At 38.3% G+C, this 144,179-nt stretch overlaps 1 protein-coding gene and 1 pseudogene across 1 annotated transcript; one reads left to right on the top strand and one right to left on the bottom strand.

The window, feature by feature from the left end:
- Positions 1-60,653: 60,653 nt before the first annotated feature.
- On the top strand, positions 60,654-121,203 carry EFEMP1 (EGF containing fibulin extracellular matrix protein 1). Its single transcript, XM_049651503.1, has 11 exons — positions 60,654-60,796; positions 62,063-62,150; positions 66,289-66,337; positions 66,502-66,918; positions 103,766-103,888; positions 107,909-108,028; positions 109,012-109,131; positions 110,225-110,344; positions 114,671-114,794; positions 114,878-115,073; positions 119,597-121,203. Exons 2-11 carry the CDS (start codon positions 62,067-62,069, stop codon positions 119,756-119,758), a joined length of 1,515 nt encoding a protein of 504 aa, XP_049507460.1. The 5' UTR covers positions 60,654-60,796; positions 62,063-62,066; the 3' UTR covers positions 119,759-121,203.
- LOC125937234 (uncharacterized) lies at positions 91,683-91,782 on the bottom strand (annotated as a pseudogene).
- Positions 121,204-144,179: the final 22,976 nt, after the last annotated feature.

Below are 144,179 nucleotides of genomic sequence, written 5' to 3'. Positions count from 1 at the left end.
GGCTTTTAATAATTGTTGAATAAATGTGTTTTTTGTACTGGAAATAATCACTTCTTCTTTTCAGAACAATAGTGCATATCTAAATATGAAATTTTAGAAAAACCCTTAATTAGTCTCACCTAAGGGGTGGTGGGAGGGTGAGAGGTTTTACAATCAAGCCCTATACCTTTAAATACAATCCATATGCTGATGAGTCACAAATTCGTATCTATAGCCCTGACTATTCCCTGAGTTCTAGACTAAAATATACAACTCTTGGATTGGATAAATTGGACTTTAAAAATTTTTTTTTAATGTTTATTTATTTTTGAGAGAGAGAGAGAGACAGAGCATGAGTGGGGGAAGGGCAGAGAGAGAGGGAGACACAGAATCTGAGCAGGCTCCAGGCTCTGAGCTGTAAGCACAGAGCCCTACATGAGGCTTGATCACAAACCACAAGATGATGACCTGAGCCAAAGTTGGACACTTAACTGAGTGAGTGACCCAGGCACCCCTTGGATTGGATAGATTGGATGCAATGGGATCCTGAAAGTTGAAATGAGGACAGATCGGAAGTCCATGATGAAGCTGGGGACGTTGAACCTCTAAATTTTGAGGAGTTTGGTAGTGCAGTGGCTTCTCTACCTCCTCTTCCTTCCCTCCAACTTGAGGGAATTAACCCTGCACTGCCTGAGAAAATTGTAATGACCTCTACTACAGTAGTTTCCATGCCAGACAAAGCTGAGTCTCCTCAGGACCCAATCCCCACACCCTTTTTTGCTTCTAGACCTGTAAGAAGACACAGTCCCAGCACCCAGCAGGCCCTTAAAGGTGAAGTACAAAATGTGACCCATAAGGATATGTGCTCTACTCCAGAAGAACTACTTGAGTTCTCTAACTTACACAGATAGAAATCCAGAGGATAGGGTAGGAAAGGATAATAAGAGTGTGGAAAAATGTTGGAATGAACATAAAGCTGAATCAGGCCAAATTCATTGATATGAGCGCACTAAGTAGAGATTTTGCATTTAATGTTGCAGTGTAGAGAGTTAGAAAGGATCATAATAGTTTGGTTGGTTGGCTGATACATGGACCAAAAAAGTGATCTACAATGAGTGAGTCAGAAATGCCAGACTTACCTTGGTTTAATGTAAAGAAAGTGTCCAAAGTCTTAGGGAGATTGGAATGTTAGAATGGATTTGTCATTTAAGACTTGCTCACCTACCTTAGGAGGGTCCAGGAAGACATACCTTGACCACAACTGTGACATACAAATTCACGAGGGAACCATAGATCCTTGAAAAGCTCCTCTAGAAGTCAGATCTTATAGTGGGAACTGCCATCATTGAATTAGGGAACCTAAATATGAGGGGAATGATTGGATCCTGAAAGGGTTGCAGTGCTCAACCAGCAAAGGTGAAGGGGACATGGTTTGCATAAGCGACAGTGGATTCAAAGCAGCAATCAGAACAGTCTAACTCACGTGGACTATAACACTGGTTAGTCAATCGTGGTGTTCCTAGAAGGAAAATACATAGGAAGCCTACTAAATTCTTATTTATCTGTTTAAGCAGAAAAGTTCCAGGTCACGTGAACAAAAGTCTAATCTGAACCATAAAAAGTCACCACTCTCCATCAATTCCCAGACTTGAACCAGTTTACATACCCAGAACTCCTGGAGTGAATGGGAGACTTAATCCCCTTGAGGCAGAACCCCAGGACAGTTAAAAACTTATATTGTTGGAGCATCTAGGTGGCTCAGTTGGTTAAGCGTCCAACTTCAGCTCAGGTCATGATCTCATGGCTACTGAGTTCAAGCCCTGCATGAGGCTCTGTGCTGACAGCTCAGAGCCTGGGGCCTGCTTCAGATTCTGTCTCCATCTCTTTCTGCCCCTCCCCTGCTCACACATACTCTCTCTCTTAAATATAAATAAACATTTAAAAAATTAAAAACAAAAAACAAAACAAAATTTATACTATCTTTTTCCCAGTCATTCCCAAAGAGACCTACAGCCTTTTACCAGGGTAACTATGAATTGGGGAAAGGAAATAATCAGACCTTTGGGGACTATGGACACTGGCTCTACACTAACACTAATTCCATAAGGACCAAAATGTTACTGTGGTCCACAAATTATGGAGGTCAGGTGTTCAATGAAGCTTTAGCTCAGGTCTGACTCACAGTGGGCCCAGTGTGTACCTAGACCCAACCTGTGGTTATTTCCCATTTTCCAGAATACAGAATTGGAGCAGATATACTCAGAAACTGGCATATTTCTCACATTAGTTTCCTGATCAGAATTGGCTACTATTGTGGGAAAGGGTATGTGGAAGTCACTAGAACTGTATATACCTAGGAAAATAGTAACCCAAAGCAATGCCTCACTCCTGGAGGAACTGCAGAGATTAGTGCCTTCATGAAGGACCTGATAGAAGCCAAGAGTGGTGATTCCTACCATATTTCCATTTTCTGCCAATTTGGCCTTTGCAAAAGACAGATAGATCTAGAAGAATGACTGGATTATTTCAAGCTTGATCAAGTGCTGTACCAGATGTGGTTTCATTGTTTGAACAAATTAACACATCCCTTGGTACCTCGTATATAGCTATTGATATGGCAAATGCTTTTTTTCCATACCTGCCAATGGGGACCACCAGAAATAGTTTTCTTTCAGCTGGTAAAGCTGGCAATACACCTTCACTATCCTACCTCAGGGGTATATCAAGCCTCCAGCCTTCTGCCATAATTTAGTTCACAGAAATTTTGATCACCTTTACCTCCACAAAATATCATACTGGTCCATTATATTGATGACATTATGCTGATGGACCCTAGTAAATGAGTAGTAACAATTAATCTAGACTTATTGATAAGATATTTACTTGTCAGAAGGTAGAAAATAAATCTGAAAAAAATTCAGGAGCCTTTTACCGCAGTGAAATTTCTAGGGATTTGCTAGTATAGAACATGTCAAGAAAGCTCTTCTGAGGTGAAGGGTAAGTTGTATCTGGACCCTCCTACAACAATGCACAGGCACAATGCCAGTGAGCCTTTTTAGATTTTGGAGACAACATCTTCCTCTTTTGGGTGTGGTACTTAAGCCCATTTACTAGGAATGCTGTTCATTTTGAGCAGGGACCAGACCAAGATAAGACTCTGCAATAGCACAAGGCTGCTGTGCAAGCGGCTCTTCCACTTGGGCCATATGGTCCACAGATCCAATGGGGCTTGGAATGTCAGATAAGTATGTTGTTCAGAGCATTTGGCATGTCACTATAGGTGAGTCACAGTGCAGACCCTTAGGATTCTGGTTCAAAGCCCTACCAACCTCACCAAATAACTATTCTCCTTTGAGTAACAGATCTTGGCCTGATACGGGGCCTGAGTGGAGACTGAATGCTTTACCATGGACCACTAAGTTATCATGTGACCTGAGATGCCCCTCAAAAAGTGAGTGTCATCTGATCTAGCATGCCATAAAGTTGGGCATGCACAGTAGCATTCCATTATCAAATGGAAGAGGCATATATGTGATGTGGCCTAAGCAGGCTCTAAAGACACAAGTAAGTTATATGAAGTGGCCCAAATGCCCTTGGTCCCCCTTCCTGCTACACTGCCTTTTCTCTCCCAGCCTGCTCCTATGGCCTCATGGAGAGTTCTCTAGGACCAGTTGACAGAGGAAGAAAAGACTCAGGCCCGGTCTACAGGTTGTTCTGCATGATAGGTAGACATCACCCAAAATGTACAGCTGCAGCAGTACAGCCTCTTTCTGGGATATCTCAAAGGATAGCAATGAACGCAAATCCTCCAGTGGGCAGAACTTCAAGCAGTTTACCTGGTTGCTCACTTTGCTTGGAAGAAGAAATGGCTAGAAATGTAATTATACATTGATTGATTGGTTGTGGCCAATGTTTTGGCTGGATGGTCAAGGGTTTGGAAGGAACATGGTTAGAAAACTGGTGACAGGGAAATTTGGGGAGGAGGTATGGGAATAGACCTTTCTGAATGGGCAAAACAACCGTGAAGATATTTGTGTTACATGTGAATATGCACCAAAGGGTGACCTCAACAAAAGAGGATTTTAATAATCAAGTGGATCAGATACCCATTCCATGGATAACAGTCAACCACTTTCTCCAGCCACTCTTTTTATCCTCCAATGGGCTAATAAACAAAGTAGCCATGGTGGCAAGGATGCAGGGTTTTCATGGGCTCAGCAACATGGATTTCCATTCATCATGGCCAATCTGGCTACTGTTGAGTACCCAATCTGTCAGCAGTAGAGACCACCACTGAGTTCCCAGGATGGCACCATTGCCTAGGGTGATCAGCCAGAACCTGGTGACAGGTTGATTACATTGGATTACTTCCACCATGAAAGGAGCAGCATTTTGTTCTCACTAGAATGGACATTTACTCTGGATATATATTTGCCTTCCCTGCAAGCAATGCTTCTGCCAAAACTACTATGTGCATGGGTTTATAGAATGCTTTATCCACCATCGTATTACCCCACCCAGCATTTTTTCTGAGCAAGGAACTCATTTCACAGACAAAGAAGTATAACAATGGACCCATTCTCATAGAATTAAGTGGTCTTACTATGTTTCCCACCATCCCAAAACAGCTTTCCTGACAGAATGGTGGAATGGCCTTTTGAAGACTCAGTTACAACATCAGCTGGTAATACCTTGTAGGATTGGGGCAAGGTTCTCTAGAAGACTGTATATACTCTAAATCAGCATCCATATATGGTATTGTTTCTCCCATAGCCAGGATTTGCAGGTCCAGGAATCAAGGGGGGGAAATGGGAGTGGTACCACTCACTTTTACCCCTAGCAACTCACTAGCACAACTTTTGTTTCCTGTTCCCATGACCTTAAGCTAGAGGTCTTTGTTCCAAAGGGAAGAATGCTTCCACCAGGAGACACAACAATGATTCCATTGAACTGAAAGTTAAGACTCTTGCCCAGCCACTTTGAACATCTCATGCCACTGAATCAACAGGCAAAGAAGAGAGTTACTGGGCTGATTGGGGTTATTGATCCTCACTCCCAAGGAGAAATTGGGCTCCTACTCCACAGTGAAGGAAAGGAAGAGTATATCTGGAAAACAGGAGATCCTTTAGTGTGTCTTTTACTATTGCCATGCCCCATGATTAAAGTCAACGGAAAACTACAACAATGCAATCTAGGCAAGACTACCAATGGCTCAGACCCTTTAGGTGTAAAGATTTGGATCACCCCACCAGGTAAAGAACCATGATCAGCTGAGGTGCTTCCTGAAGGCAGAGAATACAGAATGGATAGGAGAAAAAGGAAATTATAAATACCAGTTTAGCCACATAACCAGTTACAGGAATGAACACTGCAATTGTCATGATGGGTTCTCCTTATTTTTAATGAGTATGTTTGTGTATGTGTGTGCACACACATACACAGCAAATATCTTTGTTTTCTCTCTTGTTCCCTTATCATATAAATATTGCTAATTTTAAATCATAGTACATAAGTTATAGAATATCAAGAAGAGTAGACTTTACTCGAAGACCTCCTTCTTCTGGGGAAGGGATTTGTGCATTTTGGGTTATATGCAGGATAGTCCTATCATGTTAGGTGGAATGATAACCTTGTTATTATATTTATTTGGAGATGAAGTATGGATTAAGGAGATGCTGCTGGGTGGCTAAGATGACAAAGAGTGGACTGTGATAGTTTTATGTGTCAACTTGACTGGGCTACAGAATATCTACATATTCGGTCAAACAGTATTCTAGGTGTGTCTGTGAGGATATTTTTGGATGAGATAAACATTTGAATCAAAAGACTGAGTAAAGTATATTGCCCTCTGTAAAGAGGGTAGCCCTCATCCAATAAATTGAAGGCCTGAATAGAAAAAAAGAGGCTGAACTTCTCACATGAAAGGGGGAGCTCCACTTGCCTGACTCCCTTGAGCTGGGACATCAGTCTTCTGCCCTCATGCTGGAACTTCCACCATTGGTTCTTCTGGATCCCTAGCCTGCCAGCTATAGATCTAGGGACTTCTCAGTCTTCATCATTATGTGAGCCAATTCCTTATAAAAAGCTCTCTCTTTCTCAGTAGGTAGATAGATAGATTAGATAGATACTTTTGGTTTCATTTTTCTGGAGAACCCTAATGTAGTGGGCATCCCCATTTTGATGGACAACATTAACACACCAGAACATAAATTATTTTTTTGAACTCATAAATTTGCATTTTGCCTATCTTCACCATCTCAGCTAAAAGCACTGGCATCTGTCTAACTGCTCAAGTCATGATGCTAGGATTCACTTTGACCCCTCTCTGTATCATTCCCTCCAGCTCATCCCAACTATAGACCATATCTGACAACCTTCATCATTACTACTGTTTCCATCATAGTCCAAGTTCCCCTGTCTCCTGTATTTCTGTAAAAACTTCCTCCAGGTCCCGCTTTCCATTCCCAGGGAGACACTGCTTAATTGTTAAGAGTAAAGACTCTAGAGTCGGAATGTTCCACTACTTACTGAGTGTTATTGAGAAAGTGGCTTGACTTCACGTGCCTCAGTTTTCCCATCTCCAAAATGGAAATAATAAACTCATGAGGAGCTTATGATGATGAGAGAAGAGTATACATTTAAGTGATTAAAACAATGTCTGGGATAAAATAAGCATTCAAATATTAACTATTAACATAATAATTATTCATTTATTACTTTATTACTATTGTGTGTGTGTGTATTTCTAAAAGCCATTTTCTCCCTAGATAGCTGGAATAATCATTAAAAAAGGGAGGGGGGACAATGGAATACTACTTGGCAATGAGAAAGAATGAAATCTTTCCATTGGCAGCAATGTGGATGGAACTGGAGGGTATTATGCTAAGTGAAATCAGTCAGAGAAAGACAGATATCATATGTTTTCACTTATATGTGGGTCTTGAGGAACTTAACAGAAGACCAGGGGGGAAGGTAAGGGGAAAAAACATAGTTACAGAGAGGGAGGGAGGCAAACCATAAGAGACTCTTAAATACAGAGAACAAAATGAGGATTGATGAGGTTTGGGGGAGAGGGGAAAGTGGGTGATGGGCATTGAGGAGGGCACTTGTTGGAATGAGCACTGGGTGTTGTATGTAAGCCAATTTGACAATAAATTATATTTTAAAAAAGGGAGGGGGCATGACTTAGACCTACTGTGGTGATCATTTTGCAATATATATAAATATTGAACCATTATGCTTTATACTTAAAACTAATATAAAATAATATGTCAGTTATGCCTCAATTTTTAAAATACAGAATATAATTCAAATATATGTAATGATGTCATTGCTCTTGGCTACCTAGAGATGAGGCTTGACCACAACTGAGAGAACCTCCATACACATATGAATAATAAATATTTTGAAGAGGAGTGGAGAAACAAGGGGCATGATTCCCCTGCCAAAAATCCTCAACTTCACATTAGCTGCAATACAATAAATGCTGGTTACTGCTGCCTACTTTGCATGTTTTAATTAATACCTACCCTTCCCAGGTTATGCCAGATAATTTGCTCCCTGTATTTAGGAGTTCAGGTTCCAGCAGAAACCTGACAGACACTCTAAAAGGTAACTTAAGGAACTTCACAAAGGCCTAGACAGGGTTAAAGGACTCAGAGTCTTTGAAGGACCCAAGGACTTTTAACTGTGGCAGTAGCAGAGATCCAATACCACTAGTCTTGGAGGGATGAAAGTAGAAAGAATGGTCACCAGAATTGGCCCTAAGAAAGGAGCCACTGACAAGTATATATATGTCTTAAGGCAGAGAGAAAAAGTCACTATGAAATCATAGCCTAGATGGGTGTGGGAGTTCAGAAAAAAATATTCTAACTTCTTTCCTCCTCTTGCCTTTTGAGCTCCATCTAGTGTTTCCCATTGGTTAAACTCACCTGGAAGACAAAAGGCAAAAGAGCCCAGATTATATAGTCTGAGAGGTGAGCCTACTGGTACACAGAAGAGTAGAAAGTATATATGGAAAGGTAAATGCAAAATTTCCAGTACAATTCATCACTGTTTTTCCTCAACATTCTCCTCTGTCCTTTATCTGTATGAAAAACGCATGTACCTTGAAACAGAAGATCCTGTACCCATTTTATTGACACTGGGTATGATGTCAATTCAGTTACACCTACCTCGAACCTAAATTGCAAAGTTAGTCATCACCAGTGTTCTTCAAATGTGGCAGAAGATGGGAAGGAAAAGAAACAATCAATGTTCAAACATAGTTCTATTAACTGAGACTCCTGTGAGCTTTTTAAACCACTACACCAACAGGCACTTCTTTGTACTGTCCAAAGTGATTGGCCTCAATTACCAAGGGGAAATTGGGTTGCTGCTACACAGTAGGGGCAAGAAAGGTTATGTCTAGAACCCAGGGATTCATTGGAATACACCATAGTACTCCCAAACACAGAAATACTGGTCAGTGGAAATAGTGGTGACCCAATAAAGACAAGACCACCAGGGACTTTTATTCTCTAGGTGCAAACATTTGATTTGCTCCACCAGGTAAAAATTCCTGATGAGCCAAAGTTCTGGCAGAGGGTAAGGAATACAATACAATTGATGTTATGATTATCAACATAGGCCTGTGACCAGCTACAGAAGCAGGAACTACAGCAACCTCTGATTTCACAGAATTCTGACTTCGGTGCCCTGGTGGAAGTGGATATTCTCTTGGGTACTAGGATCTCCAAAAACACCCATCCCAAGGCTTTAAGGAGAGGAAGTAATTCCTTAGGTGGAATATTAAGTAAAATGTAAGAGAGGCAATTCCCATCCCCCTATCTCAAACATGAAGAGAATAGTGCCTAATGGATTAAACAACCTGCTCTAGAATGTTATTCCTTCAGTCTTTACACAGCTGGCTTCTTATTTCCAAACGCAGCTCAGATGTGACCTCTTCAAAGAGGTCATCCGTGACCACCTGTTTTCTAAAGTAATGCATTCTCCCCACCCTTATAATCACACTCACTCTTAGGTATGTCTTATTTCCTTCCTAGCATTTCACACACTCTGAAATTATTTTTATCTCCTTGTTGACTCTATTTCTTCCTCACTCCAACAAGCCTATGACTTTGTCTTATTTATTCAATAGCTAGAACAGTGCCTGGTGTATAAAAGATGCTCCAGGGGTGCCTGGTGGCTCAGTTGGTTGAGCACCTAACTTCGGCTCAGGTCATGATCTCGTGGTTTGTGAGTTCAAGCCCCACATCGGGCTCTGTGCTGACAGCTCAAAGCCTGGAGCCTGCTTCGGATTATGTGTCTCCCCCCCTCTCTGCCCGTCCCCTGCCCACGCTCTGTGTCTCTCTGTCTCTCAATAATAAATAAACATTTAAAATTTGTTTAAAAAGATGCCCCCAAAATACTTTTGCATAACATAAAGACTGATGACCTCTAAGATCATAAAGCAAGAGAGAACCTCATGCCAGAAGATTTCTAGAGGAGTCTTTTCACTACATGGAGAAACTCAAAAGTATAGTTCTAGGACTGACAAGAGCATTCTAAGATATTCTGTGATTATTCATACTATTCATACTCTCTATCTTAAAGTGACAATGATGGCATATGGATTCAGAAGGGAAATATTTAAGTAATGCTTGGATTTATTATGAGGACAAAAAAATATGGATTTAGGGGGAAAAGACCACTAGATGTGACCCATATTTGTCCTGTTATAGTCTTTCTTTAAAAGAGGCAAAATGCAGTTTGGAATGTGTAGTGTGATAAGGACTTGCTTACATTACAAGGACTGTGAAGAAATTTGTGAGGTCCATGAGGATTGTGATTTATTCCTCTCTATCATGCCATCACTTAGAAAAGCTACTGGCAGTAAGAATGGGAGGTGGAAGGGTTTGAGAAACTTTGTGAAATCCTTCTGTGTCCATATCACAGAAGTAAAGTCAGGCACACCCAGCAACCAAATGCCACCATGGAAAATGTACCATCTGAGGTAACCTTTCATTTCCTTAGGAGGCAAGTGACAGACCACAATGCTGTAATTTCTCATCTGTTTAACTAAACAATCCCAATCCTGTTGTGCTTATTTGGACCAGAGACATAGAGTGGACGAGTCTGTTCCCCATTATTAATTCACTGAACTGGACTTACAATTTGGGAATGGAGACCATGGCCCATATCATATCAATCACAGATTTTAAACACACACACACGTACACACACACACACACAAGTACCCTGGTTTAATAAATCATAGGCCCTCTGAGAACCCACATGACATCCCATGTGCTGGATGGTATTTCCGAAAGCTCTGAGAAAGCTAAAAATCATACACAGCAAGCAAGTCCCTGTTGAATACACATCTGAGGAGCTGTGCATGCCTTGTTTATTCCAGCAACTTTATGGAATAAATCACACAAAACAAATTAGTTTCAGATGGTAGGATATGAAGAGCTGATGTACAGTATAAAGGAAAGTGAACTCCCACTTTTGACCCAACTACTTCCCATCTCGAGCATCTCAGAATCCAGATGCAATTCATGCTGAAAATGCAATGAAGATCAGAAAGTTAATAACTGGTGAGGATTGGAGATTTCAAAAAGCAATCTATGAGTATTGTTAACTCATTGTGTTGTCTTATGATTTTCCGTTGTTTTACGTGAAACTATGGGTAAAATTGAACCTATCCTTTTTTCTTCCCTTCGTTATGGGTAGTAATAAAAAATAAATCTCTTTGTGACATTTCTTACCTGTACAGTAATTCCATAACAGATTCAAATCAATACACACTTAAATACCTCACTGCATAGCACACTGGGACAGTCTTTTGTATTCCTGAAAGAGACATAATGTCTTTCCCCCCCACCCCACCAATCTTTTTTTCTTTTTTAATGTTTATTTTTTATTTTTGAGACAGAGAGAGACAGCGCATGAGTGGGAGAGGTGCAGAAAGAGAGAGAAACACAGAATCGAAACCAGGCTCCAGGCTCCGAGCTTTCAGCATGGAGCCTGACACAAGGCTTAAACTCATGAACCATGAGACCATGACCTGAGCCCAAGTCAGACGCTTAACCAACTGAGCCACACAGGCACCCAATCTTTTTTCTTTTTAATTAGCTTAGTAAAATTGACTTGTTTTGATGTATAGTTCTATGAATTTTAGTACATGTATAGAGACATAGAACCACCATTGCTCTTCAGGGTACAGAACAATTCTATCACCCCCTTAATTCTCTGGTACCACTAATTTATAAACTAGTACCGTTAACCACTGGCAAACCACTGGTCTGTTCTCTGTCACTATGGTTTTATCTCTTCAAAAATGTCACATAACCTTTGTTCTCATCTAAATGAAACTTTTCACTCATCTAAATGCCACCGAGATTCATCCAAATTGTTGCCTCTCTTAATAATTTGCTCCTTTTTGCTGCTGAGTAGTATTCCACTGTATGAATGTATCACAGTTTCTTTATCCATTCACCCACTGAAGGATACTTGAGTTTTTCTCAGTTTGGGGACAATTATTAATTGAACTGCTATAAAAATCTGTGTACAAGGTTTGTTGTGAACATAAGCTTTCACTTCTCTTGGGTAAATACCTAGGAGTGGAATTACTGGGTCACATGGTATATGTATGTTTGACTTCATAAGAAACTCCCCAACCTTTTCCAGAGTGGCTGCACACAATATCTTTTTCACAAGTAAACTACTAAAACCAGTTAAAAGCGACCCCCTGATAGCTTGCTCATTCACATCTAGGTGATTACAACAATGTTACTCACCATGATGAAATATTGTCCCTAAAATAATCAGAAGCAGTTGACTTTATTTTCTTTCTTTTCACTTTTAAGGCAGCAATCAAGTTTTTAATACTTTAACATGATGTTTTAAACAAAATTAGATGCTTGAAAGTTGTAGCAATGTAAAGCCTGAGGAATCTACTTTTAAACGAGGAAATTTTAATGAGAGAGGAAGAACTGAGGGAAAGTTTTCATCATAGCTAAGTTTGAGCAATTTAACCCAATGTCATATGTATGAAGTCCAATTTTCAATTCACAAATAAACCTCCCCCTCCCTTCCTTCAAAAACTTCCACCCTAGGCTAATTGCAAAAGAAGAAAACGGAACATGAGCTCCAGCCAGAAAAGATTCACAGCTGCCACTCTTTAGTTGCTACTTTAATGGAAAACACATGTGCAAGATACCACCCAGGAGACAACTCTGCTCTGACAAAAGGAACGTCACCAGAAAATGAGCCACGTGAGAGGACTTATTCTCTTGGATAGGCCGAACCCAGAAAGAAGGTTGATAGTATTGTTCTTATATAAATATGTGCTGGTCCAAAGATGAGATGTGAGACAGAAATTGATCTGTAGCAACCAAGTTGAAAGGCAATGATGTAAATTAACCCTCAACAATTCTCACTCTACAACAATTTTACCATCAGATTTGAGGAGTTCTTAGCAAAGTTAACATGAGGAGAAATCCTGCAAAGGAATTGGAAGCCAGGGCACAATGATGAGTGCAATTATTAAATAGTACCATTAATACACATTAGCTTCCTCCTATTACAGATAGCCAGCATTGTTCCAAGTGCTGTACACATAGCATTATGTGTGTATATATATATATATACACATTATATATTATATATATACATACACACACACACACACACACACACACACACACACATCTATACATCCCTAATTTACAGGGTAGGGATTATATGCATTAGCTTAGGCTGCCATAACAAAATACATAAAATGGCTTGAAAACAGGAATTTCTCAAAGTTCTGGAGAAGAATGAGATCAAGGTGCCAGCCATTTAGACTGATGAGGGCTCTCTTCCTGGTTCGCAGATGACCACCTTCTTGCTATGTCCTCACGTGGTGGAGAAAGAGCTTTCTGGTCTCTTCTTATAAGAAGACTAATCCCATCATGAGGTGCCACCCTCATGACTTCACCAAAGCCTAATTATCTCCCCCTAACCCCAACTCCAAATACCGTCACATTGGAGTTAAGACTTCAACATATGAATTTGGGGGGGGGGGCGGATACAAGTAAGACCATAGCATCCACATTACAAATGAATGATGTTTTGAGAGGTTATGGAGTTTATAATGGATCATTCAGTCAACAATCAGCACTTGAGCTTGAATCCAGGGCTGTCTGATTCTGGAGAATAATATCTACTATTTATTGACCATCCATTAAGGTCTGGGTGAATTTACACAATATCTCTAATCTTCACAGAAAATCTTGCAAGTCAGTATTCTTCCCATTTATAAATACAGAAACTCTGGCCTAACTCAGGAACCATCTGAACCTAATTTATTGCACATAATGTATCCTGGTGCTTCTAAAAGTATGGTCCTCAGACCAGCATCATTGCCATATTTACATGGAAACAAAATAGAAATGCAACTTCTTGGGCCAAACAACAAACCTACTGAATCAGAAACTCTTGGAATGGTGTCTACAATTTGTGTTTCAACATGCCTTCTAGGTGATTCTGGGTCATGTTAAGGTTTGAGATCAATTTGTTCCATAAATTTATTAGAATAATTAATATATTCAAAACTCAATAATAACTGGTATATCTGAGATTCAAATACAGGTCTACTTGGTGTCAAAGCCTTTTTCTAAATGATACTGCCCCATCTCAACCTTATCAAAGGAAGATCTTGAAGACTGAACATTTTAAATGAAGTGTGACTGCAGAGCATAATTCTGAATTCTGCTTTGCCACTATAATGCTAATCAGCTCTCCTACCTACAGTAATATGATATAGGGAAATGTCGGAAGGACAGTCCCTGAGAATTGACAATGATGCATTCCAATGATAAAAAAACACCTTGTGGTATAAACTAGGAAACCAAGCTTTGTGACATTTTAATTTGGGCCTGACAATTTTGTCTCTCATTTAGTGAAAATGAGAAATAAGCTAGTATAGGAAACAGTACAGAACAAAGTTTCTTTTTTTTTAAAAAGTGAAGTTCATACCCCTTTGACTTATTTTTTTTAAATCATGCTTAATTCATCTGATCAACCACTGCTTCATCTCCATGAAGTTGCTGTATAGTTACACCATTTTTCCTTCTGAGGAACAAGACCATATTGAAAGTCTGGATAGTTTACAGAAAGAGATAGAAGTCTGACTATAATGGAAATGGCTAATTGTCAGAGAGAGGTGAATAAAGGAGCTTGATCTCATGTCAAGGCCTTTTAAAATCATTTGAAAGGCCAAAGCATTTTGATAGAGGTTATTGCCAATGCAATTATGATCACCTACACATGTGATCAATATCACCTCTAAAGCATTTGATTAAAAATATTAATAAGCATTGCTAGTCCTGCTGTGTTTTACATGTAGTAAAGCTCCTTTAATCATCACAAACATGTGAGGTCAGTTCTAGGATTATTCCCATTTCACAGATGAGGGAATTGAGATATAGATAGGTTTAGTAACTTGCCAGATTAAGCCTATTAAAGAACATTTGCTGGACATTCATTCAGACACGGATGCTTGACTCTGGATGGATGGGCTCAGTGTTGCTCTGCATCTGGATTCGTTCCAAAGGCCCATCTGTGAGGCTGCCTGACGCCTGGGGTGGGACGGTGCAGCCTTCATAGCGTTGGCACTCCATCTGGATAGAGTGAAGAAGAGCAGCAGTGTGATGTTGCAGCAGATCTAACAGTCCCCTCGCTCTAGTGAGAGACCAAAGTGATAAAGGGACAGACTGGGAACTATAATTCTATTGGCCTATTTGTTTTCCACTTGATTCTTTTTTTTAATTTTTTTTAATGTTTATTTTTGAGAGAGAGAGACAGAGCATGAGTGGGGAGGAGCAGAGGGAGAGAGAGACACAGAATCCGAAGCAGGCTCCAGGCTCCGAGCTGTCAGCACAGAGCCCCACACAGGCCTTGAACCCACAAACCATGAGATCATGACCTGAGCTGAAGTTGGACGCTTAACTGACTAAGCCACTCAGGCGCCCCTGTTTTCCACTTGATTCTTGAAAATAAACCTAGAAATCATTTAGTTTGTGGTTTTCATAACTTCACTGACTCCTAACACATTTGAGTCAATGAGGCGAGGATTAGCATGATCTGTGGACGTTCAAACTTCTCATATGGAAGAGGAATTGAAATCCTTTAAAAACATATCACCAGCCAGCAGAAAGATGTCCGTGTTTTTCTGCTTCAGAGTTGTAAATGGATGTGACTTAAGCCCTAATTGGGAAAGACTGTGTGATTTATAATAGCAGATATTCTTTTAAGTAAACTTCCCATACTCTTTTATTCCATCTACCAAAAACAAAAGCTGTTTTCTGCAGAGCATGTGGAGGTGAAAAGGGCTTTCCAAAGAAATTGTTGTGTGTGATTTTTTATTCTTTCCTGGTTTGGGAAGTTCATCTGAGCCTAAGATCATCGTGTGCAGCTGACAGGAAGTTTGCTTGATGGCTTTTGCCTTTCACACCCCTGCTCCCTTTATCTAAACAGACAGATTTCCCACTTTCATACTTCTTCCCCCCTTCTTCCTTCCGTTCATGCATACCTTCACTCTGCCCATCCACTCTGATTCTATTCACTGACACCAGAAGGAACCCTCTGGAAAGGGAGGTAAAGGTTCTATAACATCCAGGGGAGGCTTTTAGTGCAGTAATTAATTAATCAATTGCCATTGCAGGCTATGTCCAGACTTCCCAAATTGTGTAGGTTGAAAGCCTCCTATTTTGAGCCCCTCTTTTGCTCCTTTGTAAGCATTTGAGCTCATTCAATGTGCTGGGAGCTCCAGAAAGAGCCAAGACCTAGTCCTTGCCCTTAATGAGCTCATGCTTGCCTGGGTAGAGGTGAGTGGGTTTATGGGTAACAAAGCTCTCCCTACTTTATCTGAACCCAAATAGATTCATTTACAGGACAATTTCTCTTAAAACCCTGTATGAAGAAGGTCCTGTCAGGCATCAAATTCACAAATCTCCTGGGTCGAGAATGGTAAGATTTCTGGTGTAAAATGATGAGTTTGGGAATCAGACCCATTTAAGTCCAAATCCCAACTCTGCCTTGGACAAGCTACTGAGTCTCATAGCGTCTCAGTTCTCTGTACTATAAAATGGGAATGAAACTGGCCTCAAGAGTCTGCATGAGGATTAAGTGAGAAAATGTCATACAAAGCACCTGGCATAATTCCTAGCACACAATAAAGGTTTGTTTCCCTTTTCTTTTTCCTCCCTTCTTCCCAGACCTCACAGGAAGAGGGGTGTGGCCTCTTTAATGAGAGGACATGAAAGAGGCTCTAATAATATCAAACATTTCTATATCACCTGCTACATCCCAGGCACCATTCTAAACTCCTTACATATTTTAACTTCCCCCCAAAATGCTATGGGATAAGCACTATTATTATCATCTCCACTTCATAAGTGAGGAAACCAAGGCACAGAGATGCCAAGCAACTTGCCAAGGTCACACACACTGTGATTCATACCCAAGTTATCTAGCTCTTAACCATCATGCTATCAGGAGGCAGATCATGAGAAAAAAGCTAACTGCGGCTGGAATCTGAGTACACAAACCAGCAGTCCTCAGATAATGGGCTCTATTTGTTTGGCAGTGTTTTAAAAATCAAGAGAGTCCACATTAGAGCCTATATTTCTGACTTCTCGCAAAAAAAGTTGGAAGATCTGGCAATATGCAGCCATCCTTGTGGCAATAAGCCACTGACTGGTGACTACTCTCTGGACTAAACACATGTTCTCTAGTTCAGCACAGTTACCAGTGTTCACAGTTTTATTAGGTAGGCCCAGCTTCACTTCTGACCTGCACATGCATTTGAGCTTGTGATCCAGAATTAGGCAATGCACTAAACATACTCTTGTCCATAAAGATACAAGAACTATGTTCAATAATGTACACCCAATGGTCAAAATATTGGAATGACATGAAAGCACAAATGAATGCAGAAAAGAAGTCTGAATAAAAAGCAATCAACAATCAGGTTCAAATCACAACCACTTATTTAAGTTTGGATTAGCCTTTGAGCCATATGTGCAAGACTGTACACATTTCCACACCTAAACCAAAAGCAAAAAATGCAGGTTTTCTTTTAGGCCATAGGGCTAAGAACCATTCGCCTTCAATGTTAAAAACATCCTTCTTTGTTTGGCATATCTGGACAAGGTAGCTTAAATTTTCATGTACTACTTAATTCAAACAATAACTTCTAAATCATTTTCTTCTTTTAGCTCTTTGGGCCTTGGTGATTGGCACGATCTTGGAGAACAGACAGATATATAGCAAAACTCTCCTAGAAACCTGGAAAATGTGGGGAGGAAAAGGCATGGAACCTTCTCTGTATAAGCCTATGAGAGAAAAGGAATCACTTCAATTTACAAGGAAAGAAACTGAGACTAAAGAGCTATCCAAGACCATACAGCCAGCTGACCCAGCATATTCTGAGCTGAGTCTATGTTCTTTCTAAGACTTAATACTACCTTTCTCAGAGTCTATCAACCTAAAAATCATGTTTAAAGAAGTGATCTATGGTATCACCATTTGTACCAAAATGATATCACACACCCTGTGTGATATCTTCCTAACAAATCTATCTTTGCCCAAGAGGGAGTTCTAATATTACTCATCAATAACCCTGGCTTTGTAACATCTGAATTATTTTTGTTTTACCTTCTCAGTTTTATTAAACTGAGATCAAAATAAACCTCATTTTTTTTTACCAGTTTATAATCATTTTATTATGAACCTGCAGTAAGGCTTATTATTTACAAATCACTAAGTGAAATTTTTAAAAACCATTTTCTTCCTCTAATCTCTCCCATCCTGCTTTCTTAGAAGTACACAAAGCATTTCAACCACTCCCAAATTCCCTCTTGATACCCTTAATGATTCTGAAATATTTTGTTATTCCCCAAACACCGCCCTAAAGACAAATCATTGGACTCCAGGCTCTTTACACTGCCAAGTTGAATAGAGTTCAAATGTTCTATCTAACCAGACTCTAACTTACAACAAAGACACATATAGTAGATGATGTGTAAGATATTCCAAAAATACCAAGGCAACAGGAAAAAAATCTCTGTCATCAAGAGGTCCTCCCAGAATTTCTTGTAATCTGAAATAATAATTTCTATCAGGACCCTGTAACCTGGTCATACCACATATGTGTATATCCTAATACACTAATAACATAAGTCAACTTTCATCCTAGTAATGTATAACTCAAGATTTCTCAATTAATATTACAAAATTTATTATTGTTTCTGTAAACATGAGAGCATGCACAGACTTGAGGAGGAAAAAAAACCAAGGAAAATAAAAATATCCTGGTAAAATAAAAATTTTAAATAAAATTTTGAGTCATTTAAAATACATTGTTTTTTAATTAAACCATTCCACAGCATGGCATAAATGTGAAAATAGGACGCAGAAAGGCGTTTTCCAAAATAATATGGGACCCACTAGAAATTTCTTTTATGTTAAAAAAAAGTGGTCCATGGAAGAACAGTTTTCCAATTGACCAAAGCATAACCAGGCATCTCTTCCACTAGAAGTTTCATCAAAAGACACACTTCCCCTTACCTCAAAGTTTCGATTCCAGAACCACTTCTTGCCCAAGTTTACTGGGAGTTTTTTTTTAAACTTTGAGCTAATCTCACTTAGAAGATCTTTGGAGGCATGTAAAGTTTAAGGTAAATTCTCTTACTATTTTCAGAAGCATATGAACAAAAAAGCAAACTATGTAAAGCTACATAAAAAATGATTGAATTTATTTTTCCAACTGTAAGCTCCTTGAAGATAAGGATTCTCCTTTTCTTCCATCACTGTTGTATTACCTGCATCTAAAATAATGCAGAGCACATAGAAGATACTTAATAAATTCAGTGCTTACATTAATAACCTGAAAAATTCTCTGCAGCCCTGCAATTTTCAAAGGTTTCATCATACAGTTTTCCATGGCTCTTCAGTTCACTAACCATAAAGCCACCTGACCTGAAAGAAACCCCAGAGACTGAACAGTAGTTTGCTCTGTTCATTAACTCACAGATTTATAGAGTTTTAGAGCTATTGGGATATTGGAACCTGCCTTTGAACTCTTTTCTTTAACATAAGAGGAAAGTGAGGTCTAAGCTCTCAGGTTAAGTGACTTAGCCTTTATTATCCAGCTGAGAGGTGCCAAAGCCCATCTTGTTATTTCCTATATCTGCCTCTTCACTTCCCAAAAAAATACTTGTAGACTTGAGGATTTCATCTTTAATACCCTCCCAGAAATCGCACATGGCTTCCCCTTAAGCCGTGGTGGAATGGGCCACAATTTTAATATAATGTACCAATAGCCAGGGGTTTTGCTCAACTGAAAAACAGGTGTTTGACTGACTTGCAGGGTCTTGCTTTGGGGGAAAGATCTGTTGAGTCCACCTGAGAACCTTAAATGTTTTAATACTCTTACATTACTTCATGAATAGCTCAGGGGCTGGGGGTGGGGCAGATATTGTTGTTTCCTGTCCCTCATGTATTGAGACAGAGAAGCAAAAACCTTCAATTTGGCCACAAGAGGGCAGCTACAACATTTCCTCCTTGATTTTTGCAGTTCTAACCCAAGGACAAACGTTATTTCAAGGGCCCAGCCTGCCATAGATCACTGATAGCAACTTTCAACCGAATCCTCAATATGTCACAAAACATTCTTTCACGGTGTTTCTTGGGACTTTTTTGTTTTGTTTTTAAACAAATTATTTTTCAACTTCTTTCCAGATCTAGAGAGCCCTCTTTTAGAACTCTGTGCCAAGATGACCGTCTACAAAGATCTTTGGAGACCAATAAATCGTTAGGCTAATTTGGAAACCCACAGAAGAGGTTTTATTTTAATTATGCTTGACCCCAGATAAAAATAAAAACAATAATGATCATTTGATTCCTCTACACTTAATAAAGCTTGTCCTAAGTGCTTTACAGGATTTGCCAAGTATTTGCCCCATCTCACAGCCATCATTCGTCATTCTCGTTTTTGTGATATCCTGAAATCTTTCAAGTCAAAATTTATTGTGGAATTTTATCACTTTTAAACAGTGGGAGGTCTGCAAACAAAAATCAGAGATTAGTGATAGCTAAATTCCGTATCCTTGTAGTTCTACACAAACATAAAGTCAAGTTTATTTCATTTTTTAGATGAATAGAGTTGAGAATTAATTTGAAAAGTAAATGCTAGGTTACATTTTTAAATGTGTGTGTGTGCATTTGTGTGTGCATGTGTGTACTCACTAATAATTACTGATAATAACTACATAGGATGTGTACTACTTTGAATTTGTACACAGGTAGGTATTTCCTTCAAGTTTTTTGAGGGGTTTTCCCTAAGCATCCTATTTTAAATTGCAGTCCCTCCCAATTCCCACATATTCTATCCCCATTCCCTGCTGTATTTTTCTCTATGACATTTATCAGCATCTGTCATACTTTTTATTTTACTTGGTTTCTGTAAGTCTCCTCTTCCAACGCCCTCTCCCCAACTGGAGCAAAAGCCCTATGACAAAGGAAATTTTGTCTCTTTTGTCTATTGCCATGTTCTCAAAGCTTGAACAGTGCTTAGAACATCATAAGTACTCAGTAATTCAGCAGCTTGGTGAAATCACACACACAAAAAAATGGGAACATGTTACTACAAACTGACATTTTAAAATCTTCAGTAGTGCCTAATTTGTACTACATTTAAATAGACCACCTTTAAATAGATAATAACCCACTTAATCAGAATTGAAGCATATTTCTTAAGCAGGTATCTTAAACAATACTTGGGTTCACAATTATTGCTGAGAGTACCCTATTGTCCCAGAAGTCAATTAAACCAGGACTGAATTCTCAGTGAACTTGATCCTTTAAGAGATATCACAGCATCACTTGAGCAAAGCAGTGGCATAAGGAAAAGAGCAATAAGGGGCTCATAGTTCTAGTTCTGCCCTGGCCATTAGTTAAACAGGAGTAAGGCAGTTCATTTAAACTGTTAGTGCCTTAATACACCCAAGAAAATGGGTATAACACCATCCCAGTCTATATCAAAGAATTTTGGAGTCTCCTGAAATAGTGAAATGTGAAAGTATTTTGGTAAGTATGGAGTATTTTTCAAGCGCAAGATGATCTTAAAATCAGTGTTTCTTGCTCTCTGCTATGTAATGCCAACATTTGGTGTGGTCAAAGAATTATATATGATGGTTTAATAGACAGTTATAGGCTAGACGCAGTTCTCTCAGTCAAGAGACATTTGTCAGGCCCTCCTTGGTATCCAGCCCCCAGACCTTCTTCTTGCCACAGCTGGGCATACTTGGCCCTGGCCTCTCTACCCCATCCTGTCTCCAGGATACATTCTGATCGGAAATAGAAGGCATTTAAGGGAGCTCTGGCCCCATAACAAGGAATTCACACATGTCACAGTATTCAGTCCAGCCCTGATCATGTGCCCTGATGCTGGTAACTAGGTATCTTCCTTCTTTTCCCAAGACAACCAGATCAGGAATTCACCTCCTCTTGGAAGTATTTTCAAGAGGCATTTTTCTTAATCCATTCAGGCTGCTATAACAAAATCTTTTAGACCAGGTGGCTTATAAACAACAGAAATTAATTCTTCATAGTTCAAGATCAACGTGCTGGCGGGTTTAGTGTCTGGTGACAATGTACTTCCTGGTCATAGCTGTCTTTTCATTATGTCTTCACATGGGGTCTCTCTCAGAAGGATGCAAATCCCATTCATGAGGACTCCACCCTCATGACATAAGCACCTCCCAAAGGACTCCCACCTCCAAATACTGCCACAATGGGGAATGGGTTTCAACATTTAATTTGGGAAGACACAAATATTCAATGAATATTGCTGAATGAATGATAAAAGGCTTTATGCCAGTGTTCCCCTAGGTTTAGAGCTCTGCCAGGCACTTGCCAATATTCCCCTCATATACAACACCTCTTACCCGCTGTCAGATTCTCTGATGCTGGCTGACCAATTAGCACTCAACACTAATGAGGTTCACTTCTTCCTCAACTCCTACCACTTTATTTAACCACCTTTGGGATTTGTCACTGATTCCAGTCGACTCTATAAAGTCAACTGCTTGCCTTGTATGTTCTTGGCTGCCATACTCAGGGGACACCATGTTCTATTGCCACCCTGTACTGCCTCAGGACATCTATGGTGGTTCATGTCATCAGGGCCTGCCTCTCTTGGTTCCTGATGCAGCTCATGGCTTACCCCAGACTGAATGACCCTCACTACAGTTAACTGAAAGGATGCTATTTAGTCATGCCTATCATGGGTAGAGCCCTGGGAGTATACAAACAGGGCAAGCAATGCCCAACCTTGAAAAATGCTATGTTCCAAAAGTTTGTTTGTAAATAGTTTCTCTAGCACTTGAGAATGCATTTCCCAAGTCTTCATAAACAATTCACTTATTTTAATAGTCATTCCTTCAAAAATATTCGTTATCTCCCTACTTTGCACTAGTCACTGCTCTTGGCACAGGGAGACAAAGAGAAATGAGACTCAGTCCCCCATTTCCAGAAGTTCACAAAATAACAAAGGAGACAGTGGTAGAAGTAAATAATATATATGCAGTGCAGCATGTGTAAAAATAGAGGAATGTCCACAGCACAGCAAGGACAAGAAAGAGAAGGCGATCCCTCTGCATGGGCAGATCAACAAGGTTCCACAAAGAGACATTCCTGATGAGGCCTGAAGAATGAGGAAATGTGCACCGGGCAGATGAGTGGAGAAGGGTGTTCCTGGTATGTGACTGTCAGGCTGCCAGGCCAACACCCAAGTGTCAATTTAACCCCTAATGTAGCTCTGCCAATGCCACAGCACTGTCAGAGACAGAAAGGGAACAGGTTTTTGTAGGATGGTCTAGGAAAATGTGTTTCTATTGGGAGATTAGTTCTAAAACCTTCAATAAGACAAAATTGGTCCTGGGCTCATACCAACACACACACACACACACACACACACACACACACACACCATCTCCACCACCACCACTCATCATGTGGGACAAGAAAGAAAAGCAATTCAGTGACAGAAACAGTAATTCTTGCACTTTTACTTTCTTGCAAAACACGAGCTGAGTGCAAGGTCATGAGTAAAGCTTGTTAGAGACTACACATAATACACAGGTCCGTACCCCCAGGAGTTTAACAACTAGCTGTATAGGCAAGATTCGTGCATGTAAAGTAACGAAGAGCCCAAGGCAGTAGCTGCCAAAAGAATGACGCATGCTATAAGCACCGTACTTCTAGCCATCACTGCTTTCTTCGGAGAATAATTCAGTTTAGTTCAACAAGTGTTTTATATTAAATGCCCACTACAGGTGGGCATCCACCAGGTTCTGTAAATGCAAATAAGTTTTCCTCCCAAAGGTATTGGGTTAAGTCAACTCTGGAAAGACTCCGGGGGGGGGGCGGCGCTAATTAATAGGAATTCTCTTTTACTCAATACGGGAAACCCATCAACACTGAGTAGGTATGAGAAAGAATTTCCCACCAGCCGGAGCTGTCCGAATTAGAATGAACCGCCTTGGGAGGTAATAAGTTTCCCGTCAGGCTAGATAATTAGTTGGCTGTAATTTGTAGAGGTGACTCAGGCATTCGATGACCACTAGGCTCCCTTCCAATCCTGTGATTGTGTGAACTTTTGCAGCTCCTATTTGATAGCACAATAGACGAGTCTGGGAACCCACACCACACAACAGCCACAATGTTGAAGATTAGCCATGGGTTAGGCTCATTCAGGGCACCAGAGCCCAGAGTGAATAGTGATAAGGAAACAGAGAAAATGGGAACGTGTAACTTTTACCAAGAGCCTAACCAAACTCCTGAGGTCAGAGTGTCTGGGAGAGCCTCAGAACACCAAAACTCATTAGTACTGAAAGGAGATAATGGCTATTGGACAAGGAGCACCCCAAGACAAAGTACGAAAAATATAGCCCATTGGAGAATACACGTAGGACTTTAGAGTATTTTGAAAGTCTCATCTGATGCCGGCTTTCCTGGTCCCCACACTGAGGGGCCTTCCTGGACATTAAGGCATCAAAATTCTTGGGAACATTTAAGCAGAGGTGTTGCTAGAGATGTGCCCAGGAAGAGAGTATCTCCAAGTGACACAGCAGGGGGTGGACAAAGCAAAGTTATACAGGCCTCCTGGCTGAAATATGTAGGCACAGGATGGTGGGTGTAAAAAGAGAGGCAACAGTTTGAAGGTCCTAGAAACCAGGAACTAGCTGTTTAAAATCCTCATGTCACTTGACACATCAGGACAAATTGCAAAGAGTGTAATTCACTGAACTCCAGGTTTCCTGTATCTAAAGGTAATTGCATTGATGTGGGCATGATAGGAAACGCAGTATGGAGTAAGAGAAAGTACCCTATTTAACCAATTCTAGGCTCTGTGACTGAGGCAGTTTCATTCCTATGAGCTTCAGAAAAGAGGACAGTGAATGAGAAGACTTTCATGAAGTCCCTTCCAGCTCTAAGATCTGTAATCCCAATGCGCAAAGGAGAACATCTTATAGCTGAAGAAAACAGAAAACAGGTCATCACAAAATATGCCGGAAGAAACTAAATAAAGCAAAAACCGTGATTCCTGAATTTTGATCTGTGACCTCTTTTTTTTTTTTCCTTTTGGGATTAAATTGTGGTTTAAACAGTTAAGCCAAATGAATGGAAGTGAAATCAACATACCACACACCAGCAGCATTCTTTTTTTTTTTTTTCGGGGAAGGAAAACATGTATGTGCTATTTGATTGTGTAGGAAAAATCAATCTACAAAGCTTCCAGAGACAAAGTTCCACTAAATCAATAAGGGTTCTGCCCAGTGCCCAGGGAAACCCACCAAGAGGAGCCAAATTATTTCTTTTTTTAAAAAAAGCTATCAACTTAACATTACAAATCATTTGCTATTCCCAAGAGAATCGCCTGGTATTGCAAAACTTGATAATTACTGATTCATGACTGATTTAGGAAAAACATGGGCTTAAGTAATCAGGCCAGAGCCCTGCTGCTGACCGCAAAGCTGGCAGGAAACCTATCCTTTCTTTCATCATTCCTTTTATGAATGTTTAACATTCTACAAAATTTAGCTTTCAACATATTAATAGTGGTTTGGTTTCCCCAAAAGACTACAGAACATACAGTTGCATGTTATCAAGCACCTATATGTTTTCTTTTATTCAAGTATCACAAACCAGAAACTCAGGAAGCTATGAAAAAAGTGATTTCAGAAATCAGACTTGGTAAGACATGAGTTGTTTTCTGTAATGTATCAGATCTTAGACTCTTTGAAAGAATTCTGCAAACACACAAACATCCCTTCCATGAACTGACACTATGATCTATATAAGCTAGCAAGAATTTAATTAATGTTTTGAGCTGACTTTACACACCACAAGCGACACATGCCTACGTTCAGGTAATATATGTTTCTCTCAAAAAGTTTTGCTGAAGAATCACTTCATTTGGTGAACAGATAACAAGCACATGATAAAATGTTCATCTGCACATGCCTGTGGGAAGACGTTTTCTGTGAGGATATGTGAACCCCATATCTGCAGAGAGAAAGCTATTCCCTCTCTGTTGGAACTGCTTTTCTGCTTAAAATTAAGAAATTAAGAATATTTTCTTTTCTGCAGAGGAATTACAGAGAAATCCAAGCCAAAATACTGTCCCACAGATTCAAACAGACTGCGTCTAAAACCATATCAAATTCTCTTCTCAGATCTTTCTTTTCCTGAGATTCTGCTTTCCAAGTAAACATGCTTTTGTTAGTGAAAGGCGAACCCTTGTCATCAACTTCGTTTCTACTATCAGTCCTTAAACACATGTATCACGAAAAGTATCAGAATTGTAGGTTTATTCACTGACACACACCATCAGTGTTCTTGGAGGAAAACAATCAAGTATTTAAAGAGCAGAAAATTTAAGTAAACATTTTAGCAGGGCTGTGGTAAATAGGGACTCTTATAGATTGCTCGTGTGCATGTTGGTAGAACTCTCTCACAAGCAACTTGACAAGACATATTAAGGTTTTAAATATTTATACCTTGGATCCAAAAAGTCCTTTTTGGGGAACGTATCATTTAAAAAAATCTAGACTAATGTAAAGCTTTGTGCACAAAGATACTTACTGCAGCATTATTTATAACAGAAAAACATAGAAACAACTCATGTTGAACTTAAGAAAATAGTTAAGGAAAAATTAATTTAACCTCTCAACAGAATACTATGAAGCCATAAGAAATACTTGTTAACATCAGTAATGACATGAAAATGCTTATATCATATTAAATTTAAGAGCAGAAGACATATATTACCAATACACATATATAAAAAAAAAACACTTGCTTTTAACTATGCTTATAAAAACAATAAATGTAGAAAAAATGAAAAGATTGGGTAATTTTTTCTCCTTTCACCTGTTCTATATCTTCCAAATTTTCTTCAATGAGCTCCTTTAGGAAACATTTTAAATAAAATAAGAGGGACAAAACAGGCACAGATTAGAGTTAATGCTCAATATTCCTGACCAAAATTAGATTAGGCCTGAGGGAAGTCAGATGTGGAGAAGGGATTTTGGTGGTATTAATATGTATTGAATTAACTCATAATTAATTCATTCAATAAATAGTTATATAAATTGACTGTGGGAGGGAGGAAGAGAATCACAGAAGTCATAGTTAAACCAAAAGAGTCATGTAGCCCACATTATGCAGCAGCAGGAAGAATGAACCCTGGGGAGACCAAGATGTAATTTAAGAACTGGAATAATATAGCAGCAGAGAATTCATAGGAAGAGAAACTTTCAACAAAGCAGAGAAGATCAGAAATGTTAACGCTGCAGAGATGCAGGGAAGTCAAGGAAAATGAGGAGGAGGGAAAAGGCACTGGCTTTAACAAGTTAAAGGCTAATCAGGAAAGTAAGGAGAGAATCAAATCCCAGAGGGTGAGTGGTGAGGAAATGGAGGCAGTAAGTGCAAAGAGAGATGAGAGGGGGTGGCAGACTAGACACAGGGTAAATTGTTCTGTCCTTTACAGAATAGGGAGACCAGTGTGAGTTTGGAGGCAAGAGAGGGAATGGATGACCCTGAGAGACAGAAGATTTGAGATGTGGAAATAACCCAGAACCATTCTGCTCCCTGCTCAGCCACAACAGTCAGAGACTGACCACATACCTGCATCCAGCACAGAAGTATACTTCAGATTGGTTCTAAATACCTTTGGGACTCTATCTCGAAACCATCTCTTGACACAAATTGTCTCTTCTGATGAAACCATGCTTGCACTCATCCACACCTGCACTCACATGGCTCTTCCTTCCCTCTGGGACCTTTCCTTCTCTGTCTCTGTCACAGGTCCCCAGGTACCCTCAATTGCCAGGTTCCAGGGTCCATCCCTAGTCTTTGTATTAGTCTCCTAGGACTACCATAACAAAGTGCCACAAACTACGTGGCTTAAAACAACATAAATATACTCTCTTACAATTCTCGAGACTGGAAGTCTGAAAGCAAGGTGTCATCAGGGCCTTGCTCTCTCTGAAGCTTTTAGAGGAGGATCCTTCTTTATCCCTTCCTAGGTTCCTGGCAATCCTTGGCATCCCTTGGTTTATATAAGCATGACTCCAATCTCTATTTCTGTCTTCACATGGCCTTCTCCACCATCTCTGCTTCTGTTTTTCTTCTTAAAAGGACATGAGTCCAGGAGCCCGGGTGCCTCAGTTGGTTAAGTATCCAACTCTTGACATTGGCTCAGGTCGTGATCTTGCAGTCATGAGATCAAGCCTTGCATCAGGCTTTACACTGACAGTGCAGAGCCTGCTTGGGATTCTGTCTCACCCTCTCTCTCTGCCCCTCCCCTGCACATGAATTCTCACTCTTTCACTCTCTCTCAAAATAAATAAACTTTAAAAAAAGAAGAAGAAGAAGAAGACTAGTCATTGTATTAGGGCTCATCTTAGTCCAGTATAACTTCTTCTTAACTAATGACATCATAAACGACCCTATTTCCAAATAGAGCTATATTCTGAGATCCCAGGTTGACATGAATTGGGTGGGGGAGGGAATACTACTCAACTCAGTACAATTCTGAACCATTCCTCAGACAATGGCCATTCCAGTGTGGTCTCATCTACTTCCAACCCATCTAATCTCTGCTCATGACTCTGAAATCTGTATCCTCAGCTGTAATCACAACCCCACCTCCCAGGCCTGTATTTCCCATTGCCAACTGGACACAGATGAGCAAGAAATCCATAGGCCCTTTACACAAAAGATGTCCACTTCCAAAAGAGAAGTGCCTCCTATGGTTTATGTTTTAATTCATGATAAATCCATCTGGCCTTCTAAGTGAAAAGCTTTAACATTATCTTCAACTTTCTCTTCTTCCTAATCTCCTCCCACCACATCAGATCAGACAATAGACATTTATGGATTCCATCTCACAAACATTGTTCAAATTTGATCTCTTCTTTCCATCTCTACTACTAAGGCTTCAGTCTTACTGGGCTCTCAACCTTTCCTTAAACTACTCAGGCTACCAAATAAGTTTAACTCACTGAAATATTATAGAGCACCTACCATGTGATGGTGCTACCTACCATGTGATAGATACCAAAGGGATTAAACACAACCTTGCCCTGTGTAGCTTTCAATCTTAGCTGGTCTCCCAGCCACAGGCTTAATGAATTTTCTTATAGGAAATAAAATCTGATGTCATGCTGTGACTTAAAACTCTCTTTTGACTCCTTTATTCTTCAAGATGAAACATAAGACCTCCCCTTATCATAAGAGATGTTTCACAATTTGCTTTCCCAGGTGCCGCAACCCTCACCCCCAGCCTTTTGTCACTGCCATGGTGGCTTCTTTTCCTTTCCAGATCCATGCTTAGGAGGAGTGCTTTCTTTGATCTACTATGCGTTTCTTCCTTCTGTACCCTGAGAAGCCCCTACCTACCTCTAAAGTGCAATTCAAGGGGCACCTGGGTGGCTCCGTTGGTTAAGCATCCGACTTTGGCTCAGGTCATGATCTCATAATTCATGAGCTTGAGCCCTGCGTCAGGCTCTTGCTGACAGCCCAGAGCCTAGAGCCTGCTTCAGATTCTCTGTCTCCCTATCTCACTTTCCCTCCCCCATCCGTGCTTTCTCTCTCTCTCTAAAAAATAAATTAAAAAAAATTTAAAAATTTTTCTTTAAAAATAAGGTACAATTCAAATGACTCCTCCTTTCTTACTTCCCATCAGAATCTAACAGAGTCCCTGTGCCCTGACAGGACTTTATTCCAATCCTTATACAAGCACATTTACCACATTGTATTGAAATTTATCTTTTTACCTGTTTGTCTCCATCACTACACCGTGAACTCACAGAGGACTAGTACCAGAGAATACTCATTTATCTTGGTCTAAATGAATGTGGCTATGAATGCACCCTGTCCTCTGCTTATCTGAATCCTACTCAAGCTTCCAGGCTTGACTGAGTCCCAGCCCTTTCAAGGACTTTTTCAGGGCACTCACTCCAGGCAGTGAGTGTGTCTCCCTCTTACACCACTTACCTTCTGTATCACCAGCTTGGCATTTACAACACGATGCTTTGAACTATTAAATATCTCTGTTTTCCTTCCTACTGCACTTCAAAGCTCCTTTTCTAAACTTTACTTCAATACTTACATGGTTGTAGTATTCCTTAATATTGGCTGATTGGTAGATCTTTTAGGGGATGGAAGTTTAGAGGAAGTGAGTGGGACACAGAACGGGTAGTGGTTTTAGCTTATGGAAATATAGAGTATATTTCCTCCCGCTAAACTAAACAGTTGAAAGGGAAGAAATAGAAAAATGATAAAGGAGAATACAAAAGTCCTGAGTAAGAGAGCCTCGATCTTATAAAAATAATCATGAAAAATTAATATACTAAGCTAAGTATGCCACACAAATGTTAAATGCAGCCAAGCAAAAACAAAGCAGAAATTACCATGAATGAGTAGATAAAGAGATGGCAAGAGTATGTGTAATTTATATACAATGGAACATATCATATACACATTTAACTTGTGTAAAGTTACCTCTAGAGACTTGATAGGAGAGGGTGAGGGAGAAAGAGCTATAAAGTGTGGACAATTCTGTCACCTATTCCAGTAAAGGAGCAAAAGATGCCGAACCAGTCAGATGCTCTCCCCACGCACCCCTCATTGTATAAGCAGCTCATGATGCTGAGGCTGATTTTGGGGCTTTGAATACAAATTCAAGCCAGGTTCCTTAAGGATCTGTTTATACAGTAAACAAAACACTAACTGAACAGAACTTGCTAAGAGAGAGTATGTGTCGGTATCCAGTGTAGTACCTATTTATGACTATATATAGTGAAATTATGAGTGATTTAAGAGACTTTCAAAAATATGCACTTCACATAGTTTTTATATTGTGTATTGACTTTGGCACGTCTCCCCCAAGTAAGATGTGACTCCATGGGCTAAGTTATATATCCTCTACTGATACTTAACCTCCATTAGAAGCACTTACAGTACATGCTGTTTACACTGTTCATTTTCACAGTTAGTCATACGCTGTCTTATGCCGCTATTTAATTGCCAAATGCTCAGATGTAAATATGATCACCTCATCCAGACTGTAAGTTGTTGACAGCAACCACATCTTAACATTTTATACCCCACAGTGTGCAAGGCACAGTACCATGGAAAAAAGTGTTTAATTATTGACAGGTCACTTTATCAACATCACTGTCTCTATAGGCAAACTCGGAGTCTAAAAGATAACTAAATGTGTGATTTTCATATTCTCTATTCTGCCTTCTAGGGTACATTTAACAGCAGTAAAAAAATTTTTTTTAAAAACCTGGCAGGAGGGGAAAAGCCCTTGTTTGATCCAAAAAATTTTTTTTAATTTTTTTAGTGTTAATTTATTTTTGAGAGAGAGAAGGAGACAGAGCGCAAGAAGGGGAAGGGCAGAGAGAGAGGGAGACACAGTCCAGAGCAGGCTCCAGACTCTGAGCTGTCAGCACAGAGCCTGGTGCTGGGCTCGAACTCAGGAACTGCAAGATCATGACTTGAGCCGAAGTTGGACACTTAACCGACTGAGCCACCCAGGCACCCCCAAAATTATTCATTAAATATTAAATAATTGACTGTTACAGTCATTTGAGGAAGAATGAAGAGGTTCAGTATAAAAGGTAATAAAAAATATATTGTCATCAGCAATATTTTCTAGGGAGATAATAAAAAAAATCATTTGGGAAAGATGCCTGCCTTTATTAGTGGCCTGGGAGGGAACATCAAATCAAGCTAAGATCCACCCACTCCTTGAGAGAAAATAGAAAACAACAGAGCAAAATCTCGCAGGATTAATCAACAAAATATAGATATATGAAGAGATTAATCAGGATTTCTTCAGGTTTAACTAAATTATTATGTATCATTTCTAATTTAAAAACAACATTTTTAAAGTAAAATGAGGCTTTTGCTTCTGATTCCTGACATGCTATTTCCTTAACTCCTTTCATTTTATTAATATTACTGTGTCCACAAGGCAGCAGGGATCCGATGAAGATTGAGCAATTACTTAGTGTCATGGGATTATAAAGATAAGCTATTTGGATAATTTAAACTAAAAAAAAATAACTCTCCTTTATCTCCTGGGTGGTTTTGGTGACCTGGGTTATCCAGATAATTTGGCCAACCTACACTTCATATTACCATAGTAGATATTTTAAATGTGCTTCTCACACTAGAAAATTATTTCAAACTGTTTTCAACATGTTCTGTGATAAAGAGATGTGAGGTTAAATATTACCCCAGTTAAAAAGTAAGTTTGCAGCTATTTTTACTGTATTGGTCAGCTAGCTCTTTTTAACTTTTGGGTCAAAGTTTTTGGACATTAAAACAAATAAATTCACTCTGTTTTTTCAAGCATAAATGATATGCAATAAGCCTCAGAGAACAGAGGTTACTCATTTTGGTTATGTTTTACTTTCTTGCAAACACATACTCATGCTCAATTGAACTGACTCCAAGTGATTTTTAAGTATTAAAGGTGAACACAGCCCTCCTTTTTCAAGGATATTTTGGGCAACTGTCATGAAACAAAATGCAAATCATTAAAAAAAAAAAAACCTGATGTTAAATAAAAAGCACTAGTTAAGAAATCACTCAAAGTTAGGCTCACATAAAAACAAACTAAAATTGATGATGGGTAAGCACCTCATAACATTCGACAGGAAAAGCATTCAGAACTCTTGACAACGGGTTCAAATTTCCTGACCTGCTGAACAACCTTCCCTTTCCACATCTTTCCTAGATTCTATCAGGTCCTGTTTTTCTCTCTATAATAAACTGCCATTTACCTAGAATGCAATCAACCAGAATGTTAAAATAAATAGGGTGATGGTCTATGCTCCCTTTTCAGTTAATTTACAGGTGTTTATTGAATGCCTATTATGTTCCTAACACTGCTTTGGATTCTATGGTATATGTAACAAATGTTGCTTAGAATTGCATAACTTCCCTTTTATGAGGAAAAAAATAACAAGTAAACAAGCAACTTCTAACACATCAAAAAGTAATGTAGTCCCCAAAGCAACTTCTAGCACATCAAAAAGAATCCTAATTCAATTCCAAACTGCCTTGTTCATCTCTAACCACAGGCCAATAGCAGCCAATGCTCTGATGGTAAGTGGAAAACACTATAACATCTGGAAGCATGAAACAGAGTCAAGTCTCTTCCACGGACTTTTAGTTTCAAACATACCCCTATTATTTGACTTTCTGGGGAAAAAAACGTGGCTAATAATTCATATGTTCCATTAATAAAAATAGCCTCTTCTCCTACATTATAAATAAATGAGGGATGAAGTCTCTTTGTATCCTACACAAAACCCAACATGAGATTTCAAAGGGTCAACAAATAATTGCTGAATGATTGAGAGTATGTCCATAATGCAAGTCCTCATAGAACAGTAAATTTCTAGTTTGCATGGAAATGAGTCTATAGATACAGGGAAACTTGACTAGAAAGCACAATCTAATCTATGAAAAAGAGCCTAATATTCTTCCATTGAGGTTATCCCTGCACCCCTCTCAAGTTCCAGTTTCCCCTTCTAAATTAATGTGTATCTGTTTCTAATTCTCTAGTAGACCACCAATAATCATGTCACAATATAATTCAATTCATGAAATTCAATATATGCAAGATTCTGATTTCAGAAAAACAGAATCTATACATGAGGTCATCAAAAATCTTCAGTTCCCCTGAGTTCCTTATTTTAATGCCCCATTTTATAGTATCCTGTGAATTTTTAAGGAAAAAAAGATATCTTCCACAATAGGCACTGGCAAATAAAACCAAGGAGGCAAAGTCCATTATCTTTGCAAGAGTACAAAGGAAATTAAGATACTTTAAAAAATACAAAACCATTCGTTTTCATAATTGGTTTTCCATATTATGCAGCTAACAAGTGCATTTACAACTTCTATTCAACATACCCCTTCTCATTGGTGATAATTAATTCAGCCTTTATTATTTCATATTTTTATGTTTTGACAAATTACCTAGATTTGGGGACAAGTTAATTGCCTAAGAAAAAATAAAAGTAGATTTCTACTTCTTCTGTTTCATCAAGATAAATTCTAGGGGTGCCTGGATGGCTCACTCGGTTAAGCGTCCGACTTCAGCTCAGGTCATGATCTCACGGTCAGTGAGTTTGAGCCCCACGTCTGGCTCTGTGCTGAGGCTCAGAGCCTGTGCTCAGAGCCTGGAGTCTGCTTCAGATTCTGTGTCTCCCTCTCTCTCTGACCCTCCCCCATTCATGCTCTGTCTCTCTCTGTCTCAAAAATAAATAAACATTAAAAAATTTTTTTAAAAAGATAAATTCTAAATGAATTAAATATTTAAACATTTAAAACATGAAACCATGAAATTACAAAAAGAAAATATATGCGTATATTTGAATATTCTTGAAATGGAGCAGGACAAAACCTATTAAAGAAAACGTTGATAGATTTGACTACATCAAATATTTAAATTTCTAGACTTACAATTCCAGCAACATGGTGTACCCCCAAGGAATGCTTCTGTACCAGAAAAATTCAGAATAAAACATTTTTAAAACCTTTTAGAACCATAGCCTCAATGGAAGAAAATAAAGGAATTCTTCAGAGGCAAAAATTATTTAATAGCTGGAATGCAAAAAGAGAGTCAAGCACTAAAGGACAGAGTTTTCTGAGGCCACTTGCTGATATTTTCTGATTTCTAGAAGTTTGAAGATTTCAAGTTTAATAAGGAAAAGGAAAGAGTCAATTTAAGGCAAAAATTAAGATTAAGATACTTACACAAAGCTGAAGTCATGAAAGGAAATATTCTCAGTGAAAAAAGATAAGCTGAAAAAAACAAACAAAATAAAACAAAACAAAAATCCCTATCCTCTGCCACACAGAGGAAGGGCTCTGGATTCCAGATTCTGGAAAAGATGGTGAGAATGCCTGAAAACTAATAGCTTCAAGTCAACTTTCCTTTTGATTTGATAACAGACTTCACATTATCTAAGTGGACTAAAAACAAAACAAAACAAAACAAAACAAAACAAATTTAAGGTAAACCAAAATAGCTCTTGATTTTGTAACCCCCTAATTGGCTTACAGAAGCAAATGAAAATTGTCTCTTACAGAAGACACTTTTAAGCCAGGCCTCATAGACTTCCCATGGACAGAGTTCCAATAACTGTGAGTTTACAAATAAAAACCACAAAACGCAGAAGGAACCAAGTCACCATAAACAAGAGTCAGCAGGAAAATCGATTCATTCGATCAGACTATGGAAACTACCGATATTGGAATTATAGTATATTCAATAAAAAAGTGTGAGTTTAATGTGTTTTTAAAAGTACTGAATATTGTGAAGAAATAAGAAATGAGAAAAAAAATGGACAGGATTTTAAAAAATGAAATGTTGGGGCACCTGGGTGGCTCAGTCAGTTATGTGTCCAACTCTTCATTTCAGCTCAAGCCATGATCTCAGGGTTTGTGAGATCGAGCCTCAAGTTGGGCTCTTCACTGACAGCATGGAGTCTGCTTAGGATTCTCTCTTTCTCCTTCTTTCTCTGCCCCTCCCCTGCTTGTGTTCTCTCTCTCTCTCTCACTCAAAATAAATAAATATTTTTCTAAATGAAATGTTACTTCTAGGAATGAAAACTACAATAATTAAGGTTAGAAACTTAATTGTCAAATTAATGATAAGATAAGACAAAACTGAAGAGTGAACCAGTAAACCAGAAGGTAAATCTGAGTATCCATATGCAGCAAAGAGAATCAAAGACTGACCATAAAAAAAGAGAGGTCAAGAGACTTGGCAGAGAGAGAAGATAGAAATATGTTTAAAAGGCCAGCCAAAAGAAGATAATAAAGAGAATGAGGAGATGCCAGAGAATTGCTAGAACTGTAGAAAGATTTAAATCCTCAGATTCAAGAATTACAACAATGCCAGTGTAAATAAATCCTTATTTGGACACATCATGAGAAACTGCAGCATACCTAAATTAAAGAGGTCTTAAATGAAGTTAGAGAGAAAAGAAAGAATATGTACAAATGACCAATTAAAATGACTAGTAACATCTTGAAAGTAATCATGGAAGCCAGAAGATTATGGAAATAATACCTTCAACATGTTGAATGACAGTAACTCTCAGCCTAGAATTGTGTAGTAAACTTTCAAGATAAGCATAACATTTTCAAACAAAAATGGAGAAAGTTTATCATCGGCAGATGCTTACTAAAGGAAGGACTCTAAGACAAAGCCCCAAAGATCTGAAATGCAGGAGGAAATACTGAGAGAAAATGTAGTAAATACGTTGGCAAATTAAATAAACATTGAATGCAATGATAACAATGTCTAACTTGTGGCATTTTTAAAGAGATAAAACAAGGGCACCTAGGTGGCTCAGTCAGTTAAATGTCCAACTCTTGATTTCGCCTCAGGTCATGATCTCATGGTTCATGGCATCAAGCCCTGCCTTGGGCTCCACACTGACAGCACAGAGCCTGCTTGGGATTCTCTCTCTCTCTCTTTCTCTGCCCCTTCCCTGTTCACATTTGTGTACACTCTCTCTCTCAAAATAAACTTTAGGGGTGCCTGGGTGGCTTAGTCAGTTGAGTGTCTGACTTTGGCTCAGGTCATGATCTCACAGTTCATGGGTTCAAGCACTGCACTGGGCTCTGTGCTGACAGCTCAGAGCCTGGAGCCTGCTTCGGATTCTGTGTCTCCCTCTCTCTGCCCCTCTGCTGCTCATGCTCTCTCTCTCTCTCTCTCTCTCAAAAATAAATAAATATTAAAAAGAATTTTTTAAGTAAATGAACTTTTAAAAAATAATAAAAATAAATAAAAAGAACAAAAGTAAAAGAAAACAATAGTACAGAATATGGTTATCAAGAATATGGTTAAGGAGTTCTAAAGTCCATATAATTTTCAAGAGGATTAAGACAGTGATTATTTTTGAACATTTTTAAGTTAAATATACATACTAAAATTTTAAGATAATCACAAATTTAATAGAAAGGGTATATTTAATTAAAAACTAGAAGAAAAAATAGAATGAAAAAAAAAATGATAACAAACAAGTCCCAAAGAAGGCAAAAGGGAGAAAAAAAGAACATAGAAAATGTAAGACAAAGAGAAAATGAAAGTTAAGATGGTAGAAATGAATTCAAAATCATAATAATCACTATAAATAAACATGACTATGCTTTCTACTTCGAAGAGCAACATTGTTAGATGGAACTTAAACAAATGATACAGTTAACCCATAAGGACTAAAAAATAGGCTGAAAGTAAAAAGATGGAAAAAAACGTAATAGGCAAATACTAACCAGAAGAAAACCAAAAGACTAGAGATATCACTATATATAATGAAAAGAGAGACAACTGGTTTTCATCCAGAAAAAAAAAAAAGAAAAGAAATTGAATCAGCACCTGTATCTGTTAACTAGTGTTACAGAACTAACCACTTTAAATCCAGTGGCTTAAAAGTGATGGTTTATCATCAGTGACAAGTCCTAATTATTTGGAATTCTATTGAAATCCATTGGGCTCAGCTCAGGTTGCTTGCTTGGAATAGCTCTCTTCCTCTTGGGACTGGTAGACAAGCCTAGACATGTTTTTCTCGTAGCAATGGAAGAAGCAGAAACACACAAGGCCTCTTAAGGCCTAGGCTTGAAGCTAATGTCTCTTCTGCTCATTCTGTTAGCCAAAACAAGCCAGAGACTGATCCCAATGCAAGAGCTGGTTAACTAACATCTAACTTTGTGGGAGGAACTTGAAGTCACAAAGAGGATAGGAGAAGAGGTGAAGAACTGGGACCAATAAAATAACCTTCAACCACAGTGAAACCATTCACAAGAATCAATTTCAGGGGTGCCTGGATGGCTCAGTCAGTTAAGCATGGGACTCTTGATTTCAGCTTGGGGCAAGATCTCACAGTTTGTGGGGTCACAGCTCAGGATTCTCTGTCCCCCTCTTTCTCTACCCCTCCCCCACTCATGCTCCTTCTCTCTCTCTCTCAAAATAAATAAATAAACATTAAAAAAAAAATGATACCTGTGATCAGTGGAGGCAGCAAAGGGGTTGACCACAGTGCCTACCATTTGGTGACTGTTAACTGTCATCAAGTGCTATTTAAAAAAAAAAAAATTTCAGATGCATAAAGGAACATAAATATGAAAAACAAACTTGTTTATCTTTCAGGAAAAAAAATAAGTGAATATCTTTATGTCCTTAGAGTAGAAAAAAATTTTAAGCAAGAAATTACAAAGCACAAATCATGAAAGCAAAGCTTGATAAATTAAATTATGATGACACCAAAAGATACCATAAAAATAAGTGGAAAAAATAAGTCACAAACTGAGAGAAGGCATTTTCACAAATAAAGCTGATTTAAGATTAGTATCCAAAATATGTAAAGAACCCCTCAAAATGAAAGAAGAAAGAAAGAAAGAAAGAAAGAAAGAAAGAAAGAAAGAAGGAAAGAAAGAAAGAAGGAAAGAAAGAAGAGAAAGGAAGGAAGAAAGGAAGAAAAGGAAGCAAAAACAGACAACTCAACAGAAAAATGGTCAAAAGACAAAAAAATAAAATAAAATAAATAAAAAGCATTCCTCAGAAGAGTATCCACAAATGACCAATAAACACATGGAAAAGATGCTCACTTCACCAGTAATATTTACAAAAGTAAACCTTTTGTACATATCTCCTGGTGCTTATGTACAAAAAGTGTATTCTCAGTATTGGAATTTTGGTTTGTAGGATAATCATATTTTCTGCTTTAAAAAAAGCCAAATTGTCCTGCAAAGGGTTTGTACCATTTTGTACTAGCACCAGCAGTGTTCAAGGTAGCATTTTTATTTTATAATAACAAAAAAACTAGAAATAACAGAATGAATCAATAAATTGTGATCTGGCCACATAATGGAATGCCTTTACATGCATTAAAAAGGGTGCCTCCATGTGGGTGAGTGTCAATGGGTCATGTTTAGTTAAAAAAATAAATGGTGTCGGGGCACCTGGGTGGCTCAGTTAGTTAAGCATCTGATTCTTGGTTTTGGCTGAGATCATGATCTCACACTTTGTGGGATGGAGCCCTGCATCAGGCTCTGCACTGGCAGCATGGAGCCTGTTTGGGATTCTCTGTCTCCCTCTCCCTCTGCCCCTCCCCAACTTGTGCTCTCTCTGTCTCTCTCAGAATAAATAAATAAACTTAAAAAAATAATAAATAAATAAATAAATAAATAAATGGTGTCACAAAAGAATTATAAAGTGTGATTCTAGTTGTATATATTCAAAAATATACAAAATTAAATAATACGTTATTTAGGAATTATCCATATATGACAAAACTATAAAGAAAAGAAGTCAAAATTAAAGAAATCTGCTGCCTCTGAAAGAAGGGAAAATGTGATACAATAAGAGTTTGGGAAATGTACTACCCTTAAACTGGGATGTGAGTACAGGGTTACTTGTTTTATTATAATTAGTGTTTCAAACACTGTATCTATGCATGTTCTTTTGTAAAAATATTTAATTTTTTAAATAAAACTTAAAGGTCTAAACTGCACATCAAAAATACTGCAAACATTGAAAGGCAAATGACAAGATTTTTTGAATCTTGTATCATATCTAATAAACAAAGAGTTATTGCATTTCTTAAATTCTATAAATAGACTTAATAGAAAAATAGGTTAAACACTGAAACAGACAATCCATTTTAAGAAATCACAACTGTACCACTAAATATATAAAAATGTATTCAGCCTCACTGAACTAGAAATCGTGTGATGTCACTTTCAATGGTAACAGAGCCAAAGATTAAAAAGAAAGGGATAGTATGGGATAAAATATCACTTATATTCAACAGGAAGAACTATATATTGATGTAATATTTCTTGGGACCAATTTGGTAAAGATATCAATGTGTGCTTACCCTTTGACCCAGAAATGATGCTTCTAAAAATTCATCCTGGGGCACCTGGATGGCTCAGTCAGTTGAAGGTCCGACTTCAGCTCAGATCATGATCTCACAGTTTGCGAGTTCAAGCCCCACATAAGGCTTGCTGCTGTCTGCACAGAGCCTGCTTTGGATCTGCTATCCCCCTCTCTCTGCCCTCCTCCACTTGCACTCTCTCTCTGTCAAAAATAAACATTAAAAAAATAATAAAATAGGGGCGCCTGGGTGGTGCAGTCGGTTAAGCGTCCGACTTCAGCCAGGTCACGATCTCGCGGTCCGTGAGTTCGAGCCCCGCGTCAGGCTCTGGGCTGATGGCTCGGAGCCTGGAGCCTGTTTCCGATTCTGTGTCTCCCTCTCTCTCTGCCCCTCCCCCGTTCATGCTCTGTCTCTCTCTGTCCCAAAAATAAATTAAAAACGTTGAAAAAAAAATTAAAAAAAAAAATAATAATAATAATAAAATAAACAAAAATTCATCTTAATAGTCAAATGCACAAGATACATGTATAAGGACACTCTTATACATTGGAAAACTCTTTATGACAGTATAAAGTTGGAAACAATTTAAATATCCAATTATTAGGGGTTAGCCAAATAAACCACAGCAGTCTACAACAACACCATTAAACAACTATTAGATGATAGCATTAATACCTAATCGTGGACAGGAGAATGTGTTTATAAAAATATTAGATGGGAAAAAATAGTTGTGCTCTAAGTAGGCATAGTATGACCCCATTATACATACATAATACATGTATGTGTATAAATGAAAAGATATTAAAAGATATAAAGCACATCAAAATGAAAATATTAACACTTGTTATCTCTGGGTGATAGGATTTGAGTGATTTTCATTTATGCCTCTTTGCCTGTCATTATTTTCTTATTTTGTACAATAATCATGTATAATGAATAACTTCAAAGGAAAAAAGCTTAAATGTGGTATTTAGAAAAATAATACAGTGGGGTGCCTAGGTGGCTCAGTGGGTTAAGTGTCTGACTTCAGCTCAGGTCATGATCTCATGGTTTGCGAGTTCAAGCTCCGCATCAGGCTCTGTGCTCTCAGTTCAGAGTTTGGATCTTGCTTCGGATTCTGTGTCTCCCTCTCTTTCTGGCCCTCCCCTGCTCACACTCTGTCTCTCAAAAAATGAATAAACGTTAAAAAATTTTTTTAGAAAAATAATATGGTGTGTAAACAGCACCAGAGATAATATTGCCACTTCTTAAAACTTCGCTTTTTTCTTTACGGTAAATCTAATGCTTTCGAAGGGAACATGCTGAAGCTCAAGAAATACAGGGGAATCCATGAGGCGCCTGGGTGGCTCAGTCAGTTAAGCTTCCAAATTCAGCTCAGGTCATGATCTCACAGTTGGTGAGTTCAAGCTCCACATGGAGCTCTGGGCTGACAGCTCAGAGCCTGGAGCCTGCTTCAGATTCTGTGTCTCCCTCTCTCTCTGTCCCCCACCCACTCATTCTCTGTCTCTCTCTCTCTCTCTCAAAAATAAATAAACATTTAAAAATTAAAAAAAAAAAGAAGTACAGGGGAATCTAATACAAGACTATTCAACTAAGGAAAATAATGGAAGTCACAGGTGAAATTATTTTCAAACGTCATATTTGATGTGGACACAAATTTAATATAAAGAGAAGAAAAGAAGTCATAAAAATTAAGGTCCAATATCATGGGGAAAAATGAAAAAATCTGCAGAAAGTTAACAAAGAAAAAGTTATCTAGAGTTCAATAATGGTATACATTAAATATGAGAACCCTACATCTAAAATAAAGAATTTTCTAAGGTATAAATTGTTTGTACTTTATGCTTCCATTATGGAAATTTGATGTATCCCCTGACATTCTATAGTTAATAATGTAATGAGAAGAAAAACAAAAGGAACTAAAGAGGCCATGGGGATTTGTAATTGGACCTAGGGACTTTCACCTCTAGTTCATTGTTTGGAATTTGGCCTACATCAACAAATAACTCAGAATTACAACCTACACTTCATTCCCAGTGGTTACAAGCCCCCTTTCCTGGAGAAAATGTGTTCAATCCAAAAAGCTACCTACTGAGGTAGCATTTCTACTAGGACCCTGCAAACTCTATAGAAATTAAAGATCAATCCTGATTTTTACTGATTCTCTAAATTACTGTGTATGTATAAAAGAGGTAATGAGAAAGTGAAAAATTCAGGGAAACAGGTGGCTTAAATTCCACCTAAAATCATCCAGCTCTATCTTTCACCCAAGTGTTGGTAACGTTTTGTTAAACAAACTAAACCATGCTGTAATTAGAAGACAAACTTGATCAGTCCAAAAATATCTTAAATTTCATTTCAAATTTGCTTCCCTAGCATCAAATTGCAAAGACTTCTGTTACATTTAAAGCATGATTTAAACCTCCCAATGATTACCTCCCCAAAAGTACCCTCAATTCATATATTTTATATTTTCATAGCAAAACATCTTCCCAATGAAGAGTTTTCTATCAAATAATGAACAATTATGCCACAACTTACCAAGAAATGTTCTTTATGGTTCTTTACAGTGAAGACCCAATTAGTTGTGTCTGTTTAACTCATGCTGACTTTCATTCAGAGACTAAATTTATGTGGTGAGACCAATTCTTTTCTAAAGATATGACTCTGGTGATTGAATAATGCTAAGTATACATGGCTAAGATCCCAAAATCTGACAAACTGGATTATTGCTTATAGAAATTTAAATTCCAGTTAAGACCATCTCACAGTTCCCAAGGGCTATCACATACTGTAATCATAAATGTTATTTATTCATGACTAAATAAGACAAAATTAGTAGGTAGAGGGTTAGAAGGGCAGGAGTGGGAAGTTATTGAAAGGATAAATCTGTCAGCTATTCAGGTTAAACATAACATTCAGAAGCAGCACTTTCAGCTATAAAATGATTTGGTAAATTTCTAACAGGAGATTTTTATTTTGTAATTTAACAAATATTTTATGCTTCTTGGTGCAATTGTGAATGGGATCAGTTTCTTTCTTTGTCTTTCTGTTACTTCATTATTAGTGTATAAGAATGCAACTGATTTCTGTACATTGATTTTGTATCCTGCGACTTTGCTGAATTCATGTATCAGTTCTAGCAGACTTTTGGTGGAGTCTGTCGGGTTTTCCATGCATAATATCATGTCATCTGCAAAAAGTGAAAGCTTAACTTCATCTTTGCCAATTTTGATGCCTTTGATTTCCTTTTGTTGTCTGATTGCTGATGTTAGAACTTCCAACACTATGTTAAACAACAGCGGTGAGAGTGGACATCCCTGTTGTGTTCCTGATCTCAGGGAAAAGGCTCTCAGTTTTTCCCATTGAGGATGATGTTACCTGTGGGCTTTTCATAAATGGATTTTATGATCTTTAAGTATGTTCCTTCTATCCCGACTTTCCCGAAGGTTTTTATTAAGAAAGAATGCTGAATTTTGTCAAATGCTTTTTCTGCATCGATTGACAGGATCATATGGTTCTTATGTTTTCTTTTATTAATGTGATGTATCACGTTGATTGATTTGCGAATGTTGAACCCACCCTGCATCCCAGTAATGAATCCCACTTGATCATGGTGAATAATTCTTTTTATATGCTGTTGATTCAATTTGCTAGTATCTTATTGAGAATTTTTGCATCCATATTCATCAGGGATATTGGCTTGTAGTTCTCTTTTTTTACTGAGTCTCTGTCTGGTTTAGGAATCAGAGTAATACTGGCTTCATAGAATGAGTCTGGAAGTTTTCCTTCCCTTTCTATTTTTTGGAACAGCTTGAGAAGGATAGGTATTATCTTTGCTTTAAATATCTGGTAGAACTCCCCAGGGAAGCCATCTGGTCCTGGACTCTTATTTGTTGGGAGATTTTTGATAACTGATTCAACTTCTTCACTGGTTATGGGTCTGTTCAAGCTTTCTATTTCCTCCTATTTGAGTTTTGGAAGTGTGTGGGTGTTTAGGAATTTGTCCATTTCTTCCAGGTTGTCCAGTTTGTTGGCATATAATTTTTCATAGTATTCCCTGATAATTGCTTGTAGTTCTGAGGGATTTGTTGTAATAATTCCATTTTCATTCATGATTTTATCTCTTTGGGTCCTCTCCCTTTTCTTTTTGAGAAACCTGGCTAGAGGTTTATCAATTTTGTTTATGTTTTCAAAAAACCAAGTCTTGGTTTCATTGATCTGCTCTACAGTTTTTTTAGATTCTATATTGTTTATTTCTGCTCTGATCTTTATTATTTCTCTTCTTCTGCTGGGTTTGGGGTGTCTTTGCTGCTCTGCTTCTGTTTCCTTTAGGTGTGCTGTTAGATTTTGTATTTGGGATTTTTCTTATTTCTTGAGATAGGCCTGGATTGCAATGTATTTTCCTCTCAGGACTGCCTTCACTGCATCCCAAAGTGTTTGGATTGTTGTATTTTCATTTTCGTTTGTTTCCATATATTTTTTAATTTCTTCTCTAATTGCCTGGTTGACCCATTCATTCTTTAGTAGGGTGTTCTTTAACCTCCATGCTTTTGGAGGTTTTGCAGACTTTTTCCTGTGGTTGATTTCAAGCTTCATAGCATTGTGGTCTGAAATTATGCATGGTATGATCTCAATTCTTGTGTACTTATGAAGGGCTATTTTGTGACCCAGTTTGTGATCTATCTTGGAGAATGTTCCATGTGCACTCGAGAAGAAAGTATATTCTGTTGCTTTGGGATGCAGAGTTCTAAATATATCTGTCAAGTCCATCTGATCCAACGTATCATTCAGGGCCCTTGTTTCTTTATTGACCATGTGTCTAGATGATCTATCCATTGTTGTAAGTGGGGTATTAAAGTCCCCTGCAATTACCACATTCTTGTCAATAAGGTTGCTTATGTTTGTAATTGTTTTATATATTTGGGGGCTCCTGTATTCAGCACATAGACATTTATAATTGTTAGTTCTTCTTGATGGATGGTAATTATTATATAATGCCCTTCTTCATCTCTTGTTACAGCCTTTAATTTAAAGCTTAGTTTGTCTGATATAAGTATGGCTACTCCAGCTTTCTTTTGACTTCCAGTAGCATGATAAATAGTTCTCCATCCCCTCACTTTCAATCTGAAAGTGTCCTCAGGTCTAAAATGAGTCTCTTGTAGACAGCAAATAGATGGGTCTTGTTTTTTTATCCATTTTGATACCCTATGTCTTTTGGTTGGTGCATTTAGTCCATTTACATTCAGAGTTATTATAGAAAGATATGGGTTTAGAGTCATTGTGATGTCTGTAGGTTTCATGCTTGTAGCGATGTCTCTGGTACTGGGTTTCTTTTTCTAGAGATTATCTATTACAGAGAAATCAAAGATGACCCAGATTTTTGTTGGTTTGCAATTTATATAATCTGGGGGTCCTCTTTATGAAAAAGAATATGAAATTAAAAATACAAGAGTAGGTATAAGACCTTAGAAATTAGATATACAAAATTAGGTAGGTGGCTGTGCAAGTGAGGGGGCTCTGAAATTTCATTAACTTCATGGTAAATCCACTCTTGATAGTAGTTTTAACAACAGAAGTATCATCTATTGGCTTAATTTTTAATGCTGATAGCCTGAAAAAAAATTTTATTGGAAGGTAGGCAGCATGGTACTTAACAGGACAGGTGGACTGCTTTGTATGATATTTTGAATAGAGTATTCTTATAAAAAAAATAATTTTACATGTAGAAAATAGCCCAGGAAATTCTACAACCAGTGTTTTTATAATGTCAAGAATTATTGTATGAAATGAAACATTTACTTCCAAAAATTAAATTCTTGTTAACTGCTTTATTTATAGCAGTAACTACTTTAAAATTTCTGAGATTATATTAGTTTTATATGTACAACATAATGGCTTGATATTTGTATATATTGCTAAAGGATAACCACAATAAGTCTATCCATCACCATTTTAGACTTATGAAAATTTTAGTTACAATTTTTTTTTCTCATAATGAGAACTTTTAAGATCTATCCTCTTAGCAACTTTAAAATATGCAGTATAGTACTATTAACTATAGTCAACATGCTGTACATTATGTCCTCATGTCTTATTTATTTTAACTGGATGTTTGAACCTTTTGACTACCTTCACTCATTGTACTCACCTCCCACCCCCTGCCTCTGAAAACTACCAATCTTTTCCCTGTTTCCATGAGCTCAGTTTTTTTCAATTAGATTCCACACACAATATAATCTACTTTAAGTTCTCTCAATTAGTCACAATGAAATGAAACTTTGTAGAAACTTCTCAGATCTCATATGTACCATAATTCTTTTTAATGTTTATTTATTTTTGACAGAGAGAGAGAGAGACAGAGCATGAGTGGGGGAGGGGCAGAGAGAGACACAAAATCCACAGCAGGCTCCAGGCTCTGAGCTGTCATCACAGAGCCAGATGTGGGGCTCGAACTCACAGACCAAGAGATCATGACCTGAGCCAAAGTCAGACGCCCAACCGACTGAGCCACCCAGGTGCCCCTCATATGCCCCATAATTCTTAAGTAGAAGGCATTAACCTTGATCATGAAGACTTCTTTTTGGTGGAAACATTTTTATCACCTAACATTATTTTCTTCATGGTACTCTTGAAAAATAAAATTAACACATATCAAGAGAGACATATAATAGTAATACTATCCTCTCTTATTATAGCCAGCCTAAAGTTCCATACTAACTCCATACATTTAATGACTTACAAAGTTTAACTATTTCATAAATTGAATTAACTTCTTGACAGCAACTACCATCTCTATAGCATCATTTTTTATCCATTCTTCAACCTGCTACATTCTGCTTTCCACTCCCACCCCTCCCATTAATTGCTCTCTTCAAGGTCAAATATAACCTCTATTTCTAAATCCAGTTAACATTTACCAATTCAAGACAAATATACTTGAAACCCACTTACATAGGACCATGTAGTCCAGATTGCCTAGCCTGGCAAACAAAGGCCTCATAATCTAGCCCTAATTTATCTCTCCAGCCCCAACTCCCCTCTTTGTTCTCTCTACCCTGGTTATAATTTACTGCTTACTGCTTCTCTGGAGGCTCTCTGAGTCTTTGTCAAGGGCTGTTTCCTCCCTTGCCCTGGCTAACCCAATTTATTCTCCAGAACTCCCCTTAGATGTCTCTCCTTCCAAAGAAAAGCTTTCCATGACCTCCCAAGGAGGGATTAGTTGCCTCTTCCTTGACCTCTCTGTGCTGCCCTAACACATTGTGTTATAATTTCCTGCTTAGGTGTTTCACACTCCTCCAGACTATAATATCCTTAGAGGTATGGTGGTAAACCCATGCTTAGGACATAGTACTGGGTACTTTGTACATAGTCTGTTGATCAGGTTTAAATACATGACTAGGAGTTTCCTCACATAAATTATTTCCACAGATTAGAAGCTAGTCAAACTTAAAGCATTACCACTTATAAATAATGGAAATACACATTCATTTCCATTTGAAAAGGAGTTTTGAGTTTGGGTGCTTTAAAATTTCACTGTTGTCCAAACAAAATAGGAAATTGAAAAAAAAGGACATAAACCTTCACTTCTACAAATTCGCACTTTAAGAAAACTAGTTGGAAGGACTAAGACATATTCAAATTAACTCTACTGTATTTCTAAGGTCTGTCAAACAAGCAGTCTCTTCAGGTTTTTCAATATTTAAAAAAATAGTAGCAGGGGCACCTGGGTGACTCAGTCAGTTAAGTGTCTAACTTCGGCTCAGGTCATGATCTCATAGTTCGTGGGTTCGAGCCCCGCATAGGGCTCTGTGCTGACAGCTCAGAGTCTGGAGCCTGCTTTGGATTCTGTGTCCCTCTCTCTCTCTCTCTGCCCCTTCCCCTACTTGTGCCGTCTCTCTCTCTCTCTCTCTCTCTCTCTCAAAAATAAATAAACATTAAAAAAATTGTTTTAAATAGTAGCAAAACAGAGTTGCAAAAGGAAACTGATAAACATTTGTTGAAGCCAATCACTCTTTAGCAGAAGGTGGAAAGAAGGAAGCCATATTCTTGATAATATCCTCATAATGTTCTGTGAGATTCTTCAACTAAGTTACAGCTTCCAGGAAAAAACTAACTATTCATTCAATAATTCATCCAAAACATTTTTGTTGAGAACCTATTCCATGGCAAGCATTGACACAGAATCAGACAGACAGAAACAGCCTCCACCCTGTAGCACTTAGATTCAGTTGTACTCTATGTTTGACAGCAGCTTTTTACTGAAAAAAAAAAATCTGAATCTCTTAAGTCTTAGCCCCAATGCATTTATAATTTTACTTTGTTATTATAAACTACTTCTCAGACCTGGATAACTACCTTATAAACATGTATTGTGTGTCTCAAAAAATATCTTTGATTCTTTAAGAAAGGATTAAGCATTATCTGTCTCCCCTCATCCAAATTAGAATGGGCCACAGTCTGGACTTTCTTTTTTGTATCCCTGAAACCAAGCTCAGGTCCTGGAGTATAGTAACCATTCAAAAAGCCCTTAAGAATGAATGAAGAGATGAATATTATATAGAATAAGAATCAAGAAAACAGAAATCCCAGACCCAGCTCTGCTGTTAAATGTGTGTGTGTGTGTGTGTGTGTGTGTGTATACGTGTGTACATGTAAATTTCTTCATCAATAACAGAGTAGGATTTAAGCTCTAGCTCTGAAGTATAATCATAAAGGAACAAGAATGGCATGGGAGGTCAAAGGATTAAAGATCTAGTTCCTATTTAATGTTGCAGAATTTTGATAAATATGAAAATATGAAAAACGAGAAAGGTCTAAAAAATGATTCTCAGGCTGAAATTTAGAAGACAGATCCTTTTATATAACTCTGAAATGTTTTATTTTATTTAAACTAATTCTGAACTTGCTCAACTCAAGTTTCAAAGCTCTTTATAGAAAAAGGAATAAAAGTGAAAGGGACAAGGATACCCTTATTTTTTGTGATCCAGTTGTTACCTATTTCATGTCAATACAATGATGTTGGTTTAAGAAATCTGGATTTCTTCAGCAGTTAGTAGAAAAATAAATGAAGGGCTAAAAGGTGCTGGGGAAGAAAGACATATAGCAGATACTATGCGGAAGAGAAGAAAGGTAATAGAAATTAGGCATACCAGTAAGAGCCAGCATGTAGCAAGAATAGCAAAACCTGTCAAGAAAAATCCAAAAGGAATTCTAGAATTAGCAAATGTTCAAAGGTTCTTCACTCTGTGCTGGAAGCTCAAAATCCTTTTTATCTTCATTATCTTCTGTCAACCTACAGATCACCTTTGCAGACTGAAGTGTAATTTGATATAGAGATACATATGTCATGTTCTCCACTGAAATCCAGACATATGAGTTTGTCTGGTAAACTGGTGGGGTGGGCCTGCTGGAAGATGATTTGCACTGGGAGACTGAGGAGTCTTCTGGAGAAAACCCAGTTTGACTCAATAGCAAAGACACAGTTGCTGGGGAGGAAGACAGGAGGGTAGCAGCATGTCTTGAGTATCATATCATTACTGAGATTTGTCCCATTGGCCAAAGCATCCCACATTGATTCCTAGACTCAAGAAACTGTTTCTGCTATTGAGTGTATAAATATTGATGTCCAATGAAATGCCACTTTGGTACCCATGTGATAAAATGTAGCTTAAGAGGAAGTAAAAGACATTTCCCTTATTTACCATGGGTCCAGGGCCGTGTCAGAGCATGGGAGGTCCCAGAAAACAGTTCATTTTGGAAACTTTAAAGGCTCCAATCCAACCATGGGAGCTTCAGTGCCCAGTATAATGCCTTAGACTACATCCCCAGGAGAGCTACTCCTGCAAAATGGCAGGCTCAGCAGCCCTTAGCTCTCAGCAGAAGTGAGAAGGACACATTCATGAGCCCATGTGAGACCACCACTCCCAGGCCTGACCTGCCCAGAAGAAAAGACTTTAGAACTAAAGGTCCTGCAGTAACAAACAGATACAAAGGCCATAAAACAACTTATTATTCTCAGTGCAGGCCGCTGTGGTTTGCAATAACTTCAGTAGCAAAGAAACTAGGGAGATCAGCCCTGCCCTCTAGCAAAGAGACCTAGACTAATCCTGCTCACTGGGATTATTTAATGTCTCTGGGCCTCCATTTCTTCATTTTTATTTAATAAGCATATATGGAGCACCAACTGGAGCCACACTGCTGAGTGCTGAGAATATCAAAATTAAAACAACCTGACCCTTCAAGGAGATTTTATTCCCACAGGGGACACAGACACGCAGACATATATGCACACGGCAATCATAGACTGTAGGTCAGTATAATGAAAAGGGAAATACACGTGGTGCTGTTGTAGTGTAGACAAGTAAGTATTTAACCCACTCTGTGTCATAAAATGGAAGGGAAATTTCCCATGAATGCCAGATTTTCAATCTATGAAAGTGGAGCATGATTATTATCCAGGAAATTATGGTTGTACAATTCAGTAATGACCAGAACCTAGGTCTAGAGATTGCTCATAGAGAAAATAAGAGATAAGCTTTACAAAACATTACAAAATATGAAGAAATGTTCCAAATATAATGTTGAGGAGTGCCTGGGTGGCTCAGTCGGTTAAGCGTCCGACTTCTGCTCAGGTCATGATCTCATGGATCGTGAGTTAGAGCTCTGCGTCAGGCTCTGTGTTGACAGCTCAGGGTCTGAAGCCTGCTTCAGATTCTGTGTTTCTCCCTCTCTCTGCCTCTCCCTCACTCACACTCTGTCTCTCTCCCTCTCAAAACTAAATAAATATTAAAACTAACGTTTTAAAAAATAAATATAATGTTGATAAAGGAAAAACAATAAACAACATTTGTACACGTGTATAATGTATAATGCTTCAAAATAATACCATTGTCTATATTTGCACACATACTTAATAAATGTGTAAGGAGAGAGAAATCAAGGAAGACTGAATAAGTGTATATATATATATATAAACAAATCTGGAAAGAAATACAACAAAATGTTAACTGGTTCTCTTTTAGATATTATTTTCTTAATTATTTAAAAATGTTTATTTAGTTTTGAGAGAGAGGGAAACAGAGCACCAGTGGGGCAGGGGCAGAGAGAGAGGGAGACACAGAATCCTAAGCAGGCTTCAGGCTCTGAGCTGTCAGCACAGAGCCCAACGCAGGGTTCAAACCCATAAACCACAAGATCATGACCTGAACAGAAAACAGACATTTAAGCTACTGAGCCACCCAGGCGCCCTTCTTTTAGATAATATTTAAGTTGTTTATGGATGGATAATGGATGACTTTATAGCTTCATATTTTCCTATATTTTGTAAAATGTGTACATTAAGCATATATTACTTTTATAACCAGAAAAAAATACTATTATTTAAAACAGTCATTAGGAAGAAGAAAACTATAAAATGTTTAGAAACATAATAAATTCATTTTTAAATGTTAGCAAATCACTGAAAAAGAAGCTTCTAATCAAATTGCAATTGTTAAATTCATTGTTCTCTCCTTTGATATACTTCTGCAGAAGAAAAATATGTTTATTTTTTCTAAGATATAGCTGATTCACACATTATTTTATATTTTATTTATTTTTATTTTTTAAAATGTTTATTTTGAAACATTTTATTTTTTTAAATGTTGATTTATTTTATTTATCTTGCATGCACGTGCAAGTGGGGAAGTGGAGAAAGGGCAGAGAAAGAGAGGGAGAATCGCAAGCAGGCCCTAAGCTGTCAGTGGAGCCCTACATGGGCCTTGATCCCACAAACTGTGAGATCATGACCTGAACCAAAATCAAAGCCTGTGCCCAACCAACGGAATCACCCAGGTGCCCCTGATTCACACATTATTTTTTAATTGCTAGTTGTTAGTTAGCTCCAACCCAGAATTTCTGAAAGTGTTTAAAAGAAAACTAAGTGATAGACATTCAGCATGTGTTTATAGCAAAATCTTTACTGATTAGACAGGGAAGAGAAAATAATCCCTTACTATAGCACAAAATTCTATCCAAACTAAGTCTTAACAATACTCGGAGAGGGAGAAAAACAACCAGTTATTTATAGAATTCTCCAAGTACTTAAAACCAAACATCTGGAGGCTCAAGACTAAGAGTAGGTTTTATTGTATGTATCTGAGTGGGATCAATTGAACCACAGGCCATTTCACACCACACACAGTGCTTAACATCATCTCTCCAAGCTAAATGTCCAATAGAAAGATGAAAAGGATGAGGACAAAGATAACACTATGAAGTGTCTTCACTGTTCATTCCACAAACTCTATTAAGTATCTACCACGTGCCAGGCTATCCTCATTTCCTCAGCAATACAAAGATAAGACAATTTGAGGTCCCAAAGATAAGATAATTTCAGGTCCCAGACAAGTGGGGCATGGGCAGTAGGTTGGGCTGGGTGCAGTGCCCCAGAAGTTTGCAGTAGGGGCAGAGATGTGGATCACTTGCCCAAGGTCTGCAGAGCATAGTGTTAAGCAGAAAGAATATAAAAGGTAATTTCTAAGAGATATACCAAAATCAAATTCAGGCTGACCAAGTGAATTGTCAGTCCTAAAGGGGTACTAGAGAGGAGGACTCCTAGTAGGAGACAATGGAACAGAAATCAAAACAGACAAGAGGATTCACAAGGTAGGGACAAGTGGAGAAATTTCCTGAGGCAGAGTGCATTCTGCATAGAGAATATATTTGCAATGTGGAATGGGAAAGAGGTGGACAAACATAATCCCTGCCTTCAAGATCACAGCTTGGCAGAAAAGAGAGATAACACTCATTTCATTCTCTATGTGTCAGCGCCACCCAACAGTTCTAGAAATACACCTCAGTCACTCAATTTGTGTTGTATGAATGGATGATGATAATGGAGATTGTCAAACAGACAAAGGAGGCTGTACATATTTTTTAATATTTATTTATTTTTGAGAGAGACAGAGACAGAGTGCAAGCTGGGAAGGAGCAGAGCGAGAGGGAGACAAAGAATCCGAAGCAGGCTCCAGGCTCCAAACTGTCAGCACAGAGCCCGAAGTGGGGCTTGAACCCACGAACAATGAAATCATGACCTGAGCTGCAGTTGGACACTTAACCAATGAGCCACCCAGGGGCCCCAAAGAAGGATGTAGATAAAGAGGGCAGGGAGGTGGAATGCTCCCAAGTCGGGGGATCAAGACACCTGGTTCTAGTCCTTGGCTCTGCCACTAACTAGGGTGAACTTGGACCAGTTATTAGGTTCCAAGTTTCATGAGGGAGTTGGAGCAGATGATTGCAAAGACCCCCTTTTCCTCTATTTCCTTTTTACCATAAAAGGAATTCATCTATCTTAAATCAGATTGTAAAGTCTTTTCTGATTTTGCCATTCTTCCAACTGAGTTGAAGAAACTTGAGTGTTTTATATCTCTTGGTCCTTTTAAAAATCAACTACATTTTGAAGCATCTGCTTGAACAGTTATTTAACACACACACACACACACACACACACACACACTTAAATCTAAGCAATATCCTTGTGATATCTCCCTTGTGGATATGTAAACTTTCAACCTCTTACCTTAGATAGAGTTTCCACATTTGTCCTATTTAATCAACAATAAAAGTCAGATATGTCATTCCTTATATTTTTTGCATTAGCAGCATACTATAAATTCCAAGTACAAAAGGTTTTTTGGGTTTGTTTTTTTTGTTTTTTTTGGTTTTTTTTTGGCCCTTCCACATTCTACAGTAAGAAAGAAGTTAATAATAGTTAACCAAAATAATTTATGCTTTAAAATTCCTCAAAGAGCAAGGAGAAAATAATAATATCCATCCCAATGTAGGCTCTGGTCTCAGCAGTTCCATTTGTATAGGATATGACATACTAAGGGGAAAAATCATAAATCAGTATTATTAATGTTATAAAAATATCATTACATTTTTCAAGTTCTAGATTTCAACAAAAACATTTCAATTTTGTTTGAACCATTGCTTCCTAAAAAGTTAATTTAAATATTTTCAAAGAGATTTTAAAACCCATTTTGTTATCTGCTGTCAGTATCAAGATAGATTAAGTCTTCACAAAAGGACAGATAAGAAGAATTTTCTATTCTAATAAAAACCCACAGAGTGAGGGAAAAAATAATGCACATAAGGTAAAATCAAGTTGGAAAGTAGAACATAGAAATTCTAAAAGCCCACAAAATATTATGTAAGGATTCCAAACTGGCAAAAGTGGGAGAGTGAGGGCCCATTTCTTTAAATTACATATTGAAATCAAATTACTAATTTTCAGGAGGTACTATTTCTAATTCCATGCCCCATAATGCAATCATCTTGAAACCCCATCAGACTCGATTAGCCAAATGAAGTTTCCGGAAAAACTGTTTGAAAAGAGAGGGAGGAACTTAGAGCGGAAAACAAAATAAAGTTTCACATCTGTGTCAGCATCTGAAGTTGCTCTGTAAGATCTGATAACTTGTTAGAAAGCAATCTTTTTTGCAAGGCAGTGGATTTACATCATACATTTTATCTCTCCAAGGAAATTTTAATTACTGGTTCCAATCATTTCTGATTGATTTGCTTTTTATTCATCCAAGGTATCCTCTGCTCTGTGATGAAATCAAGCCTTCAATAAAATTCCAAAAATTTCAGAACAATTTACAAGCTCCAGATGACTGCAAGTTTTCTCATGTCAGTTTGGCATTCAGGAAAAGAGTTTCACCAAATGCATTCTGAAGAAGAATACATCTGGCATTCACTAAAATAAAAACTCACCAATGACATACTTGAGGCAAATTAATGTCACATAAATACAAATTTGCCAATATTCTTCGAGGCCAGAGCTGCAATCCAACCTTCATGTATTTCAGCGAGTTCTCTTCTAAAGCGCAAGCCACCAGTCACATGGCTTAATGTTTGGGGTATTTTAGCAATCAGTTTAATAAATACATATCATCTTCTGTATACAATGGTTTGTGTATGTGTGTCTGTTGGGGGGAGGTGTATTAGAAAAGACTTCACATCTTCTGAAAGCCCACTTAAATTCATCTTTTCTCTTGACCTGATGCTGACTCCAAAAGACAAGCTAAAATCAAAGAATTTTAGAACTAAAAAGAGTATTAGAAGCTATCTTTTCCAAGGATTTGTTTCAATAATGGCAAGTATATCAGAAATCCATATGTGTATTCACCATGAGAATATTTTCACAGATAATAATGGTAAACTTAGCTATTCAAAAATATTGAATTTTTAAGCATCAATATGAAAGCAGCCCAAGAAAATACATAATTTAATCAACATTATTCTTGAAAGAGTATGTTACAGGGCTATCATTAGTCAGTGATCAATTTTTATCATGTCACTAAGAACCCTAGTATTTAACAAATGAACTCTTTCTATGAAAGGCGGAGGCTTTTACAGCCAATTCTGGCTCCAGTGTTGGCTTTTCCTTCAACAGCTTCATAAGGGAATATACTTTTACAAACTGGACCCAACTATTGTCTGGTTTGGCAACATGGCCAGGAATTGTAGGCAAATTCTACAATTCATGTCTTGGTCTCTAGAATGTCAGGGATACTCACTGTGGGTTCTTGCTGGGCACAGTTAGCCTATGCTTTTCAGTCAGTCACTCTTAGAACTGAGCCACACTGTGAGGACATCTTTGATTCAGATACACATTCTAAAGCATGTGGAAACTTAAAGTACAATGCATGGTCATCAACATCTGTGAATCTCTTCTGAAATTATGATATTTTCCCCACCAACAAGATCTTCAAATCTTTGAAATCTCAGGTTCCCTTGAGCTCATAGCAATTTAGCAAAGTGAATTCATTGCAGTCTCTAAGTGTAGTCTTCTCAATCTATTCATCCAGTTTGAATCTCTGGAGTTGCATTACATTGAAGACATCATTCATGACCCTATTCTGTCCCTACAAACCTAGATTCAGTTGATGGCGGGGAGTAAGTGACATAAAGGAGCATTTAGAGCAGGGGTTTTGACACCAGACAGCCTACTTTTGAACCCCCACACTGCTGTTCACTAGCTGTACGATGAGGGCAAGTTACTAAACTACTCTGTGCCTCAATTTCCTTTTTAATAAAATAGGCATAGTAATAGTACTATTGAGTTAACACATATGAACTGCTTACTATAGTCCTGACACAGTGTAAATAATACATAAGTGTTAGCTATTACTATTTATTATCAGTAAGGAAGTATAATTTTATAAGCCATTTGAAATTCAGAATATTAGGTATCTCAGAGCCACTTATTCCCAAAATACTGTCATCTCAGGATGTTGCTCAGTATGGGGCCACACATTTCCATGACCCAGTCATAAAACTGCAGGGGACTAAGTGTCCAGACCCTGCTTCTTCTATAAAATATCCCCTGCACTACGAATAGTTACAAATGAAAATATGAAGACAATTTTCAACCTTAGTAACTTCTTTTATCCTATTATACAATGAATCTGATTTACTAAGCTCACAGCACAGACCCATGAGTGATAGGTCCTTGTGATTAATAATAACAGCAGCAATAGCTATGTGTAAGGAACTGTACAAAGGGCTTTATGTGCATTCTCTTATTTAATACCATAAAAACTCTATAAGATAGGAATTATCATTATCCCCATTTTCCATGTGAGGAAACTGAGGCCCAGAGAGGTTAAGGAACTTTCCCAGGTTCACACAACCAGTGAATGGCACAGTCAGGACTTGAACCCAGACTCTCTGGAATCTAGTCCTCAGTGGGGGTTGTCTTAGGGTGTATCTATCATTTCTGACCCAATTACTTTGGATATAGGAGATTTGATATTATGACTGGCAGAGCCTGGGTCACATAAGCTCCATGCAAATCACACAGATTGGAAATGTTCAGGACTAAATCATGGTGTCTGGATTCAAGGATAGAAAGAATCAGCCAGCAAAGGAAGCAATAAAATAAGGGCTCCTGGAGGATGCCCCAGTGCCCTGCCTGCCTTGTAGCTCATAGAGGCCGGCTTAAAGCCTAGAAGTGTTGACAGTCCTTGTAGAATGGGCTCTTTCCAGGCAGAGGAGCATGGAATTATGGGCCTGCATTCTTTATACCTTCAGTCTTATCAGCACGTGGAAATAACTTAAGACAATAATTGTGCCACATCACCAGACCTAATAACCATGTTCTGGGTCTTGACATTCTTTTTGTGCTGGCATTGGACCATTTCCCCTTATTTTTAGGGCCTACGAATTTTCCCTTTATGTATACTTAGTGGCATTCTACGGGAAGGCCTGGTTATGGCCTATCACTGTAAGAGTTGGTATCCAAGGGAAAATCAAGATATTATTACCAAAAGAAAAGGAACTGGCAAAAACAAGGTGACAGATACAGGTAAAGTATAATATAATAAATGCAGTTACAAATGTTGTTACCCTGGTCAACATTTGTGTAGAACTAATTCAAAGTGATGCCATGGTAACCCAGCTAGAGCATAGCAAAGTTCAGGCAGGAAGTCCTGGTTACTTGTCCTACTTTCTTTCCACTACACAAACCTTTAAATTTGTCTAGAACTGGAGACTCTCCCAAGACACAGAACTTTCAGTGCAGAAAGTGGATAAGCCCTGGACAAACTGGGGTGAATTGAGCACCCTGCTATTAATCCCTATGTAATTGTTTCATTTTTATTACCTTCCTCCTGAATTCATTATTTTTAATACATTTCATTCTCCAATTGCCCACACATCAGTGAATATTCTTTTTTTTAAGTTTATTTATTTATTTTGAGAGAGAGAGAGACAGCACAAGCAGAGGAGGGGTAAAGAGAGAGGGGGAGAGAGAGAGAATTCCAAGCAGGCTCTCCACTGTCAGCACAGAGCCCAATGTGGGGCTTGAACTCACAAACTATCAAACCATGACCTGAGCCGAAACCAAGAGTCGGATGCTTAATGGACTGAGCCACCCAGGCACCCCACCAGTGAATATTCTTAATCAGGTTTCAACCACAGGATTGGTTGACTCCATGACTCAGTTAACGAAAGAGCCTGTGGGTCCTCGATACTTCTAATTATTTTTAGGGAATTTTTAAAAAGGGAAATATTAAAATACAATATAAGGTTTTTTTGCAATACATATAGTGTAATAGTTGGTAAACTAGGAAGCAGAAGGCTCCCTTATAAAAGTTAGTCACTAATCACTTTTCAAATCACATGAAGAGAAGCCAGAGTTACCTTCTTGAATTAAAGGGAGAATTCAAATCTTAAATCTTTAAAAATCATACACACACACAAAAATGCCAGTGGGTGGTGGGGAGGAATTCAGAAGCTGATCCAAGCAGAAGTGGCTTGAACACTCAGCTTGCCCAAGGACAGAAAGCCTGGGAATCTCTCCCAACAGCCTCTCCCAAGAAACACTCGCAGGCTGTCACTCTGGAGTGCAGGATGCAAGCAGGGCACATCACGAGGGCCTGAGCTCCCAGGGTAGGAGGCTTTGTCACGCTGCAAGTGAGTATATTTTCTGCCGCAAGTAATTGAACACCTGACTGAGACTGGCTTGAATCATAAGAAAATATATTACCTCACAAAACTGGAGTGCAGAGGTAGAACAGAGTCCACGTATGGCTGATTTGGAAGTGCAACAATCAGGGCCACATTATGACTTTCATGGTCCCTGGGCACTTTTGCCTTTATGGGCCCCTTCCTCCATTAAAAAAAAAAAAAATTATAGTTCATGACTGCAATAGAATTAAGACAAATTAATCCCGGCTGTATGACATTTATTTTTTCCTCTGACTTCATAAGAAAATAAAACATTGTTGGAGAATCCCTAAAAGTATCATGGGTCCTAAGGTCAGTCAGCCCTATGAAGAATCCATAAAGTATCTAGGTTCTGTTCCTGGTTGGCCACCCACATCATGTACCACCTTCGTGGACGGGCTGGCTTGCCTCCAGGAGATAACATGGCTGTCATTGGCAACTCAGGCAAAGGGCTCCATTGTTCCCGTCCACTGTGAGCTTTGAAGGCCTTTCCCCTAACTATGAAAAAGAAATACTTCCTTCTATTTTTTATTCATTTGAAGTGGGACAAGTTTGGCACTTGCTTTTAAAGTTAAACGTATTTTAGCATATAACCTAGTACTTCCTCTCCTAAATACCTTAAAGAAAGGAAAACATATGGCCACACAAAAAATGTCTGCATGAGTGTCCATGACAGCTTTATTCATAAACAACCCAAAATCTAGCAACAAGTGAACAGATAAACAAGTCAGGGTATAGCCACACACTAGAATATTATGCAGCAATAAAAAGGAATGAACATTTGGATGCATCTCAAAAGCATGCTAAGTGAAGGAAGCCAGACACAAAGGAGTACATATTCTAGGATCCATTTATATGAACTTCTGCTGAGGAAAAAAAAAACAAAACTCCAGGTAGACCAATTAGGAGGCTGTCATAATAATCCAGGTGGAAGATGATGCATGCTCAGACCAGGATGTTAAGAAAAGAAGTGATGAAAAGTGGTCTGATTCTGGATATATTGTGAAGACAGAGCCAAGGGAATTTTCTAAAGAATTGAATACAAGGTGTGTGAGAAAAAGAGAAATCAAGGATGACCCATGATCTTGGACCTGAGCAAACTGGAAATTGGTATTAATTGGGATGGTAAAACAGGTGGATAGAGCAGACTGGGAGAGAGGGTGAGACCCAGCAGACTTGCTAAGTTTGAAATGCCCACTAGGTGAGATGAAGATAACAATGTCAGCAGTTGGATATTCCGGCAGGAAGAGTTCCAGGCTGGAGATAGAAATTTGGGAGGTTCAACCCACTTTTTCTGGGGAGAGAGCAGAGGATAGATAGAATTTTAAAAAATAATAATAACAGAAGAAAATGTCTGGGTAGATCTTTTTTTACTAAAAAAGGCAAATTTTTGTTTTGTTTTTTAAGTTTGGAGGTCATTAATGACTAAGAAAACAAACTTCTTGAATTTGATAGTAAAAATTTTCAGTACTATTAGCAAAACCCCACATACTTATGTAAGGTTCAGGGCCATGAAGCTCCTTTGATCTTGCCCAATGTTGTGTGTCTTGTAACCAATCTGGCAAGGTCTGGGCAACCCACTGCATATCCCAGAGATAAGGAGTGAGGCCTCTACCCAACAGCCTCTCACTCTGGCACTGTCTACCACCTTCTCCCCTGTGGCCAGCAGGAAAGGGAGCAGATCCTCTCTCTCCCACCCTCTCTCTCCTGCTCAGTGTCAAGGTCCTTAGTATCTTCAGTTTGCACATTGTCTCATTCATGAAGTTGTAGTTGGCCGTTTGCTTCTTAGAAGACATGACCGCCTTGGAAGCAAACTATTAATCTGACTGTAGAGTTGGAGCCTTCAGAGATAACAGCAATCTGTGTGGTATGATTTGAAGAAGCCAGAAAAATTTTTTTTTGCTCTCCAGATTCCCGAAATTCCACCATTCGTATGAAAGGTGAAAGTGAAATGCCCAACTTTGAATGACCCATCCTGGGGACTCCTGCAAGTGAACCAGTGCAGAAAAGAGAAGCAGTGGATAAGAAAAAGGGCCCATAAAAAGAGGAGGTGTGTGAGACCAAAATCAAAGCTGGCTACACAATTTTGTTAGTGTGTGTTATACCTGGCCCATTGCCAACCATGGCACATAGTAGGTCAACAATATTTGTGGAATGAATGGATTCTCTTTTTTTCTACATTTGAGGAAGCAGACCCTCCCCCACGCGCAAAAAAAAAAAAAAAAAAAAAAAAAAAAAAAAAAAGAGCATTTGAGAGAAAAGGCAAAAGAACCAGTTCAATGAATGGGTTAATTTACTGTCCTAGGAGTCACTTACTGGGGGGAAAAAAAAAAAGATTAAGCAGTTCCTCAGGACCCTCAGCAGCTCTCTGGGAGAGATGTTTCCCCTCTAAAGGGCACAAGATACTGTCCGGAAGGCTGGAGCATCACCAAGGCTGATTCAAACCCAAGACCTCACACGCCAAACGTGCCATCTTCGGCCTGGGGTTCCGGGGTGTCTGGGAACTGGGGTGGGGGCTGACAGGAGAGGGCAGGCGCGGACGCAGAGTGCACTAAGAGGAGGGGGCGCGGACCGAGAAGCGCAGCACGCTCTCCCGCCCGGCCTGCAGTGCTGGGCTTAGCTCTTGCACCTCCCTCCGCTCTCTCCTCCGCCCCCCTTCGCCCTCCCCCTTTCCCTCCCTTTCTCCTCCTCCTCCTCCTGCCGCCGCGGCCGCTGCCAGACCTCGCCAGTTCAGACCCACCGGGCTGCCCTCCCCTGCGCTCTCCCCCTGCTGCCCAGGCCCGGAGCGCAGCGCGGCCGCACAGGTAGGAGCCCCCGGTGCACCCGGTGCCCGCCGGGCAGCGCTAAGGGAAATAAGTGGGGTGACCTCAGCGGTGCAGGGGTACCCGAGAACTGTCCCAGACTGAGCAGGATCTCTCACGCAGAGAGGAAGGTGGAGGTGTGCGGTCTCGGAATGCGATCTGTCAGCATGTGCGAGTACCCGGGTGACATCTGTTTGGATGGGCAAGTGTGTGCGCGCCGACAATCAGCCGACTGGGCTTTGCCCATAAACGAGGTTTTGAAAGTTTCAGGGGGCTAATGTACGAGATTTAAGCCACACCTGGATTCCACAGGAGCTAGTTTGAAGCTGGAGCGCTGAGCAGCTCCTGGGTACTGCCGCATGTTGACTTTCTGTTGCGAGAGGGACCTCACCTCCCCGGGGGCAGGCCCGCTGCCCCGAAACTGGACCCGGCAGCGGTGCGGTTCCCCGGTTCTGGCCCGAGGCAGCCAGATTGTGATACCAAAGGACTGATAATGCGCAGAGAATCAGAAGCTTTGGGCTGCTTCTCCACAAACCTGGGGTTTTTACACAAAGCTGCAGGCAAAGAACTGGCGTGAAAATGCCACTTAGAGAGTTTGTGCTGGAGGATATAAGAAGGAACTCTGAAGGGCAGGTATTCTACTAGGGAAGGAGATTGCTCTTCGAGTTTTGTTTTGGTGTTTTGTTAAAAAAAAAAAAATAGTTTGAAGCCAAGGTAATTCATATTGATTCACAGGTATTTCAGCTGAGCTGTGCAAGGAACTTCCTTTACTAGCTGGAGGTGAGCACACAGGGAAAGCCTTAACGTTCAAGGAATCTGAGATTTGCTGCCCCACCTTTCTCTCTCTCTCTCTCTCTCTCTCTCTCTCTCTCTCACACACACACACACACACACACACACACAAATGCACCATCTCCTTTGAAATTAAGTACCCTCTCTTTTCTTTTCCACCCCCTTTCTGGAGCCTGTTGTGTAGGTACAGTATAAAATGCTTGCTGAATATCCTTTGTATATGTTAAGCGCAGCTGGATGGAGTAAAGTGAAATGTAATTCTGCAGCCGTTTTACAGTCTTTGGTGCCTCGTCTGGCCACGAAGGTTGAGGAGGGGGAGGGGGGATGAGAAAGTAGATTGGAAATTGGGTATGATGGAACCTAAACCTCTCCCTCCTGCCCTTCCTTACTTGATACTTCACAGCTAAACTTTTGTTATTCCGCCCCCCGCCCCTCCAGCAGATACTAAGCACCGGTTTGTCCTGTGTTTTCTTTGAGATTCATGATGTTGAAAGCCCTTTTCCTAACTATGCTGACTCTGGCTCTGGTCAAGTCACAGGACACCGAAGAAACCATCACGTACACGGTAAGGGGTGATGGAATTTGAGATAAGTGCGATTCAGCGGGATTCAGTGACACAAGAGAGACTTTATCCACTCCTGCCAGTGTATGTGGGCTGTAGGCTGTGGAGGGTAATAAATTAAACAACACTTTCGTATAGTTCACATTTTAAGATTTATTTAAATTGCCCGTGGTTCCTCCAAAAGTTCATTTAGATCACCAATTGAGATAGGGAGCAAAATGTAATGATTCTGCAAAACCAAAAAAGGAGAGAGACCCTTTTAAAAACAAAAACCTAAGTAAGGTACATGTTTCCAAAACATGCAATAAATTAATGGAGGTAAGGAATTGGAAAGCCTGGATCCCTATATACAGGCAGATAAAAACAAACATCACAAAGAAAGCATGTGCTTCATTTGGGTGTGTGACTTATGTTCTCATGTAAATGGCCTGTATTGAATTTATAAAGGCTATATATTCATTTATAGTATAAATAATAATTCATATAAATGCCCTTCAGGTAAACTTTATGTGCTACCAGGATGCAGCATTGGCTAAAGTGGTCTTAAAATGCATTGTGTGAAATTTGGTTTTGCATTTTCTAATTAATTACATCTGATTATTTCCAAGTAATATTTGATTAATTAGTGAATTGCATGGGTATAACCAATGTTTAATAAAATATTGAAAACATCATCAGACCCATCCCACCATCAGGAATGAATGTGGTGAGAACAGAGGGCAATACTTAACCTCACTTCTGGTGAGTTTCTGTGCACCTCTGTTTTGTGTTTTCTTTTTGTTTGCTTTTGTTTTGTGTTTTCTACTCTTTAACCTGTGTTGTGAGACAAGTGGTATTTGTCCTGGATCATAATATGAAAAACATATTTTTCTATTTTCTCCCAATTTAAAATTAAGTAATCCTACTCAAAAGAATGTGAAAAATTTTTGAAAATAAAACTCCTAAAAGTGAGCTAATGTCAATTACTGATAATAAGCATTATCTCACTTTTTGGTATCCTATTATCCCTAGAATGTTAGTATTCATCTGGAAAATGTTCCTTGTTGTTGTTCAAATCAACTATAAATCAAATAAGTTTTCACATAAATATTTTGTTAACTTAATGATAAATGTAGTTGCTTCCTCTGCTGAAGATAAATAAAGCTCAAGAAATGATTGTTTACCTTCAAATGAGAATGTTTTATTATTCAGGCTAAACTTACTGCCTTCTTAGGAAGCTAGAATGAAGTTAACTACACATTTTTTATATCCATCCAATAAAATATTTTATTGCTACAATTGCTTGTCTTATACCCCCTTCTCTTTGGTTAATCAGCTAAATCACATTCATCTTTAGCAGAGAAAGTTCCTTGTGGATTAAACACTATAATTTTAGACCACTAACTAGGGTTTATTATTATTATAGCAGATTTTCAAGATATGACATCCTTTTTGTTTTAAGATTGGGTCTATTCTCTCTTGAACTGTGTGTGCCTAATGATTCATGGTTAAAGAATAAGATGTAACTATTTTTTGAGTACCCCATTGTGGAGACACCATCTCCTTTCATTTTCATGGTGAAGTATGAGAGAAGTGGTATCATCTTCCTTTCACCAATAGGAGAACCGCAGACCAGAGAGAGTATCTAACTTGCTGAAGGCTACACAGCCAGCAAGTGGTGAAGCTAAACTCAGTCCAGGCTTGTTTAATAGTAGATCCATATTAAATGTACTGGAACTAAATACCTAAAACAATCTGCATGTCTTCTCTAGTTAGCATACAGATTATTCAAGTGAACTGTCATTGTGCCTGACTTGAAAGGTAGAAGATTGAGCCCATATCCACAAGACAACCTCATATCCCCCTTCCATTTTAAAGTTAAAGTCTATTCAGCCATTTACTCACCAAGTACCTGCCATGTGCATAAGCAATTCTTACCACTAGCAAAAGAATTTAAGTTTTTTTGTTTATTAAGAAAATTCAGATCTTCATCTTAGAGAATTTACCCTGGGAAAATATTGTTGAAAACTATAAAGTTCCTGAGCAAGTACAAATATTATCATTATATAGACTATACAAGTTGCTAAAGAAATAGAAAATCAAGGAAGCAATTAATGTCAGTACCGGCATATTGGAAGAGGTTGAGCTCCGTGCTGAACCTTAAAGGAAGTAATGACTTCAGCTTAATCTAGAAAGGCTGAAGTGGCCCCTGAATCAGCGAAAGTGACATAATTAAAATCTAGACGTAAGAACAACCAAGACAAGTTGAGGAGATGTCAAGGTTAGATGGGCTGGAGCTGGGTAGTGGAGGGAACCTGCAGATGGCAGTAGTTAGAGTTGAGAGGTCTGCAAACCAGTGTGAGCTCTTAAATGCAGGAGTAACATAACCAAGACAGCAAGAAAGGCTGTCATGGAAGCTGTCTGTGTGTGGCACACAGAGTTATGGAGACCTGCCAAGAGCGTTGCCTACTCATGAAGCCAAGAAGGCTTTCACCAACGTGGTAGATCTAGAAATGGACACAAGGTTGGCAGAGCTTGCAGGAGAATAGTTGGAAAAGTCAGTGTGGATATTAAGGTTGTAATCCTGGGTCCTAAGAAAGGTGGCAGTGCCTTGGACAGGTTGGGGAAACTAAAAAGAATTAGCTTAGAAGATAAAACGAGTTTAACTTTCACCCTGTGAAGTTTCAGATATCATTAAAATATTTAAACTGAGCTGTCTCCGTTCAGCAATTTACTTGCCAAGCATCTGTTCTGTGCCTGAGCAACTCTCAGCTCTATTAAAAGAATTCAAGTTTATTTGTTTGTTCACTGTACTTTTGCTCAATCTTCCCTGAAGCATCTCCCTCAAATCTGCATCTGGTCAAATGTTTTCCTGAGCTTAAAAATTGTGGAGAGAAAAAAAAAATAATTAAAAAAATTCTTCAGGGGCCTCTTATCACTTACAGCAGTGTTTCTCAGGAAGTAGCCTGTAGGCAACCTGTGACAGGGTCACCTGGGATGCTTGTTAGGAATTCAGATTCCAAGCCCCCTACCCAGACCTACAGAATCAGATCTTTTGACTCTGCATCTTAACAAGCACCCTGGGTGACTCTTAAGCTTGATCATAAAGCTTGAGTTTCATTGACATTCAAGATAGAATTCAGTTCTTGCCTACCCCTCTAACCTCATCCTCCCTCCACCCAGACTACTCCCAGTTCCTCTTTAACAATGTCACACCTTTGCTCACATGGTCCCTCATCCCTAGAATTCCCTCATTTTGCCTGGGAAGAGCATATAAGGCCCAATTCACTTGTGGCCTCCCCCATAAAACTTCTCTGCCACCCTGTCATGCCCACACGCTACCCTGTATAGCATTCATCACTTCTTCCACATACATGCTTGTGTCACGGCACCTGACATCTTGCTCCAACTTGTCTACCTGTCTGTCTCTTCTGATCTGTGAGCTGCTTGAGAACAAGCACAAGGTCTTCATGACCTCTGCATCCTGAAGTACTAGAATGGTGGCTGGTACCATGGTAGGAGAAGGTACTCAGTAGATGGTTTGTTCAGTGATTGAACTACAGAGGACCTGTAGCAATTGAAGCTAGGAGACAGGTCAAGGTGTGAGTGCAAGACTTGGGACTCAGTTGAACAGGAATAAGGAAAGTCAGCTGCTAGAATGCTCTAAGACAATAGAGAGAGGAGGGGAAGTGTCAAGTGAAGGAAAAAAAGAACTTGGTTGAATCTATCTTTCTTTCTTTTGGTAAAATTTATAATGTGGAAGGAGGGCAAATAAAGCAAAAAGAGCATTCAGGGAGATTAGAGAAGATGAGTATCCTGACAAAGAAAAGAATTCCAACGTGGTGATGGGCAATTGTTCTAAATACAACAGAAGTTGTGAGGCAGCTGGTGATTGAGAAGGGACCTCCTAAAGTGATCCAATGCACAGATATGTCTGAAAGAAAGAAAGAAAGAAAGAAAGAAAGAAAGAAAGAAAGAAAGAAAAAGAAAAAAAAAGAAAGAAAGAAAATCTAGAGAATGTTAAACTACCCATCGCATCATCTATCTAGGACTCTAGAGCAAGGATTGTTGCCATAAGAATGAAGCTTTTAGAGTGACTTCTTAGGAAGTTGGATACACAAATTAACTGTCTCCTGGCCCCATCTTTGATGTTTCTTCACAGCAATGCACAGATGGATATGAGTGGGATCCTGTAAGACAGCAGTGCAAAGGTGAGCCAACTTCAAAGACTTCCCATCTGAACATAGCTTTCTGTCTCCATCTCATGTCACTCTTCCTGTCCTGTTTATATTCTACCAAAAAGGCATGAGTATATATTTACATGTTCAGATTTCCCTCTGAGAAGATTCCTGATTTCTTTTATTGCTGACCACAGATATTGATGAATGTGACATTGTCCCAGACGCTTGCAAAGGTGGAATGAAATGTGTCAACCACTACGGAGGATACCTCTGCCTTCCTAAAACAGCCCAGATTATTGTCAATAATGAACAGCCTCAGCAAGAAACACCGGCGGCAGCGGAAGGTGTGGGTGCCACTGCAAATGCTGCCGCCACATCAGGTGCAGGCGCTGGGGGCATGGCAGCCAGTGGCATGGCAGCCAGTGCAGTGATGCCTGGGGGCGGCTTCGTTGCCAGTGCTGCTGCTGTTGCAGGCCCTGAAGTACAGACTGGCCGAAATAACTTTGTCATCCGACGGAACCCAGCTGACCCTCAGCGCATCCCAGCCAACCCTTCTCACCGGATCCAGTGCGCAACGGGCTATGAGCAGAGTGAGCATAACGTGTGTCAAGGTAAGCATGACTGATTATGCTAAGGAGAAAGTTCTTGTCCAGGTGCACCTCGTGGTGAGCACAATAACAGCTCACATTTGCTGAGAGCTTCCCACATGCCAATAATCATTGCAATAATGAATCATTATGAATAATTAGTCATCGTTAATAATAACAATTAATCATTGTAATAATCCTAAAAGGTGGTTGCTGCCTATATGGTCATCATTTTACAAAGGAGGAAACTGTGGCTCAGAGAGGTCATCAGGGCTTCTAAACCTTAGCTACACATATTTAGAGTCTCTTGGGAGCTTTTAGAACTTCTCTATATCCAAGCCACACCCCAGCCCAATTAAATAACAGTCTCTGGGGGTGGGTTCCAGGCATCAGTATTTTTTAAAGCTCCCCACGTGGTTCCAGTGTGTAGCCAAGTTTGAGAACCAGAAGTCACACAGGTGGTGAGAGCAGAGCTAGCCTGAAAACCCCGGCAGTGGGGCCAGAGTCACAGCTGTCAGCAGGAGCAGTCAGGTTATTCATTCGGAATTTGAAATTGTGCCTGTCAAGCTACTCCATAAATGTCCTTTGGGTTCTCAAGATTTCATTTCACTTGCCACTAACTTATTTTCCTCACTGAGGGATAAAGAGATGGGACTTCTGTTTCTTGTTACCTTTGAGGGAATCTCCCCCACTCACATTTATGTCTTTTTAAGTTGTCATGGGAGTACATTTCACTTATATCACTTGCACCATAGCACCACCTACTTGGGTTTTTCTGTTTATTTTCACAAAGAGTACACACCACTGTGCATTATTCTAGAAACAGCTGTAGACTCATGCTAGCAAAATGATAAGAATCTTGGGCTTTGAAGATGTGTAGGATATTAGCTAACTGGACTGTGCTAAGAGATTTGTTCCCCTTTTCCTTCTTAGCAGACCCTTTCAGATCTGCCTGGTGTGGAGACTGTTACTGAGATGGGCCATAGGAGCCCAGACTCCTTTTTCACTGCCAGGGGCTGAGACAGTAGACCCCATATTACACCACAAGTGCCTGGTACACACTGGCCAATGGAAAGGGCCCAGGAGTTCTTACCTTCTACCTGCTCATGAGTGAGGAAGAGAGCACCTTCCTCCCTCAGCACTGAGGGGCTCAATTGGGATCACCTACACGCTACATTAAGTGAAAGAAGCATCTTCTGGTTCCCTGAGGTGCTGCCTTTTCTTCATTAGTGTTGAGTTTTATCTTCTGTAGGAGATAGATTTCAAATGGCTTATAAATGAAGTAAGGACACCTATCACGCTCTGACTTTTATTGTTTTATATTTTGTGTTCAAATTTTTAAGTACCCCACATCAAGAGCTAACCCGTGCTGTGATGGTGTCACTTTTCAGAGGGCGCATCATATTAGCATCTGTTTCGTGTTACTGTCATGAGTCAGAATTCCAATATTGATGATGAATGCTTCAGCATCTGCTTGATATTCTGATATTTAATTTAAGGATTATGTCAAGGAGATACCCTCACGAGGTTACTTTACGTATACGTATTTGAGTGAATATTGGTGAAAGGTGTCTTGAGCTTATTGAAGATACCAACTTTTTAACTGTGTTATTTAAATATATAGTTGAACTGGAAGGGTTGGTAGAATTTTTCCTGAAACTGAAAAGCCATGCTGAAATTTTTTAAGCATTGACTTTTATGTACTGAATTATTTTTCATGCTTCAGATGTATATTTTAAATGGTACTTAGGAGAAAAAAAACACAAATGAATAGGTCATTTCCCAAAGTAGCTTATAGTCTATCATTGATGATTATGGTTGACTTCAAGAACAAAGCCTAGAACCAAGTGAAGAAGTTCTAGGATAAAGCATATTCAAGACTTAGAATATGTACTGGTTACAGTAGAAGCTGTATAATAAAGTGTGAATAATAAAAATTAAATCCTATTTACTTTTTCTGAAAAAGATTTAGACTACCTTACAAAGTTATTTTTCACATATTACAACATTTGTAACTCTTACTTCTATGAGAATTTTTTTCTTTACATATAAGCTAAAATGATTAAATGCCGTGCTTATAATAGATGCTAAAAACATACACTTACTGTGTGCACACAGAGTATTCCCAGCCCAACTGTTCTGCATAATTCAACCAATTTCTAAAACTTGGGATTGGGGTCTGTATCATTGAAAGCAGGGTTAAAAGTTTTTTGGATGACTTAAGGCTTAAGTTGGATTTCTTCCCACCTCACAATTTTGCAAAGTGCCCATAAATGTGGATTTACTTAATTGTTGATAAAAGGGGGTTATTTCATATGATAACAACAGGATAATCTGTCTGGGGAATCTGACTAACATAAGTCGAGTCACACTTGTGCCCGTTTATTATTGAGCTAACCAAACATGCAGTCCAGCTTCTTCTAATTGCCTGCAGATGTATGACATTCCCAGTCCAGGCCAGCAGCACAAAATAATGTTTTATAACCAATGTGAAAGTACGGGGACCTCCGCTTAAAACAATAATGTGCTCCAAGGACCTATATTTCTGACATCATTGTGGAGTTTGAAGAGCCTTCTGTTTTAATAAAGACCTCCACTCCCTTTTAAATATTTCGTACTATGCCCAGTAATCCAAACACATTTACCATGGTTGCTGGATCGGAATAAATGAATGCCTGCAGATGAGTCATATTTGTATTAAAATTATTTCTTTTTTCCACATATATTTTTCAACAGGTACAGTTTATCATTACATAACCTAAAGCTAAGGACATTTTTTATTTAATGGCTGAAATGTGTACTGTGCTTTGGTGTTAAATTCAACTGTACCTTTGAACATACTATTACTAGCCACAGATGGCACCCAATAATTTAAATACCAGTAGGTATTTTTAAGTGTGTTCTGCTTTATAAATATATTTTTATTTTTATATTTTTAATGTTTTATTAAACATTAAAAGAGAGAGAGTGAGATAGACAGAGCATGAGTGGGGGAGGGGCAGAGAGAGAAGGAGATACAGAATCTGAAGCAGACTCCAGGCTCTGAGCTGTCAGCACAGAGCCCGATGTGGGGCTTGAACCCACGAACTGTGAGATCATGACCTGAGTTGAAGTCAGATGCTTAACTGACTGAGCCACCCAGGCACCCCTATATCTTTAAACAACTGTCTATGTTTTAACATTCAGTGAAAACATGACTTATTATTTTTTTTTACTCCTTTTCATGTATTTGTCCAGAACTTTTCAATTTAGTGCAAAAGCAAAGGGGTTAAAAGAGTAACATAACATGCAAATATCAATTCACACAGAGCAAGTTTTTTCAAACAAGTTTTGCTAACCATGGGTGATGCTGAAAGAGCAGTTTGCCCTGAGAATTTCAAATGAGCAGCACCATCCTTGGCAGTCATAAAACTACATGAATATCATTTTATTGCCACATACTTGGAGTCATATATAAATAAAGTTTTAGAAATTATTTCTCTATGAGCTGTCACCTACCTATAAGACAACAGATATTCATCTATTCCAAAAGGAAGTTAAATGAATGGGAAATATATTATAACCCATCAATGTGTCACTTTGTTTCTACAACTTCATTGCATAGTCTCTGTGTAATCTTCCTCAAAGGCAATGGCTTTGGAAATCACTAGTTTGAGTTAAGAAAGGATTTTTAAATTTTTTTTTAACATTTATTTATTTTTGAGAAACAGAGCATGAGCACGGGAGGGGCAGAGAGAGAGGGAGACAGAATCTGAAGCAGGCTCCAGGCTCTGAGCTGTCAGCACAGAACCCGATGTAGGACTCGAACCCACAAACCATGAGATCATGACCTGAGCCAAAGTCAGACGCTCAACCTACTGAGCCACTCAGGAGCCCCAGATTTTTTTTTAAATCATATACAACTTTCTAAAAGCCTCATTCTTCTAGGAAAAAAAAAGTCTTTTGGGAACTGGCAAGTAAGAGAAAGCATCGATTGCCCAATTTGAAGGAATTTGTTTACTCAATTGAACTTTCAAAAAATTAAACATAGGGCATTTTGTTTAGCTGGTAATTATGCCATTACTAAAATCAGTCAGGATTTACAGGTATCATTACTAACTTGCTAAAGAAACTGAAACATCAAAAAATGAACTTGATACAAGGGCTTAATAAAGCTGATTATGGAGCCAAATCCAGGATGCAGCACCTAGCTTGTATTACATAAGGTATAACTGAGAGGTGAAAATACAACCTAGGGTTTCCAAATGTCCCTGTTTACCCAAGACTATCTTGGTTTGACTACTGAAAGCCCCACAACCCAGCAAATGCCTCAGTCCTGAGCAAATGGCATGGTTGATCACCCTAGCACATCCTCAACAACCAAATCTCTTGCACCTCACTGCCAAGAGTAAGGAAACCCTAATGTTAGAGCCATTTTTTCAGGTTAAGGCATTGTTTGTCCAGTGAAATTGTTTTTTCTATTTGTTTTGAACTTTCAAAAAACAAACTTCACTGATTTTTAAGTACCTGGACAGAGTCTTTCTTTACAGTTGACAGGCTCCTACTTGCCAGTTTGTCAGTGAGCTGTTTTCCACATTGTTCTAGACTTTGCATGTGTGGAATACCTAGTCATTAGCACCTACATACTTAGATACATGTTATACCTTGGTGGCTCATCTTTCCACATTTCTACTGGGGAAAAACGTACCACACAGCCAAATTAAATACCATGCTTCAACTATAAAGTTTTGTTTGTCAAAATATTTTTTCTATTTTTAGCTGTATTTTAAATGATTCAATTTGATTTTTATCACTATTGTCTGTGATGCAGGAGCAACTAAAACACTAAAAAGAAAAAAAACTGTATTTTTTAAAAGCTTTTAAGAACAGAAAAAAATATGCTCAGGGTTTAAGAAGCTCTACGCTCTTGGGGATCACCTATTATCTTTTGCACATTTCTTCGTAAACATAAGGATAACTAAAATACTATTTTGAAAAGGAAAGAAGTTATTATCTATACATCTACTTTAAAAAAAGAGAAACTTGAGCTAACATGTACAGATTCTCAGATGCTAGGAACATCTTTCCTTGACTTCTTTCATTTGAAATTTAAATGATCGCATATCCAAAGGTGGATTTAGAAATTATAGTGTAATCAACTGTCTTAGCATACCTGACATTGTCATTACCAAAGAGCTTTCAAACACTACCTTTTTTTTTTTTTTTTTTTTTTTTGATCCTCACTAATGTCATTAGGGTTTCTCATTGCTTTGGTTAGTTTTGTGAGGAAATGTCTAATTTTTGTTATGTATAATTATACAGCCCAGTGAAGGACTTTGATCACAGAAAATAGATATTTTGCTAAAGGAAGACTATAATTGAGTAAATTATGATATTAACAGAAACGAATACTTCAAGCAGAAAATAAAATGGGTATTTAGTCTGCTTACTGCTTTTCATTGCTTTTAGTTGTTAATTGCCTTTGAGTACCTAAAAATTCTCTAAAGCCAGGCCGCCTGGGTGGCTCAGTCGGTTAAGTGTCCGACAGCTCAGGTCATGATCTCACACTCCGTGAGTTCAAGCCCCACGTCGGGCTCTGTGCTGACAGCTCAGAGCCTGGAGCCTGCTTCAGATTCTGTGTCTCCCTCTCTCTGCCCCTCCCCTGCTCATACTCTGTCTCTCTCTGTCTCAAAAGTAAAAATAAAAACATTTAAAAAAATAAAAATTCTCTAAAGCCATATAAATGGATAGGAGTTGCTTTTATGGTGATACCTTAATTACATTTTAAATAAGCTGGTGCTGTGTGGATGGAAGTAATTGATTTTCTCCTGAAAAATCTAGTACAGTTTCATAATTTTGCTTCTCCAAATACCATAACCACTGACTGTTCAGTTAACTTAAGACTATTTCTAGGGGCACCTTGGTGGCTCAATTGGTTAAGCGTCTGACTCTTGATCGTGGCTCAGGTCATGATCTCACAGTTCATGGGATCAAGCCCCATGTGGAGCTCTGTGATGACAGCACGGAGACTGCTTGGGATTCTCTCCCTCCCTCTCTGTCTCTGCCCCTCCCCTAATAAATGCATATTAGAAATTGGACTTATTTCTAATATACATTTGTGAACAGTGTATATATGTATATGATTCATGCACACTCAAAAAGTGTCCTTAAAATTGGTTCATAAAAATTGTATGGCAGCTATTAGGTAAAGGGATGAAAGAAGTCAGTATGATCACACTTCTGCAGCAAAAGACTATGCTATGTAACTACCTAACTCTACGATTTCCACAGTGTGGTCCCTAGACCAGAAGCATTAAGCATCATCCAATAATTTATTAGAAATGCTCATTCCTGGGCCCCGTCAGACCTACTGGATCTGGGGATGGGGCTCGGCAACCTGTGTTTTAACAATCTCATGATTTTGGTGTGTGTTCAAGTTTGAGAACCAATACCCTAACTTAATCTTAACATCAGGAAATTGCATTCAGCTCTAAAAATCAGCGGGCAGGGTCATAATACTTCACATGGAAAATGTGCAGTAGAAAAGAGAAACCATCAAAAATATATATTCTATTTCTAGGATATTATAATAATTCTCTTTTACTTCTCTTACCTTTATTACTGTCATCACCAGTACTCTAATTCCTAAACATGAGAGGTCATGAGTCTCATTAGTAGGGCATGAGAAAGGGAAAGGAGGCATCTAAAGAAGAGACCTTGCATCTCTCTATAAAACCTGCAAATGTGAAATACTCTAATGGTCCTTAAATTGTCAGTAGGACCAGTAGGACCTTAAATTGTCAGCAGAAGCTCTAAGTTCTGCTTTGGCTGTGGTAATAATTGGTGCTAAGAGATACTCATACCTCCTGTAGGCATAACCCTTATGTTCATGACACAAACTGGCAAGATGAGGCAAGATGATGGCAACTGAACTCTTTGGAAGTTCAGTTCATGCAGAGTCACAAAAGAGGAGGTTGACTCTGACTTTGGCTTTAAAAGAATCTTTCATTTCACCAAAGTGATAGGAGATCCTTCCAATAACAGAGGCCCAGCTGACATCTCATTCTATGTAGATTCTGTGTCTATCACCAGATAATAGAAGAATATTCACATAGTGTCTCTGTTCAATTCAAACTTGATCAAAGATTTACTTCTCATCAAAGATGAGATTCTTGTTAAAACTAGTTAACACTTAATCTGTGGAATGAATTTCCCTCTCCCCATAGCAGCAAAAAGAAGCAGATTAGAGTAGAATTGCAAGCTTCGGTAACTTCAGGAATGTGCACTGGTACTGGCTCATTCTTTCTTTCTCCAGCAGAAAGTCTCAAATTGTATTCTCTGAAATCAACAAGTTGCCCCATTTGTAAGGATTGCCTTTGCACTTGCTGAATTACTGGCACAATTCTATTCTTTGAAACCAACGAGTAAACAAAATTTGTCCCAAATGTGTTTGATTTTGCACGAATGTACAAATAAGTAATTCACGCCACATCTGAAATGCATTAGCATGCTTCTTTTTCCAGGAGGTAACTGCAAATTGCACACTCAAAAACAAAACTGATCAAGAAAACTGCATTCAAATACTGGCAGAAAACTACAGCTGTCATTGCAAGCATTTAGCCACAATTTCAGTCTTGTAGCTTGAACCTAAATGATTTGTAAACATTTAATAAAGATGAAGTGAAGAAATGACATGAAAAGAAGGCTGAGTAGCAAGATACTGGCAGCAGCATGGATAGCTTATTGTGTCAATGACCACAGATTCAAAGGAGGGAGAGACAGTGAATCAATGTTATGTAAATGTGTACTAAATAGACTAAAAAACTTGAGACTTGGGCAAAATCAATTTCTAAAACTTGAACTACTTTTCAAATAATTGTGCACCTGTACTAGTCAAGGGTAACCAGGCAATACCACAAGTGAAATTGATCAAACAGAACATAAACCCATTCAGTTCATGTTCAGTAAATTCAATCAAGTTTGAGAACCACTTTCTGTTGCGAGGCACTTTGACAGACTCGGAGTGGATGGAATGAGTAGTAATTGTCCTTGGGGAACTTGGCATCATCAACCCCTCAGTTACCAAAAAGTAACAAAAGAGGGGCACCTGGGTGGTTCAGTCAGTTAAGCGTCCGACTTCAACGTAGGTCATGATCTCATGGTTTGTGAGTTCAAGCCCTGCGTCCAGCTCTGTGCTGACAACTTAGAGCCTGGAGCCTGCTTCTGATCCAGTGTCTCCCTCTCTCTCTGTCTTTCCCCTGCTTGCACTCTGTGTCTCTCTCAAAAATAAACATTAAAAATGTTTTTCAAGAAATTAAAATAAAAAAGCAATAAAAGAAACCAACAACAGCCCAGCAAAGTAACACATGGGACATCACAAGAAGTGCATAACAAACTGCCACAAGCAGAAGTAAAACTAGTGTGTGCTTTAGGCATCCTTCCAAGTTACTAAAATCCATATTTGGACATAAAAAGAAAACGTGTCCCCAGAAATGTGGTCAAGAACAAAAGTCTGGTTTCTCCCTCAAATGGACCATTTAGAAAAGAATGATGAGGGGAAGTTGAGAGGTATAAAGTGGAAATTAAAATCCAAACAGTAGAGGAAGTAACCATCATGTAGTCAAGCGGAACTGGTAAGAATCAGCATTGTGTCCATGTTCCTTCTACCTTAGAATGGTTTCCCAGGGGAGTCCTCCAGAAACACAGTGCTGCAGATGGGAACGTTAATGAGGAAAGGGGTGGGAGGTGGAGGGGAGGAAAACCCAATCAGAAAATACTCATGATACTGAGCCACTGCACAGCGAACATCTGTGACTGCTTCCATCCTCAGCAACTCTCCCCAACAAAATACTAGTAGGTTCCTCCAGCTCTGCCTAAATATCATCCCGAACTATGTCCTGTTTTACTTATTTTGAATAGACACTAAGCAAATGCTTTGTGTGTGTTTGTGTGTGTGTGTGTGTGTGTGCGCGCGCGCGTGTGTGTGTGTGTGTTTAATTGAATAAGTTAATGGTTTCTAACCATCAGGGAGCTCAGGCTTATGGTTTGCTCTGAGTTCTAAAACCATCCTTGTAAATGAACTATTAAGTACCATATGTATATGAGGTATATTTCCCAACTATGTATTTTATCAAATTTCTCATTAGTAATGGAGGGCGTAGATATCTTGTTCCCATTTTAAGCTTAAGCCACTTGAAAGGAGCTATAAAGTCTATTCTTTATATCCTGGATTGTCAGGTTTTCAATAAACATTGGTGAATAAGCAGGTTTCTATTATTCCTAGAGCAAGACTAGTAATTGGATATACCAAAAAAAAAAAATTTGTTTTTTGCTTTCTGACAAGTCATTTAACTAGTGAATGCATCTTTGTATCAAATGTATAATTCCTCAGAAATCTAATGGTGAATAATGAAAATACAGTTGTTTGGGGGAAATATTATTTGTAATATTTGAAGTGATATAATCATAAGGCTAGAAAATAGGTAAACTCTCTGATACTGTGAACAAACTCAAGGCACTTGATAAAGCTCTCTAAAACAAGGGTAAGAAAAAAGGATCAGAGAAATCCATCTTGGTTGTTTTCCTCAACTGCCAGCCAGAAATCCTTTTTTTGTTTTTTAATGTTTTTTTTTTTTTGAGAGAGAGAGCGAGAGAGAGCACGAGTGTAGAGAGGAGCAGAGAGAGAGGGAGACACAGAGAATCTGAAGCAGGCTCCAGGCTCTGAGTTGTCAGCACAGAGCCTGATGTAGGGCTTGAACCCACTAACTGCAAGATCAATACCTGAGCTGAAGTCAGATGCTTAAACGACTGAGCCACCCAGGCGCCCCAGAAATTATCTTTTTTTAAGTCAATTTTGTTCAAATGCTGAAGGGTAGAATCCAGGAAAGTCACTTAGTTGGGTATAGGTGACTTAAAGACGTGTAGTTCTGAGCTGGCCCCAAGGTAGGAAGAGCTGATTTGCTTAAGAGGTGAGAAGAAAAGCCATGGATCCCAAGGACCCAGGAAGAAAGAACCCAGTTTATGGAGAGCCTCTTGGGAACTTATGACTAGCTTATACTTGAACTGTAGATGAAATAAGAGTGTGAACCAGAGACATGCATAAAAGCAGAGTGTATGGCTTCTATATATTTCCAGGTAAAACAAGAATCATGATGGGATACATGATAATCAAATAAGCCTTGCACCCTAAACAGCTAGGTGTGCTGCAAGGAATCTAATCTTACTCCCTTGAGTAGAGGTGTAGAACATGATCGAGAATGAGAAACAACTCAAGGGGCTGTATTCTGTGTCCTCACTGGAGACCAGGTCTATCACGATCTGGATTCAAAGATTTTTTGTTCAGTGCTGATTAGTTAATTTCACTTGTGAAATATTTTGCAGCAAAGCTCTCTTGTCATACATATATTCACAAATGAGTATGCCTTTAAATTGTGGTTGAATTTTTTACTATTTAGTAAAAAACTTAAATATCTCAGTATTTTTAATTTACCAAAATTATGAAGAGAAGTATGTCTGTTTCTCAGAGTATGCTGTTGAACCTTCGAACTATTGTTGAAGAGTCTTCTTAGAGAATTAGTTCAACTCCAGTTATTCTCCTAAAATATAGGAGCAATTTAGGTATCTGGCATCATTTAACTTTACTAAGTCCACCAATGAATTTTTTTCTAGTCACTGCTTTTTCATAATTTGAATGCTGAAGAGAGATTTTTGTATAAGACAGTTTTCTCTACTTAGCCATGTTCTTTCCTGAGCAGTTTGTGATATCAGAAGATACCTCATCCTTAAAAAGAAGGACATTCTAGAAGACATTGTTAAAAGACACCCTAGGAATCTGCCTATGCAGGCCCAGTGCCCCCTTTCTTGCCTAGATTGCATTTATTCCAGCTCACACACATATATGCACACACACACACCAAATTCACAGCCATTTATGGGCACATGCACAGACATATATGATGTACCATCATTTTGGTAGGAAATTTCATATCAAAATTAAGCTGATCAAAGCTGATAAAGCTTCTAAAATGATTCATTTACTCGCTCATTATTTCCATAAAATCAGCCCTGGAAACTGCTTTCTAAATTCATGTGTTTACCTACCACAGGAAAACAGGGCACCTTGGACAGCTACTGATTTATTTAATCAACAAGTAATTACGTTAGATGGAGTAGAGTCAGGGTCAACAAAATAGAAGTGAAAGCACTACGGTGTAGCCTCAAAGGCCCTGCTCTCTTACACTTCTGAAGCGCCCTGGTCATCCTGCACGTTTCTTTACTAAACTTTCTCACAGATTTACTGGGATTCCATCCTGACCCGCCTTTGCCTTCTACGATGGGCAACTGAATTTTTAACAAAATAAACTTTTTATGTAGACCATCATAGAATGGATTAAAAAATCACTTATCTGGGCCTGACACTGAATCCCCAAGCCCTTTTATTCTTCAGACTTTGGCAAATTATATGGTCAGGAGGTAGCCTGGAATAAAACTCCACTCAACAAGCAAACCAGAAAATTCCAGTAATTCATGATTAAGTAAACTTCCCAGTAAAAGCTGTGGGCCCTTTTTGTAAAAATAGTTCATGACCTGGCGTATCAGAAGAACCCTAATCCAGGGAGGTAGCCAGAGAGGGGAAAAATCCTCCCACACAATCTGGTAAAGATGCAGGGCTTTGTTCTGAACTTCAATTGCATGACCTCCCTTCTTTAGTGATTGAAAAAATAAATAAATAAATAAATAAATAGTTAATAATAAAAAAAAAAGAAGCTAAATGAAAGACGGAAACTTAATCATTGTGCGATTTACACGGCTAATGACAGTTCTGAAATAGCAGGAAAGATTATTTGGCAACTACCTCATTCAATAAAAAAAGTTAAATAACAAAACCATTGTAAATTAGAGTTCAACTCTAAGTAAACTAAAAAATCTTCTCATTGATTTTTCAATTTAAGCAGAAAAATGGATTGTGTAACCATACCAGAGCCATAGTTTCCAATAAACCAAGCTGTCACAGATGGTTAATACCCCAAATAGACCATCAGAATATTGCTCTATTAGAAGATCTTGACCTATTTAGTTGTCATTGTAAAAACCTGGCCACAAACAATATTAGGGTTCTAATAGAAAGTTTTAAAGAATTACTGGAAAATCTGGTTATATCAGGAGTAGGCAGAACTACACATTACCAAAAGTGTGAATCTATTACAAAGTGCTTTTACCTGTATTTTTCTTTGAAAAAATACACTTTCTGGTCTAATATTAAATAGGGAACAGTTTATAGAGACACGAGAAAATAAGGAAGACCTCTAAAAGGAAGAGTACATGAATTATTTGATTAAGTATGAGTAGTGTTTTGAATTTTCTCAAGCTTAAAAAATCAAATAAAGGTCCTGTTAAGTGGGTAAAACTACCTGCTAGCAAAGGGCCTGCCTGTTACTCAGTGTAGATCTCAGGTTAGAAAAAGAAGAATCCGTGTAGATTCAAGTTCAGACCACATCTTTGCACTTGATTTGGAGAGCTACATTTACAAATTATTCTAACAGATGACACATCACTGTTATGTAAATTCTACTACCCAGCAGGAAAAAAAAACACCACTTTCCCTTCAAGAAGAAATAATTTCTTTTCTTTGTTACAGTTAGAGGAACCTCTTATCCACAAAGTTCACAACTGAGTAAATCAGTTGCCAATAATTCATGACTGAAGTATTGCTTTCTCTTTGATTGATTTCAAATGTATATACCAAATATTATTGGGATGAAATGGCGATACCTGTTATAGGACTTCTCTGGCTCCTCTGCTAAGTGACTCAACTAACAATGACACTCTCCCCCAACACCACCTACCATCACCACTTATCAGTATGAAAATCACTCATCTAGGAAAAAAGCAAAACCTGCAATGAACACCTGTTCAGGTAGAGGCCAGGACCATAGTCACACATTGGTGGAGAGAAAAAGCAAGATAGAGCAAACAGGTGAGTCATATCCTTCTCTTCCAGGAGTCTCCTCTTACCCTGGATGACAGAAGAAACTGTAAGAAGACTGGGGGGCAGGGAAAAAAAAAATAAGAGAGATGTAGAATGGAACATCTACATCTGGAAGAGAGATGTAGAGAGAGAAAAAGGGAGAAAGGAGAGCAAGATAGGAACATTAAGGACAATGAGCAAGTGTAGACTATACTAATCAAAAATAGGTTCTACTGAAGTATCTCATAAAATAGTATTACAGTTACCAACTTCCCACTTATGTTCATACATATAAATGCATATTTTCCTCAAAGAAGAAACTGATGAAGGAAAAAAGGAAAGATGGCCCTGAATAAATCAGGTTTACTGTTTTTTTGTTTTTTTATAAAATTGGCTAGGGGAGTTTTAAATTTGGAATTCAATTGTCTAATGTTTTTTGAGAATCTTCTATATGCTATGTGTGATAGACCAGTGCTTCTCAAATTGTAATGAAATATGAATTACCTGGGGATCCTATTAAAATGAAGATACTGATTCAGTAGGTCTAGGATGAGACCTGAGATCTCACATTTCTACAAAGTCCCCAGATTTTGTTGATATATATAACAGAGCGTGTCTTCCAGTAGTTGACAATTTGTGCTCCACCAGGAAGCAGATATATCTAGTGATTCTTCATCCTCTACTTGCTGCCTTTGGCAAAATGTGGTATAATGTGGATAATTTGCATGTGGTGAGTTGTTTTTTGTTTTGAGAAAGATATTTTTCTCCTCTGGTTAGTACTCAGTTTCTCCAATGCAAATTCCGTTGTAACAGCTACAGCTGTAATACATAGATATTTTCTTTGCTTACTAATTAATAGAATTTTCTCCTGCAGTAGAATGTTTTTATGCTTGAATGCTCAGGAGGATCCCAGAAAGTAGTCTTTGGCAGCCAAGAGTGGCAGAAATCCCATGAAACTCAGCAAAAGACAAAGGTTCCCATCTGGGTTTTCCCCTAAGTGACTCAGACTGTGTTAAACCAGTTAACCTCTCTGGGCCTCAGTTTTCTCAGATGTTAAAGTTAAAAGAGTTGTCCTTTCCAGCTCTTATTGAAAATAATTTTTAAAAATGAGAGAAAGTAAGAGAGAGGTAAAGAGAATGCACTTTGTCTAGGTTATAAGCTTTACAAGGGTGGTAGCTATATGGCTCTTGATTGATACATGCCTGGTATGTAAAGTGGTTCTATTGATAGGAGTTCTTCTTTGCCTTTCAGATGGTATTTTTATCAGGAAAACATACTGGAGCAAGTTAAAATCTGCCCAGGGAAGAATGCAGGTGCTTTCTGTGACTATAATAGCATTAATGACTCAGAAACAAAAAACCAGACAGTTCTAATGACGTGAAGCTTTATTGACAAAACAGTTCACACCTTGTACTGGTTGTTTGTTAAAAGTCAGGACCAAATCACTGAAGCTTTAAAAGCTAGATCACTGCAGTCTTTTCTCCACGCACTGACAGGGGTAATTATTGTGGTTCATGGCACAGCCCAGGACTCCCATTTCAATTCTAGCATAGAAAGGAGTTGTTTTTACTTTGGTGCACAGTAAATATACTTTTTGCATGTATTGATATAAACTGCTTTAAAATGTAAAGGTGCCAACACTAAATGTTAAAGGCTGTGTATTATCTTCTTGATTTTGAATTAAGATTTCCTGCCTTCCTAAGTACCTTTCAGCAAAGAACAATCTGTTCATTTCACATTTTGGGATTGTTTTTAGCCTCAGACTCAAACCAGGTTTACAACCAAAATAACTAGTCCTTCCTCAGCTTATGTTTTATTATCCATCACACAGAAACCATAAGGAAATCTATGCCCTAGTTATCTGTTGCCAGATAACAAATAACCCTAAAACTTAATGGTTTCAACAACACTTACTATCTCACATTTTTCCTGGGTCAGGAATTGAGGTGTGGCTTAGCTGGGTCCCCTGGCTTTGGGTCTTTCACTAAGCTACAGCCATCTCTAGATTTGACTAGGAAAGACCCTTTCCCTAGCTCCTTCCCCAGTGGTTGTTGGCAGGATTCATTTCCTGCCTCTATTCCTCATGGGTTCTTCCTCCTTCAACTCTTTGCTGCATGTGCCTCTCCATAGAGCATCTTACAACATTGCAGCCTTCTTCATCAGACTAAGCAAGTGAGGGGGCAAGAGAAAGTGCCAGCAAGAGAGACAATGCTACTAAGACTGAAGTTACAGGCTTTTGTAACTTAATCATGGAAGTGACAACCCATCACTTTTGCCATGTTCTGTTCACTAGAAACCAGTCACAAGATCCAGTCCACTTTCAACGGCATAAATGCCAGAAGTCTGGAATCATTGGGAGCCATGTCACAAGCTGCCTACCACAATGGGTAATTAAAATTCCCCCCTCATTGATTCCAGCCAAACCTTTAGAGTTACATCTAGAATTATGAATAGTTTCAAAAAGCAAAATATGAGTTAAAAAGCAAAATGCACCCACCTCCACAGCAGTGCAAGAGACTGTATGACTCATTCAGATATAGAGTCTGATAGGTGTGGTTGAAATAGGCAAAGTACTATCCATAAGAACCTCACTCTTCTGACAGCTCCTTTTGAATGAATGTACCTTTCTCTCCTTCATGGACTTGTAATTCCTAAAATCCTACCAATCCTGCCCAAAACTACTCCTAAGTAATTATGACCATATCCCTTGATTTGAAAACTTTGTAATTAAAATCTCCTTTAATCTACTCTACAAATAAACAATAGCCTTGAAACAAAAACTTTGTGAGCAAACACAAGAACTACCTTTATTCTTGCAGATTAGCATAAGTCTACATGCCTGTTACCTAAAATAAATTTAATAAACATCCTTCTTGCTTCATGTTAACTTTTGTCCTAGACATCTGTGATATTTGTGTGTTTGGTAGGGAATTGTGGAAAATGTTCTCCATCTCTCCCATAGAAATCTCTGTTTAACCATGTTTAAACATGTTTATACCTTTTGCCTCAAAAGTGTACTAGGAGACATGGGAAATATAACCTAAGGTTATAGTAAATAGGTTATGTAAGATTTAAAAATTCAGAAGCCATAAAATGTAACATGGACTTTCTTGGGATTCTAAGGAGTAGGTATCTTGATAAGGAGGCAGGATAGTGGCTTGTTTTTCAATAAGAAGACAATAATGAAGTGCACTCTGAAGGAAAAAAAAAGGGAAAAGATACATAAGCGGAAACAGAAAAATCAATGAAGGTGGAAACCAAAAAATGGAACAATGTACAGAGGAAATTGTAAAATCAGATGGTGACATGGGTCGAAAGCCACCAGCCACATCCAAACGCTCCTAAAAGAATGTTCTAGTAGCTAAATTGTGAATTAGCCAGATGGAAAGGATAGATAAAAGGCTAATACGGCTATTAAAAGGAGTAATTAAAATCCAAAGGAAGTGTTTTATTTTTTCTTAAAATGAATATGAACCAAATGTTGTTAAATTGCATTTTAAAGTGCATTAAACAGCTCTGTGTAGAGTTCAGTACCTTTTCTCTTTGGTTCACTTTCCCCAGAATTAGTTTCCAGATTTTCCCAGGTGTCTCTGATGCCAATAATAAAAATCTCTTTGGGTTGAGTAGGTACTAGATAGAGTACAATCCTAGGTACTAGGATATCCTAGGTACTAGGAAACCAGTTAGAGGCCAACCTCTGGCCTCAGGCCTGAAGCATCCTGGGGAAGTGGGTCTGGTTCATGAAGCAGGCAGTGAGAGCTTGGGCAGTCTTCAAGGGGACTCCTAGTCAGATGTGGTTCCCCTTACTGTGAAATCCAGAAAGGGGAAAAAAAGTATTACACTCATAAGATTTCCTCATATTCAGCCATCCATTTGCTAATACATTCTCTTGACATAAGTAGCCTACTAAATTCCTCTTTCCTCATCACTAACTCTAAAATGACAGCTTAAGGATTATCCTTTCTGCCATTTACCATGAAACATAGCTCCAAACCAGTTTGTTGTAGGTTTCTGAGCTTAACCACATAGCTCACATTGAGTGGATAATCAATCATTCTATGACTAAATCCATCTGGAACAAATTTGAAGAAGTGGTCATGTAGGTTTTTTTTTTTTTTTTTTAAATTAAACTGAAACCAGAGTTGATTTCTTTTTTCAAAGATTTAAAAGAAAAAAAATTATAAAACTCAACAATGACTTCTCCCCCTCCCAGAACTCATGCATGCTCTCTGAGTAAGATTGGTTCTGTCCTGCCCCCATTTTGCATTTCATTTAATTTTTCAGAGAGATAGTCCTTGAGTGCTTTGGAGGAGAATCCCTTCTCAGAGAATGAGGTCACATTCCCTCCTTGGATGGAAGGAAAAGGAGACATTTTGTGGCCAGGTTGTCGCCATAACTTCATGCTGATCTTAAATTCCCAAACACAATCTTAAATTCTCAACTGAGTGATTATGGAACTAAAAAAAGTCTGTTTCTAGCCATTCTTGCTGGATCCACTACTTTTTACCCTGTAGGCATAAAAGGATAATTTAAATATCATGAGCCTTGGCTTTAAAGAACTCCACCTTTACCTGGCTAGACCCCAAATTGTTAATGTAAATTTAGAATACATTTTCTCATGTACACCCTGAAATATGCACCATTCATGCATTCATTTGTTCAGCATTTAGTCGTTTATTCTCCAATTCATGTATCGATGTGTTCAGTTTATATGTATTCAAACTGTACTAGATGCCTAAACATACCACCTTACTTGCAAGGACTTTTCAGGCTAGCTGAAGAGGTAAAGTAAGGTCAGATTTTTAAACAATTAGATGACACAAATAATTCAGCTTAACAATTCAGGTCAACAAAACATTAGTTGAGAGCCTCATTCCCCATGTAGTCAATGGTAAAAGCAGTGGTAGAGTCCAGAGAAGGAATTGGTTGCTTCAAACAGAGGCCATAACGGGCTTTTTGGAGGTAGTGGATGTAATCGGAGTCATGAAGGATGAACTGGATATAAATAATCCTGAGAAGAGAAGGGGCAGGCTTTGCTGGGTGGATGTCCTGTATACAGAATAATGGTGACAATATCATGTCACTGTTTGGGGTGAGGGAAAGGGGGGCTGTTGTGGGGGCTACAGGAAACAAGATAGGAAAAGTCACTGAATCATTGGAGGACAGTTTATATGAACCCTGAATTCTTGGTTAAGCCATTCAGATTTAGTAATGTCGTAACTAGTAAAAGATTTTGAGCAAAGAATGACATAATGAAAACACTGCCTCCAGACAGTTGTAGGATAAGGAGGAAAAATAAATATACACATATGGTTAAATACGTTAAATCATCTTAATAGGACTGGGATGGATCTGACTTCTTGTAAAGTGAGTGAGTTCCTCAAAAAAGAATTGCATTAATTTTCAAGTACTGTACATATAATAACAATGCTAATACGAAACATAAAAAGAGTTTGATCCACAAGGACTATTTTCAGGATCACAGTAATTTGTTTAAAACTATTTCTAACAGACACATTCATTATTTTTGCATGTAAGTGATGACTCAAATCTTGAGTCAAAGATGACTCTAACCAAGTAGGGTAAATGGTTTATAATATTGTTTGGCAACATATTTATTCATAAGTATTACAAAGGTAAACATCAAATTGTAAATTAATTATATTTTGGTATAATTTCAGCTCTTACACCCCATGAAATAACCAGTTAGAAGCTCAACAAGCCCTTAAATGATCTCCTGAACAATCAGCCTTTCGACCTCATGTTCACATCCATTAAACTGTAGAATGTTCATTAGTCATAATATATGGCTGAAGGAATACAGAGTAAGTCTCTAACCATAAACTATGTCTGAACATAGACCTTTAATAGTAGTCTCTTATTTCTAATATGGTTAAGGCTGTGATGCTGTGAAATGCAATGAACATAACCTAAGCAGAGTCATGCTCTGATTATAACAAGGTTTTCGCAATTATAGGAAATTATGGCAAGAGGTAATTATCCATAGGCCCACTTTCCTCTATATGCCCCCTATCATCCATTTTGCATGTAAGCATGAACCAAGAAATAATCTGGTTATATACAGAGGAGAGCAAAAGTTCTCCTGGTATGGCTAGGGGAAATGCATTTCCTAGTTAAAAATTATCTTCATTAAAAATAAGAATTTAAGTGGAATACAAAAAAAGAAGGGGCTGTTTGGGAGTGGGAGTAAGGCTGACTGCTAAGCTAATAAAGCAAGAACTTAAGAACATAAGACGATATAGTTTACCTTATGAAATAATCCAAAGGAGTCTTAACTAGATTTAGATCTCCCTTCACTAAATCGTGATAGTGTGTGTGGGTGTGTGTGTGCACGCGCACATGTGTGTGTTTAAGATCTACCCAACAGCTAGAACTTTGCAAAGGTAAAACACCTATTTTGTCTGTTTATTGATCTGTTTAAGCTTCCATTCTAAAACACTTCATAAGCAATAGTCACACCTGTGCTTCTCCTGTACAAGAGTGGTGTCTTCTGGAGATGATGTATTAGTTGTCTAGATTTACTTTATTCTTTTACATGTGATTTGGGAATAATATGGGGAAAGAAAGTTTTAACATTTGCTTTGATAATTACAGTTTGGGAGATAGCACAAGACCACAGACTCACTATCCTATAACTGTAAGATGATTCAACAAGCTTGAGTTGAGTAACTATTGTGTTCAGAGCACACAATACAAAGATGCTGAGAATACAAAGATAAAAGCTTATATTGCCTGCCCACCCTCAAAAGTTCACCATCTATGAGGAAGTGGACAGCATTGACAACGTGGCATTTTAAGTTGCATTTTAAAGACTTCCCAGAGAAGGTGACATCAGGCTTCAGTCTAAGGAAGTTGTAGGCATTAGCCTTTAACAATTTGGAGAAAGAGAAGGGGGGAAAGGAGAAGGAATGTTCCATGCAGAGGGAAGAGCACTTGCTAAGGTCAGAAGTAAAAGACAAAAGAAGGGGACAGGTGTTCTGTATGATTCAGTGTGCAGCACATGACTGTAGGTAAGGATCAAATCATGCAGGGCCTTGCACGGCACATTAAAAAGTTTAGATTTCATCCTGAAGATGGTGGAAAAGGACATAGTGAGTTTTCCTCTGCACCAAGTGAAAGATGTCCTGTACAAATATGGGACTACTGCAAACCCAAAGGAAGTCTGCTCGCTTCGCTCACAGAGGAGATAAACACATCATTTACTTTTAAAACATTTCTGAATCCTAACTTTGTTGACTCAGATAATTTCATTGTAAGTAATCAGGACTGGTTCTAGTCTCCATTTATAACAGTGCTATAAGGGCAAATTAAGTATGGATTTCATTCTAAAAATAGCACAGCTCAAATTTTTAATGAAATGCAATGCAATAGGGAAAATAGCTCAAGAAACAGCTAAAAACATCAGCATTAAAAATCCACTCAGCAGTTAGTGCGTTGTTCCAGGCCATTATGATTTTATCCACCCAGAATATAACTGTAACTCGTAAAGGATTTTTACTACTTGGGATTTATTCCATCTTAAAGCTGTACTAAAACTTATTGGAAGACTAATTTGAAAGTAAAATTTAACTCAGCCTTTGCAGAAGCTACAAGAAGTTCTATACATTCACCTTATTTGGCAGGGAATCCCTTAGTCTTGTAAAAGAAAAAAATAATGTCGTAACAATTGCATAAATACTATGGAAGCGTTGAGTGTTATTTATTGTGTTTTGCCACGTTGTAATATAACGGTGCTAGAATTTATGCATCAAATCCAATGGAAAGCTCAGTTGGTACCTTTAACAAATTGGGGCCATAAAATTTATATGGGCCACTGATGTGTACCTCGGGTTATCCAGCAGCTGGTTTCCTAATAAAGAATGCCAGCATTCGGTAGTCAGAGCACAACTTGTTTAGGACCCTGAACCAGACAAAGGGGCATGCTTTTACCCTTAAGAAGGCTCTGGTTAAGGAGGAGGTTGGGAGCGACGATTTAAGACCTCTCAAGGCAGTTGACTTTCTAGAGATAGCAAGTTTGCTGCTACTGTTCTTTTTTTTTTTTTTAATTTTTTTTTAACATTTATTTATTTTTGAGACAGAGAGAGACAGAGCATGAACGGGGGAGGGGCAGAGAGAGAGGGAGACACAGAATCGGAAGCAGGCTCCAGGCTCTGAGCCATCAGCCCAGAGCCTGACGCGGGGCTCGAACTCACGGACCGTGAGATCGTGACCTGAGCCAAAGTCGGACGCTCAACCGACTGAGCCACCCAGGCGCCCCCCTACTCTTCTTTCTTAACGAGGATACAGCTGTCCCAAAGTCAACTGGACAAGCTGCTTTCTGTAGTGATCTTACATTGACCCAAAGTAATCTGGGAAAAGAAGCAGAAAGAAGGTGGGCACGAGCTGGACCTTGAAAAGAAATCTATCCTATTAAAGTACAGGGGCTGGGGAGAGGCTCATGGGGGGCAAAGTCAGACAGACGGCAACATGTACCTTACACATGGCGGTATGTAGCCTGGCTGATGATCTATAAGAATGCATTGATAAGTTGGAATTTAAGGAAAAGACTTGTTTTTATATTAAACCACCTGTTATGTTGCAGTGAGATGCAAGCTAATCATACAGGACCTTCTGCATTTTATCAACATCTACATGAGTAATGATGAGACTAGTTGCAGGTGTTGGAGTTCTGGGGGCCTGGACAGCAGCCCACCTTCACTGAGGAGATAAAGATGGCAGGGGCACCCTGCTGAGCTCCCAAATGGCGCAGTGGAGGGTCACAGCGCTGGGCCAGGAAAACAGCCCTCCCAAACCATTGGTGAAGCAGCAGTGCCCAAGGCCTACAAACCAGGAAGAGATGTCCTAACACTAGTTTGGATGTGAGAGCAGAGCTCTCAAGTTAAAAGAATAGTCTGTTTCGGCACCTGGTGTCTCAGTTGGTTACACATCAGCTCTTGATTTCGGCTTAGGTCATTATCTCACAGTTGTGGGTTTGAGCCCCTTGTCAGGCCCTGTGCTGACAGTGCAGAGACTACTTGGGATTCTCTCTCTCCCTTCCTCTCTCTCTGCTCCCCACCTGCTCACGTGCTCTCTCTCTCTCTCTCAAAATAAATAAACTTAAAATAAAAAAGAATGGTCTGACTGATCAGGGTGAAGTTGAGAAAGGGCAAATACAAAATTGAATGTTTAAAGAGCAAGAAGGAGTCAGAGGTGGAAGACAGAGAAAGTAGTATAAGAAGATGACGGAAAGAAGTCAGCCTAGTCACCTGCCGGTTTGTCACACTATAACCAAATGCACAGTGTTTTTCTTCAAGCTTGAAATTCTTTCATTTTTTCCTGTTAATTTTCTCAGTTAAACCCTTGATATCAAAACAAGAGTCTGTCATATCCACATACATAATTTACCTACGACTATAATGAAAGCATTGGGAAGAGGTCATTTAGTGTTTGAAGGAAACCAAAATTAATCTTCCTAAAGACTATTTTTAATATGCCACGGTCTTACCATATTACTAGCATTGCATTTACAACAACAACAACAAATGGCTCAAAATCAAACTTTCCTGTATGATGTGATTGAATGGATGCTTCATCAACTGCAAATTATGCAGATCACCATTATGTTTTGTGGAGACTCCTCATGTGAAAAGTCAGATGTCAATGTTTTCATCTTAGAGTCTAACTCTGAGCCTTGTCCTTATGAATAAACAACCAGAAATACTTGTCCTGACTTTACATGCAGTTGTTTCCACTACACTTGAAAATATTCCCCATCTGTTCTTTGGTTCTGATTTGAAACTTCAGCACTGTCTTGAAAGATGATGACCATAATATCCTCGACTTAGCCAATATAATAAAAATTGCTGCTGAAATTTGCATTTTCATAGCTTTTTCATAGTTGGAACTTTTTCATACAAAAGTTCTTTCTCAGAGTTACATATAGGTTCTAATTAGAGCTCTAATTAAAGCTATGTTTGCTAAGTAGCCTTTATAAACATTAATACTCCATTGCTGTGAAGCAATTAACTGTCCTTTCGTATCACAAAATAATACTAGATTTCTTTTTGTTTGCCATATCTCCTTTGTTTAAATGCAGTTTCCCCAATGAGAAAAAGCTTTAAGAAAGGCTGATTTTGCCTATTCTCATATCCATTCATCTGGACTATGCCAAAGGAAGGGAAGTCATTCAATGCTGTGGTCATTCTCCTGACTGGATTTCAGTCATGACAGACCACATTCAAAATAGGACACTGAGCAAGGAAACAAGGATAGGATATGTAATTATAGACAAGTGCATAGAAAATTATATTAAAAGCCCTGACTTTCTGCAGTTTTTTGCTTCCTTCCATCTGTAGACAACAGAGGTGCCAACCTGATGTACACTGACTTATAGTCATCTCACAATGTTAAATACAATTTATTGAACACTTAGTGTCAACCAGGTACCATTTGCAGGAGAGGGGGTGTTATTTCAATTAGTACTCACAATACCATTATGAAATGGGTATTATCCCTCCTTGACAGATGTGGCAGTGAAACTTGGAAAGGTTAAATAACTTTCCCTGAATACACACCTAAAATGTGGTATTTCTTGAATTTGAACTGAGACCTACTCGATGCTAAGACCTGTGATCTTACCCACTCTTGTGTCTCAGTCATATTTCATATCATTCTGTCAGTGAGTTGCATAAGAAAAAAAATTTATTCTAGGGTTCTCAGACTTTCTAAAAAGATCAACAAGTCCTCCCATAAACTCTAATTCTTGGTATAATAAATTCTTGGTATGATTAGGTTAGAAAAAAGCTAGCACAAGCAACAAAAAAAAAATCTCAAATATAATAACCTATGATTTAAAAATATTGTGCAGTGAGAAAATAGTATGATTGTTGTAACTCTGGAAGCCCTGAAACAGATCCCTGGCTGATAGGTCCTTATACCTATCTGGCAGCCTCACAATCATCCACATTAACCACATACATGCCTGAAGCCAAAGATTTTCATTTTGAGGTTTCCATAAACAAATTATTACATTTCTAGGGAAAAATAATTCCAGGCTAATTTCAAAATTAACAATATGAACTGTTCAATTTTTCCATTTTCTTCTAAAATGAAAACTTGGAATATGATAGACTCCACGGATGTGCTCCATGCAGTAACCATTTTGAGTGTGTATATATATATATATATATATATATATATATATAACAGATCTAAGAACACAGTCTTTCTTTTTTCTTCTGTGTTGATTCATGCCAAGAAATTCCCTTAAAGACTGACTTAGTTTGGCATCTACCTTTAACATATCAACTGTATAACTGGCAAAGGTCCATCTACCTTTGTACTCTACAGACATAGAAACCGTGTATGAGGCGTGTTTCCCCATGAGATTTTTTTTTTCAGAGTTTATGCTGCCAAACAAGCATTAAGCAACTCTAAATTCCTGAAAGTATGTAAGTTTACAGGTACACAGTAGTGCATTTAAACATGGAGGAGCACTTTCTGTTCATCCCACTCTGCTAACAGAGCCATTTAATCCTGAAAGATGAGTCCACTTTTAGATGCTCCTTTTATACTATAGATCAGAATCCACTGCTGAAAAATGAAAAAGAAGGGAAGAAGAAAGAGAGACGTATGATCATGGTTCATCAAAAAGCAAGAGCATGTTATTCAGGTTTCCCAGGATCCAATATTTTAAGTTAGAGAGGGCAGAAGAAAGAAGAGTTGGAAAATGAGTCTTTTTTACAACAGCATTCAGGAATTCGGTAAAGTAGGCTTTACTTTTGGATTTTTAAAACTGAAAGAGATCTCAGTCTCTCAGAACAGATCTCCGTCTCTCAGATCTCAGAACATACAGTCCATGAATTTGCGTGTCATCCTTACCCAGGGACCATGCTAATCTTCTCTGTATTGTTCCAATTTTAGTATATGTGCTGCCGAAGCAAGAGAATACATAGTCCAAATATAATTTTGCCTCCGATGGAAATGTAAGGTAAAATGCTTCAAACTCATTTAAAAGTCCAAAGACTATTTAATATGCTAGCTTGAGAAGTCTTTAGGATTGAAACACTCACCGGGTCAGTAGTTATATTGAACAGTATTTTCTTTAGTTTCCTATTGCCTTTAGGTACTCCTTGAACTAATACTCAGGAGTTACTTGAATGCTGTTACCTCACAACACTGAACGTGTTTTAACACAGAGAGGAGGGGATATCCCACATCCTGCGTATGTCAAACACAATTTATCAGCAACTTAAATTCAAATATGCATGATAATTCATGAATAACTTGGGGAAAATGGCAACTGTAGTATCAATTTGGAACAAAACCAAAAAGTCAAGTCTCACTTGGTTTAACAGTATATGAAAGATTTGGACACAAGCTGATAGTTGTTCAAATATAACATTTTGATCACTGAATAATCTTATGCCTTAATATGATGAAGGTTGCAGAGCGTTCCTTCCTGAAAAATAATTCATACAGGACAAAAAAATACTAAGTCTAGATTTTAACTCCTACATTGCTCAAGGAAGAGGAATAAAATAACCACTTAAGATGAGATCTTTCCTTGCTATACTTTATCATAGAGCAAGGTTTTCAGATGGTAGGGGATAAATTATGAAAGTATAAAAGTAAACATTACAACTCTACAGAGATATATGTACGTGCATCATGTGTCAAGTGAGAGAACGCATAGACATTGAATTTTGTTGAATCCTCACAACTTTCTACATTAGGGTTCCTGCAGCATCTGTTTTTTGATTTTTTGATTAACATTTTCAAACTCAAAGTTGAATGTGTGATACAATGAACATTCAATACCTGCCATCAGATTCAGATTCAGAAATTGTTAACATTCTGCCATATTTTCATGCAGTGCCTTCACATCGTTTTTAAACACAGATGACCTGTCAAATCCCCACCACCACTGAGATCCACATTACATCATTTGCATGTTTCCAGTGACGGGAACCTCATTACTTATTAATACATTAAAATGTCCAATGACCATAGTTTTTTTTTTTTTCTTACCCTGAACTAAAATCTGCCTTCCTTGGGGCCCCAGGGTGGCTCAGTCAGTTAAGCGTCTGACTTGGGCTCAGGTTATGATCTTGTGTTCGTGGGTTCAAGCCCTGGATCAGGCTCTGTGCTGACAGCTCAGAGCCTGGAGCCTGCTTTGGATTCTGTGTCTCTCTCTCTGCCCTCCCCTGCTCTCTCTCTCCCTCCCTCTCTCTCTCAAAAATAAACATTTTTTTAAAAAATCTGCCTTCCTTGAATTTCTACCCATGTGTTCTAGTTCTGCCTTTGGAAAGACATGGTCAAGATTTTTCCCTTCTTCTCTAAGTGGCCCTTCAAAACCCTAAAGTTCACTTTGTAACAGACCATCTCAGATACAAATTCTATTTGTATTTTCTTCTCTTGTAAATTGAGTGCAGTGGGTAAAAAGATAAGGAGATATAAGGAAGGAAGGAGGGGCTATAGCCCTTCTTAAGGGCCCACAAGATTTCATATGTGATATTTTCATTTTCATTCAGTTTGACATAGTCTCAAATTTCAATTTTATCTTCTTTAAACCATGAGATCTTTGGAAGTATGTGTCTTCTTTTCCAAAAGAAGGAGATTTTTTGGTTTTGTTGTCATCAATGTTGTTTCTATCAGATTTGCATTGTAGTGAAGGAACAAAATCTGTATATTGTAATTTTTGAAATGTATTTAGACTTGCCTTAAGGCTAGCATATGATCATTTTCTTTTAACATTCTCTCAGTGCTTGAATAGATTATGTATTTTGTGTAGCCTTCTATGTATATCAAGTAGTTCAAAGTTTTTAATCGTGTTATTCATATTTTCTATTCATTTCTGAAAATGTATGTTTATTTGTTTAGTTACTAAGAGAGATATGTTAAAATCTCTTAGTGTAATTGTGTGTATTCATTTTCCCTTTAGTTTTACCTATTTTTGCTTTATCTATATGGAGGCTCTGTGATTAAATGCACTTCTATCCTGAATTTCTACATTTTCCTGGTAAACTAAAACTTTTTTCACTACATAGTATTATTTTTTATTGTCTAGTAATCTTTTTTTTTCCTTAAAGTCAGCTTTGTCTGATATTGATATTGCAAAGCCAACTTTCTTTTGATTAGTGTTTGCATAGTATTTTTTCATCTTTTTTTCTTTAACTTGTGTCCTTATATTTAAATTGTTTCTCTTGGGGCATCTGGGTGGCTCAGTCTGTTGAACGTCTAACTCTTGATTTCACCTCTGGTCATGATCCCAGGGTTGTGGGATCGAACCCCACATCAGGCTCCAAGCTGGCATGGAGCCAGCTTGGGATATTCTGTCTGTCTGTCTGTCTCTCTCTCCCTCTGCTCCTCTCCCCCACTCACTCTCTCTCTCCCTCTCTCTCAAATTAAAAACAAATTTTTTCTCTTAAAACAGAATTTTTAGGTTTTTTTCTTTGTAATGAACATGAGCATTTAATCTACTTATATTAATATAACAATTGCTTTGATTCGGTTTAAACTACCATTTTACTGTTTGCCTTCTATTTGTCCTGCACATTTTAGTTTCCTTTTCTTTCTTTTCTTGCCTTCTCATTTTGTATTATGGCATTTCTCCCCGAATTAGATTTGTAGTTTTATGCTCTTTTACTGTTCCTTTAGTGTTTTCCCTAGGGATTACTTTGATATGCATCCTTGATTTATCAAAGTCTAAAATAAATTAGTAGTTTTACTTCTTCCCAGACAATGCAAGGACCTTCAAATACTTAAACTCTATTTACCTTCCTGCCAACGTATTATTCTCATGTATTTTAATTATAAATACTTTATAAATCCCAAATATGTTATAAACCCCAAATATTTTATAAATCCCCAAAGACCTTCCTATTATTGTAACAAATACAGTCAGTATTCATTTAGATTTACTCACATATTTATCCTTTCATTGCTTTTCATTGTTCTGGAATTTTGAATCAAAAAGAGAAAGGAATTTAGTGCAAATTTGGTGAGTTCCACCCCTCCTTCATCCTACCTCTTTGCTTCATTTGGAATTCAGAAAAACATAAGGGCCCTGAGGCATATGGGGAAACATTGTGCAGAAACATCATAAGTAAGATGTAATGAAATGGGTAGGAAAATATACACAAGAAGGTAACATGCTCTGAAGGCAAGAAGCACAAAGATGTGCTTTATTTAAAAAGCCTTAAGCAGTTAATGATTTGGAGAAGTATTGCCAAATTACACTCAGCAAATTTAGTAGTATGCCCCAATTTAGTGGGCACAAAAGCTGTTTATTGTTGAATGAACAACAAGTATAATGTAATTGGTTTCATACAATTAGGAGGTCACCAAGCCATGCTTGTTATAATTGGCATTGCCATAGCCAGGGGCTTGTGTGACCTCAAGCGATGATTGGCCTGAAGGAGTAAGCCAAGAATGTGTGTGCTTTGGGCTAGGAAGACTGACTAATCTGGCTGCAAGGCTCAAGGAGGGGGCCAGGAATCAAGTCACAGTGCTTAGGCAGGGCATGGTGGATTCAGCTGAATGTAGTCAGTCTCCATTCAGTTCATCACTCTCCAGGGGTTTGATCTGGAGCCGGGGATGGAAGGTGGTTGGGAGGAGGGAGGTAAAGTGGTAGGGCACCAGGAAACCACAATTGAAATGTCAGTTCAAAGGCATCCCATAATAAGATGGGATCATAATGCTTCTGAAAGCCATCCAGTTTGAAGCTGGTCCCCAGCTTGTATGGAACTTTCACACAGACTGTCTTTAATTCCTGGTACTGAACTACCCTAAAGCAAAGATTAATGGTGCCACTTCTTTCAAAATACAGTTTTACCTACACAAGGTTGTGGGTTGATGACTGGTTGTAATATCAATCCAAATACCAGGGTCGTCTTTTCCCAAACATATTTTTAATAGGTAATTAAGTTTAAGAAGTAAAAAAAGGGAGTTTACCTGAGAAATGTCATATTCACAGAGGTGTGAGAGAACACTCTTGACGACTAACAATCATTTATCAAGTAGAAATGTTTTTCCTTAAGATTCCGAAAGCAGTAAGTTTCACTTTGCAAGTGTGCAAAAAGAGCAGAAAAATAATTAAGGACTCCATTTCTTTGCTTGCTCTGTTTTGGCCTTGTGAGCAATTGGTTCCTTTGGTCTGTGTGTAGTACAGGTGAGTCACGAGTTGAACTGGTCATGTGTACCACTTGGTTTTCTCCCCCATGTTCATGAACTGTGTGTCTAACCTCATCTGATCGTCTTGCAAATGAGCACCACTAGCCACAGAGGAAACTGCTTGAGAAAGGGTCCATTTGTAGTGAAAATCAATCATTGTTGCTGGAAAAGCAACTCCAAGTCCATGTAGCATGGTTTTTCCATATGAGAACAGCATTATTTCAAGGTTCTGATAGAACACAGGGCAATGACAAGGACTTCCAGGACACTAGATACACCACCCTCTAAAACAAAGAAATGAACTATCAGTGAGGCTGATGTTTGTTGATTTTGGTGATATTTTTGTTTATCATTTAAAGCACACCAATTATTAACAATCTGTTTTGCCAGAACAGATAAGAATCTAGAACTATAAATCTACTGCTGGCCATAGATGAAGACAGTTCTCTTTTGTTACTTAATATCAGTATTTATTTTCTCCACTAGAACTGCTTAGCTTGGGCGAATTCTAGCTGATAATTTCAGAAGGGTGAAAAGCTAACTAGAACTGGGCATTTAGCCCAGATAAATCTGATTCCAGTACTATGAAAGAAGCAGCAAGGGAAATAGAAAGTCTTTGACAAAAATTGTTGATAATTGGCTAAGGACTGGGGAGGGAAACAGAAGACTTGGAGAGCTATGAATGTTATTCTAATAGAGAAGAAAGACAAAGGGAGGAATCAAGGTACTACAGATTAACAACCATCTCTTTAATTTTAAGAAAAATTGAATATATATACATATATAAAACTACAATTAAAGGTCTGCTATCCAAAACTCAGGAAATGAATCTTTCTGAAGACCAAAACTGCAGGGGCAAAATGGAAATCTAGCATTTCAGTTTTACTCTGTGTGACCTTGGGCAGGTCACCTCACGAATCTACATTTCAGTGACGTCCTCCTGCCTCATCCATAAGTTGTGCATGATGTGACCACTTATTCCATAGAGCTGTTATCAGGATTAAATCTGAGGCTTGCAGATCCAAATTTCTAATCAAATAATAGATGTTTAAATATTGCTAAGTATTTGTCTATTTTTGCACCAATTCATGTTAGAATTTTAACAAGTTTGTGTATGAAGTTATATAACATGTCACACACCATCTTGTTAATCAAAATTTAAGCAATATGGTTTAATGTCTTGATTACTCAGCTTATCATTATTAAGAGCCATGAATGAATGAGGCAGTAGTAAAACAGAACTGCTCTCAGCACTTATTCAGATGGCTCCTGCTTTCCAGGATTATACTGAAAAATAAGATGAAAACCCAGAATAACAGTAAGATCCTTACACAATGAGTCCCTTTTATTTAAAAAGTTCTAGGGGCACTTGGGTGGCTTAGTTGGTTAAATGTCTACTCTTGATTTCCAGTCAGGTGATGATCTAACAGTTCATGAGATCAAACCCCATGCCCCTACCCTCTCAAAATAAATAAATAAACATTAAAAGAAAAAGTTTTATACAGTAAATAGAAACAGTTATGGGAAACAATTTATTGTCCTGTCACTAGAAAGGATTAGGACCAATCATTCTGAGCAGATGGGTATCTATTTAAACTGTTAAGAATGTGAAAGAAAGGGAAGGGAAGGGAAGGGAAGGGAAGGAAAGGAAAGGGAAGGGAAGGGAAGAGAAGAAAGGAAAGGAAAGGAAAGGAAAGGAAAGGAAAGGAAAGGAAAGGAAAAGAAAAGAAAAGAAAAGAAAAGAAAAGAAAAGGAAAAGAAAAGAAAAGAAAAAAAAAAGACAGGAAAAGAAAGAAAGAGAAAGAAGCCAAGAAACCAAGAAAGAAACAAAGAAAGGGAGGGGGAAGGAAGCCAGGAAAGAAGGAAGGAAGAGAAAGAGGCTAGGAGTAAAGTAGCTCCTTCTTATAGCAAACATGAATCCTTGACTTTTTTTTCCTACTTTACTCCATTTATGAGATTAAATTACTATGGTTGTAGAAGATACAATAAGATTTTAAATCCACGCAGATGAAGAAATAGCAGCAACTTGAATTTAACCACTGCCTTTTCTTTTACCACAGGAGTTCAAAGGACAGCACCATCAAGTAATATTTACAAAGCATGCACAGTGCTCCCCACAGAACTAGTAAAGATATGGCCATTTTACCCTAGGTGTTTACAGTCTGGAAAACAAAATGATGTATTTTGAAGATTCTGAACTTTAAAAAAATCCATGCATCATTAAGCATGGGCAGTCTATTTTACAGATGGAGAAACAGAGAAAAAGAATTGATGCTGTGGTCCTAGATCACCTAGGCAGTGACAGATGCAAAATCATTTCAGTTCCCTTCCTCCTATTTCAGTGTGTTCTCAACCTTGGTCAGTGGTGGCTTATTCCAAAGTAGTTCTGAATTGCTCCTTAAATCTAAAGCAACAGTGTCTAAATGGTAATCTAAAGCATTTAAGCTACAGAAAACATGTTTGCCCATGAAAACACACTGAATGTCCATGTCGTGGTAAGTTATCAAATTATGAAAAGAACATTGCAGAGATTAAAATGTTGCATAAGAGAGAGAAAGCAGCATGAGTCAGGGGTTTGGGAAATATGAGTCAGAATGACAGGAAGGAGCCAAAAACATAGAGAATGAAGGCCTAAGCAGGGACTTAATGGACACCACAGAGATGTGGACACAGTTGCCTCCATTAACTTTTGAGAGGAAACCAAATATGCAGTTCCATAGACTGGGGGTCAGTGTGATAAAGAGGCTAGAAGTGAGAGCCGAGCAAAGATCAGACTGCATTATTTGAAGCATTGATGGTGCCAAAGTCAGCAAGAAAGGGCCCTACAACAGTATAAATCACTAGGAGGGAGAGTGTGGGCACATTTTTGAAAAATGAGGGAATCACCAAATACTGCCATTAGCTATTCTTAATGCATTAGAACGATGAAATGTGAGTTGATTTACGTGTTGTGATATTTTAGGAAGCACACTCTATTATTTTGTTCTTTGGCTATGTTTACATTAGGCTGTGTCTACATAGTTTAGCGCAGTTCCCTGTGGTGTTCAATTCAAATTCCAATCCCACCTTTCAGGCCCTGAATTTTTGCTTATGACTTGAGCCACCATGTTCTGAGCACCTTCAAGCAGGCACTGCACCAGGCTCCTCACACTGCCCATCCAGCCGTGCTGACTCCAGCTGTCTGCCACTCTTCTCATGCAAACCTCTTTGTTTCATGGCATGTTTTCTAATGTGACCTGCCTCCTGCCTAGAAATAGCCTCCTCACCTTCTTCAAAATGAAGCTCAAAACTTACCTAGCCTGGCAAACCTTCCACAGTTGCCCAACCTCTGATGCTGCCTTATTCCTCCTAGTTTCTACCGTTCTCGACGCCATTGCTTTACTTCAGTTTCCATTTGCTGACATCTTGCTGCTTTTGCTGTTTCTCACATCTTGCCTGTTACCCTTCCACGTAAATGATTAGTTTGATGAGATAAAACACTGATCCTACTTTCCTTACACTCTAGGTATCAGTTTCCATCAAACAATTATCATTTGCTCATCCATTTATTGAACAAACATTTACTGAAAACCCACTATGTTTCATGCACTCTGCTAGGAGCTAGGAATATGGGGGGTGGGGGGTGGGGAGTGGGGCGCCTGAGTGGCTCAGTCAGTTAAGCATCTGACTTTTGGTTTCAGCTCAGGTCATGATCTCACGGTTTGTGAAATGGAGCCCTACATCGGGCTCTGCACTGACAGGAACCTGCTTGGGATTCTCTCTTTCCCGGTCTCTTTACCCCTCCCCCTGCTCACTCTCTCTCTTTCAAAAAAAAAAAAAAAAAAAAGGAATACAGAAAAAAGTAAGATGTAGACCCCATCCACAAAGAGCTTGGGTCCAGGGCCCAGGGAATGTATTAAGTAATAACTGCTTAAGAACCAAGTAAGCTAGTTGAAAAGCAAAACAAAATTTCCTCTCCCCCAAGTACTTTTTCATAAATTACCAGGAAAATCATGGCTGACCTGAGTTGCTTCCCATATGAATAAAGCAGTGCTTTTGCCACTAGAGATATTCTCACCACAGAGACCTTTCATGAACAAAAAAGCCTGGGAAACCAGGTCTTCTGGTGCACCTGCATGAGGATAGATGTTCTGCTCCAAGTCTCTGACATAGATGTGTGTTTTAGTGACTTTCCTATTACATTAACTTTCTAATATTTAAGAAATATAGAAATGCACACAAGTAGAAAAAAAGCATAGGGGTGCCTGGCTGGCTTAATCATTGGAGCATGTGACTCTTGATCTCGGGATTGTGCGTTTGAGCTCCACATTGGGTGTAGAGATTACTTTAAAATAAGATCTTTAAAAAAACAAGAGTAAAATAGTTTAACAATTTATAACGATTCTTATATGACTTTCTCATATGATGTATGCTTTGTGAATAAGTAATGACAGGGTTTTAATTTTTTTAATGGTTTTATTTATTTTCTGAGAGACAGGGAGAAACAGAGCATGAGCAGAGGAGGGGCAGAGAGAAAGGGAGACACAGAATCCAAAGCAGGCTCCAGGCTCTGAGCTGTCGGCACAGAGCCCAACGTGGGGCTCAAACTCACAGACCGTGAGATCATGACCTGAGCCAAAGTTGGACGCTTAACTGACTGAGCCACCCAGGTGCTCCAATAACAGGGTCTTAAAGTACAACTTTTAAAATCATAAAATTGTGTTATTTAAATAAACTAACGAAAAAAAAATTTTTATAAACTAATGAATTGATAGTAGAATCAAAGATAGTTCAAAAAAATCCGGTCCATGTGTCCTTTAGCATTAGATAAACTGCTAAGAGCAAAGGAGAGGATAAATATTCTAAGCTTGAGTTGGAGAAGCCATAAAAAAAAATGTAGTCAGTTCATTTCCTAGCAGATCCAGCTCTAAGTATATGATGAAGCAAACAATCAACTCCTTTGGAATAATTTCTTAAAGGTGATTTGATGCAATTGTGTTTTATTGAATTTCAAGAAGTTTCCCATCTGAAAGAATTAAAAATTAAAGTGAGTCCAAGTATGTACAAAGTATGTTAAAAGTATCACAAGTCAGTGGTAGGTGCAGTGAGTCCTATGGAAGTTTTGGTTGTTTGTTTGATAGAGAAAGGATAGAATATAGTGGCAGTGCAATTTTTTTTTTACTATTAAATTATTTTAACTCACTTAATATTTTTATTCAATAATCTTTCTCAGAAAGTAAATGGACCTGGTTCTTAAGATGGAGTAGGTCCAGGTGGCACAATGTTTATGTTTAAAACCTATTTAATGATATATTAAGGCCACTGAAAATATTAGCCTATTTATCAAAGAGCCTTAGAGCTGAACGCAAGTAGGAAGGAAATTGTAGGACATGGGGAATGTGATGGGGTGGAGGCGGTTTGCAGAGAGGTCTCAGAAAGAAAAGCCGCCCTCACTGGCGAGGCCTCCCTTAGAAAATGCAGCAGCCAGCCCCAGTCCTTGATCTTCTGCCAGCGTGTACTGAGGGAACTTGCCACATCTGAATCTCACATTTCTGTATCTCTCAGGGCTGTTATCACTGCAAATGCTGGCAAATGTTCTTGACATAAAACAATAGGAATTCTGCTGTCATTTCTGCATTAGCGAGTCATAAAGCTCTGAAAGAAACCCCAGTAGAAATGTTTTCATCAAGTGCATAAGAGAAAATAATAGAAGACACAAAAAAAAGAGCAGATAATTTCAAAGCAAGATCGTGGCATCTCTGCATAGGACCTTAGAAGGACAGAGTTACAATCACTGATGTGAAAATGATGGTGATGATGATGATGATGATGATGATGATGATGATGATGGATTTCAAAACAAAAATTTTAAAAATGTAACAAAAAGTCACCAAAATTTTAAAACCAGGTTCAAAGAATTATGTGAAGTAGATGCTTTTATAGGGTATAATCCAATAAACAGACATACATCCCCCAAGTATTTCCATCTCCCCTCCCTCTTCCTTTTGGAAAGAATCTCTTTTATCATTCAAAGCCGACATCTGAGGACAAGTCTCTTCTAACCGGAACCTCCTACATTATTACATTAGTAGTGTAAGTGCAGCAGTTCTCCCTGGAAACAGACTTGAAAGGCAACATACCAGGAGCCACTCTCTGAGCTTCTTTAAAGGAAGTCAGGAATTGAGGAATACATTCTCATTGCAGATGGCTCATTTTTTGTATTGAATTTTAGCCCACTATGTGCTCCAAAGCACCACCCTGGGTTTGCCACAGTGATGATCAAAGGCTCCCTAAGCCTGTCTCAGTTTTTATGCAAAATTTGTCATCTAGGAATTCCAAGTTGTACAATTTTTTTTTAATTTAAAGATTTCTTTAATGTTTATTCATTGTTGAGAGAGAAAGAGACAGAGAGTGAGACACAGAACCTGAGTGAAGCAGGTTTCAGGCTCTGAACTGTCAGCACAGAGCCCAACGCAGGGCTCAAACTCACGAACCATGAGATCATGACATGAGCCCAAGTCGGATGTTTAACTGACTGAGCCACCCAGGTGCCCTGAGTTGTACAATAGTTTTTAACAAAGCTTAAACTGTTCAGTTGTTGAGGAATGCCAAAATCACATAATCCTTTCATCTTCTGAACTCATCTATTTAACTTCATAATGTAAGAGAGTTAATTAAATGAGAAGGTAAAAAACGAAACAAAACAATGCGAAGGTAATGTTGAAAAGACAAAATTAAATTTCACTTATAAATTACTGTAATATGAGTGCACACACACACAAATTCACATCACACTTTGACCCCAGAGGAATCCATTATAACAGATTCATTATATTATGACTGAGCATTTTTTACTTTTCTAGAACTAGAAAATGTGCCCTAATCCTTAGGGCACATTTAGTAAATTATACAACTGCTTTGGGGAAATATCTGTTTTTTAGCTGAAATTAAATGCTTTGGGAAAATATGTATTTTAAACTACACCAGTCTATCTCCCCTAGACAAATATGATCTAGTTGAATCCTTTGCATTTTGAAGTTTGCAAGGAAAGGTAACTGGAAATGCATAGTATTAAATTTGATTTATACCTGGTTATTGGACAGATTTTTAGAGATTTGACAACATAATGATCTCAAATGCAATATATTGGATGGAAAAGGCAAGTATTATACAATTTATTTACACTTTAAAACACAAAACAATATTGTGTGTTCTAATGGATGTAGATCTATGTAATAAATGTAAAAAAAAACATCTCAGGGAAGGGTTCACACCTACCAGGATAGTGGCAGGTGGGTGAGTAAAGAGATGAGAATACAGTAAGGCTTTAGCTATATCTCAAATGGTTCATTTCTGAAAATAAAGTGAGCCAAGGCAAGTACAGCTAAATATTAGCGTGTGTTAAATGTACACACTGGCATCTACAAAATTGTTATCTGAACACTTGAAATCATTTATAATTTTAAACATTCCCAATATAATATTACAGAGTATTATCTTAAGAATAGGGCAAAAACTTTATTTCCTTAAAAGAAACTATGATGGCATTTCAGCATAGGGCATATAGTCAATGGTATTATAATAGCATTGTATGGTGACAGATGATAGCTACACTTACGGTGAGTATAACATAATGTGTGGGGTTGTGGAATCACTATGTTGTATTCCTGAAACTTGTGTAACTTATGTGTCAACCATACTTCAGTTTTTTTTAAATGGGGGAGATAGCAACATCTGCCCAACCAACTCAAACTCTGTGCTACCTTTTAACAGACATAGACGAGTGCACTGCGGGGACTCACAACTGTAGAGCTGACCAAGTGTGCATCAATTTACGAGGCTCCTTCGCCTGTCAGTGCCCCCCAGGGTACCAGAAGCGGGGAGAGCAGTGTGTAGGTAAGTACAGCAGAACAATAAGCAAAATCCTGTCCTAAACCTCTTACTTGCTTAAACCTCAGTCATTCAAAACAAAGCACTCATATTTATTTGGAGAATGATGGCTAACAACTGCTTATTCTTTCATTAACTACTGATCCGTTTTCCACATTAATGAGAAAGAGCTAACCTAAAGGGTGAGCGTATTCCGGGTATAAAGTGTCAGTTACATGGTAGACTAAGCAAAAGCATAAATTTGGCATATGGATGGGACCACAAAAGCAACCAAGGAGATCATTTTAAATTAGCTGTTTGGGGGCCATAGCACTAAAACACTGATGACATGAACCTTATTCACTGGTTCATAAAATAGCATAGCTTATAGGGCAAATGATGAGGTTCAAATCCCAGCTGTACCCCCAACTCACTTTGAGGCTCTTCACAAGTGACTTACATAGGCTGTGTGTTAACTTTTTTCCTTTGTGGTGTGGAGCTTCTACCTCAGGAGCTCACATGTGGGAGTGCTTAGAACAGCGCCTGGTCCTGGGTGGAATAGCTGTGTACTATCATTATGTGATGAGTTAACAGACATGTACTAAACATTCTTTATGTTGCAAGTGGGTGCAGTGCTGGGAACGCAAAGCCAAGTATAGCATGTGCCTCTACTTGAGAGCTCTACTTGAGCTACCTGAGGGCAGGGGCCAGATCTGGTTTGTGTCATTGCTGTCTCCCCAGTCCCTGAAGAGTGCCTGCCAAGTAGATGCTCTGTGCATTTTTTTTTTTTTTGAATGACTGGAAGAACATAGTATAAGGAGGCTGACTGGCAAATAAGAAGTAAACAGTAAAAAGTAAATGTGTTCTGGGATCAGTCATGAGGTCCAGCACCAGGAATGAAACTTTCTAAATTGACTCCCTGTGTCAATTGCATTCATATGATATTGACATTGATTTACCTGCCGCCTTTTACCATACATCAGTGGAAAGTACTTCTTTTCTCTTAGTAAGAGAGGATAAGAATGTGGGGACAGGGAGCTAGCATCAATTTTCGCCTGAGAATGCTGGCTGTTGACATCAGGATGTCAACACTGAGCTCCTCATGGGCCCTGGCCCAGTTCTGCCTGCCATGGGGTTGTGCCCAGGTGCTGGGATTGGTGCCCAGCCTCTGAGAAAGGCCCAGAATTTGTGGGACTGAAGCTGTGATTTAGGAAAAGACTGTGTGGAAAACTCCACAGGCACCAAAGTTTTGCCCACTGGATTAGTCAGGAAAATAAACACCTTTTTTTATATAAAAAGTATAAAAGGTATAAAAGGTATAGAAAAAGAACTAACTCAACCTACTATGGGAACAATTAAAAATAAAATGTATTCTTATAGCCCTATATGATATGGCAGGAAGAAACATTCTTAAATTCAGATCTAATCATGGGGCTGCCCTGGTGTTCCCCTCACCCACAGAACCAACTCTACATTCGTCAACAGAACATATAAGATCTTCTTCCATCAGATCCTCTGTGGTATCAATACCTCCCCCCACACACACACAAAATATTACACTTCAGTCCTGTCCACTAGTTATAGTTCCGCACATACATCACACAATGTCACACCTTAGTGTCTGTACATAAGCTCTTTCAGCACCAGGAACATGCACCCCTGGCAAACTCCTATTCAATTTCCAAATCCCAGCTCAGGGTTACTTCTTCTGAGAAGTCTTCCATGATTTACCCAGATATGATTAGTTACTCCCTCCTCTTTGTCAGTATTTCTCAAACTTTGATGGATCTTTTTTTTTTTAATGTTTATTTATTTTTGAAAGAGAGACAGTGTGAGCAGGGGTGGCAGGGTGGGGGCAGGCAGAGAGAGAGAAGGAGACACAGAACTGGAAGCAGGCCCCAGCTTCCACGCTGTCAGCACAGAACCTGATGCGGGGCTCAAACCCATGAACTGTGAGATCATGACCTCTGAGCCAAAGTAGGAGGCTTACTGAGCCACCCAGGTGCCCCTTGATGGATCTTTTTTTGTAAATTTCTAGTCTGTTACAGATCAATACTACTGTAAAATACAATAAAAATGTTGTGGCAATACCAAATTGCTATTCCTAAATACATATTCTGAATTTCTGTACTTATTTGTCGTGGACTGGTCCAAATAGTCCACGGATCAGCAGTGGTCAGCAGGCCACACCTTGAGTAGAGTGGTGCTCTCTCTGTACCTTGTGTAGCTTTCTTATTGTTGATCTTATCATTCCATGCAGTAATATGTTTTCATGCCTTTCTTCCATGCTAGACAAGGTACAATGTACATGTATTTATCATCATTAAAAACCAGCAGTGCCAAACACAGCACTTGCAAATAACAGTGATTCAGTAGATGCTTACTGGTTGAGAAGACATACATCAAGTATTACTGAGGGCTGACTATATACCACATACTGTTCTAAGTGCTGGGCCATCATGGTGAACAAACACAGTTTACAGAATCACAGCCCTCATGGAGCTATTAGAAGATACCATTTATAGAAACTAACTGTCAATACTGGCACCTGGCTATAATACTGGGTACTAGGAAGAACCACGCTAAAATTGCTCTTAATTAGTATGAAGTCTACACTCATTCAACTAATGTTTATCGAGCACCTACTATGCCAGACCCTGTTCCAGGTATTAAGCACACAGCAGTGAACAGACAAAAAATACTTTACCTTTGCCTCAAAAGGATACAGGTCTTATTTGCCATGCATTATAGTGAGGGAGACAGACAAGAGGCAAATAAACACATAACACAATCCCAAGGAGTATCAATGGCTACAAAGAAATATAAAGTAGGAAAAGGGGACAGATGGGGCAGAAGAAGCTATTTTATATAAATGGGCAGAGATGGCCTCCCTGAAGTGACATTTGAGCAGACACCTCAATAAATGAGGTAGAAAGCCATGTCAATATCATTACCTTTTATTTCAATATTCAAGTGAAATCAAATCTATTTTGCAGCTTATTAATAATAGCTGCCATTTATTTTTACCCATTTTGTGCAAGAAAGTTTGCCTACATAATTTCATGTTATCCTCCCAACAAGTCGACCATATTGTAGTATTATCACTTACAGAAGAGGAAATGGAAGCTTTGAGAGGTTAAGACCATGCTAGTAATTGCCAGAACAAAGATTCCAATTCAGGTTATCCTGAGGCCACTTAAGCATACTGCCTTCCACAGTTTTAGGTAGAAAGGTTCAGCATTATTGTTTTGTTTTTGTTTTTTATCAGAAGTTAGTGTCACTACATAGTCTTACATAGTATGTGCATAATTGTTGTTTTAAATCACACACTCCATGTTAGAATTGTCACAAAGCGTAGAGTTAATGAAATTTTATTATGCTTCTAAGATGTTAATCCTACTCTGCAAGTTCTCAGCTGAGCATTTTATAGTTGGAAATATTTATCTGAGAAGAACACAGCCTGGAACACTTCATCAATGTGTCAGAGGTCACTCTCAAGAGGTAATTTGTGTAGCGTCCTATTCCTTCCATGGCATTCTTTCATTTGATTCTCACAGAAACTTCATAAGATACACATAGCAAGTATTACTATCCACATTTTACAAAAGAAAAAACCTAGATACCAGACGTTTATGTGACTTTGCCAATGTAACCAGCTGAGCAGCGGACCACACCTCCTGTCGCTTAGATTATGCTACATCGCTCAATTCTTCTGCAGTTTTTTTACTTTTACCATTACAAATAATTTTTTAGATCCCCAAACTAATACTCATATATATGTGAAATAGTCATAATTACTCTTCTGTCTTTAAATCTCAACCCACTCAACCAGCTTTATGAAGTCTTTGTTTCTAACATCTCACTCAGCTGCAGAATGCAGAGTATATTTAAAACACAAACACTAATTTAAAAAGATAGGGACAATTATTTTAAGGGAGATTTTCTCCAGCTAGGTTTCCTAGATAATGTCCTGCTGAGAACTTAAGAGCTAACAACTATGGATAGTTAATAATTTGGTTCTCTTTGTGTGTGTGCCTGATAACCCAGACATAGATGAATGCACCATCCCTCCATATTGCCACCAAAGATGCGTGAACACACCAGGATCATTTTATTGCCAGTGCAGTCCTGGGTTTCAGTTGGCCGCAAACAACTATACCTGTGTAGGTAAGCTTTTGGGGCGCTGCCATACTGACTGATTTCTATCTTCAAAAAAAGGAAACGTCATACCATGTTGTTCTATTTCCAGTTTTTCTGTGTTCTTGAGTGAACTGATTTCCATCATCTTCCCTGCACAAAGCTGAAAAGACAATAACCAATTTGTCTCTTAAAACACATCAAGATGTGAATGGAAACTTTGTTAATGTTGGTTTTTAGTTGTCCTCTGTGGGTTTATCAAAAATATAAAAAACTACAGATCAACTGATATACGCACACCAATTAGTCAGCAGTGTGTGATATAAATGCTGAAGGTGCCAAAGGGTTACTGCAAGTTCAAGTACATAAACTTTCCACTGAAAGTGCATCTGATTTTTACATGCTTCTTCTCCCCTTTCAGAATGCAGTGTCATGGCACAAATTTTAAGATTGGCATGACATGGAAAGAATCTAGTGCAGGAAAAATGCCTTTTCACAACATTTTCAGTGCCTTGGAGCATTGCAAAACTCTGTATGGGTCTCAACAGCTTATGCTATAATTGTAATGGAATTTAACAGAACCCATTTAAAAAGTAATAAATAGCACAGATAAATCTTCACCACAGCATGCTGAGAGACTGTATCAGTACAAATGTCTTATATCAATTATTTATAGACTTGGCACTTTGCATTTGAACAACAATAAAAGAAAATAGATGCTGGAATGTATATTTATTAGAATCATTAAATTCTTTTGGAAAGACTCATCAAACACAAAACTAACTGTCATCCCCAGAAAGAAATATTCTGGTATTTCCAAAAGAAGTGTATGGCAGATGTTTGAAGTTATTCCAACAAATATGAAACCTGAATGGATGTTCTCCAGTGAGCTTCTGCAGGGCAAAGAATCCAACTAGGGAATTATTCACTTATCATTAGATGACATAGGTACAAAAGAGTAAGGATATGGTTGAAGACGTAGATATATGAGTGTATATAACTTTTCCTTTCAGATATAAACGAATGTGATGCCAGCAATCAATGTGCTCAGCAATGCTACAACATTCTTGGTTCATTCATCTGTCAGTGCAATCAAGGATACGAACTAAGCAGTGACAGGCTCAACTGTGAAGGTGAAATATTTTCCAAATAATTTGCAATAACAGTTCAATCCCTATATTTTCTGCTGCTTTATCCAATTATGTACCTGTTTATGAAAACAAATTTTTATGCATGGAAATTCTATTCTTTAATTAAGTTCTGTGATAACATTGGCTTTTTAGTTTGTCACCAAGAGAAAGGAGAAGGGACAAAATAACTGAAATATTAGATACAGGCTGGGTCTAATAATTAGAAGGGTGTTCTGGTGTCTCGCTTCTCAAAGTGATCTGATGGCCAGCAGCATTGACACTTCCTTGTCTCTACTTGCAAGAAATAGAGATCTCAGGCCCCAGACCAGACCTAGTGAGTTAGAGGCTGCATTTAACAAGAATCCCAAATGACTGGTACACACACTTAAGTCTGAGGAGAAATGATCACATTCAGAAACAGTAGAATATAAACCAAGAGACCTGTTCTGTAGTCTTATTCCTGCCACTGTTTGACTTGGGCATACATTTCTTAAGTTGCCTGGGCTTCGCTTTCCACATGAGTAAAAAGAGGGCCATTTAATTGGAAGGATGACCTTCAGAGTCCATTGCCCATGAGTGTTCCACTGTGCAATTCAAAAGGCATAAGACATCCTGAGGGGAATGCCATTGACACTTGATGTCTTTGACTTCCTTCCAGCTTTACTTGGGGCCACAGAGGTCATACCCCACCTGGAGAGGTTTCACATCATGCCACTATGCTCAAAACCAAAAGGGCCTGGCTCTGGACAGCTGCTTCTGCCCTTCTGAACAAACTACAAAGACATCACCATTGAGAAATGCAAAGCATTCTTCACTTGAATTCCCAATTCGTTCATTCAGTCTGTTCAATCAGTATTGTGAGGTCTGAGATTTGCCAAACTCTCAGCAATAATTGAGTAAAACTGATGTGTGGCAAAGTTCTAGGGGAAATGAGCTGATATTGTATAATTTTCCTTTGAGCTTCTTATAAAGTATTATATTTCTTTTTTAGAGTTTATAGTATTTTTACCCTCTTACCTTATCTTTAAAAATATTACCAAAGTAGTGACCTGTACGTTTTTCAACTCTGTGTCCTTGCTCTTGTCTAATTCAACAGATATTGATGAATGCAGAACCTCAAGCTACCTGTGTCAATATCAGTGTGTCAATGAACCTGGGAAATTCTCGTGTATGTGCCCCCAGGGATACCAAGTGGTGAGAAGTAGAACATGTCAAGGTAGGCTTATTGTTTTCATATCTGTTAAGTGTTCATTTTTAACCAGGAAAAGCAGGGACAGAGTTACAGGATTCTCTACCATAGACTTTCATTTTTTCCATCTTGCATATAATTTGAACTCTTTTTTCCCTTGCTCATCATGCATTATGCAAATCTCATCAAAAGGGTATTATTCAGTTAACACTGACTTTTTGGAAATTTAAAGTAATTATTTTTCTTTCTTAAGATGTAAGTAATTTTAATAAAATACTGATATCTCTTCTGTATAGCCTATATAATCTCTATGATACACATCTTTTAATCACAACCCAAAAAGATTCAATTATTAAAATATCTTGCCATGAGTTTGAGTCCAGAGAATAAACTTAATATGTGGGTTAGGCAAACCTCAAACTAGTCTCAATTCTCTAAAATACCAAGATTATAAATTGGGTAGTAATTTAGGTACTGAGAAAATCAGCCTCATGTGTCTTAAAATTAGCTTGAATTCTTCAGCAAAAAAAACTATAGATCCAAAAATAGCTAATATCCTAGGGTCCAGTTTTAAAATAAACATTCAGGTAATCTTCACACCTATACACCTCCAATGCTACAATGTCGTTTAAAATTTCTTTAACAGGGAAAAGATTTGCTTGGATAGAACCAAAAGTATAGATAATCCTAGAAAGGCTAGTATAAACCCCTACATTTACATAAAGCAGTGAACAAGTAAAAAAAAAATGACTAAACTTGAAGACAGAAAATCTGAGTCCTAGTCTTCTATCTATGTAATTCTGAACAAATTATGAAAATCTTTGACCCTTAACTTTGGAAAAGGAAGTTGTGAGAATGAAATGAAATAATATACATAAAAATTATAAAGCCTTACATAAACTATAAAGCCTTACAATCCAAGATTTTTTTAAGTTTATTTATTTATTTTGATGGAGCGGGGAGAGAGAACGAGCAGGGGAGGGGCAGAAAGAAAGGAAGAGAGAGAATCCCAAGCAGACTCTGCACTGATAGCATGGAACCCAATGCAGGGCTCGATCTCACAAACAGTGAGATCATGACATGAGCCAAAATCAAGAATTAGATGCTTAACCGACTGAGCCACCCAGGCACCCCCAAGATGTTCTTGTAACATGTACTTAGCCATGTAAGTGACTAGTAGCAAATCTTCTCTAGAGAGTCCTTTTTAATCAGAACTGAGAAAGACATACAGGAGCAATAAATCCTTCAAGAAAGGAAAAGACCAAGGAAAAGAGATACTAGGGATACTCAGTCTATATCATGATTTTATAGGAAAATATTAATTCACCGAACATCCAGGACCTGCGGTTTTATAGTATGCATATGGCCTTTCAACTAGACTCCATCTACTAAATATGAGCATAATCAGAATGGCATTCATTGCACAATGAACCCCTTTAATCCCCTTTCCAGGTTACTGGGGACTTTAATGTTAATTGTGGGAAAACATTGCATTCCAATGATTTTATTTTTTAAAGCCTAACTGAGACTTTTAACATGAATATTACATGGAGGAAAATGTTAGCCAGTGGGATGTCCTAACCAATTTCCCTGGAGTCCTGCAAAAAAATGTCTATGTGTTTTTTTATCACAAATGGATTTGATCCTCAGCAAAAGACAAACAAATTAACATACAGTGGAATCTTACCTGCCTACTCTAGTATATGAAAACATTTCAGTTACAACTAAAGGTGAAAAATGCACTAGAATTGCAAATAAGGGATTCATGAGTGTTATATCTTGAAGATATGCAGCTCCAGAATGTTTGGCTAAGCCAAAAACATTTTTTATGAGAGAGACTTAACATTCTTTTAAGGTACAAAGCAATTGGTTTTCTCCACTAAAATCATCTCTTCCCAACGTCGTCCATAGACTAAAGTAAAAACGAAAGAGTTCAGATTCTTACCTTTACACAAAAAGCTCATTTTGAGGATGAAATAACTGTTCTCATTTCCACAGCCTTGCAAAAATGAAAACACTGTGTGTGTTTGGATGGGGTGGGGGAGGCCACAGAGAAGGAGAAAGACAGAGAAACAGAGAGAATACACATACACACAGACACACATTCATCAAATATTTTAATACTATTAATAATTTCTGAAAAACATTCCAGAATGATTAAGGTGTTAATTATGCTAGGCTCTAAATTAATGGAAGTAATAAATGAAATTATTACATAAAGTTTCCTTTTGCCCTTCTTGGTCTCCACATAACAAATCAGTCTTAGTTTTCCTTGTAGCTAAACAGCATCTTTATTTTTCAGAGGAGTGAAGAATATTGAAAGGACAAGTTGATTGTAATTTCTTCTAAGGGATCTAAATTCTTTCTTTAGCCATAGCCACTCCAAAAGAAGACACTTCTTATAACTGACTCTTGGAAACTCTTGGAAACTTCCAGTCTCTCTTGGGTTCCAGATAGCTTTGGCCAGTTTGGAAGGGAAAAATACATTTTTTTTCCTCCAAAGACAAGGCATGGAACTATTCTCATTTAGAGGATGCAGTACCTTACAGTGGAAAGATGCCTGTCACTAACTGTATGAACTTGGGCAACTTACTTAACCCTTATCTGTTTTTCTTCCATGTCAAATAGAGATAATATCTTTCTCACCTATGTCTACATGATTTGTGTGAAGAACAACTTAGTTCAATTTAATATTTCTTAAAAGCCAGGTGCCCCTGAGTTACATTAATGCTAGGTGATGAAGGGATATAAAGATGGATACTACAGCCCTGCCCTCAAGGGGTTTATAAGCTAATGGAAGGGTTAAGACAAACATGTAGATTTCAATAATGCAAAGCAGAGAGCAACAAAGGTCTCCCAAAAAGAACATGAGGTATGAGATTCTGATAGGAAAAACAGATTAAATCCCAGCAACTAGCCCATTGCTGGCTTGCAGCAGGGATTCAGTAAATTACTTATGGAATGAGTAAATTAATGAATGAACGTACCTGATTATGAGGAGGAATGATTCAGAAAGGCTTATATTGAATAAAATCTAAATCATTATTCATATGTAACAGGAGACAGACATAGCCAGGGATGTTAACATTAATATAATTTTCAATGTTGCTGTTGTTGTTGTAAATATAATGGCTCTCCAGTGAAAGTGTTCTCTCAGATGTCATATGAAGGCTCCTAATTCCCAAATCTAAAACCAGTCCTTGTCCAGCCTGGCCTTTCTATGGCCCTCTTTTTCTGGGGCTCTCTTCCCTTCTGGCTTCCTCACACTGCCTCTTCCTGGGTTGCCTCTCATCAGAGCCCCCTCTTTACTTCCCCTTCTAACACACTGTCTCTAAATAGCTATCTATGCTGTCCAAGGTGGAACACTTCATAGCTTCACTTCTTGTGTTATGCTTCCTCCAGACAGTGTTATCCACTCCCAGAGCATCAAGTCTCCACCTGCATACTGTACTCCACCCGCATGTCCACACCTCTAAGCCTCACCTCTTTTGGGAACTCCTGAGCCACACATTCAGATGCCCTCTCCATAGATTTTGCTTCCTGCTTTCTCAACCTGGAAGACCCTCCCTACCCCAACCATGAAAATCCTGTCTACCCACCACACTTCAAGGCCAAACAGAGATGCCTCTTCCTTCCTGAAGCCTTCTAACCCTCCAGGCAGAATTTATTCCGCTTCTAATCTGCTAGTACACTTATCTATCTCTTGTTTAATTCCATTTTATTTTATAATTATTGCCATATCTGTATTCTTAACTAAATTACAATCTACCCAAGGGCAAGAACTGGTGTCTTTCACTTTTTTTTTTAATGTTTATTATTTATTTTTGAGAGAGGTAGAGAGGGGTGTGTGTGTGTGTGTGTGTGTGTGTGTGTGTGTGTGTGCGCGCAAGCAGGGAAGGGGCAGAGAGAGAGGGAGACACAGAATCCGAAGCAGCCTCCAGGCTCTCAGCTGGTAGCACAGAGCCCCATGTGGGGCTCGAACTCATGAACCACAAGATCAAGACCTGAGCTGAAGTGAGATGCTTAACTGACTGAGACACCCAGGCACCCCTCTTTCACTTTTTTATAAGTATGGCCAATGGCTAACATTTGGCTTTGAATTCAACAGATGAACAATAGGTGCTTGATAAAAAATATTATCAAATGACACATACTAATCTGTCTAGGACGACTTAGGCTACATCTGTCCTGAATTAAATGCAATGAATTAAATGCAAGTCCTACTCAGTCTTGTGTCTAAAAACAAATGAAATTTAACCTAGATCCCCATATACCTCTTACCTTACAAACCTTAATCTGCCACTTACACAATTTATTTACATCAGTAAATTCTTTTACCCTATGTGTCCACAGATATAAATGAGTGTGAGACCACAAATGAATGTCGGGAAGATGAAATGTGTTGGAATTATCATGGTGGCTTCCGTTGTTACCCACGAAATCCTTGTCAAGATCCGTACATTCTAACATCAGAGAAGTAAGAGAAAATTAGAACTTTTGAAAGCAGGAAGCTTTGGTCTTACCAGCCAAACTGGGAAATATTTCTGTTTTTCTCTGCAGCCGATGTGTTTGCCCAGTCTCAAGTGCGGTGTGCCGAGAACTTCCCCAGTCCATAGTCTACAAATACATGAGCATCCGATCTGATAGGTCTGTGCCGTCAGACATCTTCCAGATACAGGCCACAACCATTTATGCCAATACTATCAATACTTTTCGGATTAAATCTGGAAATGAAAATGGAGAGTTCTACCTAAGAGTGAGTACACTGAGGGCAGCCATAGTTGTTGGGAAAAGTGCAAGTTTGCTGTTGCTGTTTGGTGGTATTCACTTGGAAGGAAAACTAACATTTAAAGAGTTTTTATGTGCAAGCATTGTGTAAGGTCTTCCTGTGTGCATTATCTCGTTTAATCCCCTTGGTAACACTGTCAGAGAGATACTAACATTTCATCTCCATCTCTATAGAAAAGTGAGACTCAGATTTAGGAGCTTCTCTAAAGTCACTCAGAAACCAAGTTGAAGACTCTAATGGAGTTGTGTGTGACCTACAAAACACAAGCCTACACAAACACACATACCCCAAATAGATACCACAAATCAGTGATAGTTATTTAATTGTACATAGAAAAATTAATTCCTGGAGAACTTTTCAGAAACTATAAATTCCTTGTCACACCTGCAAAATTATTTCCATTCACACTAAAACTGAAACCTGGAAGTCCCTGAAAAATGACCCCAACCCCCTGCACCAAATGTGCCAGGAGTTGTACCATTGTTGCCAAACCTCCAGGCACACAATGTGAGGTCACCTTTGTGTTTTCCATTTCTTTCACTGCCTAGATGAAATCTCTCTCTAAATTCTGCTATTTCTTTCTTCACAGTATCTCCTGGATTATCTTTGCTTCCCCATGCCCCTGCCTCTCTTCCTTTAAACTGGCTCTCACCACCCCCTCATCCTTCCAAGGGCTTCCGAGCAGATCTCCCTGACTCTGATGCCTCAGCCTTCCAGGCCCCCTGCAAAGGCTCAAAAAGTTCATTTTAGGTTAAAATTCTGACATATTTCAAATACGGCTCACCACTTCATGTGAAAATGATGGCACCCCACCAAGCAGTTTGCAGGGTTACGGTAACTATTTCACGCTAAGGATGTTATTCATCCAGTTACAATTTTCTCAAAACTCCTTTGGGCACTCTTCATTTTTAACCAAATTTTAAAGTCAATATTTCATTTTGAGAACATGAAAAGTAAATTGGGAAATTCATCTTTGTGGTGAAGTTTACAGATTTTTAATGTTTACATGTTTATCCTGTTCTTTGATATTTTAAGTTCCTTTCCAACTCCAGAATTATGTGATTCTGTTTCTTTGCCAGTAAATTAAAAATGATTAATTTCTTATGACCAACTTCTGAAGAGAAAAAATCCAACCCCAAATCTATTGCTATTCTTTTTTTCTAACAGCTAAGAATAAACTTCTTTAACATTTGATGCTTTCAATTTGAGATATACTAGATATTTGTAAGAAGTTTACTCTAAATGAATTTCACACAGTTCAGATAATACCAATTTAATAATTCTAGCCCAAACAAATGACATTATTTGTAACCCATGGCAATAAAACAGGTTCATCTCAAAATCTTTTTAAAAACTAACTTTCCATTTTGAACTTTCAGCTATAGTTTAAAAAAATAAAATTTCTAGCATAATCGACAGTTAAGCAAAGTTCCAGCATGTTATTTTCCTTGCAATAAACATAGCAGTTTAAAAGTTTTATGATTCATATCAGTGCATTTATCGACTTGATATTTTCAAATATAAATTCTCACAGTGTTTTTCTCAAGTAAAATCTTTTTTTCCCATAAGTGATATAAAACATTGCCAATTTTTATAATCCCAGACTAAATTTTAAATTGTTTAAAACAAAAACTATTTGAAATAAAAAGCCATTCTAAGATTATTTCTTATCACGTAATTCAAAAAGTAGTGGGGTTAAATGCTACAAAATTTCTCCACTGAAAATCCACCTGTGTAGAAGGCATAAGAGTCAATCAGCAGGCCTTAATTAAGCACCTACTGTATCCTCAGACCGATGTGAGGTGTATGTAATACACACTTATTTTAAACAGCTTTAAATATTGCTGTGTGGCGAAAGTTAACACCTTTGGGCAGGGAAAGGGAGCAATTTTATGTCTAATTCCGTGGTCCAAGACATCAAAGAATTAATGTTGGCTGGAATAGACAAAGAATGTTTTTTGGTGGTCATGATACTGGACCTGGTCTTTGAAGATTATAAAATATAGGATTTTACTTATATTCCTTTTCAGAGAATACTGAGAAAACCTTCTTCCCTGGAAAAGGGGACATATTATAAAGAAGTAGTACACAAACTAGAAGGCAGAATACCATCCTCCCCACCCATACCACCCAGTATCTATGCCTTACTGAGCCTATTTTCTTCATAGCCTTTATCACCACTTTGCATAGTATTCATTGGTCTATGTCATGCACTACAGTATGGGTGTAATGAAAACAGACTTCCCCTGTTGATTCACTCTTCTATACTCAGCACATGGAATGTACCTGGCACTTGGCAGGGGCTCAAAAAATATTTTTAAATGAAAGAATTTATTCAACCAAAGCCTTCAAGGAATTACTATTACCTTCAAGGGGCAAGCACCTGCTGGATTCTAGAGACACAACAGTGACTGAAGCCAAGCCAATCCCTACCCCAATGGAGGTCATAGTCAAGACACTGAGCAAGTGCTCACAGTTATGCTGAATGTTACAATAGGGAGTTGCAATTGCGCTTGGATGCCTAACAGGTCAACTGCTAAGAAGATAGGAATGGTCTGGAAGCCTCCTGAAAGAAGTGGACTTAAGCTGAAGACTAGCAATTAAAGACTAGCAAATAGAAGGAATAAAAATCAGTCCAGTTGGTCTGAAACTCCAAGTGCTGTCAGTGGAGTGGCTTGAGAGAAGCCTAGAGAGATGAGCAGGGCCTTAGGGATCATATTAAGGATTCAGGTAGAGAATTTGCTATTGGATTTTCATGTTAAAAATGATGCCTGGCTACAATGCAGAGCCTGGATTGGAGTAGGACAAGAATAGAAATGAAAAGACTAGTTAGTAGTTCAAGAGATGCAGTACTAGTGTGGTAGTGGTAGCAGTGAGTCCAAAAACAGTGAACAGATTTATGAAGATATAGGAAGAACTATATGAGTTGGTAAGTCATTTGCTAAGGGGAAGTGGAGGAGGAGGAATCACCAAAGATAACCTCCAAAGATAAGTTTCTGCCTTAAGCAATAGTAAATGGTGGTGGTGCCATTTATTAAGATAGGGAAGAAGGAACCAGTGTGGAGAGGAAGGTGAGTTCAGTTTGTACATGCTTTAAGTTTGGACCCTTCCCCTACTTTTCTGAAACCACTGAGACCAACAGACATGAATTACCTGAATTTCCCACTCACCTCTGCAAATTTAAGTTCATGTGTCCCCCTTCTTACCTTCTCCCTTGAGTTTTTCCAAGATGAGGTTTCACTTCTGTCAATCAAGGCCAATCCACCACCTGTATTTTTCCTTCCATCTCCTCTAGAACCTTGCTCCATCGAACTCCCATTTACCTCCTATGTTTTCAACTTGCCTCCCTCTAGATGTTGCCCTTGTTCTCCTCTCCTTTCCCAGCCAAGGTTCTTAAAGCACAGCCTGTAAACACAGTCTCTGCTTTCTCACCTCCTGGTCACCTTTCTATCTTCTGTTCCCATTACCCTACTGAAGTTGCTCTGAAAAAAAAAAAAAAAGCCACCAATGACATCCGTACTGCTAAATCCAGAGGGCATTTTTCAGTTCCAGTCTCCCTCAGCCTCACTACTCTATTGCACACTGCTGGCCATTCATTTGTTTCCCATTTAATCATCTGCTTCTTCTCAGCTTCCCTCAATGGCTTCTCCTCTGCCTACTCCTTAAATATTGGCTTCTCCCAGATCCAGCCTTATCGCACATACATTCTGTCCCTTAGTTTAGTGTACACTCATTGAAGTGACTGCTAAATCCTAATCTTCTGTCTCTATCCCTGCTTTCCTCTGGCATTCAGATTCGCACATCTACTAACCTACCCCTCCAAACTCATCTCCTTCTACTCTCCAGCACTCATCACATTCTTCATCAGAATGAAACTGCATTCAGTTCTCCTGAACACACTTCTTAACAAAACTTCCAGTTATCTTTGGTGACTATCCTCACACATTCAAAAGCCTTTCCTCAATGCTTTAGGGTCCCTCCTCTTTTCCCCTGTATTTTTCACCTAGTGTATCTTCATACGTACCCTACATAACCTCATATATCTTAGCATTTGCTATATTCTATTGAAATTAACTATTTACATGTCTCTTCACCTACTAGAATGTAAACAAATACATAATGCTAAGAAGTGAAAGATGATAATTTTGTTTAACAGTTCAAACATTATCACATTCTCACCTGAACTACAGTCTCTATAAAGACTGGTACTATCAATAAAAGTGAAGAGAAAAAATAATACTGAGGGATGTATAGAAAACACAAAACTATCAGAAAAGCAGGTCCCTGTAACTTGGAAGTAATGACTATTGTGTGGACAAGGGAAAAAGAAACGAGAAAGATTGAAACCAAGACGGAGTTAAGTAGTGACTTTTATTCTACCCTCAAAATTCTTCCCCTAATTCTTATAGGACTAGGTATACTCACAAATAATAGAAATTGCAATTCAAGAAAAATTCTCCTCTCCCTCCCTCTTTTTTCTTTTATTTTAGCAAACAAGTCCTGTAAGTGCAATGCTTGTGCTGGTGAAGTCGTTATCAGGACCAAGAGAATATATCGTGGACCTGGAGATGCTAACAGTCAACAGTATAGGAACCTTCCGCACAAGCTCAGTGTTAAGATTGACAATAATAGTGGGGCCATTTTCTTTTTAGTCTTTTAAGAGTCCACTATAGGCATTTAAATCAGCCAAAGAATATTGTTACAACAAAGCACTATTTTATTTATAGACGTATCTAGTACATCTACATCTATATGCTGTACACTCACCAATAATTCAAACAATTACACCATGGTATAAAGTGGGCATTTAATCTGTAAAGATTCAAAGTTTGTCTTTATTACTGTATGTAAATTATACATTAATCCACTAAACTGGTCTTCTTCAAGAGAGCTAAGCATACTCTATCCAATGAAACTTGGATTCTTTTCTGTAAAAGTGGGACAAAGCAATGATTATCTCCTGTGGTGCTTAAGGAAACTTACTACAGCCCCACTGACAGTCTCATAAGGAGGCAGCCTCATAACATTGAACAGCATGCAAGTTCAAGGATGAATTTTTTAACTGCTTTGTAACAAAATGGAAAAAGTCAATAAAGATATATTTCTTTAGAAAATGAGGATCTGCCATATTTGTGTTGGTTTTTTTTATTTTCATTATCAGTGTAAACACAGTTGTTTATTACTTGGTAATAAATAATTATTGTATAATATGCTGGTTTCTGTTGAATATTTTAAATTTTGTCAGGAATTTTTTATTATGAATGTAAACAAAAAAGTAAGCAAAACTTCCAAAATGAATAAGGTAGCCATAGAACAATTATTATGTGAAGAAATCTGCAGAGGGTAGATGAGAAAATAAATTATTTTTAAACCATAGTGGAGTTGACCTGAAGAAGCAAATTCAGTGTGTTCATCAGTTCAAGCTGCCATAATAAAATACTATAGACTGGGTGGCTTATAAATAACACAAATTTATTTCTCACAACCTAGAGCCTGGAAGTCTAAGATCAAAGTGCCAGCATGATCACGTTCTGGTGAGAGCTCTCCTCAGGGTTGTAAACTCATATCCTCCCATGGTATAAAGACAGGAGTGAGCTCTTTTGGGGTCCCTTTTATAAGAGCACTAATCTCATTCATGAGGGCTCCACCGTCATGACCTAATTATCTCTCAAAGGCCTCAGTTCCTAATACTATCACATTGGAAGTGGATTTGGATTTCAACATATAAATTTGGGGAGGACACAGACATTCAATCCTTAACACTTGGTAAATGTAAGAACATCCCTGATTTCAGGACTTCCACAGGATGTGGAAAAAAATGAAGAAAAGGTATTGTACTGAGGAAGTTTTAGTTTCTGAGTAAAATTAAAATTCTAAGAATTCACTTATAACTAAAATTTCTCATCTTTATTTCTGATGCTCACAGAGGAATAAAATGGAAATTGTTCTTCTTCTTGGCATCCAGAGTGACAGTGAACTAAAGCAAATTATCCTCCTTCTGAATTCAATGAAAAGGTTTTATGTCTTGTTTAAAGTGTAACTGCTTCTCTTTGATGTATTATATTTTTTAAATAAAAATAAATATTCTTTTAGAGGATCACTCTATCTTTGGAAGTTTTTTAAAGGTAACCAGTAACAGCCAATATAATTTTGTCTGGGAAAAAATTAGTTATAGCTGCCAGAGCAAGAACAACCATTTGATTTTTTTAAGAGATAATCTAGGAGATAAGGGAACAAAAAGACTGCTAAAATCATGCCCCAAAAAGGTGTGCAGCCAATTTTCTCTTACATCCCGTTTGAAAGCACATATTAATAACTTCTGACCCCCAGGTAACCTCGACACTGAAACAAGTGTTTCTCAAAGAGTTGACTAAATGTGCAGTAATTGTCAAAAGGAAAGTTCACCAAGAAATCAAGAAACAAAACAAACTTCCTGTGTGAGCAGAGGATGGGCTTTTGTTAAAGGGGCACAGAAACAGTGATGAGAGAATAGGTCTAACCAAGAGCCATATGAGGAAGCAGAATAAACAGCCAGCCACAACACAGCAGGATGGTTGAGTGTGTTGCTCACTCCATCTGCATGATTACTTTCAGTCCAGATAAGTTAAGACTTGATTTAAACTTTTCTGTTTTAATCAGTCTATTGATTTTTCTACATGCAGTCACAGTTCTCAAGTCAGTGATGGGAATGGTGAGAGTTTAAAAAGAAAGTTTAAGATCTTCTTCCAACAGATTTTTGTGCTTAAATAAGGAGGCAAGGTCTTATTTATGACTCCACAGAGGATTATAGAAGAAACAGGAATTTCTCTGAAATATTTATACATAAGCCCTGACTCTCCACCCCCACCTCTAAACAGACATATATCTTCTATAATTATATATATTATTATATAATTATATGTTATATATTATAGAACATATATTATAGGATAATATATTTTATATATTATAGAATAATATATTTTATATATTATACATAAATATATAAATTATTTCTGTATTACATAATTAATTTATAAAACATTATATTATAATATGTAATAATTTATATATGTTTTTATAATAATAATAAAATAATAGTGTATATACATGTATATTTGGGACATATAGAAACCATTAACTGCAGGCAGGATGGCTGCCCTTTCATCCCAAAGCCTAGCCCTATTCACAAATCATAAACACATGAAAAGGGTTGATATAGTGAAGAGTCACAGAATTCCTTTTTTTTAATTGTAAAATACACATCCAATTCACCATTTTAAAGTGTACAACTAAGTGCCATCTCGTACATTACAATGTCATGCAAATATCAACACTATCTAGTTTCATACCTATTATAAACCCCATATCCATTAGCAGTCACTCCTCATTCCCCAACCCACAAGCACTGATAGGAGTTACCACTAGTCTACTTTCTGTCCGTGGATTTGCTATTCTGAACATTTCATACAAATAGAATTATACAACAGGTGCCCTTTTGCGTCTGGCTTCTTTCACTTATCATAGTGTTTCAAAGTTCAGCCATTTTGTAGCATGTACTTCCATATTTCATCCCTTTTATGACCAAATAATATTCCATGTATTACCACACTTGATCCATTTGATGTTGGCAGGCCAGGTCCAAGGACCCAGAGGGGCTCCTGCAGGGCCAGCCAAGAGGGTCCTTGGCTTTGCACAGGATGGAAATCAAACATGAGCCAGCAAGAAGTGAGAGCAGAGTTAATTGAAGATATAGAGAGAGCAGATACAGATGGAGTGTCTGGGAAATCCAGAAAAGAAAGGAGAGCATCTGGTCTTTGCTTGGGGTCTGGGGATTTTTACTGAGGATTGCAGTCTGGTGTACATGTCCTCTCAGGCATCCAGGGACTGGTTAGAATAAAGACAAGGGCCCAGGTGTCATTCCTTGGAAGCAGGGGGTCTTAGTGTCAAGAAGTCAAGCTCCGTTGGTCTAGAACATACATATGATGCCTTCCTCCTGTCATTCTCACTTGGTCCTTCTTTAGATGTTATCTATTCTAAAGAAATCCTTAACTCCTTGTTCCTTACAAGGAGGACATACACTACATCCTGTGGCACATGTAAAGTGGGGGGTGCAGGTTGCAGCAAGAATAAAAGTTGAAAAAGGAGCAAAAAACAAATTTTTCTGGAATCCTTCATTTTCCCTGTCTCATATTCATCAGTTGATAGACATCAGCTGATAGGTTGTTTCCACCAGCAATTCCTTTTTATCTTACCTATCAAAAGGAAACTGATTTCTAGGTGACTCATCCACTCATTTCACAGCCTAAATCACCCATTCTTAGTTTCATTTTTAACTAAAAAAAAAAAATAGCAAGTGAAAAAAAATTTTTTTTTCAATTCACAGAAGCAAAATCCTGGAAAGAACTTTGGAAAGCTAACACATGAGCTCCCTTACAGGTACAACCATTCAAAGCAACATAAAAATCTCATGTTCTCTTTTTAATATAATTTGAAATTCAAAATAAAGTAAACATCTTCACTCAAAACAAACCAAAGCAGTAAGACAAAGACCTGCTTTGTTTTCAAACTACACATGACTCCCTCCCCTCTTCCTCTGTGAGAATCACTGATTTAAACCAGCTCCCCTAGATGGGAATTACAATAAAAATTCATCTTCAGAGTCATTATTATTCAGCAGCAAACATTTATTGAGCAACTTCTATGGTAACCCCTTGCAACATTTAAGAGTGTGATGTAGTAGAGAAGAACCAGGCTTCTAGACTCCGTTCTAACATTAACTACTTGTGAGACTTCACTTTTGGGGCCCTGGGTTTTTCTTTACCCATAAAACTGAGATATCGAAACAAGAGCTGTTTTTCACTTTTTAAAAATGTTTATTTATTTTGAAAGAGAGAGAGACAGACCGAATGAGCAGGGAAGTTGCAGAGAGAGAGAGAGGGAGACAGCATCAAAGCAGGCTCTAGGCTCTGAGCTGTCAGCATGGAGCCCAACACGGGTCTCAAACCCACGAACCATGAGATCATTACTTGAGCCTAAGTCGGACACTTAACCAATTGAGCCACCCAGGTGCCCCTTCAGTTTTAACAACTATAACTAACCCCTACCCCTGGGCTGCATTGAGAGATAAAGTGGCTCAATTTGCCAAATTTTTCAAAGCATCTGAACATTCCTTGTATGCAATGGCTACTGGGAAGCACTGGACCTTGGTGGGAAAGAAAACTAATAGTTTCCTCCCACAACAGGTCTTCACAATGTGGGTTTGTTATGGAGGTAAAGAACCAAATTAGCTACAAATTTTTAAATTACAATTCAAAGTAATTCTTTTTTTACTATTCAAGCTGTTAAATTATGCATGTTTTTGCTCCTTTTCACCTATACTGAAATATAAAAACTCATGTTAAATTAAAAGTCATTTTGCCTTGTTTCATCAGTGAAAACATCCAGCCATGGGTTCCAACACTTCCAAACATGCTTCCAGGGTAATAAGTATATTCTTAGTAAGTCTCAGGAATGAGGTCACAACTAGTTGTTTCCATCACTTCACCATTCTGTTACTATACCTGGGCTCAGAGACTTCCATGCTCTTCGAATGGACAGTTACATTCTGACAGTGATTACGAAAGGCCTCTTGGTTGTTAAGATTGCCTCAAAACAGAGTACATTCCCTTCAGGTGCCAAATTTCCCTCTTGACTAATCTCATTGACAACTTGCAATCTCCACCCTCTCCAAACATAAAATCTCTTATTACATGCACTTCTTTTTAACAATAATAATAGGAATCTAAATTTAGATGCCACCTAGTCAAATCATCTCATTTTTAAGACTTGCTCAAGGTCACAGTTTGTTGAGCAACACTGCTGTGCCTAGAATGCAGGTCTTCTGACTTAGATTAGAGCTCTTTTCATTGGCCAAACTCCAAATTCCAATACCAACAAGCAATCGCTCTCCTTCCTGCAAAGCATCCACCCCAAATCATGGACCAGCTTTGCTGATTGTCATGACCAGTTGTCACCACTGCTGTTATGTGCAATTGTGTTGAAATAACACAGATACCAACCTGATTCTGATTTACTCTCTTAAACTTTAGCTGACTTGTTCTCTTTAAAAGCTCCAGAGAGGCAGAAGTAATTGTGTTACACAAAATACTCCTAAACTCTAGAAACTCAAAATCAAGAACCAGTCATGTAGACATTACTATACTGGAAAGGACAGCAATTCCCAAAAGATAAAGTCCATTACTAAAGATCCAGATGTAGTTCTCTGCATGGAAGAGCTTTGAGAGCAACAGTGGTGAGGAGGGAATGAGGCTGACGCTCTCCTGGCTCAGAAGCTGAGCCAAAAAGACTCTGTAAGAGTCCTTTCATAGGATTCGTGTAAGATAAAGAGCTAATGTAAAGATTACTGCCATTCCTTGACACCAGGTAATATTCATTAGGTGATTTTTAAAGGAAGAAACAATGAACATCATCACCTGGAATAAGATAAGATGACTCATTAACAACTCAGTCCTCAGTGGGGCTTTTAGTTCTTTCACAATATGTTTAAACAAAAATGGCAAAACAAGTAGGGCTTTTTTATTGTAATTTAATAATGTAAATATTGAAGGGTAGAAATCAACTGGAAATCAATCCCCATGTCTAATAAATATAATCGTCTCTACCACTTTGCCTCTACAAGGGAGATGTTTTGGTGAATCCAAATGATGGAAATAGAAAGATCATTCAGAAAGACCACCTGAACACAGCCCAGTGGGATTATTATTTTTGGGGAAGCCTCACAAATACAAGTTTATTGTTGAATCCTGTTTCCATGACTCCAAGGAGTTGCTTATGTTTTGAATAGACATGTATGCTTCTAACTTCTAACTCTTCTTTTAAAATATAGAACAGCTGCTGGCCTGCTCATATGGTATGCATAAGAAGTCCACAAGGGACAAAACCTTCCATTAATATGTCGAATTATTTTTAACAGACTTATATTTCTATCCCGGATCATCTCAGAAGGATGGCACGTTTCCATACTCCCAGCTGGGGGGAGCACCTGCAAAATACAAACCCAAACTGTGACACATCTGGTACCAAAAAACCGATCTTGTTTCATCTGGCCAGCAGACTAAAATATCAAGATCGTTGAACAGAAACAAGGCAAAAAGTTAACTGCCTCTCATATGTAGTCAACACAGATGTCTAGTTAAGCTGTTTATATTGTAAGTGCGTGTGTATGTTAACAGAGCACAGACCCCTTTCTTTAATAAGCCAGAGTTGGAATACAAACTCAAGAGAATTTTAAAGACCTGAATGTAAGAATTAAGTTCTTTTTTTTTATCTCCCCATAGAAACCAAATTTCTGCAGAATCTCAGCATTATTTTTAAACAGATGCATATAACACAAATAATTTTGTTGAGTTTTTTGGTATCTCCAAATTATTTATTTCCTTTAAAAACTGTATTCCATGTTTTTGTATTTTATTTTTCAACGTTTTTTATTTATTTTTGGGACAGAGAGAGACAGAGCATGAATGGGGGAGGGGCAGAGAGAGAGGGAGACACAGAATCAGAAACAGGCTCCAGGCTCCGAGCCATCAGCCCAGAGCCTGATGCGGGGCTGGAACTCACGGACCGCGAGATCGTGACCTGGCTGAAGTCGGACGCTTAACCGACTGCGCCACCCAGGCGCCCCGATGTTTTTGTATTTTAATATTTAGATTCCATTTCTTTAAGTGGTAAATTACTTGCGTGTGACTTAAGCCAGGTATCTTGGTTTGTGTTACCCTCACACAAGAATTGGGTGTGGGTAGTTTGAGAGGTTAACTCAGAAACAACAGGCAAGGAAGTAGGGAAAATGAGTCCAGAAAACGAGAGATGCCAATAAATAAGTGAGATAATGAGTAGATCACTTCTGTGAGAAACTGGTACACATTTCCTTTAGGATCCTCTGAGAAATTCTGTGGAACTCACCCCAAAATCATCCCACCAGGAGCTTCCTAGGCTGGGACATTTATCTACCAACTTCCAACCTCTTGTGAGGGCTGCCCCCAGGGGCACTAACACCACACCCACTTATAACTTAAAACTACCTGCAGGAGAGGGAGCTCCCTAGCACTGGAGAAAGCACAGGCAGACAAGAAGAGACACAGAGGCTTGATGTTGGATGCTGGCAGTGAGCTAGAAATTTCTACTGCAGCCCCCAGTAAACCCATGTGGCTGAAGGGGATTGGGGGAGGCATGAAAATCTTCTGACTGAGGTCAGCACACTGTGTGATGAGTCTGACATCTGAAGCACATGTAACTGGCCTGATGGCTTCAAATCACATGAACCTCTTCCTGGACTTTTCCTGTTGGTTCTCCATCTTTTTTTTTTTTTCTTTCTTCCTCTGTCTTTCTCTTCTTCTACTCTAGTTTTCTTCTCCTCTAAGTATCACTTAACAAATTAGGCACCAACCATGTCCAAGACACATGGTTCCAAATTAGATGCAAAGACACACAAGATGTTATATAAAGTGGTATCATATAGTTAACACCATGAGCCTCAGTGATTCCAGAGCATATCACAAGTCCAACTACAGACCATTGTATAAAATTAGTTGTCCTTCAAAGGTGAATCTTCAGGGAAGCTAATGAAGCTAAATCTTCAAGGCCCTTCCCTTGCACCAGTCTCTTCCAAGGCCCTGAAGAGACTCTAGCAATGTGTTGACATGGTCATATTTTTTTTAAACTTTGCAAAAGTAACACATTTTAGCTGAATTGAGACTGCTCTTTCAGCTTAGCCCCCTGCCCCCGGCCTGCCCCTCCTCCTTTGTCACATCACATCTCTCCTCATGTTGGATGGCTCTGGAGTGGTCACAAGCATTGAGAATCCAGCCTGGGGAAGTCAGCAGAATACATTTAGTTTGAGTTTAGTGGGATATATCTATACAATTCACAGTCACTTCTATATATACAGTCCAGTTCCTAGAGGGTGTAGAAATAGTTTCTAGAAATATTTCTACTGCCCTCTGTGTTAGCAGCATGTACAAAGTTTCAAGGCCAATGGGCCTATCACAGTACAATGTGTCTTACAGCACCTGGCACCAGAGTAGATAAAGGAAAAACAAGTTTTGGAAGAGGGCCAAAATGTATACAAGTTATAAAGTTATGCCAGCAGTCCATGAAAAGATATGTTAACTTGGACAAAGTGTTGGTGGAAAGCATGAAGAGAAGTGAACAAATTCAATATACACAGGAGACAAAATAAAGAATTCAATGATGGCTTGGATGTGGAGAGTGAGAGAGAAGGACATGTCAGGAATGAGCCAAGCTAGGTTTCTGGCTCCCATAACCTGACAAGCAGGCAATGGTTTCTAAGCAGAGATTCAGAAATCTAAACTTCTTTCATTTTGGGGCTCTACCATCTTCAAATGACTTCCAAAATCACTGTGCTTATCCACATCAAGAATTGTATCAGGTGCCTGGGTGGCTCAGTCAGTTAAGCATCCTACTCTTGATTACTGCTCAGGTCATGATCTCACAGTTCATGGGATTGAGCCTTGCATCAAGCTCTGTGCCTCTCTCTCTGCTCCTTCCTTCTCTCCCTCTCTCTCTCTCTCTCTCTCCCTCTCTCAAAATAAATAAATAAACTTTTAAAAAGAGTTGGGTCAATGGCAGATAGAAAGTGAAAGCTTTTTAAGGGGCAGGCCTGGAAGTGGCTTACATTGCCATGTTCATATTCCCTTGGAAGGCTGGGAAATAGAGTCTAGCTGCATGTCCAGGAAGAAAAGAAAATGGGTTTGGTCACTAGCTAGCAGTTTCTGCCTCAATGGGGAAACCAGAAAATAAGTATATTCTTTATCCTAGAAATGGGAGCATTCCACTGGAACAGAGAACAATTTTCTAACTCTCAGTTTTTTAGCTTCACTTAGAGCTTTACTTACTTTCTTCTGTACCCCTTCTCCCTTTTTTGTTTCTTATTTTTTTATTTTTAACAGCTTTATTGAGATATAATTCACATATCATACAACCCATCTGTCTAAAGTGAACAATTCACTGGCTTGTAACATATTCACAGATGATAGTGGCACATCATCACAGCCAATTTTACATTTTCATCTCCTCAAATAGAAACCTTCTATCCTTTAGCTATCAGCTTCCTGTCCTCCCCTCTACCCTCAGTTCCCCAGCAATAAATGATCACTAATCTACTTTTTATCTCTGTAAATTTCCCTATTCTAGGTATTTAATATGAATGGAATTATATAATATGCAATCTTTTGTAATTGGCTTCCACTGAACATAATTTTTCAAGATTCATCCATGTTGCAGCATGTGTCAGTTTTCCATTCCTTTTTACGGACAAATAATTTTCTATGACATGGCTACACCACATTTTGTTTATCCATTCTTCATTTGATGGACTTTGACGTTGTTTCCACTTTTTCGTTATTATGAATAATGCTGCTATAAACATTTGTGTACAGGTTTTTGTGTAAGCATATGTCTTCCTGGATGCAGTCTCTCAGTTTATCCTCCCAGTATCTCTGTGGCCTGTTGTTGGTATCCCCTCCCACACAAGTCGAAACAGGATTGCCAGGTTAGGTTACTTGTCCAAAGTCACGTGACCTGTACAAGGCAGAGCCAGGCCATACACCCAATCATGCTGACTCAAATTTTCCATGCTACTTCTCTCTAGATCAGCTCTTTTCAGATGGGCTTCTAGGTTTTCCTTTTAAGGATATCTAAGGAATTGTACAAAAGTTATAACCACTGTGTACCTATGCCCACCCCCAAGCCATTTACCTATCATCTTACTAAATGCTACACATACTTCCTAAAGTGTATCCAGAAAGTATAATTCTTAAAACCATAATAGCCTGCATGGAATTAGCACCACTTGCATATTTTACATCATTTTTAAGTCATATTTTTCTCATTTTGCCCAAAATTACACTTATCTTTCTAATACACAGTGTAGGTAGATGTTTGGAATGGCAAAGATTATCCCCAAACCATCTATTAACTAATTCTCTTGGTGTAGATCCCCTCCCCTTAAATTTTCTTTGGAATGAAATCAGTATTGCATGTTAGTTCCTTCCTTCCCACACCTCCTCTAGGTTAAAATTGAATTCTTTGAGTTGAAGATTTTTTTTTATTTTTTTAATATTCATTTAGAAGACTTTAAAAAAAATTTTTTTAATATTCATTTATTTTTGAGAGAGAGACAGAGCATGAGTTGGGGAGGAGCAGAGACATGCAGACACAGAATCTGAAGCAAGCTCCAGGCTCTGAGATGTTGCACAGAGCCTGACGTGGAGCTCGAACCTACAAGCCCTGAGAGCATGACCTGAGCCAAAGTCAGATGCTTAGCCCACTGAGCCACCCAGGTGCCCCAAGATCAAGAATTTTTGTGCGTGGCTTTACCATTCATTTCACATGCCCTTGCATAAGCCCAACAATTGCTTGTTGACCCATTTTAACCTCTTTTGAGTGTCATCTTCAAATTTTTGATTAACGCTTATTATTTACTTTTGAGAGAGGAAGAGACAGAGTGCGAGCAGGAGAAGGGCAGAGAGAGAAGGAGACACAGAATCTGAAGCAGGCTCCAGGTTCTGAGCTGTCAGCACAGGGCCCAACGCAGGGCTCAAACTCACAAACCGTGAGATCATGACCTGAGATGAAGTCAGACGCTTAATCGACTGAACCACCCAGGTGCCCCTTGAGTGTCATCTTCAAAATGTTAACTGTCCCTGACAATGAAAGAGACATTACTATTGTCCTTGCAGGCAATTTTTAGCATGGAGCTAAATGGCTTTCAGATGGAGGAGTTGGCCAAAGGAACAAGACAAAGTCAGCTGTTGTTCCTGAATGACTTTGCTAAAGTTCCCTTTTCTCTCTTGGAATGGTTCATTTCTATTCAAGATGGACATTTTGACAGGTGCAATGTGCTTTGAACTGTTGTGTCCAATAATTATTTTGTCTTGGGTTTTCCTAGCAGAGTGGTATATCTTAGGTTGCTCATATGAATATTGTTTGCTTTTCACTTAATGTAGTGAAGCATTCCTTCTTGCTTTCCTTCCACATTGCTCTTTAGGTCCTTGGTAGGCATTGCTGCAGGAATGTCTCCCTTAACTTCCCGCACTCTTTTCTCCCCTCAAAATTCTCTATCTCTTTAACATACTTCTTATGTTCTAGGGTAAGTAGAACTCTTCCTTAGTTCCACACTTCCATGTATTTATTTTTAATGAGGGCAAATCACCTTTTCAATACCTATTTATTTATTCATCCAATAGATATTTAAGTGACTATAATTGTCTCAGCCTAGTTATTTACATTTTGTCCAAAGATGGCAGAAAGAAACAATTCTATTATTTTACCCTTTAAGAAAAAGGTATTACAACTGGGTTTTAAATTGGTAAGGAAATGCTTATGCAAATGTGATTAGTTTAGTATTATTTCTAATAACCAAACAAATGAAAGAGTTTAAATACATAATAATGGGGGAATGGCTAAGTTAAAACTATGGCACATCTATATAGTAGAATATTATTCAGTGATTAAAATGTTTAAAAGATTTTTATGGAATGGGGGGCATTTATGATATAAGTGTTAAGTGAAAAATGCAAGAGGTACCGTCTCAGTTACGTAAAACATACCATAAAGGAGAAAAAAGTATATCAAATGTTCACTATAGTTACTTCTGGGATAGGATTGAAAGAACACTGTATTCTCCTCTCTATACATTCCTATATCTGCAATTTATTCTCTTTTTTACAAGGAGCTTCTTGTCAGGTTAAGAACTTGTTGTTTTTTAATTCAAAGCAAACGCAAGGAAGCCCTAGGAGACTTGGAAATACGATAGAAAATCACAGCCAGGCATTAAACTAAAGCTACAGGCTGAATACAAAATCTGGAGTGGGTTACCAGAATCTTCCATATGAGTGCTTGTTCAATAGTGTTTTGGTATAGAGTCCACCAGTCCCATTAACTAAGGACTTCAACATATTAGTGTCCTATACGCAGCCCAGGGGACGGGCCCATCAATGTTGACCTAGTAGGGCAAAGCCAAAAAACAGAACCCAGTCTAGAGATTCAGGCCTGGATAGAGGAGGTGGTATAACAAAGTCAAACTTTGCGGTAATGGAGAGCCAGGGGGAAAGTCCAGACTGTGGCTATCACAACAGCAGAGGCTACAGGTGCCAGGTATCAAGTAGATGCAGAGGCAAAAACTGCAGGAACAGTTTGGATTCAAATATTTTAAGTGAAGTTCAGGAGCAAGGATTCAGGTGTTGGGCAGTTCATATTAATTCTTAAAATGAGATGTAGGCTAGTACCTCAGTTGAAAATCTAAGTATGCCTTTAAAAATCTTAAAGTTATAGGGGTGCCTGGGTGGCTCAGTTGGTTAAGTGGCTGACTTCAGCTCAGCTCATGATCTCACAGCTCATGAGTTCAAGCCCTGCATCGGGCTCTGTGCTGACAGTTCAGACCCTGGAGCTTGCTTCATGTTCTATGTCTCCCTCTCTCTCTGCCCCTCCCCCACTCATACTGTCTCTCTCTGTCTCTCAAAAATAAATAAACATTTAAAAAAATTTTTTTTAAATCTTAAAGTTATAGCTTAGTGTCAGCAAATCTGTGTTAGCCTTTTCCAAGGAAGGCATTTTTTAATGCCTAGATTATCTGAATAGTAATAATGAGAGCTAACATTTACTAAGTAAGTATCTACTACATGTCATACACTGTGGCTTCATGCTGTGCTAGACATTTGATATGCTTTACAAATATTACCTCATTTTATGACATGGGCATTTCCATCTCATTTGAAAGAGGAAGAGACTAAGCCTCAGAGAAATAAGAAATAGAGGTCACACAAGAAGAAAGTGGTAAAGGAAGATCTATAACCCAGGTCAGTTTGACTCCAAAGCCTGTAGTCCTAACCACCTCATTATTGATCAGTGGCTAATTCTGTGTAGCCATTGGTATTTTCTGTGCTTCCTTTAAAAAAAAACTATCAGTAAACAAACAAAAAAAACCCGGTCTACTAGAGATGAGGCTAATAGATACCACAGATAATTAAATTGCATCAAGATCTTTGGTGACTGTTAAAAGAGTATTACTAATAAAAAATCATTGCATATTTGAAAGTTTCTAAGAGAATAGATTCTAAATGTTCTCACCACAAGAAAAAAAAATTGTAACTACATATGGTGATGGATGTTAACTAGACTTCTTGTGATCATTTTGTAATAAATACAAACATCAAATCATTATGCTATACACCTGAAACTAATATAATGCTATATGTCAACTATACCTCAATTTAAAAAATACTATTTACGAGTGTTAATTTGGGAAATAAGGAAGTCTGTTCAGCACCCTTAAGATCACACTATGGGGTCTCAAGATGACTCTTTTACATCTCTAGCCAAAGTAAATAGGAAATAAATGAAGAGTTCCTACTAGGGATGTCTAAGGCAGCCATGAAAATTAGCCTGGATTCAGTAAGGATCTAAATGGAATAAGTAAGGCATTAAGCAAATAAGCTTTCTAGTTAAAATTGAAAACATGACACACAACTCTTATGTGATTCCTCTTGGATCACTGAACCATACCCCTTGTAGACCAAATGTCTAAAGGACACTGTTAAATATATAAGTATAAAAATCTTTACAGTGCAATAAACATTTCTGTGGACTAAAGAATAAAATCAATTGTGCAAAGTTGAACAATGGATTAAAAATGTAAATACTGCTTTTTTGCTTCTTAGAGATAAATGTAGACCTGTCGAATATCAGTTGCAACCTAATATCATGCTCAGGTGCTTTTTTTTTTTTAATTGCTCAAGATTTGACATGCTTTCTTCTGTTGAGTGAAAATTCATACAATTAGCAGAGCAAAAAGCTACAGACATGTCTGGGCTACTTTACCTTAACAAGTAACTGTTCACACACCAGTTGCATACTCTCTATTACCAGTTCTAAATCTAGCAGGCCATTCTAAAAGTAACCATGTGGCTTCAGCAAATATCATTCAAAAAAAAAAAAAAGAGTCAGTGCCTTCAACAGTAATTCTCATCCTTTTCCCAAGAGATATTTCAAACACTATGTGATGAAATTATGCAAAGAAAATAGGAAATAAGTGATTCTGTGAATGTCACAAAATGGCAGTGGGGAAGTCTCAGAACAGTCCATGATCACCTTCGAAGAGGGTGAAATTTTTAAACATTTGCTCAAAGACACCAAAGAAATTTCTGTTTTGCTTTATTTTTTAATGGTCCAAGTGTCAATCTGAAGATTCCATTTTGAAGTTACAGCACTCATATCAAGATACCCTTTTTATTCTATGAGTGTACTTAGAAGAGGGTGGGGCAAGTTGCAATGTCAAATAAATCGAAGTAGAGGATAAATAAAAAACAAGAAATGAAAAATGATGTAAAACAAAGCTATTTAGCTCTGCCAGATGCCTCTGTAACAAACATGGGATCCCAGCAAGTCAAATGCATGCCCTATTGTCTTCCCAATAGCTTCAGGAACCAGCTATTTGGTGTGGAAGCAAACTTGGGCCCCAGCTCTTTGCTCTTGACAGATTGTTTTATAGCCCTTGGTCAAAGTTTTCAACAGCGTTTGGGGCAGGCGTGACTAGGCAGCTAGATTACACAAACTGACTTTCCACTTGCAGATACACAATATTTACTTTTCAGGGTGAGCCAGTACACCAGCTGACCAATTAGGCTGCAGATTCTTTGCACTTCATTAAATCTAAGCAAAGACTGTGAATATAAAAGCCGCAGAAATACATGCAGGCTGGACTTGCCTTTAATGTGTCCTCACATAGTCTCTTTGAAAAAGAATGCCAATGACCAGTAGTCTTCTACATCAGAGCCACTTAGGTGTAAAAAAACACGGAAAGTATCTCTCAAGTGGAAAGTTCGAGTTCTGTCATTTATGGAGACCCACATTCAGCAATAGATAGTACCAAACTTCAGAAACAAAGTTTTACAAGAAATCTGAATTCCTCTAAACTCCCTGTCATTCAGCCTGTAACTCAAGCCCCTCCACAATCAATTGTATAATTTTTAAACCAGTATTTCCTTCAATGAATCCTTTCTTCTAGTCAAAGTGACCTTCTCATGTACCCTGAACATGTGGTATATATTCCTACCTCTCTGCCTCTGCTCAAACCACCTAGAATGCTATCATTCCTCCCTCCCTCTCTCTTAGGTCCCACATCTGCATCTAGACCCTACTCAAATGCCACCTCCTCTATGATGACTTCTTGGCCACAGTGATTTCTCTCTTTTCTGACCTCCCTTAGCATTAACTATTTATAAATCCATTTAATACTTATGTTGCTTCATAACCGCTCCTGTCATTATATAACTTTTCATTTATGTGTATTTTGCCTTCTGAAAAAAGTTTCCAGTCACCTGTAGGCCATTTCTACTTGAGTAGCTGCCATCCTGCAAATTCAACAAATCTACTGCCAAGCCTATATTTTAAGTAATATTACCAGTACCATTGCTCTTACATTTCAGCCAAGCTCAAAACTTCAGAATCACCTTTGAGTATCCTTCTTCTTCCATACTTCCAACATCGATCCAGTCACTAGGGCCTGTGAATTCTAGCATTGCCATATCTCTCATAACAAACCACTTGCCTTTCCCATTTTCAGTGCCAACACTCTTGCTCAGACCTTTATTTCCTCACCTGGACTATTTCAAAAGGTTCCCACTGTCTTCTCTGTCCCAGTTTCTCTACCTCCAATCCAATCTAAATACCTAGCCAGGTTAACCTTCCTACGTGCAGCTCTGAATCACATTACTACTCTGTGTAAATACTTTCAGTGGTATCTCCAGGCCTACCAAATAAAGTATAAACTCCTCAGTCTGGCATAAACTAGGCATAGTGTCATAGATGATGTGGCATGCCACCTATATCCCCCTTCAGTATCACAGCAGTGTTGGCTTCTGACAGGTCATAGTTGAATTCTTCCCTGGAAATTGCCATTGACCAAAAGGAGCTGTTTGTCCCAAGGTTTGCTTTCTCCCCAGAGGCAGACCATATTTAATGACAGATTACTGTGGGAATATAAAGGGCCAACCCCCTTGTCTCAATTCAAGACAACTTTGTACAGTTATCCCAACTTCTATGTGTCATGTGGGAATAGCTGAGGGCCCTGCTGCAACTTCATTAACTTCAACTTCTCCCTCTGCCCTATCCTGGTTTCCTAACTCCCCCACAAGGTTTGACCCTACAAGCATTCCCCAATAAACTTCCTGCACTGGAATCTTTATTTCAGATTTTGTGTTCAAGGAACCCAACCTAAGACACCCAGCCATCTTTCTTTTACATCTTTCACTCCTGTCCTTTGTATATCCTACATTCCAGTCAAACTGAGTGATGTGCCACTCCTTAAAGATACTTCCTATATTGCCACTTATTCATTCAAAAAATAATGTCTACTGACTATTTAAAGTGTTTCAGACTCTATAAGAGGTATTGACTGACCTTAAGAGCCTATATATAGGCAAGGGCTCCTGGGTGGCTCAGTCATTAAGCTTCTGACTTCGGCTCAGGTCACTATCTCATGGGTGAGCTGGAGCCTGGCTTCGGGTGAGCTCATGTCCCAATTCAGGTGAGCACAAGCCCCGCTTCAGGTAAAACATGAGCCCTGCTTCGGTGAGCCCTGCTACTCTCTCTCTTTCTCTCCTCTGTCTCTCTCCCTCCCTCTACCCCTCCTGGGATTCCCTCTCTCTCTCTCTCTGCCCCTCACTCATCTGCACCCTCTCACTTTCTCTCTCCCTTTCTGTCTCAAAGACAGAGAGAGAGAGGCAAGTAAACAGGCCATTAGAATCAGTATGAACAGTGATTTCCCAGGTGAAGCCACAGAAAGAGCAAGGGAGAAACCTGTACTAGGTAGGAAACAGTAAGCACAAGGTCCTGGAGATAAGAAAATTCACCTGGTGAATGAGTGAACTGCAAGTGCACTTCAAAATGACTGAAGTTCAGGGAGCTTGAGTGGTGGTGACAAGAGAAGAGGCAAGAGAGATCAGCAAGACCAAGACAAAAAAGGCAAGTAACCTTATTTAGGAACCTGGACACTATCCTTTTGGCAAATAGAAGCTATTAGAGGGATTTAAGGAAAAAAAAATCACAATGATCATATTTGTGTTTTAGAAAGGCTCATCTGGCAACACAGTAAAGAAAGAATTAGCTGATGAAAGATCAAAGGCAGATGCTACTACAGTCATCCAAGCAAAAGATGATGGAGAGCTGACCCAAGGAGGTGGCAGTGGATATGGAGAGACCTGGACATATTTGAGAAATATTAATGTAAACCACAATATAAAGGACTTGATGGCTGATCATATGGAGAGTGAAAGGGAGGGAGGAATCAAAGATTCTACCGTGTTTCTGACTTGAATAACTGAATGTACATTATTCCCTGAGATAAGAAAGACTGAGGGATGCAGAACTGGGGAGAAAGATGGTGAGTTCAAGTTTGGCCATTCTGGACATAAGGTATTTAAGTAAGAGTTGGAGATATGGGTGTGAACAGCAGATAAACAGGTCTGACCTTTAAGAGAACAGCCTGGCTAGAGGCACAGACTAGGGAGGAGATTAAAAAGAGCCATTAGAAAAGCAGGAGGAAACCCAGTAAAATGTAATGTCACAGAAGCCAAGAGAACCCTTCAAGATGAATCAAGTGGTCTATGGCATCAAATATTGCCCACACCAAATAAAATAAAGACCAAAAATAGTGTTTACTGATTGGAAATATCTCTGTGCCTTTGCTCTAACTATTCCAGCAACCGAAGAGCATAGAAATGTTTTCCATCTTTTAAGGATCAGCTCAAATTGCCTCACATTTGCATAGTGATTTACTCAACATCATCACACATTACCTCATTTACAGACTGTAAGATTTTGAGAGTTAAAACTATCACTTATGTATCTTGGCATCCTCCTCAGCTCATTAAAATGTGGATGCTGTAGGTTCAGAAAGGGAGCCAAATTTGCCAAAATGTTGTGAAAGAAGAGAATCTATGGATGAGAAAGCTGGTCCACAGGCCAAAACTATTGCTTGTCCCTGTCAGCAAGATGGCACAACTAAGCCCATGTCCATGTGGGAAGGATCATGAAGAAATGCCCTTGATTGTTTAGAAAGGAACATGAGACAGTCTTCACCCTTCTATTCAAACTTAGTGAATGAAATGATGGTGATGAGATCATCCTGCCTTTTCACTGTGACATTAACTTCATAGACCAGATTAGAGGTAGATCTGGAGCAAAATACCCATAACTGGACCCTGAGCAACATCCACCCCAAAGAGACACCAGGAGAAGTCATTGATAAGCAGGCGTTCATCTTCTGACTGTTCTTTCTTCTGGAGTATAAACATCTAAATAGGAAAGCCTATTTGAATAGGTACAACTGCCAACTTCACTTACCCCTTCATATTTAATGAGCCTATTTTGTTTTATGGGTGCTTCAAAACTGCTGACAGAGAAAAGGCATCTATGAATAGAAGTCATGAAGCAACTTGCTGAGCCCTCATTGTGAGGTTGATGGCTTGCCTTGTCACGTCCTCACAGACCTACATTTCCATGATTCCCTTAATTCTCTTGGAATGAGAAGAGAAGAATTATTGCTCTCCTCCAAAGTGTTAACATGAAAGGGTATTTCCAGGCTGCTTGAGGGAGATGCAGCTACCAACACAGTGACAGCTAAAGCGGTAGTAAGTGGTACATTTTTTTGGAGACCTTCAGCCCAGACCTCCAAAATTCGCTGCACAGCTACACGGCCAGGAATCCATCTGCTCTTTCCCTCCCCCTGCCTAGGCAACATTCTTCTTAAGTTCTCAAGAGGCCCTGGCATTTAGATCATCAGCAAATATTGACTCAATGCCCAGAAGAGTACCTTGAAAATGGTGGGTCCTTGATGGTGGTGACACTCAACAATGGTAACAAATAGCCCTTAAAACAGTAGTTTTTTATAAATGGAGAGAAGACAGAGTAGTGAAGGTGAAAGTTAAAGGTAAAAATTTCCAGCAGCTTCTATCTGGAATATAGTACCTAAAGAAACTTCAGCTCAGTAAGAGGCTAGTAAATGCCTATTAACATTAAGCACTGAGGGAGTCTGGGTGACCCCTGTTTTCATTGTCATTTTGTCACTCAGCACTGCCTCCATATTAATGTTCTTACAATACTGCATACTTAACTTCTGGGTGCTTTTACCCCTTATACTGTGGTTTCCACTGACAACCCTGAGTGGGTTAAAAACAGACAATCCACTCCACACCAGTGCATCCTATACGTGTCCAAGGATGCACGGCATCATTCAAGTGATGCTTAAGGAGAGCACTTCAGACAAGAGGAAGAGTATTACAGATGTGAAGCTTAGGAAGGAAATTAGGAAGTTAGTCCAATACCAGCGTTTTAGATGATGGAAAAAAATTTGAACAAGCCGAGACATGAGAGAAAGTGTTTTACCAACATCACATAGTTATAAATACCTTCTCATAGTTTTATTCTCTGTGTGTTCCTACTGTTTTAATACCTGCAATATTAGATTCCTATCATAATATAATAGTCTGCTGCATTTTATAATCTTAGGGACTGACCACACACACACACACACACAGCCCACCGCTGTCTAGAATGCCTTCATGAAGAACACATAGGAAATGATCTAGGTAGGAAAGAACATTCTCCAAACACCAACTATATATTACACTGAGAAGAAGGCTATTTGCAATACGTCAGAAAATTCTCTCCTGTAGCAGTAATAATAATAACAATAACAACAGAAATAACAACAACAATAATAATAACAGGTAGAATTTTTAGATGCATTAATACATCTAATCCTGACAACAATCCTATGAGGTAGGACTATTATGACCCCTATTTTTTAAAATTTATTTATTTTTTATATGAAATTTATTGTCAAATTGGTTTCCATACAACACCCAGTGCTCATCTCAACAGGTGCCCTCCTCAATGCCCATTACCCATCCTCCCCTCCCTTCCACCCTCCATCAACCCTCAGTTTATTCTCAGTTTTTAAGAGTCTCTTATGGTTTGGCTCTCTCCCTCTCTAACTTTTTTTTTCCTTCCCCTCCCCCATGGTCTTCTGTTAAGTTTCTCAGGATCCACATAAGAGTGAAAACATGGTATCTGTCTTTCTTTGTATGACCCCCATTTTAGAAGTGAAAAAGCCAAGACTGGAAGAGGTTAAGTAATTTTCCCAATTGTTCACAAGTACTATAGCTAATAAATGAGAAAGCAAGAATTTCTAAGACTAAACTGTCAGGCTCCAGAGGTGGACCTCTTAACTATTATGCCATATTGACCAGGCTTAATATGCACAACCATAAACAACATGCATGAGACTAATTTGCAAATGAGTTCCTAGAGCTTAAAAAGATGAGTTTCATTCTCCATACAAAATTTTAGATTTTTCTTCTTTTTATAGTTTGTCTTGGAACTGCTGATCTAAAACAACAGAATAATTCAACATCTTCACAATTCTCAAGATGCCCTTTCCATACTTCGTTTCACTAGATAATTTTTATAACAAATTAATGTAAGATTTCATCCAGTTTAAGAACTATAGTTATTCATTTATTTTAATATTTTTTAAGAACTTTAAGTTTTACTCCAGAAGACTGCTTTTTTAATGAAACATTTAGTATCTGTATCTTTTGGTCATCATTCATCATTTTTTCCTGTTAGTGTTCATAACATATCAGTGGAAATTATGCTTGGTTTTGGGAACAACCCATGCAGATTATAAACGGGATTACTTTCCTTTAAGGGTAAATTAAGTTCACTATCAACTCACAAAATAATTTAGTCAAGTAATTTAGTTCAATATAATTGATTAAGTGACTGCAATATGTAATAGCAGTCCCAAACAAGTATCCATATTATGTGCAGGCAGAAATGAATAAAAGGGTTATTTACTGACCTAAATGTGAAAGATCAGCCTTTTGTTAGCTCTTCCTTTCCAAGTAGTATATGGACCCCAACAGTCAGTTTTTCACTCACTTTTCAAATAAGGTAAAGTAAAAATTTCATTTGAAAAGAATGAACACGAAGCACACCTATGATGAACAGAACCTCATATTAAATGCTGATAAGATATATCTAAGAATACAAAAACAAGTCCAAAATAATTTTGTCCTACTTTTTGGTCTTACAGTTTTCACTCTGGGCTGTCTTGACCACATTTTTGTGGATAAAGATACCAAAGTAACTTAACTAACAAGGTGAAAGATTTATATACTGAAAACTACAAAACATCAATGAAAGAAATCAAACAACACAAATGGGAAGACATCTGTGTTCATGGATTAGAAGACTCAATATTGTTAAAATGTCTGTACCACCCAAAGTGAGCTACAGATTCAGTGCAAATCCTATCAAAACCCATAACACATTTTTTATAGAAATAGAAAAAACAATTCTACAATTCACACGGAACCACACAAGACCACAAATAGCCAAATAAATCCTGAGAAAGAAGAACAAAGCTTGAAGCATCACATTTTCTGATTTCAAAATATATTATGAAGCTACAGTAATCAAAACACTATGGTACTAGAGTAAAGACAGCTATATAGACCAATGAAACAGAATAGAGCCCAGACATAAATTCACATACATACAGCCAGTTAATCTTTGATAAGGGTGCCAAGAATACACAATGTGAAAAGGATAGTCTCTTCAACAAATGGTGCTGAGAAAACTGGATATCCAACAAAAAATAATAAAATTGGACTCATACCATAAACAAAAATCAACTCAGGCACCCAGTGGCTCAGTCAGTTGAGCATCCAACTTTGTCAGACTTGATCTCATGGGTCATGAGTTTGAGCCCCACAGTGGGCTAGCTGCTGTCAGTGAAGAGACCACTTCAGATCCTCTGTCCCCTTCTTTCTCTCTGCCCCTCCCCTGCTTGCATGCTGTCTCTCTCTCTCCAAAACAAATAAACATTTTTTAAAAATCAACTTGGGGCGCCAGGGTGGCTCAGTCAGTTAGATGTCTGGCTCTTTACTTCAGCTTAGGTCATGATCTCACAGTTCATGGGTTCGAGTCCCACATCAGGCTGTGTGCACTGACAGTGCAGAGCCTGCTTGGGATTCTCTCTCTCTCCCTCTCTCTCTGCCCATCCCCCACTCTTGGGCTCTGTTTCTCTCTCAAAATAAATAAGCTTAAAAAAAGTTTTCGTTTTTTTTTTAATCAACTTAAACATAAGACTTAAAATTGTAAAACTCAGAGCACCTGGGTAGCTCAGTTGAGCATCTGACTCTTGATTTCAGCTTAGGTCATGATCTCACAGTTAATGGGGTTGAGCCCTGAGTTGGGCTCTACACTGACAGTGTGGAGCCTGTCTGGGATTCTCTCTCTCCCTCTCTCTCTCTGCCCCTCCCCCCAATAATTCTCTCTCTCTCTCTCTCTCTCTCTCTCTCTCTCTCTCAATAAATTAACTTTTTAAAAAACTTTTTAATTGTAAAAATCCAAGAAGAAAACCTTCATGATATTGGTATTGACAATTATTTCAGGCAACAGGCAACAAAAACAAAAATAAACAAGTGGGCTTAATCCCATCAAACTAAAAACCTTCTACACAGCAAAGGAAATAATCAATAGAGTGAAAAGGCAACCTATAGAATGGGAGAAAATATTCACAAATCATGTATCTGATATGGAATTAATGTCTAAAGTATATAAAGAACTCCTAAAATTCATTAACAAAAAAACTAATAATTTGATTTCAAAAATGGGCTAAAGACTTGAATAGAAACTTCTTCAGGAGCGCCTGGTGGCTCAGTCAGTTAAGCTTCCAACTTTGATTCAGGCCGTGATCTTGCAGTTTGATCTCTCTCTCTCAAAAATAAATAAACATTAAAATTTTTTTTTAAAAAACGTCTTCAAAGAAGACATACAAATAGCCAACAGGTATATGGAAAAAATTTTCATCATCATTAATCATCAGGGAAATGCAAATCAAAGCCATAATGAGATATCATCTGATACTGTTAGAATCACTGTTATGAAAAAAGAAACAAGCAAATGAAACAAGTGTTGGAAAGGATGCATAGAAATTGGAACCTTTTAACACTGTTGGTGGGAATGCAAAATGGTGTAGCTTCTATGGAAAATATAATGGAAGTTCCTCAAAAAATTAAAAGTAGAACTACCATATGATTCAATAATACCACTTCTAAATTTATATCCAAAAACTTAAAATCAAAATCTCAAAGAGGTATTATCACTCCCATATTTATTGCAGCACTATTCACAATAGCTAAGAGATAGAAACAATCTAAATGTCCATTGACAATAAATGGATTTTAAAATGTGGAATATACATATAATAGAGTACTCTTCAGTCTTAAGGGAAAAAAAAAGAAATTCTGCAGTATTTGACAACATAGATAGAGCTTAAGGACATGATGCTAAGTAAATAAGCCAGACAGAAAGATAAATACTACATGATTCTATTTATATTAGATATATAAATTAGTCAAATTCATGAAATCAAAGACTAGAATGGTAGGTACCATGGGGAGGGGAAAGGAGATATGAGGAGTTATTAATGAACAAACATAAAACTTCAGTTAGGTAAGATGAATAAGCTCTAGATATCCGCTGTACAAGATTGTGTCCATATTCAACAGTAATGTATGGTACACTTAAAATTTTTTAAGTATATAGATCTCATGTTAAGTGTCCTGACAAAAGTTAATTTTTTAAAAAAGAAAATATGTGTCAGTTTTAAATATTTGAGGTCCTCTAGTAATTCATAGGATGCTTATTATACTATCTAAATAAATATTTTTGACATGTAAGTCTGACCACCTCTCTCATTCTCCCCCCAAAGCAATGGCTTCCCATTGTTTTTAGTATTAAAGACCAAAATGAGGGGCACCTGGGTGGTTCAGTTGGTTAAGCATCTGACGTCGTTTCAAGTCTATGATCTCACGGTTCATGGGTTCGAGCCCCATGTCCGCTCTGTGCTGACAGTTCAGAGCCTGGAGCCTGCTTCAGATTCTGTGTCTCCCTCTCTCTCTCTGCCCCTCCCCTGCTTGTGCTCTCTCTCTCAAAAATAAATAA

The sequence above is a fragment of the Panthera uncia genome (genome assembly GCF_023721935.1).
Source record: "Panthera uncia isolate 11264 chromosome A3 unlocalized genomic scaffold, Puncia_PCG_1.0 HiC_scaffold_11, whole genome shotgun sequence".
NCBI classification, from domain to species: domain Eukaryota; kingdom Metazoa; phylum Chordata; class Mammalia; order Carnivora; family Felidae; genus Panthera; species Panthera uncia.
This window is presented reverse-complemented; position numbering and strand designations above follow the sequence as displayed.

Excerpts from the sequence above, each read along its gene's own strand:
- EFEMP1 (XM_049651503.1), top strand. The coding sequence starts at position 62,067 with ATGATGTTGAAAGCCCTTTTCCTAACTATGCTGACTCTGGCTCTGGTC. Across the intron at positions 103,889-107,908 it reads GCGGGGAGAGCAGTGTGTAG|ACATAGATGAATGCACCATC; the intron begins GTAAGTACAGCA and ends CTGATAACCCAG. Across the intron at positions 108,029-109,011 it reads AAACAACTATACCTGTGTAG|ATATAAACGAATGTGATGCC; the intron begins GTAAGCTTTTGG and ends TTTTCCTTTCAG.